The sequence below is a fragment of the Callorhinchus milii genome, unplaced genomic scaffold, assembly GCF_018977255.1.
Source record: "Callorhinchus milii isolate IMCB2004 unplaced genomic scaffold, IMCB_Cmil_1.0 Scaffold5, whole genome shotgun sequence".
NCBI classification, from domain to species: Eukaryota; Metazoa; Chordata; class Chondrichthyes; order Chimaeriformes; family Callorhinchidae; genus Callorhinchus; species Callorhinchus milii.
In genome coordinates, this window is record NW_024704746.1 from 12,751,555 (window position 1) to 12,895,733 (window position 144,179).

General features: G+C 39.2%; 1 protein-coding gene across 1 annotated transcript; it reads left to right on the forward strand.

Moving 5' to 3' along the window:
• Positions 1-43,895: 43,895 nt before the first annotated feature.
• LOC103174808 (nuclear receptor subfamily 6 group A member 1-like) lies at positions 43,896-112,140 on the forward strand. The gene is made up of 8 exons (XM_042334973.1): positions 43,896-43,935; positions 72,102-72,332; positions 76,632-76,687; positions 101,739-101,902; positions 103,004-103,216; positions 104,101-104,355; positions 109,294-109,415; positions 112,058-112,140. Exons 1-8 carry the CDS (start codon positions 43,920-43,922, stop codon positions 112,138-112,140), a joined length of 1,140 nt encoding a protein of 379 aa, XP_042190907.1. The 5' UTR covers positions 43,896-43,919.
• Positions 112,141-144,179: the final 32,039 nt, after the last annotated feature.

A 144,179-nucleotide genomic window follows, 5' to 3' on the forward strand; every position in this document is an offset into this window, starting at 1 on the left:
GTGTTTCAGCAACAAAATATGAACGGAAATAGCTTCAAAAAGAAAGTTACAGGAGGGATTGGCTATTTTTGTCTGTATGTGGAGGTTGTGCTATTTTAAGACATACAAATCTGATTTTCTTTTACAGTGAAAGATATAAAACAATTTGTAAAGATAACTGTTGATGTTTGTTTTACAAATATTTTGGCTGGTCAAGAATGCCTCCGTAGTGGGAACAGTACGCACTCTCACATGGGGTGGGTAATGAACCTGAGCTATGGGGAAACAAGCCAAGGCTTCTATCATTGACTGTTCTCATAAATCCGATAAGGTAGCTTTAAAGTGTCACAGAACGACTGACTTAATAGTTGTGTCTTCATGTTAATATGCATCAATAAAAATTGCTGAATTGACACTCTTGTGAATTAGTTTCAAATAGTAACAAAGATCGGATAACAACTCAACCAGTAAAGTGAATTCAGTTTCACACCGCTTGTGCTTAGATTAACTTGGTTAGATGGAAAATATGCAGCACATTCAGTTGTGCACATGTCTTCATCTGTAATTTCCAGTTAAATAATTTTTTCTTCTGATTACACCCTACGATGAAAAAGATGGAAACTTTCCTTCCAAGTGTTTTTCTTCCGGTTTAAAATCTCTTTATTTTCTTTATTTAATGGCCACCTGAACATGCAGACGGGAACTTGGTTACATTACATCTGAAGGATGATACCTCTGGTAATGCAGCGCATCCAAGCACTGGTTCGTCAGCCTGGACTGTGAGCTCAAAATCCTGACATGGGGCTTGAACCCACAAACTTATGACTCGGAGTTCTTCTACTGAGCTGACCAAAGAGCCCCCTCCCTCCACCTCAGTGCTACGAACTGCTCCTCTACTGAGAGTTGAGGGGACAGCCCCCTCCTCTGGACTACATAATACTCTGGTGAGACCCCATATTCCCTCTGCTCTCTCCCCAATGGCCCAATCTGAGATCAGGAGCTCCTTGTGGTGAGTCACAAATGGATGTGTTTGGAGTTAGATGGTAGCAGAAGATTTTTTCTCTGGACAATACAGTGCATTTCCACAGGCACGCTTACGCCGAGCACACGGCTTCCCATCTGTTTCTGTTTTGTTTGTTTTTGGGATGTGAATAATTTTGTTGACAAGAATGCTGATGACATCACTGGGGGAACAGGCTTGAAGGAATTACTGAGCTCAGCAGAGCGAATGAGCTGAATTATTCTAAGCGTTGAAATGGCATGACCACTGAAGCCTATTAATGCAGCTCGCTCATCCTGTCAACCTTAATAACTTCTCCAACTCGCTCCCCCGCCCTGCCCCCCCCAACCCCACTCCCCCTCCTCATGATGTGGTTAGCAATTCATAGTTTTTTAAAAAAATATTCTGAACATTAAGTAAAATAGACCATTAAAATTGATCCCAAATGAACATTTCCCTGAAGAGGCACTGATAATTGAATAGAAACTTTAAGCTCACAGCCTAGGCTGACACTTCATTACAATGTTGGGGGAGAACTGTCTTGTCAGAGGTGCTGCCAAACTACACATTAATAAGAGAGATTCACCCCGATTTGATTTCATTCTCCCAGAATATCACCCTGACTTTCATCAAGCTATAAACTAATTTAGTCCAGCGTTATGGCCTCTAACACTGCTCCTGTTCATTCTCTCTACCTGTTCTAGATGAATATCTTGCTTTCATAACGATTTTATCCTTGCATTTGATATAGCATCTTATCATGTCTTTGACACGTCTCAGAGAGAGAGATATGCAGACACTTCCCCATGTTTTTCTACAAATCCAGACATTACATTTTACAGATTTATTGTAAAATGTCATGTCTATTTGCAGACCAATGCAGCAGCCAATTTGCGCACAAATAAAGAAAATAATTGTGGAATTCTCATTTTGTAATTGTAGCATCACAATATTAGATTGCCAGGCTTCTAAATATTACTGTGTTATCCCTTTCGGAAAACAAGACACTGTTCAGTTGAAAAGGCTTTGGATGTCTTTGCTGCTTGTAATTTTGTTTGCTACGTGATTGTAATGCTTTTTGTGTTGTATTTTTTTCAAATAAAAATAAGTTTGTCTTTTGTTCTGTATTTAGATCCCACTGTTGACTCTTTCTCCTCTTGCTGGGAGGCTGTAGTAACTGAGGATGCAGACTCCCAACACAAGCCTCCCAGCAATGACTGTGAATGGCTGAGATATGAATGTCTGGGCATTGAGGGGAAGGAGGAGGAGGAGGAACCCTGCTAAACCAATCCTGTTAATATTTTATTACATTTCCCCTCCTCTCTATGCTCATGTTAAACATGTTTGCAAAAAAACAACTAAACTCAACCGACCATGTGCTCTGTAATCCACGTGTTGTTAATTTACTATATATATACTGCATTTATAATAATAATCTTTGCATTTGATATAGTGCATTATCACGTTGTTGAGACATCCCAAAGTGCTTCACAGAATATACTGTAAAGTGAATTAACTGTATACTTTGTGGGCGAACACCAAATATTTACTTTGTTTTTTTGGGGGGTTTACTCTGAATAACTGTTGGGGTGTGGGGGAGGGTGGGTGGTCGGTTGCGAGAAGGAAGTGCAAAGAAGTGAATGGAGTGAGATGACATCAAAAGTCCTTTTGGGATGAATTGATTCCCATCTCTGCTTTTTATTATAATACAGTTTCAGGCCACACATACCGTGACCAGAAAAAGTTGCTCACACAAAGCTATGAGCCTCTTCCTCCCCCCACCCCCCAACTCGGGGCCCGAAGAACATGTTATCTACCTAAGCAGCTCCACCTGGAGATAATCTTGAGCTCCCACCAAACAAATATGACCGTATCTGCAGTAAGTGCAAAAGGGGGAAGTGGTGAGAAACCGTTAAAAGAGTGGTTTTAGAAGGTAGACTTCTGTGGGTATCAATGGGAAATGGTCGTTAGGGGAAAACAGTATCTCCACACAGGAAGCAGCTATAATCTTCAAAGCATTTTTCAGCTGTGGCGGAAGAACAACTAGCACAGTATGAGCTTCAAGCCACAGATTTCTTAATGGGTTACTGCGAGACTAGTTTTTAATCTGGCCACTCTACTCGGCAGTTGCAAGATGGCTGTGGGGGTGGGGGAGGAGACTTTGCACTCTCTTTATGAAGAATGTTTCATCATTTTCAGAAAACAGGGCACAAGGTAAAAGTGTGGTGACTGATCTGGAACAGAGATACAAACTGTTTAAGAGCACATTTGTTTTTAAGTCCAGGCTCATTTTCTACTTGTTAATTTTTTTTTATATAAATAAAAAGCGACTAAATGAATCTGCCCACTGTGCTGTTTGGCTGTTTGTACTTCCAGATTCCTCGAGTCTAACCGTTTTGACGATATGTAACAAACTGACTTTGTGCATTTGTCTTACGCTCAACGCTCTCATTGAAAGTCACGGCGATCCCAGAAACTGCTGGTTAGGAATGGGTTACAACTGAAACAGTATCATCAATTTGAGCTGAAAGACTGTGCAACTGTTAATCTAAACAGAGAAGGACTTGACCCCTAGTGATGCTGGGACTGTAAAGTGCAATAAATAAAGTCTCACACTGATTACTCTCTTATTACATCAGTCTCGACGCTGGAAACTTTGTTCAGAAATGACCTTGTTGTACAACTGTAGACAAAATCTGTTTTCACTTAAAATACTGTAAAGTTAATGTAATGAAGTACAGTAAAATGTTAATTGGTCTGCCTGTTGGAATTTTGTTTTGCTGAGCTCAGTTGCATTTTTGCAGTCCAATGTAAAATAATTAATTTAAATGGAAATCAAGTTCATGTTTTTAACATCATTAACTTAAAGTTCTCCTTTGTACTGAGTAATGTCTTTGCTTCGTGTGCTTGGATGCAGTGATGTGACACCATGCAGTGAGCTCTAAAAGCAGGTGAAAGGAACAATGAAACCAATTGTTGGAATTATTTATTTACAATAGATCGCAGGGCTGAAGTGGTTTATTCTATATACTTCATACATTTGTCATTTCAGGTGCTGCACATGAATCCACAATGTAACATAACATACATTTACTTTGCTGGAGCTGCAGGAGTGAGCCAGATGGAAAGAGGGAAACATATTTCAGAAACTTTATTCCAAACAAGTGTTTTGTTTTCTGCTCGATTTTTACAGCCGTGGAATATAAACGATCTTGAATGTTCAGGTGCTTTGAACACTGATTTGAAGCGTCTTGATGAGTGTTCCTGTCTTTGCTGGAAAAATGAAAGCAAAGTGGTTGCTTTTTAAAAAAAATGTATTTGCAATCCCAGCAAATTGGGAGCATGCAGGAGAGAGGTCAAAGAGTTCTATTTCTGTAAGTGAACGGGAGCACTGTGGAGAGCAGGGATCCTGTTATAAACAGTCACAGCAGCTGGCACAGGCAGCATAGTGACCCCTTTGTCATTGCCTCAACCTGCCAGGAGTATCAACCACCCATTTCCGCATGCTGTCCACATGATAAATATGCCAGAATTCTCAGTTCGCGCAATCAGTCTTCACACTTTTAAGGCCAGTTTGGACCGAAATGAACAATAATAAAAAAAACTGAATTGTTGAAGAGCAAAACCAATCCAGGTTGGGTTGAAAAATAACTCTGTTTCATAGTATGTAAGGAAATGTACTTCAAGCTCAGTGAGGGATGGTGACACGTTGTGTTTGCAAAGATCCCAGCTCCACAGCTATGACAACTCAGAGATGTTGCAGGCTTGCAATATGCCTCCTATTGAAAAATCCTGGGACCAGATCAGGCACTAGAACCAAAAGGCCTGACAGATTCTGTATTACTTCCCATTCTAAAATGGTAGGTCAGCTAACGCAGTCTATATTCACTGCTACTGCAGCCCTGGATAAATCAATGAATGGTCTGACAAATTGCTGTTGGAATTCCAGGGATGAGCAGTAAAAAATGATTTCACATTTGGGTAGGAGAATTTATGAATGCTCTAGTTCGATATTACATTTTTCGTGTTTCAATACATATGAAAAATATTTAAGGACAATGATATCTGTCCTTGCCTGTGCATGGTGGGAAGAGGAAGGAGTTGAAATATAAAGTGCCAGAGGGAAATTGTAACTTAGCAAATAGCTTTAATGCAGCAAAACAGTGCTGCTGTTTACCACGATCTAAGGAATGAAGCAGTGACTTAAACATACGATTGTCAACTTGGAATAAACACGTAAAGCCAAATCCTGCCGCCAGTGCCCTTTTCCTGGTCAGAGAAAAGATTCAGTGTAGAATCATGGCAGATGAAGCGTTTCAGCAGGTCTCCAAACCAATTGAAACCACTTTCAACAGGCTGTGAATTACAAGTCTTCAATAGCTTAATATGCAGAGTGCTCAATTTCCCACTGCTAACTCCTTCCCCCTCCCCAAAGAGCTCAACTATTATGACTTTTTTATATTCAAAAAAATGATGTTGAGTCATTTTCTTTGTATCTTAAATCAACTCCTTTGAATCTTGCACTTGTCCCTAAAGTAAGGCAACAGATTCAGTTTGCGTGTATGTGTGTCGATAATTTAGCGCTGAGCCACACAGATCAGCAAGAATTGAGTCTGTGTTAATTGCTGTGTTGCACTTGACTTTCGCATTCTCAAACTTGGATGACAAAATCCTAGCCAGGGTTCCTGGCCCCTGAATGTAATTCAGTGAGTGAGACCCCTGGACATTTGATGAATGGAGAAAGATCAGTGTGCTTTATCATTATACCCTAGCAACCTTTAGGTGACAAGGGGTATTAGAGGAAAAGATAACAAACAAGTAGGTTTTGGTTTGCATACGCTAGAGCAAAAGCCATTTGTAATTGACAGCAGCGTCCCACATCCTGTGCCATGCAGTTTTACTGCACAGTACTGGATCTAACACGCTATCTATTTTAAACTGCAATGTTAAGAACTGTAATGGACACTGTTGGAAGGAGCAATTTACACAGTAACCAATCTGAGGAACATTCAGTACGTGGGACATTGGCAGATTTAATCAGGCTCTGAGTAAACATAATAAGCTTGATTTTATTTCTGCATTGGCACAAAGCTTAAAAACTAAGCCGTGAACCAAGGTTGCAATAATGTGAACAATCCCATCTTTCCTCCCAGAGAAGCAGAGCACTGCTGTGGAACACAAAATGTCACAGAGGCTGCTGCATATGAGTCGAGAATGGCACCTTCAAATTGAGCATGTTGTCACACTGACAGGTTGATTGGTCAATCTAGGGCCATTTCCTCCATTTTTAAGAAACATTAAAATATTGGAATCAGGGTAATATTTTCAAAAATGTCTGCAGTTTTATAAAATGCAAAGATACATTAGTCTGATGAGGATCGAGGGGATGCGTTGAGTTTGCACATGGGGTAGGGTCAAATTTGTGGTTTGGGTGAGGATATTGGAAAGATACATTACGTAATTAATGGAGGTTTTTCAAGTGATTCTTTACTCATTTGTATTGGCTATTTAAGTGCTCTAAGATGCTACCTGTGTGGTGGGTTCTGTATGAGTGCAAGTGGTTGTTGTTGTATTCATTGCAAAGTTAAGACACCTGTAATGCCTTCTTTGCACATAGTTAGCCCAACCCACAAAGTAGACCAACTGGCCATTCCCCACTAGCACTCAAGTTCACATGCAGCCCAGACTGATGGTTGTAGTGATAGCCTTTTCTGTCTCTTGACTGCAAGTGTTCCACGTGAAATGAGTTTGTGCAATCTCAACCCACCATCTGGTAAACAAGAGATTCAGCAAAAGACTACCCTAAGTTGGCAAAGGTGTGTGCATGAAATTGTGTCTTTGAATATTACCCTCTCCCACCAACATAGCACCCCCTATCCCCAAAAATATAAAAAGGTTTCTTGGGAGTAAATCATCCTGAACATTTGCCAAACCCACAAAGAATGCAATGTCCACGATGTTACGAGCTCTTTTTTGTGGAAACATTCTTTCACAGACACGCAGGCAATTCCAGAATAAGCTTCTGTCACAAATACTGCTCTTTTATAAGGGAAAATGCTTTACCATGGTGAAAAAAACACTTTTTATTAGAATACGTCTTCTCAGTACTGTAACCAATAACTTGCCCAAATCAAGATGACATCTTAGGAGAACTATTTTTATAACAATTGTGAATAAATGAAGGCAATTAGGCTTCAATTATGTTATTTCCTCTGAAAAATTTTAATTTGTATTCCTACCTCATTGTTTTGGCTCATGTATCAGATTGCATTATACATAATTCATAAGGGAATTTAATTTGTATTGTAGGTTTAGCATTATTTAACTCTATTGATGATTGACGTTAAATTAGTTTTTTTTAAGTTGCTCTGGTCTTTTTATAAAAAACAGGTCTCCTTGGTTAAAGAAAGGTGATCATTCCCTGTGCTATGTCAATTCAGTTTTATCCCTGACCATCCAGCACCTTGGGACGTCCACTTAAATGAAAGGCACAATACAATATAATTTGCTGTTGTTGCTGTTTTACATCCTTTCACTGAGAGCTAAACCAGAGTGGCCCATCTCTGATTACTATCCCTCTCTCCTTCATTCCTTTGTGAGGAAGCACTGAGTTTCTTGAGACAACACAGCTAAGGATAGGAACTTGAGTATAAGCACAAATCTGCCTCCTCTTTTACCATGTGGGTTAAGCAGAAGCTGCCACATGCACCTTAACCCTTCTGCTTCTCCTGTTATTTTAAATCCCCATTTCAGTTCATATAAAGAAGAGTTCGCTCATGACATGTGCTCAGAAATAGAACAAATGTTTATTGAGCATGTAACCGCTGATTTATTTATTTGCTTAGGAACACTAAAGGTGAACCGGTAATCTACGTGCATTAGGAGTTCAAAAGCCAATTTAGAACCAGGGCTATTTACAGAGCATGTTGTTTCAGGATATGAAACCTGTGTAGGAGTTTGTTCTGAAAGATGTTTTCAAAACCCAGGGTTAGCTATCTGAGGCAAACAATTTGCTTCGTTGTCGTTGGAGGAGGTTTGAGAAAGAAGCAACTGCTTTATTTTTTATATAACAGATTAAAAAATAAAGGGAACACCTTACCACATATTGCTTTAGAGAAAAGAAACATCAACATGTATAATTGGGTTTACCTCACTCCCCCACCCCACTGCCACCCATGTTTGTCTTTTCTTCAGAGGATGTTGGTCAGGCTGGAAGCAATTGCACAGGTAGTGGTTGTCCATTACTCAATTCATGTGCCACATATCAACCTGGACTGTTGGTGTTGGTGGGCTATCTTTATGGAGATGACGTAGGGGTGGGATCCCAATTCAACCTGGCTCCCCTCCTCCCAGCGCCCACTTTGCCTCGCATTGAGCAATGATATCTGCCCTGGAACCACTTACTGGCAAACAACCACCCAACTCAATTATACCAGTCGAGGTATTTACATTGTAAAACTACATTACATTTTTTTAAATATAAAATTGCAATAGGCTTAACTTAACTCTATGTTTCATCATGTTGGTTTATGACATACTCTAAGACCCTCGATCAAAATATCATTGGGTAATCACTCCATTTTTTCCATTAGTCTCTATCTGTTGCACATTATATGCTTGCAATGTTTGAAATATGGTTCTGTGGCAGACTGTTAAGTGAGTATGTTATTGTCACTTGAGAATATAAATTATTTTTACATCCCACTCAAGTAAAGCATTCCCTGTCTGGACCACAAAAATAATGTTCCATCACTTCTATGGAATAAATTAGTTTTCACTGCACACCCCTACAGTATTAAATGTGTTCTGATAAAATGAGAACAAGCAGTAGCTCCACTTTCGCTTGAAAAAATATGCTTATTGCATGAAACATGCTGCATATTATTTGCTGTGTTAAGTTTGTGATGCAGACAATTACAAAACAAGATACTTACATTTTCTAATTCTTGATTCACAATAGATAGGTTTGATATTTCAAATAACACGTATGATCTAAGAATGTGAAGTACTTCATGTTTTCCCTAATGGTAGATTTGGTGAATTGGCTGCAGTGACCTAAATGGTTTTGAACAGTCGAGAGATCGTCAATTTGATTTTCGTTGAATGAATTGATTGTAGGAGATTTCATTGTAGGAAGAATTCCGACTGCATCAGGCTTCCAACTGAAACAATCGCTTCTGATAACATGCTCACATCCATATTTAGTGTGAATACATTAAGCCAATAATAATCTGAAATGGACGTTGCCTTGCATGCTACAAGAAAATATTGTTTTGGATGCTTCAGTCATTGTTTCTGTATCACAAAGAAATCAATTTTCCCATCATTGCAATCACAGTAAATAGAGACTTGATTTTGTATTTGAATATAGTGATGAATTGTACTGGAAATGGGCAGATCTGTGTGCTTTACTACTGAAGTTTATAATATACAAGATCCTCACCACTCAACTGTAATTTGTGTGATTAGATCACACTATTAATTTCTGCTTTCCAGGGCAGATGTAAGAAAAATGGGTCACTGGGTTTTTAATATAAAAAACTCAATCAACCCTAAAAAGCCCCTAAGAATCATAATTCATTATGTGTACAACCTCATCACACAAAGACCATGGCATTAAGTTAGGCACATTTAGGTCAATAATATGAAGGTTCAAATGCTCTTTGAGCCCAAGCCTTAAACCTCAGAAGTTACTCAGATATAGGGACTAGGATCAAACATACAATCCAGCAATAATTTGGCAGCTGTGCTCAGAAAGCAGTAAGGATGTTTGATATGAAAGTTTAAAAATGTCAGGTTAGTACAGTTGGAATTAATACACATTAGGCAATATTTTCCATTGAGCATGAATGTAAATGGATATTTTGTTCCCAGGGCTGTCTAGATTTGAGTTAATGCCAGCTATCGTAACCATTAAATTTTCATCCGCCTGCTAGTTGTAGTGTTAAGGAGGTAGAATTGCAGGGGGCAGGCCAGTTAGCTTCCTGTGCACCGGTGTCCACAAGCAGTATATTTGTTGTCTGGCCTCAGTATCAACAACATCAACTGAAAACTGCTAGTGGAAGGTTCTAAGAATATAAAAAGTAAATATTTCTTAAAGGCTGGCTGGATGGCTTGAAACTCCGATAACTAAAACAAGCTGTCAGCAAAGTATATTTGGACACTGGGCTTTTGTGTTGTACAGAATGCATTCTCTCGAGTGATATCCATGTTTACAGGGATTTAATACTGGAATTCACTGGAGGGAACTCTAATTATTTTGTGACTGAATATACAGGTAGATGTCCTTGTCCATCATAATTCATCTGGAGCTCTGTGACATCTGATCCGTGCCACATAAACTATGACCCCAGCTGCAAACTTTGGGAAATCAATTGGCTTTGGTAGGGTCTCCTTGGTTATATTTCTATAACTCTGAAATCAGCCTGCCTCAGTTGGTAACACTCTTACCTCTGAGTCAGAAGTTGGTGGGTTTAAGCCCCATATTGGGACTTTGAGGTTGGCATTCCAGTGCAGCACTGGGGTGGGGGGGTGGTGGGGGGTGCACTGCATTGGTGAAGGTGCTGCCCTACAGATGAGATATTAATCTAAGGTGAATGTCAAAGATCCAATGGCACTATCTGAAAAGAGAAGGGAGGCTTTTCCTAACCAAGAATACCCCAGATAAAATTGGGATTCACTTTGTGGCTGGTTAATGGACATTGCTGTGCACAAATTGGAGCTGCTCATATCATTTTATTACAACCTTTCATCATTTTGCAAGAGTTCTTTCAGTGTAAGGTGGAGTCACAACAGCTGAATTATTTGCATGATTTTACATGTTGAATAGCAAGGAATGACTCACTTAGTTGCAATCAGCGAGATGAGCTGCATTGATGAGTTACCAGAATTCCACCTAAAGTTGTACCTGTTTCAATCTGTTGCATTTGCGTAGAGGAAATGCTGCTGGAGGAAAATGAACAGCACCATTTTGCAGTATTCCTTAATGTGTTCCTAAACTTATTTAATGTCTGTGTTAATTATCATTGCAAATGATAGAGTTTACAATGCACTTAGCATCCTGAGCTCACACTGAACCTACTGTAATACTCTGACTGATCACTGGTGGCAATGCCCCTGCACCCCTCCCCCAAACTTCAAATAGGACGTTAATACTGAATTCCAGTCTGCCTGTTCAGATGAGTGTTAAAGATTTTATGGCACTATTTGAAGAGTGAAGGGTGTTTCTCCTGGTGTTCTGATGTGTGCAAACCTCAGTGGAAGTTTGTGGTGATGAGACTAATGGCAAAACTATTCAATAAACACTTAATCTTACTTTTATTTTGCATGTTCCATTTACTACAACCCTCGTTGTTTGTACTTTTACACTATCTATGGTGTAAAATCTCCCTCTTTAACACACTATTGTCAGAGCGATCACAGAACTTTCTCAAATCCTTCCAATGAAAGGCGCATTAGAGATATTTTCACCATGGAATGATTTAGGCACTCAAAGTCTCTGATGGTTATATTGCATTGCCTCTCGGTACAGATTTTGTATGAAGCACAATAATGCACTTAGAGAGAGCACATGATACTTTATAAGCAGCTGCAAACCTATTAGAGTTTATGGACTCATTTCATTCTCATGATGCTATGAATATATGAATGCAATGTGGCTTAATGAGCATGTTGCTTTATGTGTCCAGAAACTGTTGAATATGTTGAGAATAACAGATTGTTGCAAGGGAGTTACAAGGTATGGGCACAATTTAGGCTACTTGGATAATGTCATAAACAATGATAGTGAAGCCTGAGTGATTTATAAACTTTGCAGAAATCTCAAGGTTGTGACATGCACTTTAACAGGTGTCGCTTTTATCTGTTTTAAGTAGAAGACAAGGTACATTAACCTGAGGCCCCTGGTGTGGTGGATTCAACTCTGTAACTCGGGAGGAATCTATTCAGTCCATTATCACCACAGACACTGTTGCGAATGCATCAACTCATGCATGCACGGTTGTTTCAAAGTCTTGAATTGACAGTTTATCTTCTGTCAGTACTTTCCCCATTCTAATCTTTACATGGGGAATGGTGGAGGGATTGAGGCTGGGCGCTCAGCCCACCCAGAGCCAGGAAATACTGGTAGCAGCAGTACCTTTTAGCTTGCTCGCCCCTTTGCTGGAGAACAAATCCACCTCTGGACATGGTAGCTAGTGCCTCAGGAGTTACTACATCCTAAGCGTGGTATTGTATTGTTAATGTGATTACTTTAGATTCTGAGAAGAATGATGGGATCAGGCTAGTCAGTGGGAGACCAATAATAGGTCCCCATGCACCACACTGAAATAGCCAAAGGGGATTAACCAACCTTCAGACAGGTTAACAAAGTAAAAAGCTGTACATCTTCATGCTGGAAATCATCAACAGACCAATCTGCCTCTTATAGGTAACGCCGCAACAACAACAACTTGCATTTATATAGCGACCCTCACGCAGAGTAGCGTCCCAGAGCGCTTGACAGTGGCGAAGCATGTCTCAGCCATGATCTGTAATCGGAACTGAGAGTGGACCATAGAAGCCCCTGTAGAGGATACAGAAAGGCCAGTAAGGAGTTCTCTAATCACACCTTCTTTGTGATGAGTTTTTTTCTTTATTGACCATGTCCAACAGAGCTATACACACCAGGAAGTTGCCAGTTTTAATTATCAGACTGTGATGAGTTAGAGCCAGGAAGCAGGTATTGTTCCCAACTAAATAGTCATTCCAATACAATACAAAATTACATTTGTAAAGCACCTTTCATGTCAGGAGGACGTCCCAAGGACCTGAACAGTCAAGAATTAGGAGTGGGGGCAAAGAGGCTGAAGGCGGGCTGGGTGGGGGATATAGAGCAGGCCTGCTGAAAGGAGAGAGCGGACAGGTTGATAAGGGCTTAGCAGGTCGATAAGGGTTTAGCAGGTCAGAGAGGTAATAATAGAGTAAAGTGAAGGGGGCAAAGCCACGGAGGGCCTTGAAGGTGAGGAATAAAATTTTGAACTGCATCCTCTGAGGGATGGGGAGCCAGTGGAGCCGGGTGAGGGTGGGTGCGATGGGGTCACAGAGCCTGGTGTGGGAGAGGACACAAGCTGCAGAATTCTGGATGATCTGCATCTTATGGAGTTGGGAAGGCAGACAAGCTGGGTGTTGGCGTAGTCGAGCCTGGTTGTACTAGAGGCATGTATGAGGTCTTCGGTGGCCTGAGGGTTGAGGCAGTGGCAGAGTCGGGCAGTGTTGCGAAAGTGGGGGAAGGCAGAGTGGGTCATGGCACATATGTGGGGGAGAAAGGACAGTTGAGGGTCGAACAAGACGCCTCATTCTTCAGGAGTGAGCCTCAACAGTTTGTATTGGCAGGCTGGCTAAGTGACAATGGGGGATGGAGAAAGGGAGATGTATCATAGCCAAGACTGATCCTGTGCTACCTTGACGTCAGCTCAAGTGTTGTGTCCTGCTGGGACTTTCCTTATCTGTATGGCTCAGCTTCACACTGGAAACCACTTACATTTTAGTGTGTATTTATTTTGTAATGCTCCCAGCTCATTGTGGAATTGGACATTAGCACCACCGAAGAGGAATGCCATCAGACTTACTTACTTATTCTTTTTTGACTAGATTTGCTTTATGATAAAATCCCATTTGCAGTCCCATTGGGATAAGCATTCTGTTTTATGTTACAACTTTTCAACTTCAACACATCAGCCTAATATAGATCTGCCAGAAAAAAATCAACTGCTTTCAGAGTAAAGCTGCTGCTGGACTCTTGACTTAGTCTAGTCTCCATGTACATACGCTTTTTGTTTCAGTTCCAAGCTTGGCATCTAAATATTATGTACTCACACTCTGAACTCACCAGAGATTTTGGTGTCGTTTTAACTTAATCTATTAAAGTTAATGCATCAAGTTCTCTGCCAAACCGGTGTCAGGCTGACATTATGCAGCAATTGGATTAGTGTAAGAGGAAAGACCGTACTTTTTAACACTGATTCCAAGCATAGTTGTATACTTTGAACTGTTGTGCAGATAAAGTGGCTTGAGAGTCACGTTATAAATAGAAGACTCAAACGGGTTATAAATAGAAGATTCAAACAACAAAGACATGTTCCAGTTGAACGGTTGATGACTTTGTTTCCTACTATAGTGTCATTTTTATCAGTTTTAATTTAAGAAAAGTAATAGTTTAGAAACAGACTGTAAATGTTCATTGCATAAGATGAAATATCTGTTGCAATATAATGTTCTTTGCACAATTTTAAGCTGGTCTTGGTCATAAAATGCTCTCTCAATACTCCAATGGGTTCTCCCCAAGTAGTGGTGAAATCAATATTAATGTCAAGGGTCAAGCTATTGAGTTGGGGACAGGTTGAGGAACAGAAAACATTCATATCTAGTGCATTGGGGGAGAGGCTGCCATACATCAGAAACTCAATCTGTTGAAGCACACACCTTAATAAGGATGCATTTGACACCTTGCATTCAACTTGGGTCAAGTTTTATTTTGCCTTCAATTCTATTTTGTTCCTGTTCCTCCTCCCTCTACTGTGCATTATATGTCATTAGCGTTCATCCAGAGAGCACAGAAGCAATTCAGTGAATTTACCATTGATTGTCCAAACAATAGGACATGCCTTGCTACTCTACTGGAATTACCTGAGGAAGTCACGAAATCATTTGATTAGAGGCTATCCAAGACATAGAATTGACATAGCCTTTTCTTGTTTCTGAAATTTTTGAGCATGAGTTTTCCCCAAGGAGTCATTCCCTAGTGGACTGCAAAGTCATGAAGAGAAAAAGTGCTTTGAAATGGGGGTGGGATGTGGAAGAATCAATTGTAAGATATTTCATCAGCATTTAAAGTAACATAAACTATCTTTTGTTGCAAAAAGCATTGCTCATTCAGCAATGTTCCTTTAACAAACCAAATTCCCAATGTGAAAGGCGCTATATAAATGCATTCTGTTGTTTTCATGGCTGCTTTAGCTCTGTGCTGCACAGCCTTGGATCTAAAGGATGCTTAGATGGAAGTGAACAGCTCTGACAGAAACTAGTAGATGATTATTTGAACCATAAAAGACAGTAAACATTCAGGATGTAATGCCTTTGTTACTTTAGACATTTTAAAAATGTAGGTGAGGAGTTTCAATTTGTTATGATTTGAGAACTAGGTAGGTGGGAAAAGGTTTGTCAAAGACATTGTCACAAAAAAGACCCATTTTAATGGTGTGGTTTTAATATGTATATCATACTATAATCTCTATTATTATACACAATTATCAATCTTCCTGGGAACAGAGGTGACATTGAGGTGACAGTTAATGAAAGTATGTATCATTGTATTATATCAGATCATTTTATGAAGGGTGCAATTAAATAATTCCTCCAGTGTAATGAAAGAAATAATGAGCACTTTACCCCAGTTAGGTATTTGCTGCTTACCCTTTCCTCTGCTGAAGAGAGCCTCTTGCCGTTCTGTTGTTCTACATAGGTGAGTAACCTTGAAATGACCAATTGTTAATGTGTACCTCTGACGGTGAGTGTTGGTATTGAGTGTTCAATTGTGGGTTCTATCACAGCTGAGCTATATTGGGCTTGTTGAGGTCTGCTGAGTGCCTCTCCTCTAATCACAGACACTAATGCCAGTTGTAGCTTTTTCACCACCAATCTGTGTGAGATCAGACGACTTCCAATGCAAACCAAGCATTGAGCCTTCCTCATCTGCAAGACTTGATGCCACAGTCCAAGGTGCATTTAACCAGTGAGCCAGGGAACTTTTTGATTTTAGTGATTATATGGATCATATATCAAAATTGTTGGCTAACATCTGCTGTTGACTGATATCCAGCTAATTTCTCATTAATACAAGGTCAGAGGTAGACGTCAATTTCAGGCCATGGTCTGTTCAGGATCAATACATCATGAATCATACATATTAGATTTTTATGCTGTATAATTCAAAGGAATTAGCAAGTCTTGAAATCAAACTCCAGTATTCAGAACCAATCGTAGATATACTTTCTCCAATTGGCAATGAAATATGTCAGGGAAGCCAGGTATGTTGAGGTCTTTAAAATAGACTGCTATTAGGTCTCAGGAGATGATTTATGGAAAGTCCCAATTGTTTAAGTCTAAATTGCTGTGTTTCATTACATTCTATCATGTTGTGGTTTGCAGGATTTTTGTTAACATTTTTTGCCTATGTGTACTTTTTCTGATTATTACTGTATTTTATTCATGGGAAATCCCTAAGTCACAGATCACTCAATGTATATTCCAAACTTGAGTCTGCTACAGCGAAAAAAGGCTTTGTGTGACCTGTCAAAAGATCTGATCTGGGAATTCACACGGTCATTTAATTAATACTTTGTAATGTTCAATTCAATTCAGCTGCTCGGTTGGGGACTAATACTCTTGCTTCCATTGTTTTGTCTTGCTTTTTTAAAAAATGGATACTTTCCAAAAGTGTAACTTAACCCCCTGTTGACACAATGGGAAAATATTCCATCTGCGGTGGTCCTGCGCTGTATCGACGAGCAGCGTCTCAAGTTCTGTGCTGCGTTACAAATCTAAGGTGGGTATTGCTGAGGGGGTGAACAATTGGCCTCACCTCAGGTTTCTGGCTCTTCATTGCTATCCATCTGGAAGTCTGCTCATCTGGAATGTTTAATGCTTGGGCAGGATTGGATCGTCCCTGCAGTTCACTAACCCTCCGTGTTCATTGTCCCGAATCACTCATGGAGAATGGCTAATTAGTAAATCACCAGACGCTCGCCATTCTTGTTGAACTGTGCCTCAGGATGATTTGCCACTTACAAGTGGAGACATAGGTAGGAAAAATGAAGGAGGAAAAAACTGTAATTCTGATGGGAAACATCTGTTGGAATAGAAAAATGTCCAATGCTGGTATTGCTTCTTTTCACGTTTCAATAGAGCACACAGTTTCAAAACGACAGCTGTCAAAGCACTAAATATGGTCCTGGAAAATTGATGTGGTGCCAAGATACTGTAGCATAAAATCAGCATACCTACTCATCGCAAGGTCCATAGAAAAAGAAAGAATTTGCAGTTTTATAGCAGTTTATCATGTTGAAACATCTCAAAGTAATAACTGTCATGTATAGCGACTGTTTTGTAGACAAATACGGCAAACATGTGCACCAGCAAACTCTTGCAAACATCCTCAAACAGGAGAGGAGACAAATTAATCTGGAGCACATTGGGCCCGGATATTATGTAAGTAGGAGCACATTGTAAATATAGAGGTCCAATCTTTGCAGGTTTCTTGGGATTCCGTAATAAGGAAACAGAATGGGGTTTCCTCTCAGAAGTACATCATCTCCTTGGAGTGCAGGACATGCAAGTTTTTGTGATTTCTTTCCAATTTTATTATTAAAGATGCCGGTTAGAAATTAACACATATCAGGCCCCCCCCCGCCCCCATACCGTGTCTAACACTAAAGGTTGTGATCCTCGTGTATCAGGTTCATTTCATAGTAATTCAGATGCTTAACACTGATGTTTGGTTGGAATATTTTTAACTGTTGCATGTTATTTATTGTTGTGGGTAATTGCTTCAATGAGTGTCAGTTAGGAATAGAAGTAAACAGCCACAGCATAACAAAGCTCCCATTGCGTGTGATCCTCCCACTTTTTCAGCCACACCTAATGCCTCCCACACACCTGTAATACCACTTCTTCCATTGTCTATTCTTAAACTACAGTTCCCATGAAGATCAGGGGGTTACAATGAACCACATAAGTTGATTGAGTCACAAAACTTTACATCATGGAAATTGTAGTTTATAAGTTTTGTCACATATTTAAAAAAAACCTCACGCTGCCAAAACAGTTGTACTGAAGTGGCTTGAACTGCCACAGACCATTGCACCAACTGCCATGTTTAAAAGTGAGGCGAAGGATCAGCTTTGCTAAACCCACAAGTCTGTGTGTGTGTTGCAGCACCATATGCTCCACCCACCTGCTTCCAGCCTGTGAAAGTTGGCACGTTTGCAAAGTTACTGTGTGCATAAGAGCTTGCCACGCCAGTCGAAAGTGCTGCTCCCCTCAATGACTAGGGTCGAACTTTGCTGCTGTGAGCCAAGCCTATCGTTCTTCGAGTGATTTAGTTCCATGTTGAGTGGGTGAACAGTTTCCTTTCTGTGTGTCTCTCAGCCTTAAGGCTGCTAATTGTCTGAGGATGATTGATCACACACAGGGGAGATCTGAAATCTTCGAACAGATGTGAAGTAGTGCTGCTCGCATTCCAATAAAGAGCTAGAACACAACGCTCAAACATTGATGCGATTGGTCTTCTCATCTTTCTAAAGAAACTTGTAAATATTTAATATTATTCTGATTTAGGCAGTTATTTTCTGCACTCGTCTTCCAACTGAACCTCATATATGTAACGATTTTGTGTGTTTTGGGTTCGTTTCATTGCACAATCAGAGATTTAAAAGAGAAAAATAACAGCTTGGCCACAGAACAGGGAGCAGGATTAGGAGAAGGTATTGTTTTACTTACATTGGGTTGTTAAATCTATGGAGTGTAGGATTAAGAGAAAGAAACAAATTTAGGGATTTGATGAGTTTGCTCAAATTAGTTCCAGTTGCAATTAATTCCAAGCACTGTCCTCAGTCTTGAGACTGAACCTTTCAACTGTGTCCATCTTACCTCCCTATTCCTAACCAAATAACTGAAAACACTAAACTCCTATCAGTAACATTGATTTGATGCACTGCATTCATTTTAAGCCTCAAATTCTCCCCACCACATAGAAAAATAAACCAAAAACCTGATTTAATGGCTTTTCTGAAAAATGGCTTATTTTCTGCTGACGTTCATTTGAAGAGTTTTCTGTATATCTCTAGATGAATAGTTCAGGAATGCAGCAAATTACTCCAAGGTTCCACTGTGGATTCTTCATCGGCTTCAGTTATGGCTCTGCGCTTACCCTGCACAGATGTTCCAGGCTCCTGGATTACTCTTTTCCTTCCAAAGGATCTCATTGATTGTTCCCCATTTCCCCAAATAAACTGTCTGCAGACCCCAGTGAATGGCACCAATCTGCCCAGCCCAGATGCTCCACTAGCCTTGGGCTATGGGTTTTCCCAGCAGATGCTCCACAAATTCTGGTTGTTCGCTCTACATGTCTGACTCTCCTCTAGAATTAGCAGTAGGCTGGCTGCCATTTGAGGTTAGCAGTATTACTTTAGTATCTTGTGAGGTAGGTGGAGTGGGGAGGGTGAGCCTGATGGGCTTTTTCTCAACTCCTTTCTGTCTACATATTTATATAATGTTACCGGAAAATTGGTATTATCAATTGTACGTTTGAGATTTTGTCATTTCAATGGAGAAGGGTGAGATTTTGTCCACGGCTGCTTGAAGAGGGCACAACTAAACAACTGATAGTCTCTTTTCCTTTGGGAAGTTTGTACACTTGCAAAGTTAATGTTCGTGCCCATAAGACTGAACAAATAAGCTATTTGGTGGCAGGTTTGAAATTTGGGTTTGGTTTTGCATTGTCCAAAAATAACTCAACTCATTTACAAACTCCAACCAGTCTTGTTAGGTAAATAATAATACATTAATAATCCTTGCATTTGATATAGTGTCTTATCACGCCGCTGAGACGTCTCACAGCACTTCACAGAATAATGTAGATTGTAAAGTAAATTGACTGTATTTTGTGGGTGAAGCGCAGTAGCCATTTGCATGCAGCAATCTCCCACAAACAGTTGTGGATTGAGCAACCAATTTTTTTGAGAGGTTATTACCCCTTGAAAGTGATCCGCCAATCGACTAACAACCAGGTTCCCACTTACTGCTAGGTAAATAGAGGGATGTGGAGTAAGAAAACTTGCTAACCTAAGATTTTGCCCCGTCTGAGAATCGAACCCGGGTCCTCTTGCTTGGAGACAAGAGCATGCTACTCTATGGGCTCCCAGGTTGATAGTCTTTGGCTCACCTGCCTTGATCCTGCAAACTTAGTATCAGACATGTTCATGCAGAGCTTCAAAATCATCTGGAGAATGCTTTTGTAAACAACACATGATTATGTGGGCTTGCGCATATGCATGTTCTTATCTAGATATAAAAATGTACAAATTCTCTCAACCATACCATAAATTGTGGGCCAAATTGGCTCCTGACATAAAAGGTGCAATACCAAATGTAAGGATTATTGTTATTGTGTTCTAATTTCCAGTATTGTTTATGAAATGGAAACTCCCTTCTGCTAATTGTTTAAGTACATCACAACCTGCACAGATTCTGCTCTGACACTGTGTACATTTGGAGTGAAGTTCTTGTAGGTTGATTAATGTGCTGATTAGGTATTGAAATGGGATTTCTTATTGATGAAAATGGTTAGGAAATATTGCATTTGGACCGTGCGATGCTTCTGCCAAGAAATTACAGCAATTTGCCTTCACACAGGCGAGCATTTTGGAACGCTGATAAATTAAGACCTCATTTGTGTTTTAAGAGAAAGGAAGTGATAGAAACATTTAAAAAAGAAATGTAAAACACCCAGAAAGAATGTGAGAGATTGTATTTCCTTTTACAATTGCATAAGTTCAGACTTGACAATAATGTGGAATTGAGAGTTGCTGAGTACAGTATTTCAATTTTATTTCGAGACATTTCTACAAATACTGTTTCTATCCCACCCTGTGTTTTCCGATGAAATCCTCATTCTATGCATCTAATCTGATGAAATACAGTTATTATAATCCCTTTTGCTAAACTCATCTCCAATCCACCCGCTTAGCCCCATGCTTTGATAGAACACATTTGCCCCAAATTCTGCAGAATGAATCCATGGGTTAACCATTTGTGTGCCACCACAGCATACCTTCACCAGAACAGAATGCAACTGTTTTCTCTACCCCTCCCCCCACCCGGGAGTCCTTTTGAAAACGAGCTATGTTTCTGTAAGAACACAATTGTAACATTTAACATTAGAAATGATGGTAGATGATCACTGTAGCTGTTAGGTGATAGGATCTTCAAAAGTTGCCAATGATATTCAGCACTCAAAGGGTTGAAAGAATGACCTCATTGTGCAATGATGCACTCAGCCTTTGCTTTCAGGCATTATAGCACATTACTGTAGTGCTCACTCATGTATCCCTTAAGGCACTGTTTTAGTACTATCATCTCAACAACTGTCATCTTATAACACTGCACACACGCAGCCTCGTGCTTTATTCAAAGCGGAAAAGTACAGCACTAAAATCTCAATGCTATTTATTTTAAATAGACTTGAATGTGTTTCTCAAACATGCAGTGTAATATTGGATTGCATCTAAATGACTGAATAGTTTTCAAGGGCTTGCAAATATTCTACTTCCCTTTGATACAGAATGAAATCTGAATGTAAAGTATGTTCAGAAAGTCCATACAAGTCTTGAGCCAATTCTTCATCTCCTTCAGTTAAACATTTGACCTAAATATTTGAACCGATTATGAACATCTGTGAGCCAGATTCTATAGTGTCTTGCATTGTAGTGATTGGAGCACTCGCCTCGCAAGCGATAGGATCCAAGTTCGATTCCCGGGCAGGGCGAAAACTTAGACAAGTTTCCTTCCTCTACACGCCTCTGTTTACCAAGCAGAAAGTAGGTAAACTTTCTGCCGGGTAAAGTAGGTAAGAACTTGGTTGTTAGTCGATTGATGGATCACTTTTCTGGGGCTAATAATCCCTACAAAAAATTATAATAATTTGTTCACTCAATCCACAACTCTATGTGGCACACTGCTGTGTGCCATTAGCTGCTGCGTTTCGCCCACAAAATATACAGTCAATTCACTTTAAGATGTATTCGGTGAAGTGCTTTGAGCTGTCTCAAAGACATGATAAGGCATTAGATTAAACGCAAGGATTATTTATTTATTATTATTATTTATATTGGATACAATGCTAAGAATAACACATCAAGGACAGTATTTTCAAATGTTGTTCCATTGAACAACAAGGAGAGAAATTTTAAATGTACATTGGAATATTTAATTTGGCATGTTACATGGGAATTGAACAGTAGCCTTGAACAATGATGAGCTGCAGTGACTATGGAGGAAACACAACTAAGGTTAAAGGGTAATTGCTTTCACATAGCTGTCGCTGTCCCACTCTCTCCCTCTTCCATTCTTTCTTTGTTTCTTTTCAGTGTCTGATCATTTTTTTTACTCTTTAGAAGCCGTACATAAGATTTTATGGAAAGTCCATAATTCCTGCATGTTTCAGAAAGGGGAATGTGTTAGTTAATAGAGTTGACAGATCAGTCTGCTTCAGTCATCCAAGCTCACCTCTGTTTACCTTTACTATAGCTATTTATGTGGTAAATTTACAGTCAAAAAGGACTGCTTCGTTCACACAATTTGAACAGCGAGATGAAGCATACCTCACTGGTGCTTTCCAACATAGTAACAAAGTTACATTATTTTGCATTTTATCACAGTGTTTCACTTCATACCTAATAGTGGATGTATCACTATTATGATTTGAGACTCGGCTATGCTAAAGCTTCAATAAAACATTGTGTAAAGCAACGCAAGGAATTACCTGAAATCAGGAAATATCACATTCCACAATCACCACATTGCTGAACTGTGATAGGTAAAAACCGAAGAAGATAACAACTTAGAATTGTCAACAGATTTTGATTGGAATTTGTTTGTTTTGGTTTCCATGCCTCATTGCTCAATAAAGTGAGACTCCTTCATGTTTTGGAGAGGTTTGTTGAAGGACATTAACGGCTGAACACTCCTGCTATATTTCACACAAGATCACAAGATTAGTTTAGATGAAGAAGGCCCTTCGGCCCATCTTATCTCATCCTTCCAGAATACCAATCTTCTCATCCTCCCATCACAGCCTCAAGGTGTGTTTTGAATGAGTCCAGTGTCCTGGCCTCAACCTCCCTTTCTGGTAATGTGTTACAGTCGTTAACTATCCTCTGGGTTACAGAAATATTAAGAACCAAGTTCATATAGTCTTTCAACAGGGAATTAGATACATGTCTAAAAAGGAATAATTTGGGTATGGAAAAAGGCAGGTAAATAGGACTAAATGGAGTGATCTTTCAAAGAGCCAACAATTTGCCTTCTCCTGCACTGTACGTTTCTATGTGCCTCACTTTCTGTTTTTTTTTAATATTGTCAACACTGCAGTTTCCTGAAATCTCAAACTTTGAGTCTTGTGAAATTTTGTTCTGTGTGTCACTTTCACCTGCATAGGGAGATATTGGGTTGAGTTTGCAGCATAAGAAATCCAAACCGTGCAATTGGGGACTCCTTCCGATAAGCAAAAGTACAGTATATGATGCACAAGGGAGCTTTGCTCCAACACGGACTTGACTTCCAATAGGAATAGGAATTCTATAGTTATTCTTAAGGAATATTACAACTGTCTGATGTTATTTATAGTTTTTTTTAAATTTAATGCCCTCTGCATTAGAACATTCTCAGTGTAATTTTCAACTAAATAATTTAAAGTGCAATAATTTATTTCTCTCCGCATGGTTGAAAAGCTTTTTTACTTAAGAAGTGAATAACAAGTCATTTGAGGTCCTCCGTTTTATTTCTAAGTCAATTATCTTAGCAACTGAAGTCTCTTTTATGTTTGTTTGCGGCAGCCTGTCAGGCATGACCCTAATGATTGCACCAGCCTCATTAGCTTGATTTTGGAAGCTCTGAACCCCTTTCACATTTTACTGCTCACTAGAAAAAACGCCATCAACTGCTGGGATAGGACTCCTGATCACCTAAAGCCACTGTGACTGACTGGGAAGCCTTATCTAGAATGGATGCCTTCACATTCAGTGGTAGATCTAGCTGATAACTGCTCTTTTTTGGCAACCTTTGCAATCAAGTAGCATCGATCGGTTGATAAACAAAGGTCAGCTACTGTTAAAAGTTTTCTTTCTATGTGTTATTTAGATGAGCTCAAAGGCACAATTATCTTTAAACAATTTGAAAATGCTTTGAAATGCAAAATATGACTTGACTGTGCTTGTAAACAAAAATGACTGAAGCTACACCATTTCAAAAAATACTTTTGTAAAAGTGTCTTCTCTTCCTGTTTACATCCCTTGTGTTATGCAACTTTCCCACTGGAACAGGCAGGCAAATGACCTGTTCTTGGGCCTATATGAAATGCAACCATTTATTATAATTATTATCACTTCTGCTCTGTAAATAGCTCCTACGATATGATCCCTCCTTCCTGTTCTCCCCCAATATTAGAAAATGCCTAATTTCTACTCAGTGGTTTCCCAACTAGTTATATTGTAATTGAAAACTCACTACGAGAGGGATTATTGTATCAAGATCCCTGCCATACCAATAGAGAAGTCCCTGTCTTTGTAAAACTGTATTTATAAACTAGCCACCACTGTGTGGATCAACTGACATGTTTACTTTCTTACATGGGGTTTCTTTCATGTGACAACAGCTGCAAAAGCTTGTATTCTGTAAATTTGTAGCTGTAAAGAAGATCAAAGCTGCAAACAAATTTGAAAAATGAGCTGTGCGCACATGCAAGATGTGCAGGCCTTTGTGCATAGAACCAGAAGTCTGTTTGCACCTGCCAAGTAGGGGAAAGTTGTCCTGTTCGGTGTTTACCATGTGTCCCAGGCTATTCTCTCCCTCGAGCCAAGGCAGAATTCTAATCTGCAGATAAACTCTCTCTTACACTTGAGACAGCTGAAATCTATTTCACTTCAGTAAATAGCATTTGTGTTTGGTTTGAAGGAGTGGAGGGGGGAAGGAGATTGCCTTTGATCTTGGATTTTGCTGGTATTATGTTTTAAATTGAAATTGAGTTTCTCACTAGCTTGTGAATAAAAAGCTGCCTCTAGAATTCAATCATTTAATGCACACTTAAACACAAAGTGGTTTTGTTTTGCTGAGCGTTTAATTTATATGACAAATTAATACAGCATAAACAACAACAATTTACACTGATATAGTACCTTTCACATCAACATAAGTTTTAAAGCATTTCAAGTCGATCAGTAGGCTATTAAGGTTCTAAAACAAACAGTGGTTGTAATTCTAAACAGTGGTGTCTATTTTACAACAATTTCTAATAAGGTTTTCACTCTCGTTGCACTGATTAAGACAAGGAACAGGTTAAGATAACACTTGAAGTTTTTCCCAGTGTTAAAGTTTTTCTGCAAAATCTCTATAAGGGGCAATATCATTCTAGAAACACACAGTAGCAGAAGTAGATTGAACAGAATAAATCAGACCTGACTGTTTTTGAAACATTAATATTGTGGCGTTCACAAAGATACATTAGGTTTTACATCTTCAACAATACCCCGGTGGATCGAATTAAAGGAGTCCTTGCACTCAAATTACTCCATCCACGCCCTTTCCCAATTCTTTGGCCTCTTGCAAAGCTATCAACACAGTCCCACCTTTCGCTCAGCCAACATCTGCCTACTTCATGTTCCTGTCTTATCTTCCCCACCATTGGCAGATAAACTCTGCAACTCTATCCCCGAGTCCCTCTGGCTCGCCTCTTCCCTCCACGCTTTGAAAGCCCACCACAAGACTCATTTCTTTGATCAGGCTTTTAGTCATCTTCCCATCCAACTCTTTTCAGCAGCCCATGTTCCCGCCCCCATTCCCCCCCCACCCCACCCCCAGCTCGAGTGCCTAGCCAAATGCTTAAAATGCTTTGAAAAGTCCTCCTGACATAAAAGGCGCTATATAAATGTAAATTGGATGCAATGCTTAGTCCATTTCTTGTGCACTAGTAATTAGTTTGGCCTTATTTGTGATGCGGTTCTTCAAAATCTGAGGGTTTCTCAGATGTCCAGGCAGCTCCAGGCTGTTGGAATTGGCACTGATGTACCAGTTGAAATTTTACAATTTTGTAGCGTTGTCCAAAAATAGCAAAGTATTAACTCTGCGAGCTGTCGCTGTTCTGAAATTTTGAAAGATTCTTGGAAGTAGTCTCTGGCATCAGGTTCACTGCAGTCATTTTATCACATTTTCCAGGGTATTGCCAGTAGAATATTTATATTTGCTGCCGTTTGCAAACAGGTCTTTTTCATTCATTCTCCATCACATGCCGTGAGCATTGGTTGCAACCAGCTCAGCCCTTAGGGAGCCTATTTTGATGCTTGATGTTTGACATTCCCTCAGATGACCTCTCCCTCCCACTCCACACCGTAACATCCTCTTCTTTTTCCTCCACCATTTGCCAGCAGTCGTGTTCCCGTGAAGCTCTCACATAAATAAGCAAATTCTATCAGCGTTGCACATGCCCACGATCATTTAGTTTCCCAAATTCCTTTTGAGGCACTTGAGGGGAAAGTCTGATGTATGCCAAGTCTAGCCTACACAATGCATATAAACTACAAGAAGTTCATTCTTGTCATTGATAGTCACAACTGAGTTGGCATTAATCACAGCTTTGTGGTTTGCAGATTCTGCAATCGGACCGGGAACATTCCAAGGAAAGCATACTAAAAAATGAAGGAGCTGACTAAATGATAAATGATTGTAATATTGACCTCTATATGTACTAAGCCATCAAATATTCCTTCAGCTCATTTGTTCACTTCCCTGGCTTTCTCCCACTTGTAGACAGACAAATCTGACTAACAAGTATTTTGCGTCCTACTTTCTTACTCATTCTCCTCCGCAATCCATGCGACAGTCTACCAAAGTCATGCGTTTCAGGGAATGTCAGGCCCAGTCCAATTAGTGGCTCCCACAGAGGTAACACAGTCCTAGAAAGCTGAATTTTTTATTCATCACAAAAGCAGATCTGAGCAGCGCAGCCTAGAAAAAATGTGAGAATGACTGCACATTGTTATAGCAGTTATCCTACCCGCTTAAGGTTAGCCCACCCTGACACTGCTGCTCTTGCTGAATAGACCTTCACCCTGCCAGGGTAATCTATCCTTGCCAACTAGTAGCAGTAGTGGCTATGTTCCACCAGTCATTGAGCCAATTTCATTTATGTTTTGTGGCAGAGTGCCTCAATGTCTTGGCCCCACAGAAGTCCAATAGTAGCTTTAGTCTATTTATATCAGGACCAGAATAACTTGCAGATGAACATGAGGGAATTTTCCACTTCTGATTATTATGAAACAAAATAAAAGACGGAATTGTGTATTCCTTACCCCAGTTGACATTTGGGTACCACCCATGGTAGGGACTTGGGATGAAGTCCAAACAGTGCTCTATTCCATGAGAAAAAGTCTAAGGCAATAAATAAAGGGATGCTGTAAAATACACAGTGAATATTATAAAATGCCTCCTGTTCTGTGGAGTATGATAAAAGTTTTTGTACTAAACATTTTGTCTTGACTCTATCTGCAGTAATTGCATTGAAAAGGCATGCTGTGTACTGCAGTGAAGCCCTGCACTTTGGTTGCTAACTATAGATGCCTACCATGGCTAGCCTTCTGACAAGCTTCTTGCCTTTGCCTTTCAGTAGCCATATTTATTTTAAAAAATCAAGGGCGTTGGGTTTGATGCATTGGCACTCACCGGGTCTGAATTTCAACTCGCCTTCTATTTGGCTGATAATATTCGGTAGTTCGAATCTGGTGATAGTGTTTTGGTTCAGTGCAACCAATACAATTTGTTAGTGTGACCAGAAGCCTAGTCATCAAATAATTACTGTGTGTTTAACTATCACAGCCATAAAGTTCCATAGCAAATTTGTCAGTATTAACAGAGTTATTTATTCAATATATGTGAATTCAGATGTCCTTTGTAATTAGGAGAAATTAATTTACAAAGTTAAAATCAGCTTAGGAATTGGTGGGGGGAGGGGGAATTCTCCCGATATCCTATCCGACAATCCCCCAGGCACTGAATTGTGTTGTGAGTGGTTGTTCACTTCATGGCTGTTTGTGGGGCATTGCTGTGTGCAAATTGGCTGCCTTGGTTGTCTACAAAATACACAGTCTCTACACTTCATTGTAAAATTGTTTGAAGTGTTTTCAGAAGTCCCCCTTGTGTGAAAGGCATTATATCAAATGCAATGATTATTAGGCTGAGTGCAACATGGTCCAAATTTTCATTTCTCTAAGAGACAAACTGTTTATTTTTGTAAGCATTAAAATTCTCAGGTTTGAAAACTAGGCTATATTTATGCCAAGATTTTGCAAGGGAATAATTATTCCATTTGTTTTGCTTACTACTGGCGACATACATGTAAAAATAAATCCTCATTTACATTCCATTGTTTTTATAGACCACATTGCAACCCTTCAACTGTTATACACAGTAAGATGTGAAAGGACATATGTTTTTTTAATATAAATTGTAGGACATCATAGTTAGACATTTCTGCGTTCATTTGCTGCGTGTTTTTCCCCATTATTTAGACGAATTATTTTTTAAACAAACTATACACATCTTACTCCCTCTCCCCCCCACACACACACACATTTTTCTTCCTCCCTACAAGCAAAGGCACCGACTTGTGTTGTGAGTAATTCAAAGGTACTAGCTGTTATCCAGAACCTTGCCTTGTGCAATCCCCATCTGTGGATGTTGGTAGCTTATTTGACTATGAAGGCATCATAGCTAAATCTCTCTGCTCCAATGTCCACAAGTGTTCACTTTCCAGTAGGGATAATTTCCAAAGTGTCAAATAAAGCCACTTATGTAGATTTTAATACCCAATAATTATCTCTGTGTGCTCTAATATGACAACATTTTAAAATGTAGTGTGTGTTCATCTACTTAATTTCTTCAAAAAGCAGTAATCATCTTACCTGCGGCCCTTGCAAGGTTGTCTAGTGCTTGAGATAAAATCACTGTGTGTGAGGTCTAAAATCTTTTGTGCTTTACTGGTTGGACGATTGGATTAAAAATAACAAGACTTTTAACTATCCATAGCTACTCCTATTCCAGATAATATCTTAATAATAATAGTCCTTGCTTTTGGTATAAGAGGACGTCTCAAAGGGCTTCACAGGATTTACTGTTAAAAATGTGAATTTTGTAGGTAAATAGGGCAAACTATCTGTGCATAGCAACACCCCACAAACAGCTTTGAAGTGAATGACTAATTTATCTAGGGTATTCTTGGCCAGGACACCAGAAGATATTCCCTTTTCTTTTCAAGTAGTGCCATGGAATCTTAAACGTCCACCTGACCAGGTTTAACATCCCATCTGAAGGATGGCACCTACGACAATGCAGTGTTCCCCCAGGATTAGAATGCCAGACTGGACTATATGTAAATTCAAAGTCCTGACATGTGTCTTAAACCCACAACCTTCTAACTCAGTGCTACCATCTGAGCAAGGCTGACACCTGGGGGCTGATCCAGTTTTTAGTTGTGGTAAAAACAAAGGATTGCTAAAGATAATCTTGAGATTATCTTCAACTGGACATATTCTACAACAACAACTACAACTTGCACAGTACTCCTCATGCAGGGCAGCATCCCAGATCGCTTGACAGTGGCAGAGCATGATGTGTTCTAGTAGTGACGATTTGAGTTACCTCATTTAACCAAAGTAGTGGAATAATCCTGTACCTGGCAGTGCTTTTAATTCATAGCATTTAACAGGAAATTCATTTTGAGCATTAAATCTAATTTAGGCATTATTGCCCATAAATTGTTTCAGTAATGTGAATTCATCATATGTATTAATCATAACTGTCAAAGTAGAAAATCACCAATTAAACCAATGATTAAGGGCTGAATTGTTTATAATAAGACAGGTAACACTTATTCATTAAATATATATCCAATTGAGATGTGATTGAATTCCTTCCAATGTAGATACAAAAGTATAATATGTAAAGAGGTGACTTTGGACTTGAATGCTTGACTATCTGCTTGTGTCATTTGTTTGTAGTCTTCCAACATGGTGAGGTTGGGCTATCCCACATCCTCCAGAACAATGAATGAGGCTGGGTTCACAGGGTTTCAGTTCTCTGTGGTTAATGAAATGAACATGAATGCATTTCTTTATATGTAGATGAACTTGGCAGAATGTACATCACATTCCTACCCTTTCACTGGGAAATACTGATGTGGGAGAAGTCGCTGAATAATGATCAGACGTACCACATGAGAGTTGTAGCTAAAGAGGAATTATAGGCTTTTGTGTTCATAAAACCTTGGATGGTAGCCACATGCAGCAACTTGGTTTAACCTTTTCAAACCTGAATTGAAGCCATTCATGTTCTGTGATGATCAGCGAAAAAAGGTTAATGCTGCCTTTAATTGAGCAATCTAGTTTTCTGTACTAAACATTAAGTCAGATGTATTATCTGGCAAGGGGTTTAACCAAACAGCAAGAAAATATTATTATTCCCCACAGTTTTGGGGGAATATATACAAAGAATTTAGTGTTTTAGGTTCGCTTGTTTTTAAAAGTTTTTAAAAGAGATTTGTTACATTTTGTTCCTTGTGGAAAACCAAACTTTGAACAGTGTGCTTTCAAAAGGTGTTATTCTCTATTCTGCCCCACAACTTTCAAGCAAGTATAAGGCCAACAACTGGCAGAGCAGAAGAGAGCACTATTAATCTATAAATCATTTAGGTCTGGATCTCTAAGTACCTCTAAAGAAAAATGCGAACACTTCCTGAATGGGGCACAATTCAATTATGCTTTGAGACACTTGAACTACCAAGACTTTTACAGGAATTCTCCCCCCTCCGTTTTCAAAGTCAATTGGGTGGGGGGGACGGGGGCGGGGAAATGGACAATTAACTCTATCTAACCTAAGGGAGTTAATCTGCAGAGGATTTCAGCTTTAAAATCACGTGGTGCTTCACTATTGAAGGCATTCCTGTTCAGTTGGTTAATGCAGCTAACGGGTCATACTACACTGTAGAATTAATACTGCAGGAATATTGCTGGCTGAAAGATACTAGCTTTGGCAAATAAGAACCTTTCTGTTCAACCAGATAACACAGACTGTGACCATTCAATAAGTTATGTTTATTTAAAATTTCTGTATATTGTGTAATATTCTCGGTCACTAAGTTAAGGATAGGCTACTGGATTCATTTTAGAAATGGCTTGATTCCATAATGAGAAGACGAATGAGGTCAAATGAATTGAAGGACTTTCTTTATCAGACTTTTTCTTTAGTAACTAATAATAGATAGTCTTGGGCAGTGGAACATTTTTCATTATTGCAGAGAACCCAGATCAACTATGGCATAATTCATATCATCTCTGCAACAGCATCTAGGAATATATTCAACAACAAAATGCAACTGACCAAATTTCATTTTGCACCACAAAAACAAAGTCTAATTCAAATGTACCGAACACAGCTCAGGTTTTCCTCGGGCTTTAGAAATTTAGGGCAAAAGCAGGAGCTGGAGCATTGACCCAAGGATCTCGCTGTGACAGCTGACTTTAGAACATATTGAGTTTACGTCCCTTCTGCCTCTCACCTTCCTGTTTCCACCTGATCCATAGTCAATGTGGTTTTATGGGACCTGCTCAGTCCATTGCTCAGCTTTATTTGGTTCAAAGAAGTAATTTTTGTGGAGTGCAGACTTACCGACATCTTTCGCTTCCAGTTTTAGTGAAATTGCCCTAAACAGGAGTTATTGTTTGTTTACGATCACAATTGCTTTCCAATGGAACTTTGTTGCCTTGTATTAGGTATAGTTTATTTTTGAGCCAAACTGGGAAAGGACCTCCCAGTGAGTTTTCAGCACTCTGAGATGCTATACTGTGTGAGGGGCGTTGTATAAATGCAAGTTGTTTTTGGTAGTGTTCTATAATCCCTTCCCTTTAGATTTCATCATCTTGAATTCTGAATCCCTTCAGATATACAACAACAACTAGATTACATTTGTATAGCGCCTTTCATGTCAGGAGAACGTCCCGAGGCGCTGGGCAGTGTGCAGCATTTCAGACCCTAGCTGGAGTCGGGGGGAGAAGGGAGGGGAGGGGAAGGGGGTTGGCCGATGGCATGGAGGGTCTTGAGGCGGACTTGAAGGAGGCTAAGGAGGGGGCGAGGTGGAGTGATTGGGGGATGGAATTCCAGAGGTTGGGGGCAGAGTGGCTGAAGCCTCTCCCGCCAATGGTGGGGCGGGTGGGGCGGGGGACAGGAACAGGCTAGAGCCGGCTGAGCGGAGTGAGCGGGTGGGTTGATAGGGGGTTAGGAGATTGCAGAGGTAGGGTGGGGTGAGATTGTGGAGGGCTTTGTAGGTGAGGACCAGGATCTTGAACTGCATCCTCTGAAGAATAGGGAGCCAATGGAGTTGGGCGAGAGTGGAGGAGATGGGGTCATGGAATTTGGTGCGGGAGTTATAATCGATTTATAAAGTAGAAAGCTGCTATAACATGGATCAGATTCCTGTGCGCTAAAAATATGTGGTCATTTCCTGTACAACCGAACAAGCCAAGGCTCCAGATTGGGTGATCCTTGCTGGACAAGCAGCTGGAAGTGTGCCAGACAGTGTTCTCATTGACAAGCTACGAGGTTTCATCTGGTTAAACTCCAGCAGTACGCAAATGCACACTTTGGTGTCCCCAGATCTTTGCTCTTGCTAATCCATGCAGAATTCTCTCCAAAATTTGGTAAACTGTGTACGTCCCTCTGGGGCGTGGGGGGCGAGAGGGAGAGATTGTGCATTCCATTCCAGATAAAGGGACATTTACATACGTAATCAATAGTAATAATAATCCTTGCATTTGATACAGCGCTTTTCACATCTTCTAGACGTCTCAAAGCGCTTCACAGAATATACTGTAAAGTGAATTGACTGTATATTTGTGGGCGAAACGCGGCAGCCAATTGCGCATAGCAGTATCCCACAAACAGTCGTGGATTGAAGTGACCAATTTATTATTGTTTTTTTTTCCTGAGGGATTATTATTAGGCGTGTGGAGTAAGGAAACTTGCCCAAGGTTTCGCCCTGCTGGGATCCATGGCAATGGCCCCTTTGTGCATGCACAATGCGTTGGCCTCTGGGAACTGGTCTTGCTCCTGAAACTCTAGGTGAGATAGTGCCTCACCTGACGAGCTGCCACTGCTGATATTGTAAAGCATGGCAATCGTTTTCCATATGTTTCAGATTCCCGGTCTGACACTCCGATAAAGACCACAACTACCATGATATAAAGGTTGGGATAATTGTCACAAGATATTAGTACATAATTGTGGGTGGTATTAATTGTATTCCATATGTAACTTGTAGCCCACACAAAAATGTAGAAAATGTCACTTTACCGTAATATAGTCAAATCAAACCCAATCATTGACGTAATTGGTATTTTAGTCATCCATATCATTGATGCACTATAATGCGGTTAAATTGTGTGTGGGAAATGGGGACTTGCTGTAATTAGCCTTAGAATTGCATTAGCATCAATTCAAACTCATTGGTATGTGTGTGAGCTAATGGTAACTTTACCAAAATGTTTTTGTTTCTGTTTTCCTTTAGCACCTTTACAAATTACTCCAAAAGGTAAATATGCTCTATTTACAGGAGCTCTTGTCCCTATTTCCCCACCATGTGTAACAGAAAGAATAGAAAACAAGATCTAGACTCAATTTATTTACTTGCTCATTATAACAGTCTGGCCGCATTGAATCAATGCTTGGTCATTTCAGTGAAATAGAAGGGAAGTATTGATATCAATATACTGTAAAATCTACAGCCAACAGATCAATAGAAAGGAAAATGGAACTATTGCTGATATCAGATAATTTTCCAGGGTTATTTTTGACTAAAAACGTGCAAATATCCTCGTACTTTCAACTGTAGACTATATAGTAAGTACAATGGATAGTTGAGTTTTAAGTATTTACTTATAGGAAAACGTTACCAGCCTGCAGCATTTCTGAAGCATTGGCTTGGAACTACAATTCAAATGCAATTCAGAACCTCTTGCTGTCAAATGTAAGGTCATAAGGGATGCCAGATGGGATAACAAGACTTCAAATTTTGGAAAGTTGATCATATTTCAGATTGATTGGTTTGGTGAGAGATCTGGCCTGGAGCAAATGCTTTCTTCTTTCAAGTTTCACTAGCTTTTGAGTGCCCAGGACTCGCAACGAGGGAGAGGCAAGTTCTTTTAATCACCAGAGTCTGGAAATATAATGAGAAGTACTGGGATTCAAAATGATAAACATGCCTAGGAGAGAGACTCACAGTCTATCTGAAAGTTTTTAAATTGCGATTAGATGGTTTGATTATTAAGATTAAAACAGGCACAAGTTGTATAATATCCCTGTAATGCAAATCTGAAAATCACCAGATATTTATCCCTCGGCAATTATAGTTAATTTCCAGAGAAAGAAACAGAATTTATAATAAACCACGAAGATGTGAATACTGTACTAATAAAGGTCTGAGATAGAGACTAGTTTATTTAGAAAAAGATCTTTTATAGTTTGAAATCTGATAACTTGAGCTAGTGAGTAAAGATTTGCTGTGATGTTCCTTTTAAATCATAAATTTTCATTCTATAGAAAATGTGCTTAGTAGAAGAAGCTAATGGCTGCTATAAGTAATGAGCTAAACTTGTAAAAGCCTTTGAATGCTCAGGTAGTCATGAGGATTACTCTTTCAGTGCTAGGATCGTGAAGATTGCAGATCTTGAACTGAGCAACAATAATTCACAGTGAGCTAAACTTTCTTTGAGAAGTATTCAGAGATGACCAAAATACAGAGAGAGTGTAGAGGTAAATCTATAGTAAAATGATCCAAAGTGAAGATTTTTTTTGTTTGTGAGATTTGCAAGTTCATCGTAATTCAGCAGAATTCAAGATTGAAATGGATTTTTTTGTTTTGTAAGAAGACTCAGATATTTTTGAGATTCTCAACCATGCATTGTGTGTGCAAATAATGCTTCATGACATTATTTCTTGCTCTCTAACTAACGGGGACTAGTGTTTCAGAGAAACAATTGCAGCTGTAAACAAACACAAGGATTATTGCAAAAATCATTTTGGGATGAATATAAAATGATTCGGGTTTCACTACAAATATTGCTACTGCAGCAAGTTAATAATAATATTCCTTGTGTTTGATTTAGGATCTTCACATCATGAGGATATCCTAATGTGCTTCATAGGATATACTGAAAATGATGCGACTTTGTGTTTTATGGGAGAAACTGGCAGCCAATTTGTACACAGCAACATCCCACAAACAGCCTTGAAGTGAATGATCTATTTTATTTGGGGATTGTTGACCAGGACACCAGGAGAAACTCTCTTTTTTTGAATAGTGCCATAGGATGTTTAATATCCGCCTGAACAGACAGATGCAGGCCTAGGTTTAACGTCTCATCCGAAGTTCGGCACCTCCAACAATGAACCCCTCAGCTTAGACTGTATGAGTTCCAACTCCCAATGTGAGTCTTGAGCCTGACTCAGAAGCAAGAGTCCTACCAACTGAGCCAGACTGACACACAAAGTATTGCAACTTCAAAAAAAAATGTGCTGTACTTCTGTTAGAAGTGTGCATTTTTGTTAGAAATAATACAATAGTATATTGTAATATGTAATGCATTAGAATCAAATAAAGGAGGCCATTAAGATGAAAAGGAGACACCATGTCTCACACTAAGACATTCTGGTCTGAAATACATTATTATGAATGTCGTCAGATGTACCAATGGCAGATCCTGTTCTTGTGGGGACATCTATGTAGTCAAATGGTGCAGCCAACCTCTAGTACACAGGTTGCATTATTTTAGTTTAATCAAATCACATGTTTGTAAATCTTCATTTTTCCCCCAATAAAACCCAATGTTTTATTTACTTTGTGAGCACCAAATGATTTGAGTACTTCCCTTTTTGACTATCATTTTTTCCAATCAGCACTGGCTAAGAGTTGCAAATGGTATCTGAAGGCAGGAGCTTGCCACTTAATTTAAGTTCCTTGAGAATCTAAAAAATGCAGTTTAAAAATTAATGAAATGTAAGAGCATTGAGCTCAGAATCTACATGCACCAGCAGTGAATAAGCATTTGATGCAAGTTACATAAACCTGTATACTTTTATTCCATGGTTTACATTAACCTAATCCCAAGAGTTTATTGCAACAATAATATGAAACAGAATACTGTGACAGCTTGGTGTTTAAAAGCTTTTAACGTAGGGTTAAAAGCGAGGCTCAAACGCACCACGTCTTATTATTATTATTATTATGTAAATCTAATTATGTCAAACTCTTAGTGCAAGCAAAAGAGTTGAGGGAAAAGCTGAGAAATTCTAAAGTACATCAGTACTGCTTCACCGTTTTCCAAAGAGAGTTGGATTGCTGTTTGCCGTGGTAATTTACAAAATGAATGTCACTCTTTTTAAAATATATATATATATTATGACATTAACTTATTGCCACCAAAGTAAATATGAGGAACTTGAACATTTATTATGGTTCTCATGGGGATATTGCAGAACAGTGGGTTTAATCTCTGAATACAAAGCTCGCTATTTTCAGCAATTTGAGTAACTAGGCACTTGAGTGCAATCATTTCCTCATATGTTCCATCCATCAAATTCAGTTGACTAAAATATATTATTTCATCAACAAGGTAGGGTAGCCAGATTTGACAAATATCACATTATGTCATATTTGATGCAGATTTTGTGAGGTTTAACGTAATAAATAACAGTATGTTTATGTTAAAATGCAGTCAATAGCCCCATTCCCCTCTCTAGAACTGCTGGTGCTGTACAGTTCTATTCAGAGAACCTCATCACAACTCATCATTCATGCTACCCACAAATGCTCCTCTGAGCCACTTTCCAAAACAATTTTGAGCTTTTCATCTCTCGATAGTTGTTTCATGTTGCACAAATGGCTCAAAACTGCGAGTCCTATTTGGTCACCCATGCCATGAGCCTTTTTTACTTGAAACGTAGCAACACATATGCCAACCTGTAGCTTCTGTGCACTTACCAAGAACTATAAATCTGTTCAGTTTCACAGAGACTCCAGATTTGTTTAATGGAAACTAATAAATATAAGCACTATGCAGGCCTAGCTTTGCGATAAATTTAAAGCTATTTTGACATCTTTTGGTTTGCTGTGTTTTTTTGTTATTTTCAAATAACTGATATTCTTATGTTTTCATTCTGTTTTTAAGCAACAAGAGTGTTTTTCTTGAACAATTGCTTTTTCACACCTAGACACCAAAATAAGATCTAGCTGGACATGAGCAGAAGCAATGATTAAGTAAATGCAAGTATTGCTATTTGAGCACAGAACTGAATGACATGGGTTTACATTTCACCACGGTCCATTTGGACAAAGGATGTTGGGAATGGAAAAGGTGGGCTGACCTAATGCAAAAAAAGTTCTTGAAATGCTTCTATAAAAACTTGTCATTTTAGACAAGTGTGTTGTCAATCAACACATTTAAAATATTATAAAATTCATGGGAATCTGGCCTGGGAGGAGAGGTAATGTTTCCAGGCCTTGACCTGATGTGAAAGGGGAGGTGAGGTGTGGGTAGGAGCGCTGGGGCGGCAAGTGATACTCTCTGGCTGCCTAGTGTTATCCTGATTGCCTGGAAATTAAGTTAATTACAACGTGAGCAAGAATGACCTTGATTTTCAAATGAATGCTTAAAAACCACGTAGCCCAAACTATGGTGACTATTGCATGGCAATATGTGGGCTGTCGCATGATGGATAGACCAAACATGTGGGCTTATTCTTTTGTATGAATAAAATCATCATTTGCAAGCAAGGTTTGCGTGCAAGAGGCTCATTGTATGACTTTAAAAACCTATTTCATGTGGGCGAGATCTCTGATAAGAGCTTACAGAATATAAATGTTGATGAAGTAAACAAGCTGTTTTTTTNATTGAGACATTAGGCAGCTCTTGAGTGAAATCATCACCATGGACATTCTAGAGGAAAAAACGTTTCTTAACAGTTAAGTGCTCTGAAAAGGTTATATATATGTAAAATTGTATTGTTATCCGATCAAATCTATTCAGAAGCATTACAATTTCCAATCTATTACGGGACTACGTGTGTGAAGCTCTCATCCCCACCCCCTCATCCAATCCCTCAGTTAAGCACAATTGTTGGAAGCCCGTTTGAAGTTTTTTCTTTAATGCTGCCCTTTGTGTTGACACAGTGGTTGTTGCCAACCCCTTTTGGTGCCACGTCATGGACTACTGGCTTAATGCAGGTTTCAGTATTGGTATTCTGCGTCCAGCCGTTTAATAACATTGTAACATTATAATAAATGTTCCATTTCAAAGCTCACTGGCCAAGCTTCCACCAGTTACAATGCAGCAGGTGCACATCACACTGTCACGCTGATCTTTAAACAATCTCAGGACTCCACCCGATTTACACTGTCTGATACCCTGTTTACACTCTAGGGGACAAATCACTGCCAAGATCCTGGTTATTTGCCATCAGTGGATAATACTGTACAAACAAATCATTAATGGGATCGGAATTATTAATTTCCTTCCTGAATCCAGCTCCAGCCCTTTTTATCTTCTTGAATTCAGGAATCCCTATGCATATACAGGAATTGTAACTGTATTTCATATTCTATATGACGATGTAACACTACTTAATGGGGAATTAACTTCCTGACTTCAGCCTAGCTGTGGTTGCACAGGGTCGTGTGCTACTTTCTTCTAAAGGGAAGAGCTGCCTAAGAATTGAAGCAGCTGAGTGCGTGACTCTCAGGCAGTGCATTGTTGTTTCAAGTGTTTAGTATTGCCCAATATGTGCACACGTGCCTTCGGTAAATGAGTTATAACAAGTCTGTGCTTGGCTCCAGGTACAACTCTGGACAGTGATGAAGTTCCTCTGTAAGTGAGGGGATCCATAATAACCTAACATAAAATATAATAGTAAGTTGGTCACTTCAATCCATGACTGTTTGTGGGACACTGCTGTGTGCAATTGGCTGCTGCATTTCGCCCACAAAATATACAGTCAATTCACTTTACAGCATATTTTGTGAAGTGCTTTGAGATATCTTGAAGACATGATAAGGCATTATATCAAATACAAGGATTATTATTATTATTGTTATTATTATCCAAGCTTCAATAATCAGCACTATAGTCCAGCCCAAGTAGTCCTTTGAGCATTCCAATCAATGGATGTTCATCAATAGTTTTCAGAGCTGCTCCTGACATTCTGTATCTCTTCATCCTGTAAGATTATTGTTTGCTGGAAGTCCTGTAGAACCCTCTTTAGGTTAAATTAACTCATTTCCCTAAAACTTCACTGTCTTTTTTTCAAATGTCTTATTTTTGTTAAGTATGTTGCTTCATAATGTAACCTTTTTGTGACTGTGGTGTGGGATGGTGTGGGTGCACGGTTAGCCAAAAATATGTGTTGGCAGTCCCAGGTCTCGCATATCAGAATGTTCTGAGTGGGGGTTCAAACTGACATTACATTTTATATATAGTCACCAGTGGCAGACACAATTGATGAGGTTGTTTTTAAAAATATATATTCTGGGTTACACAGATTTTATCATCACTGCACTTAAGATCTACCATCCTGTGCAGCACTGTAGGAGTTAACCATATGTGTCTGATGCAACATCCTCTTGAACAGCCAATGTAGTACACTCTCAGTATGTCACCCAGGTTACAGGATCATCCTGGTGGAATATTCTTAAATTTCTTTGGTGTATAGATGAATCTTTTGAATCAGGATAGGAATTTTAAAAAAATTGTGACAGACTCTCATTTCTGTTGCTATCATTACTGCTCTAAACCAGTGGTGATTACATGGACCAAACTTTATTGGCAGCATTCATCACTTCATATGTGACCTTGGGGTGCCTCCAGACCTCAATTAACTCTGTAGTGTAGACTGAACTGGGATCAATGTGTTCCATTTCCTTTAAACAACAAAAAGGGAAAAGAGGGAGGAAAAAAACTGCTTCTAGTAAAAGAGCTCAAGTGAATTCTATTGGAAAGCAGATATATCCCAGTTTCTGGCAGTGGAAGAGTTCTATTGAACTAGAACTGTTGATCATAGAGATGATGCTCTCTCTACTTATTGGTTAATGCTTGATTTCCACTTAGAAACTGCCGTAGAGGCACAGTTGAAGTCAGGAGCTCACCGAGTGGGGAATTACAGACACAAACTTCTTTCAAAACATGGTGCATTTTGAGATCGGTCTGCAGCCAAAATCAAGTTGCAACTGAACCTTGACAACAGTTATGCATTAAATAAGAATTTATGTCTTGTAAGACAGAAATGTCAATTAGCCTCACAATCTTCGAGCCTCATATCAATCCTTCCGGTATTTCAGAGTCTCTGGTACCAGCAGGGACTTTTCTGGTTCAGTTACCAGATCAAGGTTTTCTTGGTAGAACTGACCAGCTGCCAATCTCCTCTCACTGGTTACAAGATAAATTGGTGAATATTGGATAATCTTGAAGAATGAGATCAAATAGACCCTTCAGTATTTGATATCATTCTTCAAGGATACCCACCATACTGTCCTCCCATTGCACTATCAAGCTGCTTTTTAACCGATCCAATGGCCTGGTCTCAACCACCCTTCCTGGCAACCTATTCTAGTTATTAATTATTCTGGGTAAAGAGAACTTTCCTGGTGGCTGTATTGAAATTGTCCTTTGCAACTCTTAAACCCATGTCTTCTTGTTCCACTTTCCCAGTGCATCCTACAGTGTTTTTCTGGGTTTATTTTTCCATTCAAATTTAAAATGTTATACACCTCTAGAAGGTCCCTTCTGAACCTTCTCCTTTTAAGACTGAACAGATCTAGTTTGGCTAATTGTTGCTCTTAGCCCCTGTCACACCAGAGCCAGCTCGATCCCAGAGAAACCCAATTTCATAGAATGATAGAATTCAATTGCAAAGAGGAATTCTATCATTCTATGAAATTGAGATTCTTTGGGAGCGAGCAGGCCTATTACCAGTACTCTGAAAGATTTTTATTTAATCCCACACTTTCCCCATACATTTTTATGTTTTTCTTCTTCAAATATTTATCTATAGAATCATATCTTCCCCCGCCCCTCGAAAGGAGGGTAATCATTCGATCATGTCTGTCGCTAACTGCAAACTGGCTGTGTAAGTGGTAACAAAATCCTCTCATTAGTCAGTCTAGTCACAGTTCCATCTCATCTTTATATACAACTTCAGTATTGCTGTGAACCTGTCCAATGCCAGACAGGAAACTCCATTTTAGTGCCCAGGCACAAGTCAGTTGCACAGGTTGAATTAATTAAACCAAACCCAGTCAAAAGGAGTTACTCTGCTCAGTTTACTAAATGAACAATGCTTTTGATGTGCTGTCCTAGTATGCCTCAAAAAAAAGATCTGCTACACTTAGCAAGCACAGCGGAGTCAGATCTATACCTTTGTGTATTGTACAGACTGAAACTCCTGCTGTTCTTGATACTGTGTGGATTATAATCAGAGATGTGGTCTTAGCTGTTTTTCCTCTCATTAGTTAGTCTAGTGGCCTGGTGTAGATTGGTGTCTAAATGGGATTTCTCCTGTTGGCAGGTGCTTCCTGTTTAAATGGTTCTGTTGCATTCCTGATCCCCCTCCTCCCCACCCCAAAAACACACACACAATCATGCACGCTGATTCCATTACATACGAGTTGTGTTTGTTTGTGTAACAAAGTTAGGTTTGTGCAATGAGCAGCTAAATAACAGGGAGTGGATGAAAGAAATCAAGATCTTGCTTTGAAACAGTCACAAGGTGACTTGTGGTGAGGTGAAAATGTGGCATTTTGTGACTGATGCAATATGATCTCACATCAGACCTTTGTGAAAAGCCACATTTTGCACGCCTTTATTCCCTCAATGGATCACTTTACAATTCTGCTACTCCCTATGATTTTGAACTGTGTTAATAGCCTCGCAACCCTGTGAAGTAACTCTTTCGGTGCATCAGCCAGGTTCTCCCTTCACAACTGTCCTCTCAGAAAGTTTGCAAGCTGATGTGGGCAATTTGGGCTTAGAGCTCAGAGTTGAGAATTCCATCATGGCAATTGAAGAAATAGTTCAATCTTTTGTACACCTGGTGGAGGGTAGTTCAGAAGTGAGTTGGGAAAAGCCTTGTAACAGACCAACATTTGTCGCGCTACTTCGTAACTTTGCCACCGATGGCACCTCAGTCTTTGATGGCAGCTCAAAACTTCAGTGTAGATGTAAGGGTTGTCTCCAGTGCTTCCACCTAGAACTTTCTTCTGCCATGAACGGATACTGTGCAGGGTAGAGATGTGGCCTTTGCTCGGCTGCACTTTCCTCTCCCAGATAGCAAAAAGGGTTTTGTGTGACTTTGTTGTGAAATTGACATTTGCATTTACCTGCAATGACTGTGAAACAGCCAGCCAATCAGCTTTACAGTAAAACTTTTGCGGCATGTTGACATGATAAGGCATGATATCAAATTCAAGGGTGATTGTTATTTGAAGGCACAACAAAAAGATAGAAATTATACTGGGATTCTCTGGCCTGGGCTATTCTGCTGGTCTGTGGAATACTACAGCTTCTTCCCCTGACTGGTAATGATCAATCATAAGCTTTAAATGCATGGCACTAAGTAAACAGACTCAGTTGTGCTGCTTTCATATATAGCAGGGCAGCAACAGCACATAGATATTTACAATGTCTTTTCTCAGTTGTTCAGCTGCTTCGTAAACCACGCTCATACTCAAATGCTTTTGTTTAGTCCATGAAAACGTTGAACTTTGAGACATCCACCTCCATATCTGACAATGTTAAAGGCAGATACATTATATTTAGATGTTTAGCCTTTTCTCTTCGCTTCCTTTCACCCAAACATAATTCAGGCCAGGCTGACTACCTCTTCTTTTTCTCCCCCATTCTAAGTCTGAACTTTTTTCAGTCTCCACACTTTCTTTCGCTACCCTGTGACCCTACCCAAGCTTGCTTATTCCCTCGCTCCCTCACAAACATTCACATGCATGCATGCTAGCTTCTAATTTACTCTTTGCTAGCGCCACCACAAGATTTTGTTTCATCAAGTGTTAGCAAGTCTGCACTAAAGTGGGGCCAGTGTTGTTTGTGAACTTTGAATCACATTTTCCAATCAGGAAAGTGGTAGCTGAACTTAAACCAAAGCTCCACATGTGCAACACGTCGTAATCTTGTTGTGAGTTGACGGAAAGAAATATCACTGAAGTTAAAGACTGATCTGGCTCCATTGTAGAATGAGGCAATGGGAACAACAACAACTTATACAGCGCCCTTTACATACAGTAACCTCTTGTTGCGCTTTTCTGAGTCAAGTGAGGGATGGGGAGATAAAAAAAATCATCTCAATGACGTGAGACGTCTCAAGCACTTCACAGAATATATTGTAAAGTGAATTGACTGTGTATTTTGTGGGCAAAACGTGGCAGCCAATTTCACTCAGCAGTGTCCCACAAACAGTCATGTTTGAGATGGGGAGGAAGGGAGCTGACTGTAGGCATGGTTAAAGAGGTTTGTTTTCAGGCAGTTTTTGAAGACAGATATAGAGGGGGCGAGATGGAGGGGCTGAGGGAGGGAGCTCCAGAGGGTGGAAGCATAAGACAAGGACAAATAAAACATTTCAGATAGTAAGGATAAGCAACTTTCTCTCAATTTTTTGCAGCTTGGCTAAAGTTTGCATGATCTGTTTTTTCGCTATGTTTTTATTGACAGCAAATGGGCATTGCAAGCTCTTGATTATTCACAGCGTGATTTCCAGGGTCTCCTCCCCCGCTCCCATCCCCAACCCCCAGCCCCTCTCTGCAGTCCAGTATCCTGTGACACAGCAAACTGGACAGAGCAAAGATTGTGACCTTAGGGCTTGAACTTTTCTGATCACATGACCCACTCTCTTGTAAACTGAACTGAGTGAAGCTGTTTGTGGACCAGAAAAGAATGACCAGTGAAAGACATATGCTTCTCCTCTATGTCCTGGCTACATAAAGACATCTATTTTTCTTCACTATCTAGAACTTTGTATCTGTGGAAATAATGAAATGGGGGAGAATGAAGGTGAGTTGGGCATACTGTATCTTTTAGCATGAGCATCAAAGTACATATTCCTCTCCACACACCGTTAGCTGAGTCTTACTTTGCAAACAACAACCAGAAGGGAAGGAGGAGGGGAGAAGTGCTGCTTTGCTGGCAATCGGAGACAATCAGTGCATCAAAAGCTTTGTGAGGTTTGATGAATCGAGGCTTATCTGGAAGGGATGATCTTAAATTGTTGAATTGCTATGATTGTGTTTGGACCGCACCTGTCAGGACATAAAAGTTGTCCCCATTAAACATTTAAATGTTTTCTCTAGAAGGACATTTGTCATAGTTTTGATATCCGTTGACCACTGTGGTTGAGACTACAGCTGGATAAATGTTGCTTTAACTTTAGTTGGATTAGTGTGTGACGTTTCCTCCTCTCGATTCCCAAGTTAGGTTTTGTGGCCTTTTAGTCATGTTAATTGCTTTTTAGTCAGGCTCAGCTTAAACTGCAAACATGTTCTTGAATCAAAAGCGTGATTTGTGCATCATCAGAACTATATGGTCTGTGGTCATTTTAAATGGACATTGTCATCCAGGACAGGGGAAGAGAAAGCGGACTGGACAATCGAATGGTTATTACAGTGGCTTTAGAACAATTCAAGTTGTTACCAATAGCAACAGCAGTATGCAATGCCATGACGTTTTTTTTAATACCACTCATTTCTTTGGAGAAAGTAAACATCGGGGCCCAGTTTGAAGAGCGAGGGGTATAATCTTGAAAATTAGTGCTCTCCTTGTGCTTGAACAGATAAAAAGCTACTGATGCTGCATTGGATGCTACTGAGTGGGTGGTTTGTTTATATCAGGAATTTCAGGCTTGTAAGCAAGAAATTCCTAATGACAATACCTTTTAAAAACTCTGTAAACAACCGTTACATTTATCAATTTAAACCAGGACTCTGTTGCCCTTTGTTCTCTATCCAGATAATCAAGCGTGTTACCAGAATCTGCAAGGTTACCGTGGTGTACTTGCCAGGACTTAGACTTTTATTATGACTGCCCATTTTCTTAAAGATTCAAATCCAGACTTGCTGCACGGAAACTGAATTTTGCCAGCTTACTGTAACTTTACAATTCCTCTATTTTGTTACGGTGACTCCGGATGAATTTATTTATCTATATTTATTTATGAATTTATTTATTAATTCTCATCTTAATGGGGTGATGTTGTCTCGGGGACCAAAAGAGTAGGATAACTTGTGAGTTCTTTTCATTAAAGCACTTTGTTCCAACGTGAAAAGCACTACTGTACATAAATGTAAGTTGTATCTCCTTCATTGCAGAAAAGACAAGATAGCAATTATCTGCCCTGAAGTCACATATTTTGATATAAATTTATCTCGTCAACTTACGTCCTCTGTAAAGATTAGGAACAAGAACCTTGTAAATCTTGCACTTGTTTATGCTGCTGAAAATGAGGTGATGTGGCTTCCAGGGATGAAGTAATTGAGAGAAGAGAGCTCAATATATTCTTCCAGCTCCTCTTCGCATTAAGCTAGGGCTGCGCAGCAAGCACATGCACAGAGCTCTGCTGACCAATGCTGGTGAAAGAAAAAGTTATTGCAAACGAAAAGCTTCAGTGATTTGTTGACTGTTTTGTGATGGATTACATGGCTGGAAAATAAGGGAAGTTTTCCCAAAACAACTGAAGGGGTGTGGTTCCACAGTCTCACAACGATAAAAGGGTTGGGAATTACTGACTCCCTTTAGCCTTTGATGTAATGAAGGACTTTGCCTCCATAGTATTATCAACAGTGACAACATGTGTTTAAGGCACTACTAATTCGCTACTGAGGCATGCTACTGTATTAATAATGATTCTTGCATTTGATATGGGATATACTAAATTCTCAAAGTGCTTCACTAAGATTTTGTTATAAAGTGTAGTGACTGTGTAGTGCAAATGCTTTTTTTAAAATTTATGCAATCTATGCAATTGTCAGGTGGAAAATTGTGCCGCCATGTCGGATACGATGGAGCTGTTCACTCTGAATGCAATGGCCCTTTAAGTACAAATTATAGTGTTACAGTTATACCTAACTTTGTATACATCATTCCTATATCATGTTGGTCCTAAGCTTTACCATGTGTTACATTATAAATAAGCATTCATTTGTTTCAAGGTTTTGTCTAATGCCCATTTTAGCTGTACTGCTCGTGTTGATTCAATATGATATTGACACCGAATTGCCATTAAATGATAGAATAAATCAGGTTTTGCAGGTGTCCATTTTCAATTCCGTACTACAGTATTGAGAATAGAATCAGTGTCATTGGGTTCAGCAGAACTCCAGTTGGACTGATGCCAAATTCAGCTGCACTGCAACCAAATCTGATGAACTTTTATTTTAAAAAAACCTTGCTGGTTCTTTTGAAGGCTCAGTGAGTTAATTCAGCCAGCAGTTGAGTCATACAGAATGGAAAGCTTATGTTACAACCACAGTGCACACTAACTTGTTGATCCCTAAGAACCTAATGCCTATTCTCTGGCCAGCAAAGGAAATTGAGTAAAACCTCCAGAATATTCAGGCAACCCCATACTTCCACTAGTCCACACTGAGCTGCTCCTCTCTTCTTTCTCCAGGAGTAGAAAATCTGTGTCTTATGTTATATTTGTTCACCTCAGCATCCCCGTAACATTCAATTTTGTTTTTGGATGTGTTGCACGCTTCCACTACTCCATGAAGTAGTGGAGGTGGTAGAGAATGAGAAGTTTAAAGATGTTCCTCTATAATAATAATAATAATAATAATCCTTGCATTTGATATAGCGCTTTTCACGTCGGGAGGACGTCCCAAAGCGCTTCACAGAATATACTGTAAAGTGAATTGACTGTATATTTGTGGGCGAACGCGGCAGCCAATTGCGCACAGCAGTGTCCCACAAACAGTTGTGGATTGAAAATGACCAATTTATTATTGTTTGGGTTTTGGAGGGATTATTATTAGGCTCTGTGTGGAGTAAGGAAACTTGCCCAAGGTCTCGCCCTGCCTGGAATTGAACTCAGGTCTCTCGCTTGCAAAGCGAGTGCTCTAACCACTGAGCTACAGGACTCCACGGACTCTAGTTCTAGTCTCTTCATTTCAAAACTCTGTTCTCTAGTTCCGAGCTCAATGCCTCACTCAAATAGATTACTTAATAATCCACCATATTAATAATAATAATAAGCCTTGCATTTGATATAGCGCATTTCATGCCGGGAGGATGTTGCAAAGCACTTCACAGGATTTACTGTAAAATGTAGAAACTGTGCATTTTGTATACAAATGTGGCAGTCATTTTGCATGCAGTAATGTCCCACAAACAGGCATGAAATGAGTGACCAATTTTATCTGGGGGATTTGGTTGCCCAGAAACTCCCTTCTCTTTTCGAATTGTGATCTCCTATCTTTAACATCCATCTGAAGAGGCAGATGAGACCTGGGTTTAAAGTCTCATCCAAAGAACGACACTTCAAACAATGCAGAATACTGTCTAATGCACTAAGACAGTAGAACCAGACTGGAATGGGTTTAGAAATGACTGGAATGGGTTACTAGGAAGCCATTGGGACTCTTTCAACAAACAGCTCATGTCTGTGATGGGAGGACGGTGGATGGTCTGTAAGGATCAGATCAAACGGGCAGAAGGGCTTTCTTCATCCAAACCAATCTTGTGATTTTAAAATAGTTTTGTTTAGTTATTTTGTTCCAATTTTCTCTTTTGCAGTTTTGTGTACAAGTGTACTTGTCAGTATATTTGTGTGATGGTCCTAAGGAAGAATGTTAATGATTGAGAGTGATATTAAAGGCTATTTTAGCTGAGCAGTCTGTGAACCATTAATAATTTGGCAGCAGGACTGCTATCTGAATCACAAACAGCAATGGAATGCAAGAACCAATTTAAATAGAAAGAAAAGATTACATGTACATACAGGTTACAAAATGGGGAGTAGAAACTTTAAAATGAACTGCAGAGTGAGGTCAGGTAACATTGGCAGTTTGAAATCACTTATTAAGCCCAACTTAAAAGATTGATCTGGTACCTGGGTGCCACACCCAGATATATCCTGTTTAGACCAGTCAGTCTACCATCCCTTCAGTTTATTTTTAGAGTACTATTTTATTATGCATCAGTGAGCTGAGTATGCGAAGTTACAAAATGGAGCAACTTCCAAAAGGAATTTATTCATGTGACAGATGCACAAAGTGCAACACCAGATGTCATTTGGATCGTATGAGGGACACTTGCTGAAGCCTTTGCTCGGAGCTATAAGGAAGATTGCTAGGACAGAGTGACTGTTTTTTCATCCAGGGATACACAGCAATGTTGCTCAAGAAGGTTGAGAGGCCAAGATTTTAGTTAGAGGCTAATTGGATGGTCGTCATGGGCTGAGTGAGTGAGTAAGATTTAAGTCTGGGATTTAATGTGACTTGGTGGGTTTGTAGGAAAATATGACGTGGTGGGCCTATGAATTAGAAGCAAAGATAAAAGAGTTGGGAGTTGGGAACGGGAACCTCCAGGCCTTCAATATGCAGGACAGCATAATCAGTAAGGTTCAGGTGGCTGAGTCAAGAGGAGCGGCTGATTTCAGGAGACAGAGTGATCGATGCTTGGTCGCAAAGCCTGGGGATAACATTAGGCACAAGAGTAAGATGAGTCGAGAGAGCCCTTGGGATCAGGGACAGCTTTGAAGCAGGGTCCTGATTTGATAAGATTCTTATTGTACACACTCATACAGAGAAATAAACCATTGTGATTCTCACCATTGGAGCAGATTTGCAGCTTTCAGCACATCCTGTGTGGACCTTACCACTCATGTTTCACCTGGTGCTGAAAGAGTTCCTGGTTTGCGTTGGTTAAACCAAGTCTATTGCTTCTTCATTATTGTCTGTACAACCAACTCCAGTTATTACGTTGATGAAAACCTACAAATCTTTTTAACTACCCTTCAGTGGATTCTAGAAATGTTCATTTCTCCTCTGTGAAAGAGTGCTCCAAATTTTTTGGAATTTTTTTTAAACTTTAGCAACCCTACCCGCCAAGTGAAATCTCCAATTCTGTAGAAGGTGGTTGTAATTGATGATCATATCTGGACAGTTTTACCTGCAATATTTTAGCATTCCGTGCGTAAATGACACTATCTACTTTACATAATCAACAGGTTGTGCATTAACCTGCGGAAACTCTATTAAAAAAAATCGGCATACCACAGAGGCATAATTGCATAGCTCCAAATTATTTGATGCTATAAATGACTGCCAATTTAAGGATTATTTTGTGCTGATCACTCCCCTGCTTGTTTATGCTTGATCCTCACACTTATACATCAACCAATAGTAATGTATAGCATGTTAAAGCTTAATTTATCTAACCTACGTAAAAAATTACATTGGGCCAAAAAAAATCGTAAAACAAGTGTGAGGATTCCTTAAAGGCATTTTGGCTCCCTCTGCGGAATAAATAACGACAGCATTTTGGAACCGTTGCCATGGCAATGAGTTGGTGACGTTACACACTGCATTGAATTTGCACAATAAACTCAAAGACAGCACCAGAAACATATTAGTCCAAATGCGAATTTTATAAGAACATCTTAAAAAGTAAAACAATTTTTGTATGGAAGCTTTTTATACAGGGAGCAGTGAATGCCCGAGAGTGATTGCAAAGTTGTAATCTCATTGAGGGATTGGAATAATGCCCAAAAGCAAAATGTATCATGTGGATGTTTTCATGTGATCTAAATTTATATCGGACCTCTCATGTTGGGAGGGCAAAGTGCATCATCTCATTGTCTAAATTAAATTCCTACCCTGAAACACTTCATCATATATTACTTGAAAAACAGCATTTTGAAATTCATAAGGGATCCAATTTGGATCTGGGGCAAATTTTTTTGGGGGGTCATTATTGGAGATTCTCTGGACCTTTCCATTGATGTTATTGAATTGTATCATGGATCTTGAAACCAAGTTTGGGAAATTGGATATTTTTTGATGAGAAATTATATCAAAGAGTATTGAACAGAATAGGTAAATAAGGGTATGTAAATACCCTTAGATAGATAAGGCTAGATAAAGCTGTAAAAAGGGAATATGGGATACTAGCTTTATAAATAAGGGCACAGAGTACAAGAGTCAGGAGGTTATGATTAACCTATATAAAACACTGGTTAGGCCTCAGTTAGAATACTGCGCCTAGTCCTGGGCACCACACTATAGGAAGGATGTTAAGGCATTGGAAAGGGTGCAGAGGAGATTTACGAGGATGGTACCAGGAATGAGGGACCTTGATTATGAGGAAAGGCTAGAGAGGTGAGGATTGTTCTCATTGGAGCAGAGAAGGTTACGAGGAGACCTAATAGAGGTCTTCAAAATCATGAGGGGATTTGATAGGTTAGAAAGAGAAAAACTGTTTCCACTGGTAGGTGTGTCGGTGACTCGAGGTCACAGATTCAAAATAGTCTCTAAAAGAAGCAGAGTGGAGGTGAGAAGAAATATTTTCGCGCAGCGAGTTGTTCGAATCTGGAACGCATTGCCTGAAAGGATGGTCGAGGCCGATTCGATAACAACTTTTAAAAACGCGGTGGATGGGTATTTGAGGAGGACGGGTTTGCAGGGTTATGGGGAAAGGGCTGAGGAGTGGGATTGACATTAATTGCTCTATTCAAAGAGCCGGCACAAACTCGATGGGCTGAATGGCCTCTTTTTGTGCTGTACGATTCTATGATTCTATGAAATCCAGTGCTGGAGTTAGCACTAGCTCAGCCTCGATGGTGCAAATGACTTCCTTCTTTGCGTTAACTTCCATGATCCTCTGCAGGCATCTTCTCATAAACTTAGAGCTCTGAATCATCTTTGTACTTCGCTTCCCAGGCAAATACATCAATATCTTTCTGAAGGGAGGCTGTTCAATGTTTACGAGCTAAGCCTTCACAAAGAATTAATGTTACTGCATAGACCGGGCATCCCCAAACAAATTCTCACTTGTTAAGTTTCTTTAAACAACACTATTCACGCACGGGTCTTCAGCCACTCTGCCCCCACCCTCTGGAACTCTATCCCGCAGTCTCTCTGCCTCGCCCCCTCCTTCAAGACCCGTCTCAAGACCCTCCTTTTCGCCCGGGCCTTCGATCACCCTCCTTCCCCCACTGACTTCCACCCTCCCCGATCCCGACTGCCAGCTCGGGTCCGAAACACTGATTGTCCAGCTCCTTGGGACATCCTCCCAACATGAAAGGCGCTATACAAATGCCCAACGAAAGGAAAGGAAAGAATGATTTAAGAATAATCTTGCAATAACACAGTAACTGCAGAGAACAGAGTTCTTCATCGAAGGGGAACACACTGTGAGCTATTCTCAATTCCATACTAGAGTACCCATGCATATCCATTAATGCTTAAGTGACAGGTCAAGTACAATTCATTGTCATAAAATTCTTTAGCCATGAGCCAGCGGCTTGATTTAAATGTGTTAGATCACCACTTGCTAGAGTTGATATCTATGTAAAGTTATTTTTTTTATGATCCTCCTCCGTAATGGATTCAATGGACTTTGACTTCTAAGCGTTCCACGTGGAACCACTAAGACATAAATGTTGGCCTGCGCTGGATTGAGCGACGAAAGTACAGTGGTAAAGGCAGGCCTCAAAAGCTCCTGAAGAGAGGGGCATTGTCTGTGAAAGTCGTGCATTTTTCATGGTACAATGGGGAAAGACAGGAGCAGCATTTGATTGACAGAATGATAGCCACAGCAAACGTGTTGCACAATGTGCGTTGCAGCTTGGGGTCACGGGAAGTTCACTGCTTGTTGGATTTGCACAACCAAATGGCCTGAAATGAGGGATAGCTTTTATTATTTTTTTAGCTGACCTGTTGTTATGGTCTGAACTGCATCATGCCAAAATCTGCAGCAGATTACAGTCGGTTCCTTGCTGCCTGAAAAGGCACGTTGGAATCTCGGTCCATGGCAAACAGCAAGCCACTGTTGTACGCTTTATGAGGGCCCCAACCAAGGTTTTAAGCAATGCTCCATAGCAAAAGCCTCCAACAGAAAACACAGCCAGTCACTCCAGAAAAACAAGTCCTCATGGCACTTGGAAGAAAACTTGGTGACTGAACTGAGCAGGCATCATTGGAATCTGTATGAATAAGCACCGTGGTCTCCAAACTGTTACTGTCATCATCTAGGGGGTCATTTGAGACAGCCTTTGCCAGTAATAGTTTTGATATTCGTAGGCATTTTGTGACTAGCTTCCAGACTGTATCGTCATTATCCCAAAGTGGAGGCTTTTTACTCTCCGATTTCTGCAATCTCCTCACTCACTATAAATTCTGCTGCTGGGTACCTTCTCTTCACAACAGCTGGCCTCAGTTGGAGATGCACTAAAACAGGTGAAGCAGCTCAAGCCTGGGTCAGAGAAACTCTCTTTCCCTCCTATTCCTGTTTGACTCAGGTTCAATTGTGTTGTCATCAATGCAAGCAATTTTGCCCCCACCTCCCCCTCCAAACCCTCAATTCCCCCCACCGGCCTCCGCCACATTGCCATGAGAACCATTTACAACTGGGAGACTGAACAGTCAAACCTCGCACAAGCCTTTATTCTTCTCACTCAAAAATCTCACTGAATATGGACACATGATTCTGTTTTTCAAAGAAAAACAACAACCCTCCACCCCACCACCAGCATTAACTCCTAAGGAGCTCCTGTTTTCATGCATTTTGCTGACTGTGCAGCATTCCAGTGCATTTCAGAGAGTAAACAAAGTTAATGCTGCGTTTTTGAAAATGTATGGCTTTTAGTAGATGTTTGTGGCACCACAGTGAGACTCGAAAGTATTTAGTGGCATGCAATGCAGCAGATGGATATTGCTCTGTTCTAATGAAAGCACAGCAGTTTCAAACTGCGGCACCAGGCAGCGACAGGGAGAGGCCTTTCTCCTTTAATGTGTCTCCTACCACTTATGGTATTTTTGGACATTTCTCACAGTACAGCACCCAAAAGTCAATCAGAGTTTATGTGGTTTTGGGGAAATTTAACTGCACATAATTTGGAGCTGTGTGTGTATGGGAGAGGGGGAGCTGCTCAGAGATCGCAATCAGCACTTTAACAACACTCAATATATATCACAGCTCATGCTTCAACTCCTTAGTAATGCCAGAACCATATATCCCTGAGTGTAATAGCGTGAACACCATGTAACTGAGAGTGTAATTGTGGGGGCTACAGTATTGGTGCCTGGTCTCTCACAGGTCCATCGTGCTACACTGCTTCTAGCCAGCCACAGTAACGCTGGCAGAGGCCTGGGGCCAGAGATTTCGTATTTAGCGGGATAATAGCAGATTCCGCAGAAAAATTGGTGGCGCTGTTCCATTGGCCCAGGGATAAGGTGTATCACATTATCCAATGTGAGCAGCTCATTCATTTAACCCTCCTCTGGCCTTTTATTTCCAGTCTCTGGTTTCTGCTTTGTGTAGGGCTACCCTTGTTATTGTCAGCTCTTAATATACTGCAACATCTGACAAACTACTGACTTCCTGAAAGTAGAGAATGAGTATTGTACTCTTATGCCCTCTCCCATCCATCCCCTAACACTATACTCCTAAAAGACATGAGTTATTGTTTTGTCCAAGGGAATGTTAGCATCATTGTGGATGATCAGCCTGAAGTTACCAAAGAGTTTGGATGATGTTATAAACTTCATGAGCAAACCTCAAGCAATCTGTCACTATTAGCAGAATTCTAAGATTGACCTATTACCATGAACTCATTGCCAAGCATTTGTTGCTCTTTATAGTGTAGATTGTACAGTCTGTAATTTATTGTGTTTGGCTTTGAGCGTGAAAGGCCTTGCAGTCTGCAGAACTAACGCCAGCAGCATGTCCTAGCTATATACTAGATTTTGGGCAGTAAGATTTTTATTTAAGTATTTTACTCCCAGCCATACTCAGGCATTTACAGTCTAAAAAAAACACCGCTGGAAGAAAATATATGCTGTCTGCACCAGCTGGGAGGGACTGTACAATAGAGGCTGGGGGTATTGTTCTTGTAAAGAAAAGAAAATATCAAATTCCTGTCAGATCCAGCCCTGGTTGCCATTAACTGACAATAGATGGAGTCCTGACTTAATGAAGAGGATTTTTTTTTAAAAATGATGATGAAAATAAAACTTTATTTGCTGGAAAGGTGTTAATGGCAGCTGTGAGTTAATAAATCCGAACATTGGAAGTGATTACTCATTATGGTAAATGCCCAAAGGAGGAGTATCTACTGTTGTTTATGTAGCACAGAGATGGCACAACGTAAGAGATGGCTCAGAGACAAACTGAATTAAAAGGTGGCATAGGGACAGCATGACCTAACACATTGGTTAACCTATTTATCTGACCGGCCTGTTGATTTCTCATAATATTCTAGGATAATTCTAGGATTGAGTGTACGTTAGTGAGTCTGACTGAGATGAATTGGGCTCCAGCACGTTTAGTATTATTACCACTGTTACTGGTCACAGTGTTTGATGTTGATAAAGTGGTGATAAAATTGTCACAGACGATTGCTACCAGGCAGCCAGGTTCGGGAATCAGATCATGCCATCGGGTATTTTAACTTGACTTTGGAGGCTGCACAGATTCTCTGTAAAGAACGCTCATCTCTGCTCCTAAAAATAACCACTGCAAATGAAAACAAAAAGACTAAAGGTCAGAAACACAAGCAAGTGGAAACATGATGTTAACATGAAAACGCCTCCAATCACACAAGAACTGGTTAACCCGCAATGTTTAGATGCCGCCAGGATTTTTTTCAGCTACAGTATTTACAGCTTGCTATGTCAACTAGTAGGTGTAATTAAACCCTTACCAAGACACAGTTATTGCCAGAGTAAAGCTCCAGTAGGTCAGTCCAGTTGCTATTTACAACATGTTGTGCTCTTCCCAACCCCCACCACTCCATCATTACTGTTATTAAATTTAAAGTTCAGAGGCTCATCCAGTACAAGAATCAAAATGTGATGTCCCTTCTAGGATCTGATTTTTATTTTGAGGCTGTAAATAAATGCCCTTTTCGGTGTTGCAACGCGAAATGTTCCGTTTCATAATAGATTGTGTCAGCCTGGCTCAGTTGATAGCACTCTCTCCTCTGAGTCCAAAGGCTTGTGGGTTCAAGGCCTCATGTTGGGACTTTAAGTTCACAGAATCTCAGCTGGCACTTGAGTGGGGAAACACTGTGTTGCCAGATATGCCATGTTTTGAAATGTTAAGCCACGGACCTGTCTGCCTATTCAGGTGGAAGCTCAAGATCGCATGGCATTATTCGAAAAGAGAAGAGAGTTTCTCCTGATGTCCTGGCCAACAGTCCCCCAGATAAAATTGGTTATTCACTTCATGGCTGTCTGTCGGACATTGCTGTGTGCAAATTGGCTGCTGCATTTTTCTACAAAAATACACTGTCGCTACACTTTGGAGTATAACCGGTGAAGCGTTTTGAGAAGCCCCCCTGACCTGAAAGGTGCCATATCAAATACAAGGATTATTATTGTTGTAAAACACATTCTATGAGGCATTTATTCTATTTTCTTAGCCTATCAGATGGCCCAAAATTTGATTTTGAAGCCAGTTTTCTAAAGTTCTTTTAAGAAACTACTGAAACTTGTTTGAGGGTTGAGACTGAATTCAACAAGTAGCTAAATTCTGGATGTTGTGAAATGCAGTAAATCATACCTGGGTGGAATTTCTCTCCTGGAATCGGTTGTGGAGCAACACATTTTTCACCCCATTAGCAATGTTAATACTGGTTGAACGTTTTTTTATTAAAAGGAATAAAAAGAGCAATGATTGATTGACAGATAATGAATACATGACGAAATGTTGCAGACTGACCACATGTCCCTTATTTTCATTTTTCATTTGTAATGAATCATGTACTACATTTTCAGTGTGCCCTTGGATATTTTCTCTTTCTCTTTGTGACTGGTGAAGTCCTTCATCTCTGACACGAGCCTTTCAGCATTGGCAGCTGACACTAGCAAGGCCAAGATGCACAAAGCACAGTGTGACAAGTCGAGCCACTGTTGACGTTTTCCCTGAGAGAATTGATGAACTTGAAGATGCTTGTTTAAAGGGATAGGGTCAGTGAGCTCTGCGGAAAACTGTGTACATATCCCATAAGAGGCAGAAGACACATAAAAAATAATCTGTAATCTTCTATGTCTAAAGAGAATTTGCCTCATCTACATGGCTCAATCACCACTATAATAATTCAGCATCTGTTTCAAATGGTGTGGTCAGTAGGTGGGTGAGCTTTCAGCCATTCTACCCCTAAACTCTGGAACTCCATCTAGAGTCCCTCGGACTTGCACCCACCCTCCTCTCATTTAAGACCAATGTCAAGACGCATCTCTTTGCCATGCTTTCAGTTATCTTTCCCTCCCCACCTCCTTCAGCTCACACACACAGCTTAGATGCCCAGCCAACAGTGTCAAGTGTTTTGAGACATCCTCCCATTCTGAAAGATGTTGTATAAATGTAAAATATTATGGTAGGTTTTGAGACACTGGTACTAGTGTATGTTTCCATTATTTGCACAACTGGATTACTTTCTGATGCAGAAATTGTCATCGTCAATAAACTGTATTCCTCTTTACATGGCCTATGGTTGCATGGGCTTCATATTTCTTAGCTGAGCAAATTTTATATTAGTGCTGGAGAAGAAAGATTAAACAAGGCCTGTCTCCTTCAGTGCCTTGGGACATCCTCCCGACGTGAAAGGCGCTCTATAAAGGTAATTTTGTTGTTGTTGTTCAAGGTAGGCAGTAAAGATCCTATGGCACTAAAAGAGAAGGAGTTTCTCCAAGCATCCTGGCCAATAATCTCCAAAATAAATTTGAGCATTCACTTAATGGCTGTTTGTGGGCATTGCTGTGCCCAAATTGGCTGCCAAGTTCACCTACAAATTTAGTTACTACACTTGTATCCTGTGAAGTACAGTACATTGTGCGAATCGCTTTGAGACACTTCAACGATGTGATTAAAGTGCAACATCAAATGCAAGATTATTTATAAAATTCTTTGTTTTTTCACTGAGCAAACTTCTGTAACAGGCTGTAACCCTAATAGTGTGAACTGCTTCAATAAGTGAATGTCATTGGTTCCATGTCACAGTCGAGATGACTCTTTGAATCATTCCCAATCAACAGCAAACTGATCTATATTTGTGCCTGTTCCTGTGCTTTAGTTAAACACAGCTCAGAAGTGAATGAAAACCGAGCTTGTGGGGATCGTGTTACAGGAGCTTAAACCTGACATAAGAAAAACCATCATATCAATAACAGGTTGTGGATTTGGAAAGCTTTGTACTCTGGCATTTTTCAGTCATCTTTCAACTTGTTTATTTGACTGCAAAGCCACAGAACTCCCCGTTTCCCCTCTATTAACCAACAGTTTCTGATCAACGCACCAATGGTCATAGTGACACGAGACTCCTGATTTCCAGCCTTGTCTTGTGTGTTGCTTTTGAAGAGTTACAGCAATGACCAGATCCCCATCCATCTCTGGTGATTTCATCCTTTGGGACAGAAACCTGGATGTCTTGAGTTCTATCTCTTATATTTTCCACATCAGGCTGAACTACTTCAGGCAGATATTCGTCATACATTTATTTGGCTGGATTTCAGCAACTTCTTGGCAGCAGGAGCCTCCATTCAGAGAAGGTCACCAATTGAACCGTCAGTCTGACTTTCAACTAATTCCACACTGCGCCATGACACGTGCAAATTTGTGATCCTCAATCTTCCCCTTGAATCGAGTGATTGTCTCAGCAGGGACATCTGGCTTGGACTACTCCCATCTTTTGCTGGTGGGTTTTTAAGCCTGGCACGCATCTGCATTTTGCACATGTTAAGATCTACCGGCTGCAGTCTATCCATTGAGGAGTGGACTTGTCACCGACAATGAAAGCAAATTAAAATGTACTTACCTTTCCTTCCTTCAATAATAAAATATTAACATGCCAATCCATCTGGAGTCTCGGGAGGCTTTTAGCAACTATGTGTTTCTTTGACTGTGGAAGCTGGGTAGCAGTGATATTATTAACACAAGAAATGGACTATAAAGAGAGAACTCTTACTCACACATTTATGGGTGCAATTGCATACAACAGATATTTTTAAAACCTGCAATCCAGCAAAACGTGAGAGTATCTTGGATTCTGTATGAAAGGATATTGGGATAGAGCATCCGTACGGTATTAGAGTAGATGGTTCCAGTGGGGAAGTTTGCAGCAGTGTAGACACAATGGACTGAATAGTTTCCTCCTACACTGAAAACATTTCATCATTCTACCTACTATTTTCCCCTCTATTTTTAAGCCATTTTGTCGATGTTACAGTACTGAAATACTGACTGCAAAATGCTATCGCTTGAAAGGGAAAACAGTAGATATAAACACTCTTAGTTATTTCAGTCAGTAGTATGCTGTTTGTAGTGATGCCCAGAAGACAGTTTGTGTTGTCTGGTTCTGGAGAGGAAAGCCAGTGGGTAGGGTAAAGCATTGAGACTGAAACACTGAGAGCAAATGACGAGTGAATGACGGGTGTACAAATAAGATACGTCAGATAATTTAGCCTCAGTTAACACTGGTGGGACACAGCCAAGTGAGAAGGAACGCGTAGGGACCAGTAATCCAATGCAGAGAACATGCTTATGCAGTATAAACCAATACTTTAGTTTGTTTTAAATAGGGTTGATGTCATAAAAGGCCACTCTTCCCACACGTGGTCTAAATTTGAATAACCATGTCTTTACATAGATTGATACAGCATGGAAACAGGACATTCAGCCCAACCAGTCATAGCTGGTGTTTCCCCCACAATGTTTATTCTTTATTAAATGTTAATTAGTTTACTGTGTTTTTACTTTGGAATTTTAGGATCAGGACGCAAAGTTTCCCTACTTTACTAACTTGTTAATAATATAGCATTTAGGAGTTGTTTAGATTTGCCCTTTGGTGTGTGAGGCTGTACAGCTACTAGTATTACTTGATACATATAAAGCAGGTTTTGTACAAAACTTGACTCAAAGTCAACATAGCAGTTGGAATTTTTCCCCTAGGAAATAATCTGAGCTAAGCTTGCCAAGCCTAGTGGTGAACTTGACCATGGTGGTTTGATACGAATCTGCTCCGGGGGCGAAGTGATTTGTTCCTTTTAACACAGTAACGGATGAACGTTTTACAGTGAGCGAACAAGAGCAAAAATGCTGGGCCTGTTTGCAGAGAGATGAAGGCTGTCTGTATGTTGAGAATAAACATAACCCTTGTCCCTGAGAAATCAACTTCAGTTGCAAGAAGGCAGATGCAGATTTATTATTTGTGCAGTTGTGGAAGACATTCAACAGCTGTGTTTATGTTGGCTTAAAGTTTCTGCATTAAGTGGTGGTGCTGAGAATTGGAAATGTTGATATGGTTGGAACCTCGTGTGCTTAGAGTCGCCATCTATTGGACATTACCATTTTATAGAACCACGATGAGAGGAAATGAAAGAAAAGTCATTTCAAAGCTGTGTTCTTCCCTCATCCAGTTTTTCCTTCTTTCATCTAGTTTCCCTTTCCCTTGTTCTTTTGCTACTTTTCTACTTTAAAGAGAACTTGCTGAAGGATTCCTATAATTCAGTAAACTTTGAAAATCAAACTGCTGGAACCATGCACAGCAAAACTTATTTTTGGTAAATATTGCATTGAATTAATTTCCTATTAAATGTTATCTTGACTTTCGGGCCTTAGGAATGCATACCAGTTTACATTCCAGGGTTTTGATATGAACTGAGAACATACATTTTCTTTCATATGCTTAGCAACGCTGTACAAGCAGCCCATTGTTCCTTAATATTACATCTTAAATGAATGGAACGCTTGTTCATGACAGTTGGAAGTGAAGATTATTCACATAAATCATGCAGATTTATACACAGAAAATAGTGTTTTGGTTGAGGCTCAAGTATGAAGACATTTTGTTTTGTTCAAGTGGTGTTCTCCCAGCAACTGAACTGTAAAAGTCAGGAATCTGAAATACTGTAATTATTGTTTGTAGCACAGTACAGATCAGAGGGGTTGTTTATTAAGGCTAATAGATGTGTTTCTGTGCACAGATATTTTTAAAATGTAAGTGGCATGTACCAAAAATAGTTCTGCAGCTTTTAACTAAGTCAAGTTAATTACTAGGCCACCACTGAGAACGATTTTTAGCAGCACAAGAAATGCAAATATAATGGCATTAACTGCAGGGAAGCACAAGTAATGCCAATCAGTACCAATGATCCCAACCTCAGACCGAGACTACCAGTTTTAGAGAAGGGGAAGGATGCACAAAGAACACGCAGTATATCCAGGGCCACGAAAGGCTTTCTTCATAACAACCACTTTTATTCTGTATGTGAAATTAGAATTCAGTTCAGGCATATTTCTCGAAAATTGAACGTTACAAATGTCTAACGTCAAATAAACGCTAAGGTTGCACACTATATTCTATGTAGAAATTCCTTATTTCTGAACTGTTTTAAAACATTATGGGGAGAAAAATAATATGGTTTTGCTCCCATTTTTGTCCCAATATTCAATGTTCACTATTTATTTGAAACTCACAGTGGTCTGTCTTGGTTTTCTCTCAATCTATCTGAAGCTGTAATAATAATGCATTATGGTAATAATATAATAATAATCTGTGCAATTGTTACAGGGCCTTATCACATCATTGAGATGTCTCAAAGTGCTTCACAGGATATACTATAAAGGGGACTGACTGTGTATTTTGTGGGCAAAATGCAGCAGCCAATTGCACACAGCAGTGTCCTATAAACAGTCGTGGATTGATTGACCAAATTATTATTATTATTTATTATGAAGGAACTATTATTCCTGAAAAGAGATCCACCAATCCACTAACAACCAGGTTCAAACTTACTGCTAGCCAAGTTAGTAGGTAAACAGAGACATGTAGTGTAAGAAAACTTGCCTAAGATTTTGCCCTGCCTGTGAATCAAATCCAGGTCCTCTCATTTGCGAGGCGAATGTGCTAACCACTACACTACGGGACTCCCAACAATTTTGGATACATTAATCAGAATCAAAAATAGAGATGCCCCCTGTTCAATTATAAAAAAGAATCTTTCGATCATCCCAGTTCAATCTAAAATAACCCTAACACATGCTTGTAATATTGCAAACTGCAACCATTTTAAAACCTACTAACCATTTGTAACATAATGCACATTAAGACTTTTTCCGTGATAGTCAATTATTAAGGAAGGATTTAATAAAAATAATAATCCTTGCATTTGATATAGCGCTTTATCATGTCTTTGAGAGTGGAAAGTGTAGGCCAAACATGATCAAAACTTGCATCCAGCAATCCAAAAATGCAGTGTTCTGTGGTAAGCATTTGAGCACAGGACCCTTTCAGTCATGCAGTGTAAGATACATCATCACATCACACACAGTGGTGTGTAAACCTCCTCCTAGTTGACGGCTGTTAAGATCCATGAATTAGATTCAAGTCAGTTGCCAGTAAACCTGAATCTACTGCTCAAGCTGCCCATAATTTAACACTAATTGGAGAGTTTCACTCCGACAGGACATAAAGATGACTGGCGAGGTGTTGGAAATGTCACAGTGCTAGTGTGTAAGATCAGCCGCTCGTCCGAGCCTGAAGCTACAACTTGGAATCACAGTCTAAGCTGACACTTCAATGCAGCACTGGGGGAGTGTTGCATTGTCTGAGATACCATCCTTTGGATGAGACATTAAACTGAGGTCCTGTCATTAAAGTTCCCATGACACTATTCGAAATGAGAAGGGAGTTTCTCCTGGTGTCCTGGTCAACAATCCCCCAAATAAAATTGGTCAATCGTTTCATGGCTGTTTGTGGAACAGTGCTGTGCACAATTGTGCGGCTGTGTTTGCCCAGAAATACACAATCACTCCATTTCACAGTAATTCCTGTAAAGCGCTTTGAGATGTCGTTCTGACGTGATAAGGCACTATACAAAATGCAAGGATTATTATTATTATTATTGTTATTATCCTCTTATTGCTCCATTCATCTGTCCAAATAACTTAGTATAATCAACAAATTGTATAATACTATAAGAAGTTCTTTGTTCTTAAAAATATTATTCATTAAAGCAGGATCCAGAGCAGACGACTTCCATCCATCAATTCCCAGATCGAGTTTCTGCATTTGTTTCCACAAGTGCATCTTATTGTTGCACTGTTTATCTCCAAAACACAGTCACTATGCTTTACAGTTCAGTGAAGCGCTGAGTTCTCCTGACATGAAAGGCTCTATATCAAATGGAAGGATTATTATTATTCCTATCAGTTTTCAATTCAGTCAGCTAATTTGCCACATTAAATTAATTTAAAATGCTTAAAAATCTGATTTATGGCAAGTTATCACACGTTTCCTCATGACAAGTGCTCCACTAGCTCATTTACATTAGCAGGCTCGTGTCTCATTTTGTTTTGATAACCAGGATAACATTTGCTTTCCTCCAGCCCTCAAGTATTGTCTTCATGGAGCAACTAAAAAAAATCAATCAGAGCCTCACTTATTTCCCCTTGCATTTCCTTCAAGGATCTTATCTGGCCTGTAGACATGTAACTATTTAAGTTTTATTGCAACAAACGTTCGATTGATATCTGCTGTGTTGGAAGATTCCTAGTGAACCACTTGATCAGCACAGAAACAGAGATCTGCAGCTGGCAATATTACGGAAGTAGATGCCACTGTACACAAAAACAGATTTATTCACCTTTCAGAATCTCCTTTATAGGCAACAAAGCACAAGATTGCTGCCAAACACTGATGTGTAAAATGGCTGTGTGCCGTGCTTAGGTAAAATAAACAAGGAGAAATTCTCCCTCTGCAGCTTTTCATCAGTACTGTATGTAGTTTTACAAACATTGTGTTAAAAACAAAACTAGGCAACAGACATTTCCAGACTCCAACGTCATCTCGAGGGAAACTTCTGGACAAAGCTGAGGCTGTTCATTAAACGATCCGAGAGGTGATCTTAATGAGTTAAATATTGTAAATTCCTCTTGAGTTGAGGAGAGATGTGGATTGGAGGCAGTCAGCAGGTTAGTTAGCCTAGACTGCTCTCAGGTACCATCTGGTGGCCTCTTGAAGACTGGCGCAGGCAGGGCAACTAGTGTAGGTCAACTGTGCTCCTCCAACTCAATGATACTGTTGAGGATGAAGGGAGATCTTAAAAGGAGGCAGAGCTGATTATTTTGTTGCTAAAAAGGAAAATATTTAATTGAAAAATTGTTTGTAATCTACTGTCAATCATATTCTTACTGCTAATCGAATTCAGCAATGTTAAACAACAACTTGCATTTGCATAGTGCCCTTCATGCGGGTTAGTGTCCTGGAGAGCTTGACAGTGGCAGAGTCTGACCCAGAGGCAGGGAGAGTTAGAGGGGGAAGGGAAAGGCCAAGGCAGAGGGATTGAGGGAGAGAGTTTCGGGGTGTAATGGCTGAAGGCACGGCCACCAATGGTGAAGTGGAGGGGATGAGGGACAAACAGGAGGCCAGAGCCAGCTGAGCAGAGGCAGCAGGTGGTGGAGTGGAGGGTAAGCAGATCAGATAGGTAGGCAGGTGAGAGGGAATGAAGGGATTTGAAAACGAATGAGAGGATCTTGAAATCGATCCATTTGGTAACTGGGAGCCAATGGAGCCTAGCAAGGACTGGTAAGATGGGGGTAAGAAGTTTTATGCGGGTGCGTATCTGGGCGGTGGAGTTTTAGATTAATTGAATTTTGTGTATGGTGGAGCTGGGTTAAAACAATGCAAGCCCATTCCAAGTAGTTTGTTCAATACAATAGGGTAACCTAATGGGTAGAAATATTATAACAGCATCAGTATGTGGACTATTCATAGTTTACATCTTTTTCATAACCGGAAACAAAAGATTACAAATTACGTATTTAGGCCAACCACTGCAGTCAGAAGACAAATTAGCTATAAATTACATGCTTGACAGATTTTCATATTCACTGCTGAATAAATTTAAATGACAGCTTTAAGGCTCTAGAAGTGTCAGCACAGCACAATTCACACATGAAAACTGCATTCCTCCTGTTTTATTGGAATCCTATTCCTAAGTGATTCTGTTCAGATGCTGCCAGCTTTAAACGGCATAATTTACTGACTAAAAGAGGGAGTTCTCTGCTTTCCACTTCCTTCTGTCATTTCTCTTCGGGTGGGCGGACTCGATTTCCTTGCTAAAAATTGCTTCAGATACTTGTGCCAGTATTCATGGCCAGTAATACATTTCTCATGTTATGTTATGTATCCATTACAGTGGATGACTCAGGACCTCTCTTCTCCACCCAGTAATTTTAGACTATGTTTTTTCCTCTGCACCTTTTCCGCTTATATCTCTGCTCACTCAGACAGTCTGGGAAGTGTTCAGTTGGTTGAATGGTTAAGTGATGGAACCTCTTCCTTTCTCTTGTTCAAATATTGATTGAATTTTAGTGCTCTTGCTGTAATGCTCCTTAAAGGGCTGCCGTCTTCACAAAAAAAATCTTTGGCAATCTTGTTCATTTGTTTCCAAACGAATACAAACCCTAACTAAAGCACACCACACACAGCCCTTTCACCTCAAAATAAAATTGTCATTTATATATCCTTTCAAAAAATGAATAAAAATCTGTTCTATTAAACATCCTTATTTTTTTCAAAACTAAAAGCTGTCAAAATGTGTAGGTGTTACAAAGGCTGGCTGTAATCGATAAAGGAATTTATTAATGGTGAGCAGTACTGAGCTCAGATTTCAATGTCTTTCTGTTAGAGCTGCAGTGAATATAAATCTCTGGTCCTAACATTCAGACATCATTGTTTGAGATGTGTCAGCACACTCACAAAGAATCCATTGCTCTCACAGCCTAGGCAACTTCCACTCTTTAAAGGTCATGTGTCAGAAGACATTTTCGGCCTAAAAGCTAGAAATTGCTTTTGATAAAATGGACCAGTTTGGAACCCACTTTCAATGCATGGATGATGCAGAGCTTTTGAAAGCCTGTTTTACATCTAAAATTTTCACTGGCAGTCTGGCAGCCTGGTCAGTCCGAGACTCCAGACGGCATGAAGGGCCCTATATAGATGCAAGTTGTTGTTGTTGTGGTGTCCTGGACCCGAGATATGTTAATACACTGTATCCTGCAGCAGAACAGCACTTCTGAAGCAGCTGCTGATAGCTGTTAATAATAATAATCCTTGCATTTAATATAGCGCCTTACACATCTTCGAGACGTTAAATTTACTCAGCAAACGGAGTCAATGAGGAGAATCCCATTTTAAAGCCCAACCAGTGGCAGGGAAAGAAACAAAACACAAAATACTGCAGATGCTGGAAATCTGAAAACAAAAACAGAAGTCGCTGGGAACGCTCAGCAGGTCAGGCAGCATCTATGGAGAAAGGAAAGTGAGTCAACGTTTCGGGTCCACGACTTTTCGTCAGAACTGACTTTGTGGACCCAAAACGTTGACTCATTTTCCTTTCTCCATAGATGCTGCCTGACCTGCTGAGTGTTTCCAGCGACTTCCACTTTTGTTTGCGGGGAAAAAAAAACTTTCACCTCCATCATTTGCCAAAGGTGTGGCTATTTCTACAGTGCACGAGTATATTCTTTATGAATGCTGCTCCCTTTGCTTTTTTTTTTGAAGGTGGGCTCACCTTCAAAAAAAAGTAACTGGCCACTTTTTCAGGGCTTCAAGAAGATGGTCCATCGAACAACTGCACCAGTCCAGGCAGGTCCGTGCCAAATCAATACCTTATTTCCAGTAGCTACCAAGCTGTGATACCCATTAGATCAGCCATGATCTTATAAAATGGCAGAACAGACTTGAGGGGCTGAATGGCCTACTCCTGTTCCTATACTCCTATGACGCAACCAAAAATGAAGAAAAATTCAATGAAGAAAAATTTATTTGGTTGGCTGACCAAAAAGGTTGGCCATCACTGTCTTATATCAAATGCAAGGATTATTATTTATAAAAGCAAAAAAAAGAGAATATATCTTAAGCTGATCACCAGACAAAACCTCCCTGCTTTTGCTACTGTAATAGATATGAAAAGCTACCAGTGCCTCTGAACTAGTATTGTACATTTAGTCAAATATTGGTCTTTGGAAGCTGTTATGGGGAACAAATAATAAGTTGATGCGAATAAATTAGGTTGAGTTGAGGCTGGGTTTCAACCTTGCCAGAGGCAGGTTATATATTTGTTTTTTTCTCAGTCAAAACATTGACGGTTTCTTCTCATGACAACGCTCTCCTCATCCCTCGCCCCTGTATATCAAAAAGTCATCATATCTGCCCCTTACGGTGACTTAATGCTAAAGATTACCGCTAATGTTGCATATTGTAAATAATGACTCTCTATCAGGGAATGGTGCCAAGTGAAGACTGAGTCAGAGGTTAAGTTAACCCAGGAGCACACATTGCAAATTCCTGATCTCATCCTGGTTGTCAAACAATAGTCTAAAGATGCTACCTGGTAAAAGGGAATGGAAAACCGATGGGGAAGTGCACTCTTGTGGCCAGATACAAAATTACAACTGGAGAATGGGGTGTAGGGGAGATGGTGAGAATTAATCTGATAAAATGATTAATTTCTAAACCTGTGACACTCATAAACACATTTTCTGTGTTACCAAATTAGGCTAGAAACGAAGAAACTGAGAGACTTTGTTAACAAAGAAAATGCAATGTGTTTTTAGCCATTGTATGTTACGGGAGCTGTTATTTGTCAAAGCATTGGGTAAAAAAAATTGTGGAAATTAACGGTGCTATTCTGATTAATTTAGACGCTCATGTATAGAAACTAAACCCTCTAGGCATCTATGATTTACTATATATCTTCCCAGTTAGTACATCTATCGTTCTACGATAACAGCTTATTATATTAAAAAAATCAGTTGCTACTAACTGTCCATCTAAAGCGCAGACCATCTATGTGGGCATACAACCATGAAAAACATTTGCATTAAGTGAAGCTGTTGCTCTCGACGTTGATGGGGTGGGCAATGTTTGTAAAGCACTGCACTGTACTTGACGAAGCTCCATTGATTTTCAAGTTAAATCACGTTCAGAAACTGAAGAGACTGTTATTGCACCACATAATGTGCGAGTGGATGGTTTAAAAATAGACATTTATCATTCTCATTGTTCGGCATTCCCCCCCCACTCTAATTTTCCTATAATGGTTTATTTTTATTTTAGCGCTTATATATTTCCGTTACTAGCCTATTGATCTGTTCTAATTTGATATATCATATACTTAAATCTATTATGTATGTAAAGGTTGCAATTAAGATGCAGACATCTGGCAACAGTCTGGAGACCTGTTGAGAATAGCAGAATGTATTGAACAGTGTTTGATCATCTGCAGTTTGCGTTGATTCTTATGCACAACTTTGCTTTGCTTCCTTTGATCAGACCAAATTATTTACTGAAACTTTTCTACGGAATGCTTAAGCTATTAAGTGGCTTTTGGGGCCCCCACAAAGTGCCTCTTACACATTTCTGTTTAATTCTCAGTTATAATAAAAAAGTTTTTTTTTAATTCATAGCTATTCATTGCACTGTGCAGTCCTTAGAATTTTACTGTTTTATCCACTGGAATTATCATACTAGTTTGTACCCAGCACTGCTCTGCTAGTCTTGGATATGGAGATGTTGAAAGGATTTTTTGTTGGTAAGGAACTGACTGGATTGTCGTTGAAAGACATTACAGTACTAAACTGTTTGCTCACAATGAGAAACGCACAATAATATTTCCATTGAGCACTAATACAGAGCTTGCTTTGTAACTGAGGATGGGGGGTGGGGGAATCGAATCTTATTTCTGAAATAAAGGACACACATTTGCAAATAAAACTCAGAACTGAATAGTAGTAAGATTTCCCTGCATTGGTTTATAAGTTAAAATAGAATGTGCTGCCGTAACTTTGATGATGTCTTTAATGATTTGACACATGTTGTCACACATGTTCATTTGTGTTAATCCTTGACTGTTTGCACAATTCCATGCTAACACATTTCTAAAATGACACAAGACTTATTTCTACAGTGCTTACATATTGTTCTGTCTCTGAGCTGTGATAAAACCAGACCTGGCCTAGTTTGGTCCCGCTTGGAATCTATCCCTTTGGATTTCCTTTGCAAATTTCACTATAATCGTACATCATTGACAGGGTAGCTCTATAATGTGAATTGGATTTCTAATTATTCAGCTTCATGATTACTTACTGTGAACCCACTGTAGTGGAAACTCACAATTTGTATTGCTGTTGCCAGCTACTCTGCGGGGAAAGGGTCCTCAGTTGGTTAAATGTTGTGCTTACTGACTCAACAGATTCAAGCTCATTTTCCTACCATATTGGCTGAATGTAAACGTAAAAAAAAAAATCCTTGCATTTGGTGTTGCTCCTTTCACATCGGGAGAACATCTCTAAGAATATACTGTGAAGTGAAGCAATTATGTATTTGTAGGCAATTGCAACATCTATCGTTGCAAACCTTGGCCCTCACACTGAAATCCAGTCAGCAGATATTTACTGAGTTTCCTGACATGGTTTATTGACCTTTATACTTGTAGCGGATTCCTGAGACAATTAAAATGGATGTAACATTTGCCCAATCTTCACTCATGAGACAGATGTGAAGGAGCTAATTTAATAACATTCACCGTTTCCTGATTTCCTCCTCATTGTGATCATTCCACTCAAATTATGCCTTAAAGGACTTATTTGGACTTTAAACACTCTGCCTCCTTCCTGTATAATTAAAACATTTATTTTAATCTATCTTGCTGTTTACAGACTGTCTTTCTAATTGACCCTTCCGACTTCCAAAACGTATTCATTTTCAACTGACTTTTGTAGGATTCAGTGTTTATTACTCGTTAATTTTCTATAGACGTTGTTTTGCTCTGGAGTGGGGTGAAATTTGTATTCATCAAGTTAATGAATGTCTTGGAACCTGGTTTCAGTCACTGAGTTGAGAAACAGTTGCTAACTCTTTCTAAGCAATTGCGCTTTCACACTTATGGTTACCTCTGATCTGTTCATTTCTATACACAATTGGAATTCCTGACATTACCATATTATTGTATCCCGCTATTCTCCATAGATTTGAAAGGTGTTATATGAATGTAACTTTGTATTGTATATACAGTAAACCCCACATAAGTTATATTAGTTGGGACCATATATTTAATATAACTTATGCGAAGTATGAGTTATGCCAAACTTGCATAGAGTATAAACTCTCGACCTGGACTGTTGGGTAACTAAGTCCAACCAAGCCATTATTTTTTATAACCATGCAGATCTCAAAAGGTCTTCAAAGTGTAAAAATGAGTCAAATTGTACTTCAGGATTAACAAACCCATGTTATTCACTAAATGATTTAGTGAATAACTTTATTCAGGATGTATGTTGTCAAATTTACTTGATGGTTTGGCTTCTGCAGATTAGCACAGGTTTCGCAAATGATTTGTCAATTACAAATGGGTTCAAAAGACACTTAACTATTAAAATGTTCTTAGAAATGCTCAAAATGTTGCACATTCAGGGTCTATCCAAACAGTGCAAGAGAGCATTTTGTGTGAATGTTTGCAGAAAAGGAGCATCAGTAAAACGCTGAATATTTAATAACCTTGTTCAATTATGAAACTAAAATCATCATGAAAATCAGCCAGCAGCTTCCTTGAGGGGAAATAATAATTTAATGCAAACAGAGCACCACCTGCTGACAGAGTGCAGTAAACATATCCAAGAGCTTTAGATTTTTTAAAAAAGAATGTTCTGTTGTTCTGTACAAGACTGACAGTTTCATAACCTGCTGATATAGTAGAAGTTTATAATATTACAAAGTCGAGGCCTAATAAACCCAGGGTCTTCATTGCAATGGAATGATTTTACATGGCGAACATAAATGGGTAGATCAGTCTTCCTGCTCAGCTCCTGTTAATCTTGCAAGCTGAGGCTTTAAAGAATTCTATCTGGACTAGCAGCTGGAAGCTTATCAGACCATTTTGGCAAAGGCAAGCTATGCATTATTTGTCGGTTGATCTCCAGTAGTAACCCAATGAACGCTCTGGGTTTCCCAGGTCTTGACTCTTCACAATCTATCGCTGATACTTCCATGAATTAGGTTGATAGAGTACACCGCTGCGAAGAGAAAGAGAAATTTCCATGTGTAGGTATCATATGTATGTAAAACTCTGTATGGTTTGGATATTCTTGAGTATGATGGTGGGTTTCCACATATGCCAGACACCAGATGGACCAAAAAAAAATTAACAACATCAAATATTTCTGATATGTGTGAAAACTTTACGGTCAAAGGTTAATGGGATGGGCCAAGTTATCTATTGGCAAATGCATCAATATCAGCTGGGGAATAGGATGTGGTTTATTTGGAAACTGTAGGTGGTAATTGTGTAATTTATGACTGAACAAAAACGTTTTCAAATCTGCTGTTCCCTGTGAAAAAAAACAAATTGCCAAATCGAAAAAACTCTACATCTCTCTGCAGCTCCGGTTAATGCTATATTTCTATTGCTGTTATTGAAAAAGATGGAGGTTGTGCTTGGAGGAATGTTTATCCACTTTCCAGAGTAACCTGTGGTGGAGTATTGAATGTTAGCTGCCACATTAATGTGCCCTTACATTTTAATGTGAGTTTCTTAGTCAGCCTGTTATTTTAATCCTTTATCCTCACCAGTTTTTTTCCCTCCTTAATAGAGATGGCTTTGTTCGAAAAGAGAAGGGAATTTCTCCCAGTGTCCTGGCCAACAAGTCCCCCAAAGAAAATTGGTCACTCACTCCATGGCTGTTATGCTTAATTGGTTGCCGCCGTCTCCCACAAAATACACAGTTTAGATATATCCTGTGAAGCACTGTGATCAACAGTACACAATAGCTTTCCAGGAGAAATCTTGTTGTTTCAAAACACTGTGTCGATAGTTTTATTTTCTCTTTGTACATTACCTTTTTAATTGTAGAAAAAAANCTAGAATTAACACCTGTTGCCCATAAACTGCTATATGTGTTGCTTCCAGCTTCCAAATTCTAATATTTGTTACTCAGTTCCAACTACATGCATCATGCTTCCTATCACTACTGCCATCATACGCACATTTAACAACATGTGGAACTAGACTGGGTTATCAGATCATCAAATCCTTAGGGCAGTGAAGATTTCTTGCGGGTGATAACTTTCAACTTTTTTCTGGCCTTAAAACTCACAACTTTTTTTAAAAATGAGTCCAAGTGTCTCAGCTCCTTCCACTGTTTCCCAATAACCTGCATCAGCTGTTGTTATTGGTGACCCCCAATGATAAGCTCAACAGAAGATGAAACAAAGAAAAGAACATTCAGCTGATCCAGCTAGCCCGCTGTCAGTTAATCTACATTGAAGTTCCCCAATAGTTTACTGGAGGGTTTCAAGTTAACAACCTCATCTGTAACTCCCAGAGCCTCTCCCCATTCACCCATTGGCCTATTTTATGTTTGTATTTGGTACTTAGATTGTATATTACTGCTCCTCTCAGCAATGAGATTAGACGTTTAAATGTGACATACTCCAGAGGCTGGTTAGAAGCTCTAAAGTATTTGTTCTAGTGCGAGATATGTTTTTATATGATTTCTTAGTTAGCAAAGGAGCCACAAGGAATGTTTCAGACACCAAGGTATGTTGAACAATGGGTCATTGAGAAGGTATTTATGTACATCTTTAACACGACAGACAGAAATATTGGGGCGAAATTTCCAGTACTCGTTGTGCTAAATAGCTGGTCTATGTGTATATCCACAAAACACACAGTCACTGCTACTCGAAATACTGCAAAATGCTTTAAGTTGTTTCAATAAGTCACTGCATCAAAATACTATTATTATTAATTCATTGCTAAAAGCGTCACAAAAATGTCAGTCACTGCCGGATACAAAGTTGCAATAAGAACATTCTGTTGCATTTCCTCCCTCTCACCTCTACCTCCTTGTTCCCCTCTCCCCTACCTACAGAAAAGTTTCTGGATTCAAAACTATTGCATATCCATTGAAAAATGTTTTCACTTATTTATTTTATTTTTCAGATGACCGTTCAGACAGAAGAGTCTGTCTAATCTGTGGGGACCGAGCGACAGGCTTGCATTATGGAATTACCTCCTGTGAAGGGTGCAAAGGCTTCTTCAAACGGAGCATATTTAATAAACGGGTTTACAAATGCATTCGGGACAAAAAATGCACCATGTCACGGAAGCAACGCAACCGGTGCCAGTATTGCCGGCTGGTTAAGTGCCTCCAGATGGGAATGAATAGGAAAGGTTGGTCCGTGTTCCTTTACCACTGTACACATTGTACACACAATACACAGTCAATCCACTTTACAGTAGACCCTGTGCAGCACATTGAAATGTCTCAATGATGTGATTAGGAGCTATATCAAATACAAGATTTATTATTATTACACTTCTCCACACTCCTGATCAATCCCAGTCCTCAGAAAACACCTGATACGGAGAGAGGCTCAAACAAGTTCCATTTGGTTCTCATAAAACCACTCAACAATCTCTCAGTACACATTTACATTAAATGGTACAAGGGTACTTCAGAGAAGTTTATAAGAGTAAACTTGATGCATACACGAGGGTTATAGGAGAGGGGATTAGCAGTTGTAGAGGCGCGTGGGGACTATAAACATCAACCCGGACAAATTGGGCCAATAGCCCATTTCCGTGGTGTAATATTCTATGTAATTCTATGCAATTTTCATGCTGACATGCTTCACCCCCAAACACCAAACTGTTTGAGTAATCCCTCGGAGTTCTAGGTTGTGAAGGAATCTCATGCCATTACAAAACGTTGTTCATTTTTGAAACATAGTGAAATTCACATTTATCTAAATTAACCCTTAAAGCGCCACTGCTGAGTTCACTCACTCTGGCTCCATTGTTCAGTGAATTTACTTGTTCAAGACTCCCACTCAGCTGTTCAAAATCAAGAGATGCATTAGAGATTGAGACTGTTTTATGAATATGATACATTTATTACCAAACATCAATCTCTGAGATGGTTTCAGCCATTCAAAATACATCTTTTTTTTAAAAATAGTTGTCTTCAAAACAGACACTGGGAACTGGAAGAAACAATGAAAAAGAGGCAGTCTTTTGAAAAAGAGAGGTGAAAAACAGGTAGAATAAGCAGAAAATCTGAAAGTGACAGGGACAGACTAGGGAATAACAGAGAATAGAAGGGGAAAAAAACAGGACAAGCATATATTGTATACTGTGTGTATATACATAGTCTGTAGACACCAAGAATATATATGTGGATCTATGCAATTCAGACACTGCGTACAACTCTATACTCAAATAATAACTTCAATACACTGCAGTGACAGATGGTGTGGGATTAAATGTAACAAATGGTGCAGAGGAATATGAAGGTCAGAGTGGAAGGATTTATTTGCAGTTCAGTGTACGATTATTCTGAGCTGGGTTTTATTAAAACTAGCACTGATTTGAGATACATCAATATACACATTGTTTCAAAAGTCCAATTGGTGATTTGGGGTCTTAAGTCACCTGTGAAATGAAGTAAAGTCACGTGCTATAATTCATTCACAGTTAAATCCAATCGGTTGCTGCCCAATGTGTATTTCTAGCATGGATTGACTTCAGAGTGACTTTTACACATAACTCTTTAATCCGAATCAGATGTTTAGGGAGTCAAAGCTGCTTCTATGCAAAGAGGCTTTAGACTTGGGAAGAGTTGAAAGTAGATGGTTAAGTGAGGAGATTACTGCCACCCAGAGGCAGTGAGCCAATACTGTCATGCTGTCAGATTCCATTAGAATGTAATATGTGGAAGAACCAGACCACAACTACAAAAGATAATTCGGTGCATTTCATGCAGCAGTAAAATAAGTGGTGGTGTGAATAAAACTGAGCAGAATATACTAATATGCAACCATTTACTTCATGCCTTACTAATAACATATTTTTCATACATTCGTCTGTAAAAACACAGTGACACAATCAACCACATTATTGTGGTTGAAACACTCACTTAACATCATTATGCTTCCTGGCTCTTCATTATATCAGACAATTGGTGTGGTATTTTTGGTCGGTTCTTAGGTCAGAGAGCAATTATAATAAATAATAATAATAATCCTTGCATTTGATTCAGCACCTTATCATGTCTTCGAGACGTCTCAAAGCACTTCACAGGATATATCATAAAGTGGATTGACTGTATATTTTGTGGGTGAAAATTGTGATTAAAGGGGCAGCAATATAATTCAGGGGCCTGTTTTTCAGCCCATTCAAGGTATCCAGCAGTCCAAGATCAACATTCACTGAGCCCCTGCTACACAAGCTACTTAGAAGTGATCGTGCGGTGGAAAATGGTTCATCTGCTACTATCTGAAGGATTTACTTGACGTCAGTTATGCCACACAGTTACCATCAGTTCAATTTGCAGTGCAGCTTACCTCCATGTGCTGCCTTCACATTCTATTTGATGAAGCATAGCTACAAAAATGATACACCAACTATTAATTTTAAGTGACATTTCCCTCTGAGTGGCAGAGCACTGTGCATCACACTAAGGTGCCAATGTTTCAATTATAAAACACATTGGTGAAAGTACCTATACAGGCCTAAATTGCAATCGGGCTAATAGCTACAGTGCATCTGGTATCAGTGCACTCTCTTATTAATATTAACTTGCTATTTTTCACTGTTATTCGCATTCCGTGCTTGGTTTTGCTACATGTAGGTTAACGCTTTCAGATTTATCATAACCAGGTCTTGATGCATTGTAGCAGTATTTGAAACATAGTTTTTACTGAAAGTTGTGTTCGGATTTACGGTGAATATGACTGCACCCAAAGAAAGTCTTGCAATTGCTCTTGCATTCAATCATTAAAAGCTCCAAGTAGTCCGAAAAAAAAAGAGACTTCAGCATTTTTCTGTGAAGTTTTTAAGCAACAGAAATGCATAGGAATCTACAACAAGTCAAACAGAGCAACTGAAAGATCCAGGTAGGTTAATGCTCAAAGAGTTCTGAAGAAGGGTCACACCTGAAACTTTAACCTATGTTTCCCCGTCAGCTGCTGATCGAACTGCTTTTGATTCCAGGCCGTTTCTGTTTTCATTTCAGATTTCCAGCATTCCTAGTTCCCTGTTATTAGTGGTTAGTAAGTAATGTCCTGGTATGGCCTGTTCTGCAAGCTCTTGTTTGCACAGCCTCTGTACTGTCTGCCAGAAAAGTTAGTCCAGCAGCAAATTGCTGTTATGAACTACAGTATTACAATGCAGTGTTCATGGGAAAGATCTCGCCTTTTTAAGGAAACTATTTTTTCCTGCTGTTGGTAGCACATCAGCTTCATCCGAACATATCTCATGGAGCCTTCCACACAAAGAAATAGAGAATGATTATGAAGGAACGAAAAAGATTAAGGAGAGAATTCTAAATTGGTGCTAATTTGGAATAATTTTCATGGGCAGAAATAATACTGAAAAATAAGAGATAGGTATTAAACAGTGGTTTCAGCTATGTAGCAACATGGAGTCCCTGCCCCCAGCCAATTAAGGCAATTAACTGTCTGTTATGCCCGAGGAGTAGGTTTCACGTGTTATTGCCTGCTCTACATCTGGCATCAATTGTACAATTATAAAACACCAGCTCTGAGCTGGCGTTGCCTCAGATGGGCAAAGGAGCTGTGTGACTAAGAGACTAAGAGAGAGAGAGAGCACAGCTATTTGCTAATGAGAGACCAGGAAAGACTGTAGAAGGGAGAGGGCTTCCAGACACTCACTGGGGATTGGAGTTTTCAATGTGAGATCCAATTACCTAAACATGACTGAGGGTGAATTTGTGATGAGGCTTCAACTTTACAGAACAATGGTCATGTAGAACAGACTCCTCTCAAAAGTAGCTGCCAAGCCCCTTCGAAAAGGACTGGTTAAGTATCTGACTGAGAACCATATTGAAGTTGAATTCATATTCTAAAGAAACATCATGGTTTATGGGATTAGTGGGTGGCAGGGTGGGGGGTGGGGGTGGCTCTGGAAGCAAGCAAGAATTAATTAGTGATGTTGTCAGAAGTTTGTCCTGGTTTCCCCATTTGTACTTGTCTCCATAAGAATTCTCATCAGTTATATTGTGGGAGATTTTCTCTCAGAATTGTTTTGTACCTTTTTTGTTGCATGCAACATGGAGTCCTGTAGCTCAGTGTTTAGAGCATTCACCTCGCAAGCAAGAGACCTGGGTTTGATTCCCGGCAGGGCAAAACTTTGTTTCCTAATTCTACACACCTCTGTTTAACTAGCAGTAAGTAGGAACTCGGTTAGTCGGTTGGCGGATCGCTTTTCTGGGGGTAATAATTCCTTCAAAAAACAATAATATTAATAAATTGGTCATTCAATCCACGACTGATTGTAGGACACTGCCATGTGCAATTGGCTGCCACGTTTCGCCCCAAAATATACAGTCAAATTCACTTTACAGTATATTCTGTGAAGCGCTTTGAGACGTCTCGAAGACATGATAAGGTGCTATATCAAATGCAATGCGAGGATGCAAGGATTTATGAAATTGATTGCTTTATTTTTCAGCAATTCGTGAAGATGGAATGCCTGGGGGAAGGAACAAGACAACTGGTCCAGTGTATGTAAGTGTCCTGTATGAATTACAGTACATTTCAAGGTGACTGCTACCACACAGGTCTAAAACTACTGTTGGTTACTGGCATGTTACAATATATTGCATTGTCGCTCGAATAGCTGTGCAGTGGAGCAGTTGGTTGTTAGTTTGTGCCTGCAATTTACTTTCACGTCATTGGGGACCCATTGAGTGGAGATAAACACTTCCTTAGTAGAGGGAAGAAAAATTGATGAGTGAGTCATCCAAGGTTGATCATGCCAGCTGCTCATGTCCAATAGAGCCCTGAGAGCAGATCAAAACGCTTTCTCTCTCCTAGCTGTGGAGTAGGATACGGGAATTGTGAACGAGATTAAAAAAAGGTAGAAATTTTGTTCTCTAGTTTGGGGGAAAAAAAACTAAATGGCGTCAGTTACATCGATGCCATGTTTAAGAACATTAATGGACAAAACACAATAAAAGTCTCCACTGGCACTGGTTATGGGGCGGTTAGGATCTATAACTAGCATACTTGACAGACATTGCTGTCACTAGCTAATTAGTTTTATCTGGGATGTACATCACCTTAAGCAGCATGCACTGCTACTATGGATGGTGACACTGACCTCTGGTATGGAAAGGCCACATCAAAGCGCAAGACTCAGCTTTACGTCCTATTTATAATCAAACCTCAGAACAGATCCTCTTTGTTCTGTGTAGAGGATGATAGTGTTTGCCCACAAAACAACATAGTCACTCCACTCTGCAGTGTTTACTATGAAGCGCACTGAGACATCCTCTGTAAAAGATACTATATCAAATGTAAGTATTACTAACATCAATAGTATCTAATATGCACCAATTTCGAATGGGATTCCTTATCTAAGGAATATTTCCAGCATTTGGAAGTAACACCATTCCAAAAATAGAATGTGCTGAAGCGAGGTTCTCGCAAGGGGACATGACATATTTACAGATTTCTTAAATAAATAATCTCATTTGAAATGGCTGCATATTAGATCCTCATACTGTGTATAGTGGGAAATCTCTGACTCTGCATGATAGTGAGAATTTCTTAAGATATGTGAGAGTCAATGTGATTCATGTGAATAATCCTGGCTGCCTTGCATCTTTGTCACTATGCATTCATGATGTACAATGAAACCCCTCAAATATATTTCACTCAAGTCGTATTCACTGATCTAAGAAGTCACAGATTCCACTCATTTAAATTTCTGTATGTGATTATTTTTTAATGTGTTTAAATTGTCTGGTCCCAGCAGGTCTGTCATCTTCATTATGTTTGAGTCCTGGGATGTGGACTACTGAGCCGATAAGTTTCTTTAGGGAATACTAGTGTAATCACTCAGCTCATTCCAAGGAGTTGGTTTTGTAGTTCTAATACTCGCCAGGCCAAGAAGATGTTAGTTTACACCTTAGTTCAGCACTTTTGCCTACAGTGCTTATAGGTGGCAGCTGAGAACATTAGCCTGGACTTAAGAAGTTAGTCTGTTTTAGTGTAATTATTAGAATTTTGTTAGCCAGTTAACCTTCTTCACATGACTGACACACGTCAACAAAAAAGCATCAGCCTCATGTAAAGCCCTTAAGTGCTCATCGCATAATTTAACTTTTGTCCAAGTTGGGATTTATCCTCGAGAGACTTCAATTACCACAGGCTCATTTGTTCTTACTGTAATCCCCATTAAAAGGGAAGCACTTTATTTGTGGGTTTCTGTGTAGCTTCTCCTTCTCTCACTGCCTTTAACCTCAGAGTCTCAGGTGAGAAGCTCATTGCTGAATGTGTAATTTTGGCCAATGATCTTTCAAGAAATTTAATCTGCCACCATGCATTCATCGGAGATTTGAATTTAAATGCCACCCCACTTATGCAGTTAAACTAATATGAATATTTGAATTCAGAATGAAATCTAGATTTGGCAAACATTTAATCCATTTCTGACTGATTTGAATTGCTTCCAATAGATAAAAGGAGACTGACTTCCTCTGTCTTACTGTTATGAGAAACTAAGAGTATCAGCTATATTTTCTCTCTCAACAAGTTTCTCCTAATCCTTCAGTGATCACCTGAGGACCTAGATGTTGTCCATTTTTAGCATGGGAAGGCAAGTGATCCACAATTTGACCTGCGCTCTAGAGAACTTGCCCTTAAGCTAGGCATGTTCTAACAGGACTGTTCTGTAGCTGATTAAAGAGCTATTATTCTGGTTCTTATTGAACTTCAAGGAGATGCGTGAGGAATCCTGTAGCTCAGTGGTTAGAGTACTCGCCTTGCAAGCGAGATACCTGGGTTTGATTCCCGGCAGGTCGAAACGTTGGGCAGTTTTCCTTACTCCACACGCCTAATAATAATCCCTTCAAAACAAAAAAACAAAAATACATTGGTCATTTTCAATCCATGACTGTTTGTGGGACATTGGTGTGCGCAATTGGCTGCCGCGTTCGCCCACAAATATACAGTCAATTCACTTTACAATATATTCTGTGAAGCGCTTTGGGACATCTAGAAGACGTGAAAAGCGCTATATCAAATACAAGGATTATTATTATTATAATTCCTTCAAAAAAATGAATTGTAATTTGATCACTCAATCCCCGGCTGTTTGTGGAACACTGCTGTGCACAACTGGCTGCTGCATTTCGCCCCGAAATATACAGTCAAATTTACTTTACAGCATATTCTCAAAGACATAATAAGGCACTATATCAAATGCAAGGATTATTAAATGCTGTTTAGCATAAGAAAGTATAAGGGCTAAGACATTATAAGGCAGTTGTTGGGGTCCGCAGAATGCCATCATTAATAACAGGACACACTCAAGAGAGGCCCCACTGACCAGCACTTCTGGGTTATAAGGAAGAACATGACCGAAAACACGGTTAAAGATGTAGGATTTTAGAAGGAGTTGGAAAATGGGTTGAGAAGGTACTCACTGGAGATACTAGTTGAAGAGATTTTGAGAGGTAGTTTTAAGAGGATGGCAGCCTGATAGCTGAAAGCTCAGCCAATGAATGGTGGCAAAGAGAAGTGAGGGACGTGTGGCAGACATGAGTTTGAGGCTACATGAAACAGCATTACCAATATTATGATGTGCCCTTTATCTCAGACAGGAAAGTTGACAGCCAGCTCATCCCACTGTAAGCATTTCCTACTGTCTGAGAATAAGTGATCTAGAGGGAAAAACGGGAAAATGCCAATATCTTTGCTTATCTGTCAACCCCAGTTGAAGCACGGCACCTGGTAGCAAACGTCTTAAGGGGGAAAATGAAAATTATACGGAATTAAAAACACCTTAATAAATATGTGAAACCCATGAGGTTGTTCATTTGTCAGTATTCCAACAATTAATTATTGCCATGTTACAGAGGAAAAGCACATGTTTGTGTATAAATTCTTTAAACGATTCCTTTTAGGTTTTGTTTCTTTCATCTCATTTTATCCATTGCTCAAGCTGGTTTTTAGGAAACCACTAAATAGAGAGACAGACGTGAAAGGTCTCCATTCAATTCTTGGCTTTTAACCTTACCTGTCATGTACCGTGACGGGGTGAATTACAGTAAATGATGGGTTGTCTTGACTAGTATGAGACAAATTGATTTAACCTGGATGCTTCTTGATGCCATAATGGAGTATGGGGATGAAGTCCCGTGAGAGTAAAGTATATATCAGTGAGATTAAGGCCGGTAATTGGAACAGGTTATTTGGAGATCCTGTTTTCATTAGATGCCGACCACAGAAATTGTTGTTGGCTTTTTTGTAAAGCGTCTAAAATGCGATATTCCATTTTGTAATCATTGGACTTTTGCAAAACGGCGAATTATAAATTTCAAAATTTGCATGGTCTGAAATAAACGGCAAGCAACAAACTGACAGTGGTTTCCTACCAGCTGTTTCCCTTCCGCACGGTTCGCTCATGGCTGGCATTGTGCACACACCTCGCCTTGTGCTTGTAGTGACTGTATGTGTAGGTGAACACGGCAGCCAATTTTCACACAGCAATGGAACACAAATGGTCATGAAATGAATGACCAATTTCTTGGCGATTCCTGGCCAGGACACTGGGAGAAACTCCCTTCTCTTTACAAATTGCTCCACGGGAATCCAAACAGGCATATGGGACCTTTGTTTTTGACGTCTCATCTGAAGGATGGCACCTCCAAACCATGCTGCACTCCCTGAAAACTGTGTTGGAGTATCAGCCTAGTACTCAGACTTGAATGCATGACCTTCTGACTCAAAGGTGAGATTGCTACCAACTGAACCAGGCTGATGCATATTAACCAGGTTTAACAAAACCTTTGGTTGAATTCCTATTATAGTTTTTCAAATCCTATAAATAACATTTCATGTATCATAACAACATCTTGCTCTTGTTCACATTAAGTTGATCCAAGAGAATTTCAAGCATCATTTGGATAGGATAACAAAAATGGGAATGTGAAATTCTTACTAGGTTTGCACCTGAAAGGAACGAAACAACACTTTTTTTAAATAATTACTGTTTTTAAAACAAAGCATGCTAAATTATAAATCCCGCCTTTCATCTAAATGAAAACCTAAATTTGGTGAATGATACTGAGCATGAGAAAATGGCTTGTGTACAGAAACTAGGTTTAAATTTTACTGTTCAAAGAGGGCAATGTAAAGGCTATCATAACAATATGTAAGAGAATGGTGAATCCTATTTAACTTACATTGATCTATCAGAAAATTAATTGAACCCAATGTTATATCATAAATACTTTCAAGGCTAACTATAATAGTATATTATCATACCTACAGTGTTATTCTACTAAACATGTATGTATACATACAGTGCATACCTGCATGGTTAAGTGCAATGTAAACAAAATTAATATTTTTCATATCTTTATGGAACTGATTCCTTGTCCTCACTAATGCTTAGCTTAGATGCTGTTTGTTGAATGTATGAAATCTTGCCATCTACAGTATTTTGATTTGCAGTGTACATTTTGCCATTGAATTATTTAGAAATGTTAGTTTTGGCTGAAGTTCTTTTGTCTTAAGAGCTACTAAACATAAGGAGACTGGGACATAAGAAGCCCTGTTTTATTATAGTGGGAATTCAAACATTCACAACGCAAGGAAGATGATACCTGATCAGTCTCCTTAGTTATTCCAACAACTTGTAGCTGCCCATCACAGACATGTATGAGCTCAAATGACTTCTTAACAGGGCAGGGGTTGATATGATAGAGGACGACCTTTGTCTGAACCCTGGAGCAGGTTGTCCGTCAGTTTCTAAAATGAAGCTGGTGTCATTTCTGAGCAATGCTGAGGGATGTCTCATTAGTAACTGATAGCATGCCCTGAAAGAACTGTTCTGAGCAATGAGCCCACCTACAATACCTAAGATTTAATGCATCCTTTAGAGTTAACAACGGTGAAAAGCAGATGGGAACAGAATTGAGAAGATACTGATAAAATGTTGAAATTGAGCAATATGTTTAAACAGTTTGCACTTTATTTTTACAAGCCAGTGTAATGTAATGTACTCTATGTGGAATATCAGAGTTAAGATAGTGTAAATATTTCTTAACTAAAGTGATCAATAATTAAACTAGCTACATAAACTTCATTAATTCAATAATGCTATGAAGTTGAGAATATGTGTTTACATTTTGCAGCTATGTGCTATGAAACTAGTTTCATTACATTTACTTTAAAAGCCTTATTGAATAACATTTTGTTTCAAAAGTAAGCTGTAAATAGCAGTGATTTTGTTTACACAGAAATAAGAGATGAGGGCTAAAATTTTCAATTCAATTCCACCCACTGGAATAATTTCCATTTTCTTCTATACTTTTGAATTTCTATTTGGTTATGAAAAGTGGTAGCAAACAGTTTTATATCTTCATTACACTTCTAGTGAAACGGACATACACTCACTCACCTTCAAACACCCAGGTGTCAATGCAGACTCTCTCTGCGCCAGAGCGATCTGCTTTCTAGTGCACTCATGTTCCTTTCCTAGGCTATAATGGACTGTCTAGCTAAACCAGCAGGAATGTAGTTCTAGATTAGGTCTCAACTGATCTACACTTGCAAGAATTGTGTTTTCTAAAATCAATGACAGATTTGAAATAAAATCTAGCTAAATAAATAAATACATAAATAAAATTATTTTCTTTCCCAACTTTTAACTGTCAATAGTGTTTTGCTTTTGTGAGTGAGTCACGTTAGTTATTGTGACTCTTGTTGTTCCACACAGTGAATCTCTGTAAGAATGAAGGATTGATAGGTTGCAAGTAATTGAGACAGAGCTCAGTGTTATTTATATGTTGTTGATGTACATTTTACAATACAAGTGAAATATCTTGATGCCTTTATATTTTCTGTATCCTGACACACTCCCTAAGGAATGAGAATCCCAAAAAACTAATGGATTGTGCATTTTACTAACAATCTGCAGAATCTTAATGGGAAATGTTGCATCTCAATTTACAAGATCACAAGAGATGTTAAGTTACGGAAGACCCATATGATCTCATCCTTCCAAAATCCTTCCACCATGTCCTTTGAGCATTTTCTTCTTGTAATGCACCAGTGAAGCTGGAATCTTTAATGTGCAGGCAGACGGGACCTCAGTTTACTGTCTCATTTAAGAACAGAGGTTCCAACAATGCACCCCCCCCCCCCCCCCCCCCCAACTATATTGGAGTATCATCTTAGATGATGTGAGTTCATAGTCCCAAAGTGAGATTTGAACCAACAATCCTCTGGCTCAGAGGAGAGTCAGAAGGTTGTGTTGTAATGGCGGAGGTGCCATCCTTTGGATGAGATGTTAAACTGAGGTCCGTTTATCTATTCAGGTGGATGTTAAAGATCCCATGAAACTATTTGAAAAAAGAAGGGAGTTTCTCCCGCTGTCCTGGCCAACAGTCTCCCAAATGAAATTGGTCACTCACTGTGTGAGTAGTTGTGGGACATTGCTACGCGCAACTAGCTGCTGCGTTTTGCTTACAAAATGCACAGTCAATCTACTTTACAGTATTTCATGTGAAATATCATTATCATCTCAATGACATGATAAGGCACTATATCAAATGGAAGGATTATTATTATTAATAATACTGAAGGACTGAGCCTGACACCTTATACAGAGCACAAGAACCAGAAGAAGCAGTGCAGTCAAAACAGAAAGCAGTAATTGGAATGCAGTTCATTATTCGGTGCATTACTTGGTTCAGCAATAAAACAGGACACCAGAAAGACTGAGGGTATTGATCTTTGCAAGCAATCAATATATTCATGAAAATATTTGTTTGATAATAATAATTCATTTGATATGGCACCTTTCACATCAGGAGGTTAGCTCAAGATGCTTTGTAGGATTTACTGTAAAATGTAGTGACTATGTATTTTGTAGGCAACCTCCTGCAAAATGTTGATTCAAATGTGTGGAACCTGTATTTGAAACCAATAAACATATACCTACCTGCATGATGGCAAAACTGAGGTAAAGCACAATGATGATAATAATAATAGTAATCATTGCATGTGATATAGAGCACTTCACGTTGTCGAGACATCTCGAAGTGTTTCACAGGATATACTGTGAAATGGATTGACTATGTATTTTATGCATGAAAAGTGGCAGCTAGTTGCGCGCAGCAATGTCCCACAAGGAGTCATAGAGTGATTGACCAATTTTATTTGGGGAATTGTTGGCCAGAACACCAGGAGCAATTCCCTTTGTCACCTCGCCAAGCTTGTCCATTTTAAATGGGCCTCATTGCCTTATTGGGGAGTTTCTGAGCTGGCTAAATTCCCATAACAGCTGAGAATAGCTAGCAGGGACTTATTTGACTTTTGCAGTAAGTTTGTGCTCTAGCAAAGATTTCAATTGTTCATTAGATCACAAGATAGGTTCACATGAAGAAAAACCCTTCAGTTGTGGGGTAACTATTTACAATGCGGCTACAATATTTGTTATTTTAGAGGACATCACTTTGCTTTACATATCTATTTTATATTATAAATTATAGAATTTTAATTATAATAATTTATAATATAAATATAATATAAATGCATAACATATAAATTGTATTACAAATTAGCATAATGATAACCAGTAATAATTAGTATAATATCAATAACATTAATAATATTATATGGACCCAGGTTTGATTTCTGAGCATGGCAAAACCTTAGACAAGCTTCCTTACTCCACCTGCCTGTTTACGTAGCAGGAATTAGGAACCCAGTTGTTAGTCGATTGGCAGATTGCTTTCCAGGAGTAATAATCCCCCAATCCACTGCTGTGCTCAATTGACTGCCGTGTTTCGCACACAAAATACGCAGTGCAGGGTACTGTGTGAAGCACTTTGAGATGAGTCAATGAGAGGGTGCTGTATCAAATGCAAGGATTATTATTATTAGTGGACAGTCTAGATAGCTACAGTTCTCCTTTGTGGCAAACAAGCCTTTGCTTTGACTGGTTTTTGGAACATTGAAACTCTACTAAAGCATTATTTTCCATCAAACATAAAGGCAACATTGTATTGAAATCCACATTCATACATATACAGTGTCTCCCATTGTATAGAATAGAGCACTTTCCCAAGGGTCATTTATTAACACATGCTTGCTATTTTGCTGCTAAATACTTTTTATTCATATAAATATGTTTTTCAAAAATCTGCAATCTTACCATCCATATGCAATGGAGCTGTGTTATAGCCAAACATTTGACAGTCGAATAATTGAAACAATGAGACTATTTTGAAAGTACTAATTTATAATAATAATAATTTATGAGGAATCTTGATGCTTACATGAAGGAGAAGGCAATAATAATAATAATAATAATCCTTGCATTTGATATAGCGCTTTACACGTCGGGAGGACGTCCCAAAGCGCTTCACAGAACACACTGTAAAGTGAATTGACTGTATATTTGTGGGTGAACGTGGCAGCTAATTGCGCACAGCAATGTCCCACAAACAGTCGTAGATTGAAAATGACCAATTTATTATTGTTTTGGGTTTTGAAGGGATTATTATTAGGCATGTGGAGTAAGGAAACTTGCCCAAGGTTTCGCCCTGCCTGGAATTGAACTCAGGTCTCTCTCACTTGCAAAGCGAGTGCTCTAACCACTGAGCTACAGGACTCCACAGCAATAGTGGAATATTGGTGAGAGGAAGCTTGTGAAGAGCATAAACACAGTCATGGACCAGTTGGGCTGAATGGTCTGCTTCCGTGCTGTGTCGTTCCATGCAACTCTGTCATATGAATTATGCACACATGTAATTGTAATGTTGAAAGGAGTTGTGTCTAATGCACATATTCAAATAATTTGCATCACCTTTGTTTGGGGCGGAAGGTCAACATTAGCCACATGTTAATGAAAGGGTATTTATCAGCATCCATCTGAGATCATGGAAATGAAATTAAGTGAGGTTGTTGACTTGAACAAGTATAAGAACTGTAACAACATTAAAGGCAATCTTCCTGTAATAAACTGTTGAACTCGCCACTTTGCATAACTCGTCGCTGAGCCTTTTCCCCTTGGAGTGATTAGTTATCTGAGGTTTGTTTATATATATATATAATATATATGTGAACTGTATATGTATATAAACTACATTTAATGGCATCTTGGGAAACAAAACAGCAGTACCTCCACGAGAGGTCACCCTTGAGCTCTATGTAAACAGTAGGCCATGCATGACTAATGTAATACAGTTCCATGATCTTCCACTTTATAGGATAAGCATGCCAATGTGGCAAAACTAGTATTTATTCTCGTGGCTTGTCATATTTCACATCTTATGCCTGTAGAACCTTGTGTGATAAAACAATTATTTTTATACACTTTGCTTTAACCGGTCGAGTGAATTGATGGTTCTTACATTTTAAAAAAAATACTTGTTCAACACCATGGCTCTCTGTTAGGTGTATATTTGTCCTGTATTTTTAAAGTCTTGACAGTAAACGTGGAAAATAAAGCCTTGCTATTAAATCCGTACTTCACGTCTCAGAGACCTGTCCCAATGCTGTTTGAATCTCCCTCTGTGTGGGGAATCCCTGGGTGCTCATCATTGACTTCCCATGGTGAGATTAGACAGCAGAGAATGAGGCATTATAGATACAAAGCCATATACTGCCTCTCTGTGATATAATCCGTAGGTACTTCAATAAGCTATATCACACGTTATCCATGCGTTCAGTAAATGTTGCCTGTAAAAATTCACACCGTTTATAAACTCTTCAAAAATGATATTCGGGGATTGGGACTAATCTCATTTAAATGCTCCCTTGGGTACTGTTAAGAGTTCCACACTCTTGCCTCAATCCATCACCTCCCCACTGCACCCTGTACAATGACCAAACCCCCTTTGAGATAATTATTTGTTAAGATAACAATCCTGTCCTTTTGAAGGTCACAAGACTGTTATTTTGAGACAACAGACTTGTCAAGACCACCAATGGAGATTTTTGTTGAATAAAGTTTTAGAGATTTGAGCTGACTGTATTGAGACAAGGGCAAACCATACTATATGTAATACATTCTTATCAATAGTGCATTATTCCTGCAATCACCTAAAACAATTATGTAATCATATGACAGGACCTTTCATATTATCAGAATGTATTAAACTTTTTCCTATTTGATTGTTCTCTAACATTTTGACACAAGTGTGTCTTTTCCTAAATAATAAGTTTGAAACCTATTTAATATTTCTGACTCAAAATATGTTTAAAGTGTATGAAACAACAAAGAGCTGACATGAGAGAGAAGGCTGCAGTACATTGACAGGTACTTACAAACTGCTCGAGCTACGGTTTCAGTCCTTGGTGTTAGCGATGGTGTTAGTTGTCTCTTCTGAATCAAAGCCAATTATCGACCTTCCGCCTATCCATTGTATCTATAAAAGGATGATTGAGAAAGCACCTCAATTAAAAAAAATCATCTTCTAAGAAAGCAAATTAATGTTTTAATGGTTTGCCTATTTGCTTCTGCCACAACAATGAAACCTGTGCTAACACATTATGCTTTAATTTCTTCATCAATCTCATGTTTGCAGGAGAATTTCCACATAGTGACTATATTCAATGCCTATTTGTTTCCGTCTTCTATTTTGGACTGACAAGCTTTTAAAGATCTTCTTCAATAACATTGTCATCAGTCTATTGTCAGAAACATTCAGTGGTGCAGGGTTATTGCAGCAGAGCTGAAATGTTTTTATGAATTGTTAATTGGTCTGTGAGTGCAATCTGACTCAAACCTTTGCAGCTTCGACTGTTATTTAATTATTTCTTCCTGTACTTCAATCATAGAACACTTACATTGCAGAAGAAAGCCATTCAGACAGTCTCTGTGCTTGTACCAGTCTCTTACCTCCCCTACTAAAGCTATCTACTCCATTCCCATTCCCCTGCTCTTTCCCTATAGCCGTTGAATGTCACAGTGCACACCTGTTTGGAGAAATGATGTTCTGCTGTTGATGTTATGGAGACATCAGAGTATTTTGTTTTAATCTATAAGCGAATGTATTGCTTTTCAATCTCCATTGACAAAATGTTTTGTTTTGTCAATGTAACTAGACTGTAGGTCACTGGATAGAAAATTAGTGTCTTTATGCATTCCTTTCAAGCTTGGGCTTTGCTGTGTGCCACTGGTAAGCCATATTTGTGCATCATTCAATCCATGTGTCCAGCAGAAATACAAGATCCCTTAATTGTATAATTAAGCAATGAAGAGCATGTATTATGTAATTAATCAAATCTTTCGAACGGTTATTAATAACAATGTTTACACATGGATTACACATAGCATATTTTACACGTGGTTTTGCACATGGTGCAGAATAGCCCCATCTTGAGTGTCCAGCACAAATACCAATGGCAGCTGTTTGCCGTGGTATTCCATTTAAGTCAGTAGCACACACAATGTGTTCGGTTGCTTCCTTTCAAACGGGGCAGTCAGCTGCTTTACTTTCAGTGGTTATGGTGTATGCACTGTGACTTTCAGTGATGGCACGAAGCTTAGGCAGTTAATTATATTAATTCTATTATTTGGTTAATTTATTAGTAATTTTTCTTCTCTTTCTTTTGCTGTGAATGTGACCCAGCTGGTACTTATGTTGCTTTAATACTGATATCTTGGAGACAGTGTTGTGTAGTCTTGGGCTCTAGTTTAAAAATTACAGTATAAACATACGTCTTGCTGGTGCCAAAAGACCACCTAGATGAGATGGCCTTGCACCAGAAACAATAACAATAAGAATAACCATTGCCTTTGATATATATATTATATATAACACCTTTCGCATTGCTGAGAATGTTTCAAAATGCTTTACAGGATTCACTGTAAAGTACTTTAATACTGCATAAGTCTTATAACCAATAAGCATTAGTTATTATAAAAACACTCGGTGCAAAGCCCACAAATAAGAGGTGTATGTTTTGAAAGTTCAAGAAACAAACTGTGATGGCTCACTGTAGAACCATTCACTGATATTTATTGTAACTGTAATACAGCGCAATATACTGAGGATCTCAACAACAACAAATTACATTTGTACAGAGCCTTTCCCAATCGAGAGGACATCCCAAAGCACAAATCTCAGACATACATTGATATTAGTTTCGCCCACAAAATATACAGTCAATTTACTTTACATTATATTCTGTGAAGCGCTTTGAGACGTCTTGAAGACGTGATGAGGCGCTGTATCAAATGCAAGGATTATTATTATAATTCTGCAAAAATACAAGTTTTCATATAGACGTCTGAAAGGGTCATAGCAATCATTTCATCTCATATGAATGGGAGCAAATTGCAGGTCTTGGGCCTATGGTTTTGCATTCATCACCTAGATTTCCAGAGTCACTAAGCTGCTGACCCACCTTTTCCCTCAATTGTTATCGTCTCCCTTTTGCTGGATGCCTGATCCCGCATTCCTGTTGTGAGGGGATGAGTATTTTTGCACACTTCAAGTGGTTCATATCTAATCATTCTGCTGGGCTGATATAGATTGAATGCCACAATATAGATTACCAGCCCAAAGTCAGTTGACTCCTGTTCTTTACCCGTGAGCCTAAGCTCCAGGAGGGAGTGAAATTTTAAAAGTGGTGAGAAACTAGTTTCAGTTTTGCATCCATGCTCAGCACACAGGGGAGACGATGGTGCCTTAGATTTTACAACATATCTTAGAGACTCCCAAAGTTATGAATTATAGAACAGATTTTTGAGAATAACCAGAGGATGCCAAGTTGTGTGATTGATTGATGTATATAATTGATCACAAGTTAAAAGGACGGCACTATAAACTCTTTACCTTGGCCGACCTTGGCTGCGGTTCCTAATTAGCAAAAATATAATCTCGGTATAAATGATCAATCTGCATTATGGACTGTGGCTGGCCGCCAATCTCAGCACAGGGATGGGATCCATGGCTATTGATTTTATATTTACCTGCAAATAGGTTTGCGCCCAGCTTAAATGGAAAACTTTTTATCACTTGGTCGGACAATACCATTGAGAGGATGGAACATGCTGTAAATGATGCACAGAATTAATAAAATGAGCAATGGCTGGGAAAGGGAACACTAAAACAATTATTCCTCAAGTCGGAAGAATTATCTCACAAAATAATTAGTTTCAACCCATTTTGAACCTTGAAACATTGCATATTAAATATTGAGATGTTTCTGATCACATTGCAAGAAATACAGTATCCCAAGTTTTTCAAAGTAGTTGAGATTTGGTGAAGTATTTAGTAAGAGAGTTATGTTTGTAACTTCCTCCCCCACTCCTCCCCCCGCACATGAAAGGTGCAATATCAAATCTAAGGATTATTTTTATTTTTTACCTACTTGCTCCCGACACACAGCAAAAATATCCTTTCAAAACAACGGAAAGGTTCCTCTTACATACCAACTGATTGATTTCTGATGCAGGTTTTATCTGTCCTACTCTTTCAAACGCCAATGGACTTGTTGTGAGTCACCAGTATTTCATTTTTCAAATGAAACATCCATTGTTTGCTTCTTTTTCTCACTCTCCATTTTCTTTCCAACCCACAACTGGTGTTGGAATGGAACTCCACCACTTCAGGATAAATCAGGTTAAATGCAGAGCAAGCAAGCAAACTTTTTCTCGTTGGCGAAGTAGACATCTCTTCATTATTTCTCAGACCAATTTCTGCTTCAGTTCAATCTAGCAGCACCCGCTTCCACTTGTCTGGAGAGTATGAAAAATAAACAGCTTCCTTGTGGCCTTGGTGTTTAATCAATGAGTGGGAATCATTTATTGTCAACTTCCTTTAATAATTCTGTCTCTTGCTTCTTGACTTATTCAGTCTGAGGACAGCTGGACTGAAGAGTCTGAAGAGGTATGAAAGGTACAAATGAAGGTGCTGTTAGTATTGTAGCAACCTTTACAGATTGAGTATAAAAACTGGTGAATCACAATACATTCATAACTCGCTTCCAAAGAAAGCAGTTTTATCCAGGGTTCTTCAGACTCATTATTAAGAAAGTGGGAGGGAAAACAAAACACAATGTTTGCACCACTGTCCCTTGAATCATTCCTGCAGCAAGTGCATTTGAATGAAAATTCCTTTTTATATGGAATATGATCTTTGACAAACTAGATGGGTAATAGATGATTGACATGCCAGACGGACAGGATCCGGTGAATAATGAAAGCATGAATAATTTACTCCAGCTTTGTATTTGTGTCAGGATTATGTGTTTCAAGTAGATCATTAATGTGATGGTGATGGTGGAATACTTCTGATGCCAATGCTTCCCTCTTCAGGTCTACTGCACAAAGTTAGGACAACTCCGAACTGTGCATTTTTTCCCAATATTTTACATCGAGAAGATGGCAAATTAGCACTGAGCTGATTTTACCCAGGAATGTACTCATAAAGCACCTCCGGTGACTGAATAACAGCCTCATTCTTTCTATTCCTACAACACAGTGGGATTGAACAACAATTCACATTTATATAGCGCTGGTCACATAAGTTAATGTCTTGGAGTGCTTCACAAAGATTGGATCCGATGCCAAGCAAGGGGAAGGTGACTGTCAAAAAAGTAGGTAGGATTCAACAGGATCCAACAGGTTAGAGAAGAGGCAATGCAATGTGGTTGAGGGAGGGAGTTCCCAACTTTAAGGGCATAATTGCTGAAGACTTGGTCACTGATCATGGCATGGAGAGGGCAGGGGACACACAGCTGGCCTGAGTTACCCAAGCAGAAGAAGCGAGTAAAACAGTGGGATAGAAGAATAGTATAGAAAGTGTGAGGTTTGACAAATGACACAGTTTCGGATAGTTTTGTAGAAGTACAGAAGATTGTCAATCCCAGTGCAAGAGCATTTGCTGTTTGTAACCATAGCTGATATTAACTGAGCTCAAATTCAGTAATGGTCCTGATGTGAAATGTTGGGGTCTCGACAAAAATCCAAGCATTGATTTCAGCAAGGAATTATTGTGTCAGTTGGGTGATCTTGCAAGGAGTTGTTTTAAAAGCTTTTACGAGGAAATCCAAAAGCTGGGAAGCACCTTCACTTACTGAAATGCTTCCCTTTGCTTACATTCTGTGTTCGAATTCATAATTCAGCAGATGCCAATAGACAAGGTATATTAAATAAACCACACCTACAAACAAATGGGATGGATGAAGTAATTGGCAGCAGTAATTATGTTAGGAAACAGACAATAAACTGCACGACTTTCAGTGTCTGGTGATTAAGTGAATACTCTGCTCTCAATCTAAACGTTTATGTTCTAACTCATGTGTTGGTCCAATAAAGATTATACTAAAATATCCTAAATTGTAGGATTGGTGAATAACAAGTGATTAGAGACATTAGATTAAGCTGAGGTCAGGTAAGTAAGTGTTCACCTAAAGTAAGCTGTTGTACAAATACTGTTCAAAATGTATATCACAAGTAAAACGTTAGTTAACTGTGTTGCAGTAAAAATATATTTACGCTGTGAAGTGTTCCTGGTAATGTAATAATGAGACAGGTGAGTCAAATATGGGCAATATGCTTTAACACATGGGTGTTCTCATCATTTCAGGTTTCTATTTGTTACTTCTGTTGACTGGAGTATGATTTTACTGAGGTTTTCCAGTTGTTCTCAACCTCTGTAAAATTTACTGACTCCAGCCTGACATCCAGCTAAAGTTCCATTTACACTGGAAATTGCTTCCTGACGTCCTTGGGTCAAACTATTCTCTGGATGTCACAAAAATAAATGCAGCATAAATGAGGTTATAAATACTACTGCAGACCTTAGATAAAGGAGAATATTGTAAAGGTTTTGACCAGTAATAGTTTTATTCATTCAACATAGGCCAATAGAAGAGATGATTAATTACCTTTTTAAAAGTTCTGACAGTTATTACAGTTTTCAGTCTTATTAATGCCTTTTTGAAATGTTCATATATTTGCTAAGTGATTTGCAAAGCGTCGCCTACAGTGTTAGACACAGAGCACTTGCAATTAACAAAGAAAAGCTATTATGAACATGAGAATGAGTCATGGTGCTTCGTATGTGACAATGGCAGCTGTTATACTGTTGTGGATCAAGTGGCCTTGGCTATTGCACCCATCTAGACCAAGTTACCATTCGCTATGAATTGCTTCAGCAGATTTTTCAGCTTTGTCCTTTGCGTGCTGTTGTTGCTGACTCTTAATCCTGAAAAGACTGCCGTAGCCGGCTCAGTTTTCTTGGCTATTTCTGGACAAAAGAAAGGCATTTAAAGTTCTGCTGACGGATAATTTTACCGCATGTCAAATGTAGACAGACTCAGTGAGGAGAAGATGCATTTGTGTGATCTAAACCTTTACATTTACTTTTGTTTTGTAAAATATGACTGGTTGTATTTTAATCAAGACAGGGTAACACAGATTGAAAATAATAATTTTCAATTCTACTTAATGCATTGCAAGACCTGAGAGTTAATGTATTTTTACGGTTACATTAGCAGGGACTGTATCTTAAAAGCCACACAATAGGTTTACAAGGGGATTGGGAGCTGACAGGCTGGAGATAAAATCAGTTTTTACTGTATAGCAAACCTGACTGAAATGTGTTCTCCTAAAATATACAGTCACTACACTTCATAGTAAATCCTGTGAGTACTTTAAGATGTCTTGATGATGTGATAAGGTGCTATATCAAATGTAAGGATTATTATTTTTACTATTATGCAGCACATTGGAGGTCTAATTTCTGGTATTTTTTTAACTGGATTGCTTAATAAGAAAATGATTCAAATTGGAATCTTTTTAGTAATCACAAGTACATCACGCTGATCTGCTAGAACTCTGCTCTGTTGTGATTGGTGGAAATATGTAGAATTACATAGACTATTACAGTAATGGAATCAGGCTATTCAGCTAAATTAGTTAATACTCCACAAAATCCCCCACCTTTCCTAATCCCTTCTCTTCTACCTTCTATTCCCTTCTTCCTTATATAGTTTTCTCTTAAAAATGTTGATGCTTTCTGCTGGAACCTTATTTTGGAATCCCATCAAGAAATACCGCAAACATTACCCAGTGTTTCCTAACAGCAGTCGCCAGGAGCCATAACACCTCAAGCTGTAATTCAAAGTTCCCTATTTCAATAACATGTCCTGCTCTTTGGATAGATGGAAATGAAAATCACTAAAACTTCACTGAAGATATATGAGATAATGTGCAGCATGGTAATAATCTTGATGTTCTGTTGTATGACTTATTTCACCACCAGTTACCTTAACTATGTTCCTTGTGGCAGTGCCTCAGGTATTTTAGTTTTGCCCCCTTTCATAGTTTGTTGGCTTTTCCCACACAGGATATGCCATGCAGTGTAAAGCTTGAACTTCAATTATTTGCTGGAAAACATAAAATGATCCTTAAGGCAATCCAGTAGATAATTTCAAGTGTCTACTGGTGCGCTTTCATGTTAATTATTTATTTGTTCCTAAACTAGGTTAATTCACTGGCCTAGCAATCATTTGCATTGTCTCTAAATTCACTTTAAGGATAATTTTGTGTGTTTTAAGGTCTAGACATTGTTTAAAAATAAAACTCAGTTGAATATTGAATTCAGTCGTGTAGATAATGCCGAAGTTCTTATTTAATTCTTTAGATTTATGGTAATTGAGCGTGTTAGGCTTAAAAATGAAAAGCTAATAAACGTGAGGTTATTACACAAAATATTATTTACCATGTACAGAAGATCTTGTGAAGGAATGAATTTTCATTCATAATATTGGGGGGTGTAAATCAGGTTTTGCACGTTTTTGAATTGAGAAGTGTGTTATGTTGATCAAACTGAAGTGTTATAGCTTGAAAAATTTTTAATTGGACTAACTAGGTTAAATCACACTAACTAATGGGACCACACATGTTTGATTTATTAGGCGTAAAGAGGAGAGTCTTCAAACAGAGCAGAAGTATCAAGTTGAGGGTTTTGGAAAGTTGGATTTTCACTTTCATAAACACAGCCATACATCCCAACTTCCCTCTCCTGTCCCAAAAGTAATCACAACTAACAGCCAACTTGATCAAACCTGTTTTTGGGTGGCTCGCATTGTTTTTATCTAATGAGATACTAGATATGTTCTGAACATGTTTCTATTGAAAGGAACACTTGCATGCTTCTGAAGTGCTGACACATCAAGAGTATCCTGTGAATGGTAAGATTTGTTCAACAAGGGAGACCCAATTAACACAGTACTAACTAAGCACAGATGGATATTTTTTATCTAGTTCTATATATCTGTATTTTAGCCTGAAAATCTGTAAGTGTCCTGTTAATTTGGCCATATGATAGAAAAGATATAGCGATTGCTATATATTGAATGATTGCTGATTATAAGTGTTATTAAGATGTAATGTAGTCAGAAAATTCAAATGGTGTCTAGGTACACTTTTAATTTTAAAATGTCCAATTGATATAAAAGCTGCTATATAAATGCAAATTGTTGTTGTTTCGGTGAGAAAATTCAAATGATGTCACTGGGCTAGCTTGTCTTTCCCTAATTGTGCTGTTACAGCAATTTGGTTGGAAATTTCAGCTGTTTTACACTGGTAAAGGTACCAGAAGCATGGTGTTTCTTACCTTTCACAAGTAGGTTCACTGAACTGAGGGCAGAGAATTTACCTATTAGGCAATAATGTACTAATAACCCTTCTTTTCTTTCTATATATTGACTATTACCATATATCTTGCATGAGCATATATTTAATTCTCTTGTTCAGGATTCTGCAGGAGTAAGAGGGTCTTGAAGGTGCAAATACAAAAATAAGCCCTTATTTAACTTGAAATGATGGTTTACACAAATTAAAATGAAGTCTTTTAAATCAGCACGCATGAGCTGCTCTTCTCCAGGTTTAAATTATTTTGATCATACTGCAGGCATTAAAACATTACAACATCTTGTTTCTTTGCAGTGGTCAGGACTCCTATTCTCATTGAGGTTTTCAGTTTTTACTGTGATCCCTGCACAATAAGAACACAGAAGGATTCAACAGAGACCACCCACCATGCCAAATGTCTCAACATCAAAGATTGGCTGAAACCTAATTGGATGTGGAATATAACTAATAACCTAATCAACAAAGGGACGGTTTATGTCAGGTTGTAACACTATAAAAGCACTAAGAATCTGATCCCAGTATTTTATTTTTGATTTCATGTCACATTACAAACTGCCTGTTGCGTTATTGTTACATTGATCAGGCAAATTGGTTCTCTGAAGCTGAAGTTGAATTTGTCATGAGCAATGCTGTCAACTAAATTATCTTTACAAGATACAATAAAGGCCCCAAATTCCTGCCCCGCAAGACCACTTTTGTCTTAAAATTTGAGATGGTGCAGAATTGTGTTACTGGCTATTACACTGTCTTTCCCCTATTTATGCTGTTATGCTGTTACAGAAAATTGGTTGGAATTTTCAGCTCTAATGATTTACATCAGTAAAGGTGTTTTAAACCAAAACATGGTGTTTCCCACCTTACACTGACAGGTCCACTGTTTTGAGGGCAACATATTTACCTCTATTTCCTCAATTGGTTGCCAATTGTTGTATTGTTATCACTGTCCTTTGTGTTAATCTTCCAGGTCTCTGTCTCACATTTCTGTCATTGGCAAGCCACCAACAATCCAAGATACTGAAGGATTGTTCCATTTATCATGTTTGTTTTCCCTATTCATTATGTTGCAAAACCACTTGCACTGGCTTCTACTAGTGTTTTTATGTTTCTAAAATTCTCTCTTAATGAAAGATACAACTGAGATTTTCCCAAATATTTATCGCAGAAAGTATCATTCCTATTAGTGATTTCTTTGGGTCAGCTGGGTGTCTGCCACATACGAAAATGCATCACCATGATTAAGAGAATCCAAATCAAACTGAGAGTTCCATGCATCCCACCTATACATGGAAATTCCCGAGATATTTATTGGAGTGGAATGCAGACTCTCTCCTCTCTCCTAATTCCAGAGCGTATTAGTCACAGATAGGCAAGAGCCAAGGCTTCTACCCCAGAGTGTGCGTTGAGGTACTACAGGAGAATAACCAGCTGAAAACCACGTGGCTTGCCATTGAAAGCCCTTTCTGGCAAGCTTTCCTGATGCTCAACCAGCTAGGAGCACGCTACCCAATGGACTCTGGCTTGCAGAGTTATTGGGACATGAGAAGGAAGAGTCCTTTCCTCCAGTGACTGGTCTGCCCGTCCATGTCCTGCCGATGATCTAGCCAAGCAAAGTTGTCATCAGCTGTGCCCTAGACTAAAGCAGTGCAGGTTTTCCTGGTTTAGGAACTGGATTACTGAGAATGCTCAGAGGGTGGGCTCGATTCTGCCATTATGTTGCCAAACATGTCACCTTGAAGCCAATTCAGCTCCAAGGAGATCCCACTTACCTTTCCCCATGCAACCAACGGAGACCAACAAATATAGCACAAACCAGAATTTGAACTAGAATGGTCCAGGCCATAAGCTGCAGTTGCATCCACCACATCAGGGCTCTCCACACGTCTAATGCTTTATGTAATTGATGCTAAACTACTATTCTATGGGGATTACAGTGTCTATATAAGCAACAGAGATGGAATCTGTAAAGTATAATACAAATGTACAAAAATGGATAGAAAAAGAGAAAATGTGTTTTTCTTACACAATACCAAAATAATTACCTAGAAGCGACCGATTGTCCTCACTCAATGTAATGTAACAAAGACTATTGATCAATAAATAAGAATTTGTTCATAATGTGTGTTTAAATGAACCTGCCATTCAAATAGTTTGATCTATAATGCTGCCTATTTTGTAATTGTAATACAGAACAAGCATAATAACTATACAAAAAAGATGGGAAAGCTAAGGATGTTAGGAGTAATATCCCAACTTGTGGATTGTTACACAGCGTTAATGGTTTTCTGGTGTACATTGGAGTCACTGCAATTTCTAGTATGCAGACCTTAATTTATCACATGTACATTAAAATAACAAACTGAGTTTAGTTGGAATTATTTCAATCTCACCTCCTATCTCCCCATCAAAACAAATGGAACTGCATCTATTGGGGATTGTAAAGAACATTAAAAAAAGCCTGACACTAAACTTCAAAAGATGAGTGTTGTTTTACTGGAGAAGATTTCTTCATTTTGGTGAAAGGGACTCTTTTTTAAAAAAAAGTAAAATAATTTCTGTCCATTATGGAGAGAAATATGATTGGTTGTTCTCAGGTATATCTGCCAATGGGAAACAAAAAATGTTGCAAATGTAGACTGTGGGGGAAAAAGGCTTCTCAGTAGATACAGTATTTGTACATGTAAATCACTCTGAGGGATGTAGACCATTTTTACTGTATTGCAATAATTCTCCTGATAGCAAATCCACTGTTAACCCAAAATAACTCATGCCAGTGATCATTTAATCAAATGTCAAAATCAGACACCAAATAGGCAGTTGAAGAGAATATATTCTAAAGCAAAAATAAGCTTTAATTTTTAATTTTAAATTTTAAAGCTCCGACCTCCTAACCTCCTACCACCCTGTTCACTCCCTCCGCTCAGCGGCCTTCGGTCTGCTTCACGTCCCCCGCCTTACTCGCCCCACTATCGGCGGGCGGGCCTTCCACCACTCTGCACCCACCCTCTGGAACTCCATCCCGCAGTCCCTCCGTCTTGCCCCCTCCCTCGCCACCTTCAAGACCCACCTCAAGACCCGCCTCTTGGACTGTGCTTTCGACCTCCCTGCTTCCCCCCTGCCCTCCCCCAGCTCAGGTTCATAACTCTGTCTGTCCAGCGCCTTGGGACGTCCTCCCTACGTGAAAGGCGCTATACAAATGTAATTTTGTTGTTGTTGTTGTAAATAGTTGGTCTTATGAGCAATGACTCACAGTCATTTTACAGTCTTAATCAGTAGAGAGTATTGTTTGAATGTGCAAGAATAAGAAGTATACAAAACCAGTGCGTTGTATGGTTGCATAAGGAAATGGTCCCCAAGGCACACTGCTCCTACCGAGGCTGTCCTGTTTTATTTGACTGAGTCTTCATTAATGTGTTAGCCTAGCAATAGCCTAGACTTTTATTGATAATGTCATGGAGTCATTATGTTTCTTATGGAGCTGTCTCTTTGGAAACATTTACCCAAGAGCCTTTATATTCTGGTTAAAAAATGACCAGACGGCTCTTGAATGACGTGCATATATTGATCTATAATTGCACATAGCTAAACAAGCACCCACCTTTATTACAGATGTATTGACTTTAAGTTATTAATTAATTCAACTTTGCAGCTTGGTTGGAAAAAGTGTGTTAGATATTGTTGGATTTTAAAATGAATGATTGAAACTTCAATTGAGTAATTTATGAAACTATCTACGGTGCCAAGTGAACCTACATTCCTTCTATTCTGAGCAACCATTATTGTTGAGGTTATTGAGGCTCTTGTTACAATGAGATGAACAGCATTACTATGGTATGTAACATTTGGACAGGATTTTAGGGCAAAAATGTCTTGGTATTCTGCCCTGCTACTATTAAAAGCAACAGTAAGTTGGTGAAACCAATGTATTTCACATTTAAGTTGGCTGAAAAATCCTGGATTGTTTCTTTGGTTACATTTCCATTGGCTCTAAACTTGATTCCCGTGTGTTAATGTCACACCAAACATGATTAAACATGAAGATCACTAAAGAGAAACTCAGGTTAGTATTTACAAACTTGCAGCGATTCACAAATGGACTCTGAAGTGTCCTAGATCTTGCCGCATCTGTGATCTACTTAAACCCTCCCAACCTGCCTGATCCCTCCATTCTGCAGGCACTGGCCTGCTTCACGTTTCCTGGTCTGTCCGCCCGACCATCAGTTGTCAGGCTTTCAGCCTATCTACCCCACACTCAGGTACTCCACCCCAGAGTCTCTTCACCTTGCCCCTTCAAGGTTCATCTCAAGACCTTCATCTTTGACTCAATCCTTTGATTGCCTCTGTCCCCCACACCTCTCAAATCCAACCTCCAGCTTGGGCGCAAAGCCTTGCTGCCTGTTTTGAGTTCTAACCCCAGCAATAATGTGGACAATTCCAGATTTGCATTGAATAACCTCTTAGGATTTGTTTAGTTTCTGCCAATGTATGATCAGAGAGGGTAACAATTCATCACAGATGACTTCTTCACCTTTGATTATCAATAAAGCAAAGTTAGGATTGCTTAAGATCAAAAATGTTTGGGTGATAAAGATTTTTTTTTTTTGCCCAACAATGTATTGGAAAACACAGAATCAGTACTATAAATGTTTTTCCTTTGGTTAAATGGTTTTCCCATCAAACTATATTTTACTCACAGGGAGGTATTATAGATCTTGTTGAGTATTGATTAGATCTATCTGACCCAAAGCAGACATTTCAACATTTTCTGCTACTTTTATCCAAGGGTGATTGTTAAACAACTAAGAAATTCACTGAATGTTTCATGTGAACATACATGCCTGGCAGGCTCTGTAAAGCTTAATCATTTCTACACTGTGTAGCATACAAAAAGAGATGATGCAAAAAAGATGTGAAAAGATCTTTGGTCCATACAGGGTAAAGTGAGAAGTCACTCCTATTTAGTATGTCGTGGATGTCATATGTCTCAATGAGCGTGCACCTTATTTTGTAACTTTGCATGGAATGAGATTTCATAATGCAAAATGCATGAAGATCAGGTTTTGTCAGATATTAAGTTGCAAAGGAACATGATAAGTAATGTGCATATGTTAAAGGACAACATTACTCTCTGGAAAATACTGTCAATCAAATGACTCCTGAAAATAATGTTTGAGATATCTCCTTGTGTTATTTCCTTTTTTATTACTTAGGAAGTCATTCTTCTGAACCCACCAAGTCAGAATCCAGGTGGTCTGCCATTAAGCTAAACAAAATATATTGTCAATTCACTTTACAGTAAATTCTGTGAAGCGCTTTGAGACATTTCGAAGACGTGACAAGGCACTATATTAAATGCAAGGATTATTATTATTAAACAAAGATTAACATCGCTCAGTTCTGGACACCAGTTGATCTATGGTTTTAATAGATTTTTTTTATTTCTATTCCATCTTTTAATTGTAATACAGTATAAGCAAAACACAACCCTGGATTTTAATTCTGTATTTGCAAACAAAAAGCATTTGTGAAACAGCTTTGCTTTTTTAGAATACTTACTGTCTAACCTAAACCTTGCTTTGGTTAGCATCTATTAAAGGGCTATTTGTCATTCACCATTGTGGGACATTGATGGATATACCATTTGTCTTGGCTACAATTAACGACCACAAATTTCTTTTTGTAAATTGTAAAATCTGTTTTTTAAATAATAGTAGTTGCAAACAAATTTGATTTTGTTAAAATTAGAATGAAATAGTTTTGAGTATCAAAAATGAGACAACGTACATGACTTGTGGTTTGACAAATCTTAAAATTATCTTGATATTTGATAATAGCGTATATAGAAATTATTAATTGATTTATTAATTCATGTTTTAATTATTCAGATTTTTGACCCAGATTTGAAAGATTGTCATCTTTCAACAGATTTCAGAAGAAGCGATACGACGTATAATGGCTGGTGAAGAATTTGATGATGAAGAAAACACTTCAGGAAATAGTAGTGGTGAATGTGATCCTAGTTCACCAAATAACGGCAGAATAGACAGAAACATTTCACCAGATTCCCCAAGGTCTTCAGGCTCTTCAAGGTAAGCACGCAGACTTTACAGGAAATATGGGCTGTACCAATATCACTTAACAGGCTGACATCAATAGCATTGGTTAAAAAAAATGTTTCAGTGGACTCAATACAATACAATTTTAACATGTGATGTGATCTGCTCTAAATTACATTTTGGACTTTTGTACATCTGTTACCTAATTCATAGTAAGTTATGGAGGGCTTGTGTTGTGAGCCTTTTGTTTATATTAAGTTGTGTCTTCTGCGATTGATAAGTTTTATTGGTCTACTTAAATGATATCAAGTGAGTGAACAAAGTAAGGTCAAGAGAAAATTCTTATTGTTTGTTGCCAGAAGGAAAAAACTTAAAGGGAAATGTTTTGAACCAGGCCTGCATAGCTTAGCTTATTCGCTTCATTGCGTTTTAATTAAATTGCCTTTTCAAGTGTACTGGGCCAGACATCCAGAAAATCCATTGCAGTGGAGATGAGAGTTCTTCTCTTGCGCAGGATCTTAATGCAGTTTATATTTATATAAAATGAATAGGTTGAAAACCATCCTTGATGAAGATCATGTCACAATCATTCCAGTCATCGAAAAATCACAACACTTGGAGAGCTATCTGATGCTTCACTCCATTAGTGTGATTTTATATTCGCCTTTTTCAGTAGTTGGGATAGCTGGCTATCTGTACAAATATCCAGATCTCAGTCCACTCATGTCTCTGGAGATTATATGTAAATAATATTCCAAGATACGGCCTGGGGTCTTGATTGAGCACCTCCTCCCAATACACAGTGATATTATTGAAGTGGTTTCAGTGGTTCATGAGTGTATTGTCCTTGGTCTCTTATTAATCCTAATGATTTTTAGTTTATTCAGTATAGCTTTTGCAGGTCCCTTGCCAGATATCTTGAAAATCCCATTTAAATTTAGCCCAACACTTTGTGAACACTTTAATAGATTTGTAAGAAGCTTTGCTTATAACTGTTGCCTGAAGGACTTTATTTACAGAACAGTCATTGGATACATTTTGCACTTTGTAAACATTTTTTTTTGTGTATCATAACTAATAATTATTTGCATTATAAAATGAAGTACTTAAAGTTTTATAACTTTTTCTTCCTAGATCACTAGATTCGAATGTACTCAAGGATTCCTGCCTTATCTCTGAGGTCTCCACTGTAATTCCCTATCTCCCTGCCTGCTTTGCCTACTCTTCACACAGTCTATCATGGACTGAAACATACAGCTTCAATGTACACTCGCAATCTCTGTTACAGCAGCTATTGCAAGCAGAGAAGACAAAGCAGCTCAAATTTCCAGTTTTAATACAAAACAGGTACTAATATTTCATCTATATAAAAAAAATGTCAGTCTCTCGCATTCTCGCTGTTAAATCAGAAGGTTGTGGGTTCAAGCCCAATGTTGGTGGCTGTTGCAGTGCTGAGCGTGTGCAATATTGCCAGAGGTACCGTCCTTCAGATGAGACATTAAACCAAGGTCCCATCTGCCTTTTCAGCTGGACGTTAAAGGTCCCATGGCACAACTCAAAAAGAGAAGTTAGTTTCTCCTGGGGTCCTAGCCAAAAATTCCCCCAAATAAAATTGGTCATTTGTTTCACAGCTGTTTGTGGGACATTGCTGTGTGGAATTGGAATGCTGCATTCAGCTACAAAATACACAATTACTCCACAGTAAATCCTGTGAAACGTTTTGAGTTGTCGTCCCCGACATGAAAGGCTCCATACCGAATGCAAGGATAATTATTATTATTAAATAATCCCTTTACTCACTGGTCGGCTATATGCTTCCCGCCCTATCCACCCCACCATCAGTGGACAGCATTCTACCACCGCTCTCTGGAACTCCATTCTAGAATCCATCCAAGTCATTCTTATCCAAGGCCCGTACTTTGGTAAAAGTGGATTTCTTTGACTACACTTTCAGTTATCTTTTCCTTTGGTTTCCACCCTGTGTTAGGGTGCCTAGCCAGCAGAGTGAAGCCCTTTGAGATGTCCTCCTGATGTGAAAGGCGCTATATTAATATAAATTGGAATGTGTCTAAAGTGCAGGTAGAGAGAACAAATATGGAGAGGCAATTGTACATGTGTTTGTACAAGGTCAAATGCTACAATTGAGTATTCATCTTAAAGCGAGTGTTTTCTAGCTACTGTTAGAAATGGTTTGAGTTACCTTATGCATTTGTCTGTGCTTTTTGCTTTAGGTGTGCAATGACACCATCGAAGCTCCTTGCCTTACTCTGCCAGCTTGCTGATGAACTGCTTTTTCAGCAGATAATGTGGATTAAACAGCTTCCGTTCTTCAAGGAGATGTTGATCAGACATTATACTTGCTTGCTGGGAGCCTCATGGCATGAATTGGTACTCCTCCAAGCTTTAATGTCCAGAGATTGTCAAGTACTTGGTGATCTCTGTGGAATCATAGAGAAGTACCATGTTTCAAAGGATACAATTCACAGGTAAGTTTTTTTGGGTATCGCTAATTCCCTTGTGAATTCTCGACAATAAATCAGTAGAAATGCTAAACGTTTTCTCTGTGTCTGCTATCTGAATTTCAAAGAGCCAGATTCCTCTACCAGATTCTCCCTCCTTCTGAAAATTTCAAAACTTATAGACGTGATATAAAAGCACGTATTACAAACTCAAGATCAGTGTCACTTTTCAGAAAGTGTGCTGAGGTACAGAATTGACGCGGGGCGTCAATATCCAAGCATTGTAACGTGGGAATACAAGTATATTCCTTTTAGTTCCTGAAATGGCGGAAGATTAGCTGTTTCTTCTGACTGGGGTTTGGTCAGCTGGGTGTCTGACACAGGCATCACCATGCTTAAGAGTATCCAAACCAACTGAGAGTTCCATACATCCCACCAGAAATGTAAATACACCCTCCTTACCTAATTTCAGGGTTGGCAAGAGCCAAGGTTTGGTAACCCCAGAGTGTGTGCTGGGGTACTGCTAGAGCTTAACCACCTAAAACCGTATAGCTTGCTATTTGAAAGTACTGTCTGGTAACCATTCCCACTGCTTGCCCATGTAGAACCATCCTACCCATGAGGACTTTGGATTGCTGGATTAACGAAAGCTGAGTGGGAAGAAACGCTGACTGTGGCTCGCTTACTTGGAACTGTCTGTCTCGATACCCACAATTTGCAAACCAGACCTAATGTTGGCCTATAGTCTGAATGTAAACTAATAGATTTGCTTTGTTACCCCATCCCCTGGCCCTCCCTCTCCCTCTCCCTCCCCTGTGCCTTTTATCATTCTGTTTAAAGATGAAGAGAGCACTCTGTACCATTAGCTGTTCTGCCAGGAAACAACACTATTTTAAAAATACCCTTATGGCCAAGCAATGATTTGTCCTTTTGTTGGGAATGGTGAGATTGATTACAATGGGCAGGCAGCCTCAGCTGGCATAAAGCTAAAGTTGCACACAGCATTATGTATACATATACGGAGCCCACATTCTCCCTGCTGCTCAGCCACTCTCCAACTGCACCTTGACCTCTTTGCTCTCATAACGTCCACTCATCTTTAAATCCAAGCCTGTTCAATTTGTAAAGTTTCTGACGTTGTGTTTCTTACATTATTGCCGAACTCTGTGAACTCCTCGATCTACTGGTGAAATCTAGCAATTCTGCTGAAACTGCAAACACTGATCAAGGGTCAATACTGTAATTTTTAAGCATTTCCAGAAAATACAAAATATTCTACAGGGGAAAAAATATGGTTTCATTTAAGTTGGCACTGCTTGCTATTTTTCAACCAAGTTTCAAATGTTAAATGTATATATTGTGTATTCTTCAAATACCAAAGGCCTGAAATTCCATTTAGTTTTAGCCAGTAAGACCTTTTCATCATACAATTTAAGTTTGCACATTATTATGGAAAATTCTTTAATTCAGTCTTAATTTGGAAGCAGATTCCTTTTAAGAACTGTAGAATGCTGGCTATCAAATTGAAAAATTGTTGGATTGGCAGAACAGGATCTGTAATCCGTTCAATTGGCTTGGCCAGAAGGACAGTTTTAAAAAGAAGTTTTGCCTTCAGAAAACTTTGCTTAGGAATGTCACATTAGCAAAGAAGGATCAATCTTTTGAAAGGGACGCGTTGCAGAAGAGAGCGGATTGATTGTAGGTTTACAAGTAGTTAGGAATACTGACTTTAAATAGAAGTGACAACTACAGAGCTTGCCCTGCAGAAGTTTCGGTAAGAAACCTGAGCCCGTTCTCTCTACCCCAGACACACTTACAAGACGAGGGCATGCTCCATCTAAATGGCAATGCAATCTTCTGATGCCTGCTTCCTCTCATGTTTCTATCCAGCTCGAATGTGAATCAGCTGATAGTGTTGAACAGTATGTGCCAAGCCTTTTTGTGTAACTATTTTGTATTTGCATTTATTGTACAACTGGACCTCCTTAGAATGCTACGTTGAAATAATTGAGCCTTTTCTTATTTGTAAGTGCCTTTTGTCTTTCAATGTTTGTTTGCTTGTGTAGGTAGGTGTAGCTGTAGGTAGTTGTGCAGATTCCACTGTTAGATATTGTGTACTAATGTCTTTGCCATTACTTGCAGCTGTGTCTAAAAGCACCAATAGAGAATGAGACATTCTGTTCAGTGAAATAAGCATCATTCTGAACATAGGATTGTTCTTTCCACATATCCACCTTTTGGCATTTACAATTAGAGTGCATTAGTGCATCTTCCCCCACTCATTATGACTTAGATCTTACAAAATACACAGACACGGTGGTGACTATACTGTTGCTAAGAAACGAGGATAAATTTAGACCTATTCAACAGTACTCTCTGAACTATATTTTATAGATCAGCCAAATTGCACAGGATTACCAATAATTGCCTTACGTTTAAACCTGAATGGTGCTATCAGAGCTACATTTTATATTTCTTATGTGATTCTTGATTCCAAAGAATTAAAAAAATTATGTTATTTGATGAATTATCAAATAACACAGGAACAAGATTTATTCTTTGCGAAAGATCATTGACTCTTCAGTAATCATCTTGAAAAACCCCCCCTAACTGGGGTGAAAATTCTGATTTATGGCAGTATCTTCTGAAACAGTTTCTGCTTGCACTGGAATGCCATACACTGGTTAGAAAGAGGTTTAGCTTGGACATCATCAGCTATTTCCATTAACCCTTATAAATGTGGGCCAGATCTTTACAGTGAAAGTTGCCTATAATTCTCTCTAGCTTCTCTTCCACAGCTAGGAACTATGCAAACTCCCTGCTTGTCGGCCTCCCCACCCCCTCCCTCCTTAGGCTGTAGATCATCCAGAACTCTGCAGCCTGTGTCCTCTCCCGCACCAGGCTCTGTGAGCCTATCACCCCCATCCTTGCCCAACTCCATTGGCTTCCCATCACACAGAGGATACAGTTCCATATACTGGTCCTCACCTTCAAAGCCCTCCATGGCCTTGCTCCCCCCTACCACTGTGACCTCCTAACCCCCTACCATTCTGCTCACTCCTTCCACTCAGCGGACTCCGGCCTGCTTCACAGCCCCCGAATGGTCCACCCGACCATTGGTGGGCGAGCCTTCACCCACTCTGCCCCCACCCTCTGGAACTCCATCCCTCAATCGCTCCACCTTGCCCGCTCCCTTGCCTCCTTCAAGACCAATCTCAAGACCCTCCTCTTGACCAAACTGTCTATCACCTCTCCTTCCCCCCCTGCCCTACACCCTTCCTGATCCCGACGCCCAGCTCAGGTCCGAACTACTGATTATCCAGTGCCTTGGGACATCCTCCCGACATGAAAGGTGCTATACAAATGTAATTTTGTTGTTGTTATTGTTGCTCCATGGATGTGTGACCTCTCAACACTCCTTTAGTTGATTTTGCTGCAATATCAGATGTCTACAGAAGCTGGGAGATTGTTCGTTGCTCTCAGTTCTGTTGCCAACAACAACAACAAGATTCCATTTATAGAGCACCTTTCACGTCGGGAGGACGTCCCAAGGCTCTGTACAGTTGGGTCAAGATCCGAGCAGGGGGGAAATGGTCAGGGTGAGGGGAGGGAAGGGAGGGAGCGAGGAGGGGGTAGAGAGTTGAGAGGGGAGCTGAAGGCACGGTCAAAGAGAAAAGTTTTGAGACCGGCCTTGAAGGAGGAAAGGGAGGAGGCAAGGCGAAGGCACTGGGGGATGGAGTTCCAGAGCCTTGGGGCTGAGAGGCTGAAGGCCCAGCCACCGATGGTAGGGCGGTTGGGGCGGGGGATGTGGAGCAGACCGGAGCCAGAGGACCGGAGGGTACGGGCAAGTAAGTAGGGGGATAGTAGGTCAGAGAGGTAAGAGGGAGCAAGGCTGTGAATGGCCTTGCAGGTGAGGATGAGGATCTTGAATTCGATCCTCTGGGGGATGGGGAGCCATTTTTCCGTACAACAGTGCTGAAAGATTGGGATTTTGGCTGTGTTATTCTCCATTTTTATCTTTAAATCCTTCTTCGACCTCACTAGTGGTCACCTCCCCTTTCTTCCTTGCCCGGCATCCAAACCTGCAACTGTACAGCACTCCAAGTTGCTATCCTGTGTAAAGGATACTGTATAAATATAAGCTGTTGAATTATTCCTGTCTCCAAAAGGATAGTCTTTCATGTTTATATTTGTTTGGTCGTCTCTAAGCCTAAGTCAGCCCATTGACTAAAATAATCATTTTGCATCAACCTTTTTTATATTGGAGGAGGAGATGGGCAGTTAATAGCCGGCAACAGAGTATTAGAACTTCAGCAAAGAAAGCAGAGGACATTGACTTATTCTCAACTTATGCTCAGTGTGTCTTCTATACCTTCCAAAGGTTCTATATGGAAAAAAAATGCTTGGAGGAAACTTCCAGCATAAAATCTAGTGAAGTTTTTTTGAGAATAATTCAGAACATCACTCATCAGCCGAAGATTCTGCCTTACTCCCATCTTCTTAATATATAGAGTTGCTGCAGAAAGTAACTTGGCTACTTTTCAACTTAGAATCTTAAGTAAATAGAATCATTGGATGTTAAGCATGGAAACAGGCCATTCGATCCATTAGTGTTTTTCTTCACATGAACCTCTTAATCTAATCCTCTTCTCCTGCTTGCCCCCACCCCATGTACCCCCTTAAATATTTCTCTAGTCAAGCATCAATCTAATTCCCCTGTAAAGGATTTCATGGACTTTGCTTCAACCACAGTTTGTGCCAGAGTTTTCAAAGTCTACAGTTGAATGTGATGTAGCAATTATTAGATAGCATTAAAGGATTTAGAAGAGCATATTAAAGTGTCTTTAGAAACGGTGGAGCTTAATGAGATATCAATTGTGTAAAGAAGTTTAGTAGAATGTAACATTGTACTGTGTAACACAGGATTACTTTAGTAGAGATTAACAGCTTTTATCAATTCTGTAGGTGTACAGATGAGGCTGTGGAAGTAGCAAAACAATTAAACTACCTCTTCAGGAAGTTTCGTCAGCTGGGGGTCACTGAGGAAGAATACGTCTGCATGAAAGTGATCAACTTCCTGAGTCAAGGTACAGTACACTCCAATCCCAGTAGGGCAAAGGGTAGATAGTGTGGTTGAAATGATAAACAGTAGCCAAAATGCAAGAGTTACATCTGCAGGAATCAGCTGAGCTTCCCGAGGATATGTGTAGGTTTTTTTGGCTGTTCAGAGATGCTTATTTGCTCATGCCTGTGTAGTTCATGCATCCTGCTAGCCAGTGGCGCAGTAACTCTTACTGTATAGGTGGTCTCTGCTACAAACCTTTCCCTTTGAGAGATGAACGGAGACCTGATTTCTTAAATATGCATTGACAATACCTCAGTTGTGACTATAAATCTGAACAGCAGGAATAAGGATAAATCATAAAAGCTCACCATCACAATTATAACTCAAATGGGAATGTCTTGACATCTATACTGTTCATTATAGAAATACTTTCACGTGCAACAGATGTACTTTGACACCTGCCAGCCAAAGACTTCTGTTCTGAACAAGTCAATAGCAAAAGAGTTAAAACCATCCTTTCTTATCTGTGTGGACATGTGCAAGAATCCCCAATACTGCTGTGACTAACAGAACATAGAGCATCCAACTCGGGGGAGGTAAGTTAGCATTACCCACCATGTCCGGAAACTGACTTGCTTCTTTCCTTCTGAATATGGAGCTGTTTATGTGTTTGAGAGAAGGGATATTAAAGTTACATCATCAAACTTGAGCTTGTGTTCACGTCAGGGGGAGGGAGAAGGGAGAGTCACAGCAACATCTGTAGGACTGACCACTGACCTGACCTCCTTTTCCTCCCTCCCCCTCAACACACACACACACACTCCCACATGAATGAGAAAGGATATGAATAAAATGGAAATAAAAAAAAGGAAGTTGCCTTTAGGAAACAGATAAACCTGTGAAGATTGTTTGAAAAGCTTTTGCCAAAAATAGAATTGCTTGTACATATGGTGCAATTTTCTGAAATAAATTGAAATAGATTTCAGCAGTCAAATTTGTTTTAATGTCAGTCTGTTTTATTTACTGATTAACTCAAAATCGAGTAAAAGGGAATTGTACCTTATTTTAATATGACTTACCAATTTTGCTGCAATTTTAAAAGCAAAAGAAAAATCTCTCTTTTCTCCCTCCAACATCACAAGAGAAAATAGTTTATTTTCTTGTCAGGTGTTTGATATAAACATTTTTCCCCCCAAATCAACAATCAGCCCAGCAGTACCACCAAAGGAGTCAGATACTTGATCATTATAATAACAAATCCTTGTCTTTGACATAGCACCTTATCACATCTCAAAGCATTTCACAGAATATACAGTAAAGTGAATTGACTGTATATTTTGTGGGTGAAACACAGCAGCCAATTACACACAGCAGTGTCCCACAAACAGATTGAAGTGACCAATTTATTATTTTTTTGGAGGAATTATTACCCCCGGAAAAACAATCCGTCATTCGACTAACAACCAAGCTGCTAGATTACTGCTAGGTAAACAGAGGCGTGTGGAGTAAGGAAAGTTGCCTAATATTTTGCTCTGATGGGAATCAAACCCAGGTCTCTCGCTTGCAAGGTGAGTGCTGTAACCACTGAGCCACAGGGCTCCACAGATCATTCATATAATGTTACATTGGACCACCAGGGGTTAACTCTTTCCATCACTCTTTCCAACAGTGTCCTTAAAAATAACTCATTAAAATAACAACAAGAATTGAATTTTTCGCAAAGCACGTTTGGAAAATCGGTAACTATTTTACACCAGTTTTTTTCAGTACTTTGCAAGTTATAAAAAGCAAGTTTGTTTCAAGGGTCAGGTAACAATATTAGCAAATTAACAGCGAATTGCAGAAATTATAGCATAGAGAGAGGGCATCCAACCTATCAAGCCTCTTCTGGTACAACTCCTCACTGAAATTAGCCATACTGTTGCAATTCCCTGAACCCCACACCACCTGTATTCCTGTATATTGTGCCTCTTCAGACGTTTATCCAATTAATGAATAATAATAATCCTTGCATTTGACTTCGCGCTTTTCAGGTCAGGGGGATACCTGAAAGTGCTTCACAGGATACACTGTACAGTATATTTTGTTGGCAGATGTGGCAGACAATTTTGCACACAGCGATGTCATGTGAACAACAGTGAAGTGAATGACAATGTTTATTTTGGGATATTTTTGGTCATGACAACGCGAAAAACTTCCTTCTCTTTCTGATTTGTGCTGTGGGATCTTTAACATAAGAATAAACATACAATAACATACAAGTGCAATAAGGTGATGGGAAAATATAATGGAAGAAATTGTGAGGTATAGTTAGCCTTTGTGTTTCAAATCTGCTGAATCAATATTACTGCCAATCTGGTAAAGATATTGTTGCAACAATTGTTTTCATTGACCAGCCCCAGGGGGATATTGGGTGCTCAATGGATGCAGTGCAGACAATAGAATGAGTAATGCATAAAAACATAAAGGAAGTGTAGTGTTAACAACTCTGAATAGTGTAGTCTTTTTTAAACTGCTAATGACAGTGGCAATAGGGCAAGCTGCAGGAAGACACTATATACTATGTTAACTATACAAAGCAAGAATGTACATAATAACATTTTGTTAAAAAGGTAAGCCGTTAGAAATTTAAAGCACTTGCACATTTTTGATTTCATTCTGCAGAAGAAATTGCAGATCTATGTGTTTCATTGACAAAATGTTTCGACTTTGAAAATGGGGTAGTCACACAGCATTCTAATGCATAAAAATGTCGCATGTCATTTGAGAGCTTTAGTAATCCCAGTTGATTGATATCTGTGGGACTTGTGTTCATAGTATATACAGCAGAGTGCAAGTCTACAGAATGGTACTTTGAAAAAAATGAAATTGCTAATTTGGACCAATTGCCCTTCTGTTACACATCACGTTATGTTGCTCATCCATGTGATGTTTTACATCAATTTCAGTATTCCAACAGCTCGCGAGTGAATGCAGCAAATGAGCAATGCTGACCAGTTCGGATTGCACATAATAATTTGGAACTGATTCAGTTCTATTTTGGGTCAGCTAATCTGGAGATCAATACTGCCAGCCAGAAGAGAATCAGAAATGCATCTTTTTCATCCACAGTAATTGATTTGAAACCAATGTAATTTACCAGCACAGAAGAAGGCCATTAGGTCCATCATGTCTGTGCTGGCTCTTTTAAAGAGCAATCCTTTCAGTCATATTTACCTGCCTTTTCCCCATAATGTTCATATTAGCATGTGATATAAAAATTCCAGTCAGTGATATCTCCTGTTACTTGGTCTAATTCATTTCCACATGTGAATACTGTAGTGTTGTTTTCTTTACATGACTTGAGTACAGCCACATGTTTCCTCTCATCATGCAGTATGCGCAGGAACAATAGGCAATGTGTTTCACAGTCAACAGGTGTCTTGGGAGTGGGAAAGTAGCCTCTGGAAAAGACAGAAGAGCACTGGCAGATATTAAACTTGAATACAAAGCAAATGATTGAAATAATAATTGCATTTTATGGTGAGTGTAAAAGGTAATGTCACTCGACAGGAGAATGATAAATTCAGAGGCATTGTCACTTGGAGTTAGTGTTCCCTTTATAAATGTAATGCCAAGCAGCAGAACGAAGCACACAACACCCTATGGGATAAATAAAGTTGCAGTCTCTTAATATAATCATTAATTAAGCATGTTATTGTGTTTATGCCAAATCAGATAGTTTAATACTAAAATTGCTCTACACCCCTGCAGCTTGGTAACATTTAGTGTCCTCAACGTTGTGCTTTTTTTCGCAACTTTTCATAGGATCATGGTGATTAGGAGAAAGCATTCTCCAACAATCTTCAGATAAAATTGGTCATTGACTTCACGGCTATTTGTGATACATTGCTGTTGTACAAATTGGCTGCAATTTTGCCTCCAAATACACAGTCACTACAACATTCCACAGTAAATTCAATGAAATGCTTTGAGATGTTTTGAAATGGTGAGGAGCTACAGCAAATGCAAGGATTATTATTATTATAACATTAAAAAGGTTTACTACAGTATTAACGCTTTTTTTTCAAAAAAAGCACCAGTCTTGCTTTCCGTGCACACATAACAACAACCAGACTGTGAGATTGGTCTCAATTGACCTGACAGTTAATAACATCATTATCTTTATACTGTTGGCTCAAACTGCAATAAGTTGGCACTGAATGACAGTAACTCAGCCAGGCTGTGGTAGGTTGTGCGGAAAATCAGAACAATTTGACCGGGCTGCTTTAGATTAAATAAAAGATAAATTAAAGGTGAACCTCAGCCAATTTATCTCAGAAGTCCTTCATGGTACAATAAAGAGCTGCAGTTACAAGGCCACATTACATGACAGTAATTCAGTGTATTTTACATAACCAATCTATTTATCTACCCACCTAATAGTTTCACAATTTATTCTGATAGCACAGATTATTTAATACTGAAGTCCTGGCTTGTCTAATCATATAAGAAGGAGCATTATTATGAAATATCACGAATTAGACCCCATAGTGATTCAAATCTACCAGATAAACAGCAGATGTGCTGTGTAATGGAATGAATGAGATGAATGTACTCTTATTGCTATACTGACTCCATCTCAAGACCTTCCTCTTCGACCGCATCTTTGGTTATGTTCCCACCACACCCCCTTGCCCTCCACCTCTCTCGACTCCAGCCCAACGTGAAAGGAACTATATTAATGTGATTTGTTATTGTTGTTGACAGAACTGTTGCCTTTAATATTGATCTCACAGGAGTACCTTTGTTAGTGATCCTTTGCTATAGGACTAATACAGGTTTTACTTTATAATCTAATTGAATGTTAGCAACAAAATTAATTGGAGGCTTACTCCATATGAATGCTTTAATCATTGTATAACTGTAATGAGGACATTTAGTTGTTATTTTGAAATAAGTAGCATGGTCAAGAGGCCAACTAGTAATATACAATAATAATTTGGTCACTCAATCCACAACTGTTTTTGGGACACTACCCACAAAATACACAGTCAATTCACTTTATAGTATATTCTGTGAAGCCCTTTGAGACGTCTAGAAGACCTGATAAGGCGCTATATCAAATTCAAGAATTATTTATATATTTATAATTTGTGTATGCCTAAATAATTGCCATTCATTGTATTGGCACAGCATGCAGAAGCATCAGTTATAGTGCCTTTCAATGGCGTGTTTTAAGGCAATATGTACTGTGCTGCTAAGGCTTAATGCAGGCTTGAAAATTCACTATTGATGTGCCCAATTCCTCTGATAAGCACATAGAACATCCTGTTAAAGATGAGCGCACAGTCACGATATTTAATATGAATTACTCTACTTGGTTACAAATTCGCTATTCAGCCACATTAGACTAAAGACTCTAAAGTTTTGCCTCATATCTGATGATGTAGCCAAGGGAGGACATGAATTGTAAAAGAAACAGGAGCATAATTTACATAATTCTGTCAGTTAATTAATGTAGGGCCTTTTTTAATGTTTACAATATGTAAACAGCAGGTAGATTCAATAGAATAAGAGCTTAATTCAGTCACTTCTATTTTTAATGTTAATTTTGTCATTTGAAATGAATATTATGATTAATCAGATAAAGGACCAGTGCATGCAAAGAGGGCGTAAATAACTCACAGGAAGAGCAGATCAAAGGCTCTCTGCACCCTGTTTTGTTTTTACGCTCACAAGCTGCATTGAAACAAGCAAACTCTTTCAAGATTGAAGTCTGAAGGAAATGCCAATAAGAAACATCCCATCCTGAGTGAGCTCTCACAGCTATGAAGGATTTCCACATGTTATAAAATCTAACTATTGTCGTAACTCACCACAAGAAAAAATATCAACGCCCCATCGACACCTATCTGTCACTTACAAGCTTCATATATCTATGCTATTGCTAACGTTCATTCATAACCAGTGCAAAAAAAAATGTCAGCTGTACTGGAAACCAAATTCAATTATATTTAATTCTATTCATTCTCTTTTTTTTACCTCTCCTCTTTTGTGGAGGCGGTGACTCATGCCAGGGTACAGCAGACCTGCAGTTATTTCACTCATACGATTAAAGTATACGCAGACTGCTTGGCCAATGAAGTGTATCGTAGCTAAGCCCAATCTTGTTTATCCCAATCCTTGCACGTGCACTCCCAACAGGGCTTACTGAATGATGATCAGGAGTGGGATCTCTAGCTGAGTAGACCCGTCCCCCACTACCCCCCTTAGCCTGGGGTGCATTATGACCAATTACACAATCTCCAGTGTCACCATAATTAACACCAGGTAACTCAACACAGACTAGCAATCAAACCTGGGATCTTCTTCATCTCTTTGGCTCAGTTGAATAGCCTTTCTGCCACCACTTTCTGGAACTCCATCCTGAAGTCCTTCTGCCTCGCCTGCTCCCACCCTCCCCACTCAGTTTTAAAGCCTTTGTCAAGTCCCTCCTTTCAACCATACTTTTGATTATTCCCCCCCAACCACACACACACACCTCAGCTCTCCCTTCCTATCAGCTGTGAGAGGTACTTTGATGTTTTGAGATGTCCTCCCACCTAAAAGATGCTATAAAAAGTAGAATAGATGCTAACCAGGAATCCATTGGAGGATCTCTCAGATTCCTCCATGTTAACAACCTTTTTGTTTCACAAAACTAGATATACTTAGTTCTTTACACAGTAATTGACGTTCACAGATATCTCTATGTTGCTTCTGATTTGATTTCAAAGCCATCACTTTCACTGAAGAACATCGGCCTTTGAGATTCAGATTTTTGTTTTTAATAAAACATTTTAAAGGATATGCTTATTGCTGGCAATGAATTTTGTTGTGACAACAACTGATTTTGTTTTAAAATAGCTTTGCGTCTTTTGTTTTATCCTGCAAGGCAACATTTCTATGTTGATACTGGCACCGACACAAATGCAAATTCTATTGCTTTTCATCACAAAGTCCAAAGCTCCAGAGCAGTCACAGCAAAAGGTTGAATAGATACATTCCCCAACTCCAATTTCTCCATCTTCCTTATTAAATAATCCTTGCATTTAATATTACGCTTTTCATGTCAGGAGGATGTCTCAAAGTGCTTCTCAGGATATGTTGTAAAGTGCAGTGACTGTCTATTTTGTAGGCAAATGACTTAGCCAGTAAAAAGGCATGGTTATCCAAGCTGTTTGGGATTGTCTCCTCTTGCCATCTGCTATTGCATTCCCAAATTGTCTCTGTACACAATCCCTCAAACTATTATTGTCTGTGAATCACAGACATTGCACATATGTGTCTAAGCTCAAGGTAGTTCACAACAGTATTAAGCAGTTTGTATCCATGAGGAGTACTTCACATGAGACATTTAAGAACCTGCTTATTGATTATTGTCAAAGGTTCTTCAGTAGGTCTCCACACATCTATTATAATTGCAGCGATTTTCTGCCAGACATGCAAACTAAATGCAGCACTGAAGTGGGAGCCAGTTTCTGTCCAGGAACATGCCACGACCTTTTGTGATGCCATGTTGCTTAGAAGTTAAAAAGCTTATAATAATACTGTAATAATAAAATCATAACCCTTGCATTTGATATAGTACCATTATGCCATCACATGTCAAAGTGCTCCACAAAGAATTCTGTTAAGTGTAGTGACTGTGTGTTTGATAGGCCAACTTGGCTGCCAGCTTGCGCCAACCAAGTGAACAACCTTCAGGCAATTGATCAATATCATCTGGAAGATTGTTTTCTCGGAAACCTGAAAAAGCTCCCTTCTTATTTCTAGTAGTGTCGTTGGATCTTTCATATCCACTTGAGCTAGCAGATAGGACCTTGGTTCAACATTACCCGAAGGCTGGCACCTCCAACAATGAGAAAAGATTGTCCCTCCTCCAGCATTGCACTGGTGCGTCAGCCTGGACTGTGAGCTCAAAGTCCTGATGTGGGGCTTGAACCCACAATCATCTTATGTTTGGCATATACGCTATGAATGGAAGAAGTTAAAGTTGGCGTATGCTGGTGACTAATACAAACACCATTAAAGGATAGCAGTGACGAATGTTGCTTGGATCCTCCGTTACGTTTCTCTAACTGATGGTTCCTCTGTTTTGTGGCTTAAATAAATATGTTGAAATATTCAAAATCTCTTCAAATGGATCAGCTGGCGCTTCTATGAAGGCTCCACAAGAAGCCCAGTTAGCATTAATAACTTAGATTTTTTTTTCTTGATCTACCCACTTAATGCAGAGGATGTTAAGGTTAGTGCTGATTACATCAAATTTCAGGGTATCATTTATTGAATGCTGATGTGAAGGCAAACAGATAAAACTGTACATAACACAGTCAATGGTGTTTCTACCTAAACCATTTGTGAACAAACAAAAATGTGTTTTGTCTCCATGCAACAGATACATAAAGTATTGTCAAATGATAGCAGAAATTTTTTACTGTGCTATCTATAGAATGTACCAAAACACTCCACTTTTCACCAAATGTACGTAGATTTATGATGAACCTCCGCTTATATAACAACATCAGTCCTCTGCCACAGTGGTAGAATCCTTTTCCATGATTCTGACTGTTTAATTTGTTCACTGATGGGATTTGTCTTTTTCCAAATTGAAATTCTGTTCATACATTGAAGGTTTGACTGCCCACTGCGATAACTGAAAGGAAGGCTCTTGGTGAGATTAATTTTAGCAGCTTCAATCCTGCAAGCAGGAAGAAGGTCTGCAGCACAGTATTGCTTATATAGTGGCATAACTTTGCACTGAAATCTCATGACGTCCAGCATGGGAAGTGGAAAATGATACAATGTGCAGCAGAGGGTGCTCTTCTGAGGTTGCGGTTATATCATGCAGAGTATGTGCTTCACTCTGCATCTGACTGTGCAGCAGCTAAACAGGAATATGGTGCTAATAATTCTTGTATTTGATGTATTGAGACGTCTCAAAACACTTCACAATATTTTCTATAAAATGCTTTGCGCACAGCAATGACCCGCTAACTTTATCCAGGGAGATTGTTGACCAGGACACCAGAGAAACTCCCTTTCTCATTTTGAATCGTGTCATGAGGTCTTTAATGTTCATCTCAACAAACAGTTGGGACCGCAGGTTAATGTCTCATTTGAAGGATGAGAATGGTAGCACTGGAATGCCAGTGACCTGCAACTTATTTCTTTAATCTCAGACTCTTGAGTGCATCTTTACCCTTTGAGGACTAACTATGTTTCGCCACTTGCACATTTTTATTTGATAATGTTTGCAATAATGGTTTTCTCTGAATTTTGTGCAATAAACTTTTTTATTAGCATTAGAGAAGTGTTTATTTCTAATCTTGCACACCACTCAGTTAAGAATTAAATGTTACTGATATTACCGGGTCACACTAAAATTAAATGTAGCGCTTTGCAGTTAATCAGGCAATGAAGACAATTCATTTGAAATTATTTATTGTTAATAGAAAGTCTGTGAGCTCCTTCTAGCAAATGATGGAATTCTCTCTATGTTATGATCGTATCAGACTCTTATTTAGCTTTTGCTGGTTTGATTGCAGATAAGGCTAATACTTTCCTAGCTTGACAATAGTAATGAATAGTGTCACTGAATTACAGCTGTTTTTTTCCCCCTCCTTCCCCATGTCATTCACAGATACCAAAGGCTTTTCTAATGTTGCACATCTGGAACAACTAAAAAAATGTTATTTGAATGTATGTCAGGAGTACACAGCAAGCCAGTACCCTGGCCAGCCTACCCGTTTTGTGGATCTAATGGCATGCCTGACAATGATCCACAATATTTCAGGTCAGTGTATTGCGGAAGCAAGCGTGTTTGACTGTCACATTAAGTTCTGGGCCAGCTAGTGATAGGTATTTATTTGGGTGATTGCTACATTGACTTCCTACATTGTTAAACATTTCTGAAAGTTTCTGAATTTCTGAAAAATGCCAGTGTCTGGATTATCAGGTTGCCACTGACATCACTTCCTACACACTGCACTCACATATTAATGAATGACATCAGTCGCATTTCATGCATGGTTTATGGACCCAAACAGCACGTTATATCAGAATTTGTTTGTTGCATGTTTTGTGTGGTCAACATAACTGGAGAACTCACTCAACTCAGAAGAGGGAAGGCAAAGAGTTTAGATTTAGATTAGATTAATTAATCTAATTAATCTGTTTAGATTTAATTAATTTCCTCTATAAATTGAACAGACTACTAAGAGAAGGGCTGGAGGAGGATTTTGTCAGCTAATTCATGTGAGAATAGAAAGATATTTGGTGCAGAAATCAATTGAAAGGGTGAGAGAAAGAGAGTAGTGTAGAGTTATCTAATATATGTTTAAACTTTGGACTGGCCAAAAAGACACCAATTTGTTTTGGTGCGCTCCTTTGCATTATACTTTGGACAGCAAATCAGCTCCGATGTCCAGTGACAGAACCCTTGTGCCGATAGACATTTAAACCACGGTTAAAAACTGAAGAGTCAGCTGAAGTTTACTGTTTGACGTAACTGGAGCCATAAAATTGACAATTTTTTTATTATCTTGTCCTTTTGCTGTTTGATAACCTTAGACTAGTCAAAACAAATTGAGGAATTGTGCCAGATTAGGAGGGAATATCTCAAAGTGATTACAATTGTTTAGTGAAGTTACAATTATAGAGCCTTGTAATGTAAACTGTTGACACAAGACTTTTGTATTTCTGAAATATTGATGTTTGGTGATGTACTATGATACAGACTGACTAAAATAACTAATTTAAAGAGGAAATACTGAGGAAATGGTTTCTTAAAGTATGTTTTTAAAGGTACATTATTGTTTGCTTGTGTAGAACTGTGGTCATCCCACTAGCAATTACAAATAATTTTACCCTTCTGTTCTTCAACCCACTCGCTCTCATTATATCTATTTATTTAGTTTAGTTTTAAATATTTTATATATGTTTAGTATATTCGTTATTGAAATCATGCAATTTCATAGGCTATTGTACTCAGTTATAATCTATTATTTTTTAGATTGCCACTTGAGCACTGCAGTGTTTCAGGTGTCGTACTTTACGTTCCAGGCACAGGGAAATTTCTGTGTAGATGGCATACATAGTTGGAACTCTCAGTCTGGTTTGGATACTTTTAAGCATTCACTGAACAAAATAAAAACCCTGTGGTTTAGAAATGTACAAGTCCTATTGAGCTATACTACTTTATACATATTGATGTGGTAAAGACTTTAACACATCAGTATGTATAACCACAGGTGTATTACGTCTACAACATCTTTATTCACCTCCATGCACTGGAGCCACAGTGACTATATCCACTGTAGCTATTATATATTCTATCAATAAACTAATGGAATTGAATGAAAAGAAAAATTTGAAGTCCTATATGTGCAACAACAAATTATTTCCAGTGTAGACCAAATTATAATAATAATAATCCTTGCATTTGATGTAGCGCTTTTCGCGTCTTCTAGACGTCTCAAAGCGCTTCACAAAATAGACTGTACAGTGAATTGACTATATTTATTCAGCCTTTAGTACATTCTAATGAAACTGTAAGCTTTTACATTATAAAAGCATGTTTTATTTCAACAGGCAATCAAACAAATCCTAATTGATCAGAAGGCATAATTCTATAATAAATGTTTGTCTATCAATGGATCGACCATAGAATCAAAGCAGTCTAAAAGAGCAATAATATACAGAAATATGTGTGTGCAACACAGGTTGAAAGTTTGTATGATTGATATTTTTTCAGCATGTTACTAATCCTCCGCAATGTTGCTTCATAAAAAGAAGAAAATCTTTATACAGGTTTTAGTGCACAAAACCCATAACCTATGAATGTTTCAACACCGAGGGGAATGTTTTATTTTTCATGAAATGCAAAAAAAAATGGACAGCACAAAGCAGTCATTGCTGTATGTGAAAAGCTCAAAGTAGCATGTATGGTACCCTGAAATTAGGCACGTGAGGGGAGTGCAATTTACTCATGGACGTCAGCTTTCATTATGTTTTCCTTCAGAGCATCTATAGTGACTTCTTTTTCTCATTTGCTAACTTTTCTAAATACGTTCTTGCAGTGTGCTTTTCAAGCAAATTGGATGGGTATTTAAAATGTCTCATACTGTACTTTTCAAAAGGTTTTCAGCAAGTCAACAACCCCACGTTATATAGGGTCCCGGGCAAAGGAAATGTCATGGCAATATGTAATGTCTACAGCACAGGTCCGTGGCATATCTCAGTGGCTTGAAGAGATGAAAGTGTTTTCACCAACTAGAAATGATCTGCAGTCATTAGCATTAAACAAGCTCAGTTAAGTAAAGACAAATACATCTCCTCAATTAAACAGTCATGTTTTTCTGATTCCATCTATATTTTACTTTGCAGTCGATTATGCCCTGATAATATTTATGTGAAAAATTTAAGAAGATACAGCCAATTATATATTCTATGTGGGTACCCCAAGGGTAGCTTTGTTCTGACTTTAAGAGGCAGTGTATTCATACCCTGAAGCATGTGCACTTTAGATTGAAATCATTATTGCCGTAGGGCATTATCATTGTAGACACACTGTGAAAAAAAAATTGCAGATTTCAACTGTCTCAAAGGCATCGCTACTCACATCATTCCATGTGAATGTTGCTGGAATTTATTAGTAATTATACACATACTTTTTACAACATTCAATAGTTTTCCACTGTCTGGCATTTGTTTAGGTTCGCATACTAATCCTTTAAAGAGAAACTAAGGCCAGATGATGAAGTCTTTCCATTTCATTATAATATTTAATGCTTTCTCCATTATTATTGTGAATGTTTTCGATGTCCCTAGTCACAGAGCTTTGTGCTTGATTGTTCGGACCACCTACATTGCCGGGTCTCTGTTGGGACAGATCACAGGTGGGATGCATTAATAAACTCTCCCAATTTCAACGTGTGGTGCGATATAATTTATTATTCAGCTAATTAAACAGTTGTCATAGGGCTGAACTCCACATGAGAAATATAGTTTGACAATTACATTACCAATCAATAATTCTCAGCAGCAAACCAAAATGATGTTATGGCAATCTCATCATTAACTTAAGCTAGTGTGATGACTGAATGATTCAACAAAGAGCTGAACAATTCTATTTAACATTAGCGTTAAAACCTAAATTCTTTTTGTACATTTCAAGATAAATACGTAGAATATCTTCCAGCAAACCCCGATTCATGCGTATTTGGAAACTGCTTTGATTGTAGCCCAGAATATTTGGACAAATCTTTTGTGGCCAATTAATCATTTGAATTAATTGTTATCACTTTAATGATAAGATTACTTGAGGAGCAGTGAAAGTCTAGAGGGCGAACTTTCTGTTCAAAGCACTCAGAGAGTTGCGCTAGAAAATTACACACTTAGAAAAATATTTTACATTGCAATGCACAAATTAGCTGCCGTGTTTGTCTACAAAAAGCACAGCCATTAGACTTTAATCTAAATCCTGTGAAGAATTTAGAGATATCTGCCTGACATGAAAGGTGCTGTGTCAAATGTAAGAATTGTTTATTAGGATTATTAATTTGTACGATTAAGAAATCCTTGAGTTCCCACCTCTTTGTTGACATCAATGACTACATGGACATCAATGACTCTACTTGGAGTGGCTCAATTTAATAAGGGTAAGGCCCTTGCTTCAATCCAGCCCAGAATCCAATCCCAAACTGCACAAATCCTTTAAAGCAGAATAGCAGTGAGTATGTGATGATGATTTTCTTCGCTTAGGTTCCTCAGTAAGAATGGAACATTGAAGCAAACGCAATCATCAAAATATTTTTTCAATTATGCATTTTTTTAGATTTTTGGTTTTCTTTTATTTATCTCCTTAGTTTCCAGTTTGATTCCTTGTTTATTTTCCCAATGCCTGTCAGTAAAGCCTAAAAACATGCATGGCTTGAGATCAATATTGTTCATAATATACTTCTTGGGCAGCATCACACAGCATTATTCACAGCTTTTAGTTTGGCCATAGACTGTTTGAGTGTTAATTCACTATTTCTAAAGCTTTCTATTACTATTTCTAAAGCTTACTGGGTTTCATTTTATAATAATAATAATAATAATCCTTGTATTTGATATAGCATCTTATTACATCTTTAAGGCGTCTCAAAGCACTTCACAGAAGTAGGCAAAATGGGACAGCCAATTGCACACAGCAGTGTTCCACAACCAGTCGTGGATTGAGTGACCAATTTATTATTATTATTTTTTTTGAAGGAATTATTAACCGCTGGAAAAGCGATCTGCCATTGACTAGCAACCAGGTTCCTATTTGCTGTTGGGCAAACAGAGGTGTGTGGCGTAAGGAAAACTGCCCAACGTTTCACCCTGTTGGGAATTGAACCCAGGTCTCTCGCTTGCAAGGCGAGTGCTCTAACCACTGAGCTACAGGACTCCACACAAATGATATTAACTATGATTTATTTAAAAAAAGGGTGATTTGGATTCTTTTGGATAGTTAATACAATATGAAAAACGAAGGTAAAAGTATTACTTTATATTTTCAATATTTTACATAGTATTAATCAATCATTTGGAGGCATAGTTATTATGCTGTTTGGTAAGATGCCTCTTCCATTACATAGAGTGCCACTCTCACACAGTCCAATGCCCTCCCTCCAAAAATATATTCTCTTAACTTTGGGGTGGTCTAGAAGTTCAAAGAGTTGGGTTCTTGGCTCTGAACCAGGAGGTCACAAGTTCAAGTCAGGAAGGTGCCAATCATCTGAACTTACTTGCTCTTGTTGGAGGAGTTGAGTTAGTTATTAACTGACCACCAGTGCAATTTCACACAACAATTTAAGTGCCTTGTCTCAGGAGGATGCAAAACTTTGCATCAGTGAGTTTGAATGAATCAGAAATCGTGACCGACAACAGTTACATGGAAAGACTGAAAGTGAGCATCATGCAAATATTAAAATATTTCACTGCAGTGTCAACTAAAAGCAATTTGAATTCAAACACTGTCTTGTTAACAAACAGTCAAAGTTGTTAAACCTTGTTAGCACAAAGCGTCTTATTGCAGACTTTGAATGACAACAAATCAGCTTGAACTCTGGGGCAGTTTAGACTTCTGTGAAGTAAACCGAGAGTCAGACTTACTTTATTGGTCTCCACACGTTAGAAATGAGGTCTAACGTGTGGAGGAGAGGCTTTGCTGCTTGTTTGTGATGAATTGCTGGATTCTTTCTCTCCTTTCAAGAGGTTTTAAGTTGCTTTCTTCTAGTTGGTTATCACTGAAACCACTTGATATACTGTCCCGATTGCTCATTGTAGAGTCAATTGCAACCTACTCTAGCATCTTGTTCCTATCCTACTTGAGGACTTCCATTGAGGGGAGTGAAACATTCGCTGACAAGTTTCTTCCCCAGCTCAGCTGAAATGTTCCGTTATTTTTCTGAGTCACATGGTGTCCCTTGAAGATGTCCTTTCGGTAAAATGGGAAAGAAGGTCTTTATCTCTGCTGAAGTATTCATTTATTCTGCACAGACGGACATGTTGATTTACATGCAAATGCTGAAGCTCAGTTATGATATCAGTAATTCAAAACTTCAGGATGAATGGTCAGACACACATCACAGTTGGTAATACTCTCCGGACAACAAAACCTTGGCCTACCTGCTCTATAATTTTATATTTATTACAATTCTCTCAAAACATTGGACATGTTACTCTCTTTGTCTCCTAAATGTCTCCTCAATATTGATTTCCATGCAGTGAAGCTTTACTGTGCATTAGTATCATAAAATAAAAATATTTCTCGAGGCTCCCTAAAAAATTTCTTAACGGGAAGTAGATTGCGTCAGAATAGAGTTCCCACAGATCAGTGCGGCACACTTCCAGTTATTGTCAGGAGTTCCGATCAGCAAATGCTGTTATAGATTGCAGTGTATTCGTTCCGGATGTTGTTGTAGAACTTTGCTACAGTATATTACTGTTATGGAAATGCACTGACCTTTAGTGGAAAATCATTTTTCAAATATTATATTATGTCCTCCTTATCCTCTAACATAAACATAAATTGGAATGGCATCTGTATTTACCTCTGACAACAAAAAATAACCTTCAGACATATTGTATTGTCCATAAGTTGTGAAAGATTTGGGCAATCCATGATCTTTAGGATATAGCTATCTACTTACCTAGATTTAAATATTTGACAGTAACTAATCAAGGTCTATGATAGCAACCCAGAGTGCCTTGAACTAATAGTCCAATAACAATAGATTCAACTAAGAATGTATTTCCATTTTATATCCAATGTCAACACTTTGAGCTCACGCTGGCTGAGACTCCAATACAGTCTTGAGGGAGTGCTGCATTGTCAAGGGTGCCATCCTTTGGATGAGACATTAATTCAATGACCTGTCTGGCTGTTCAGGTGGACGGATGTTAAAAGATCCTGATTTGAAAAGAGAAGGGTATTTCTCTCAGTGTCACTGCCTTCGGCTCCCCTCTCGACTCTCTACCCCCTCCTCGCTCCCTCCCTTCCCCTCACCCTGACCATTTCCCCCCTGCTCGGGTCCCGACCCAACTGTCCAGCGCCTTGGGACATCCTCCCGACATGGAAGGCGCTCTATAAATGAAATCTTGTTGTTGTTGTTGTTGCTGCCAACAATCCCCCAGAGGAAAACTAGGCCAGCCACTTCATGGTTGCCTGTTGGGAAATGTTGTGTGAAAAGTGGCTGTCGCATTCAACTACAAATACACATTCACTACACTTGTAGAAAACTCCATGAAGTACTTTGAGATGTTTTGACATGATAAGCTCTTAACTCAAATGCAAGGATTATTATTAATTTCATCTTCAGTGCTAGAAGGTACATCTCACATGATGTGAGAGTGCACTGTCCCAAGTGTTCCCCAACTCTCCTGTTGAATTTTCACGGTTTGCTGAGAATCACTGAAGCCAATGAACTAGAGTTCTTGAAAGAATATCCTTGCAGCCATGAAGATAGGAATATAAATGAAACCCATATTCTTATGGATAAACAGCACCGCATAATGAATGAATAGTCAATACTGTACAATGCCCCACTGAACTCTTTCGATAACATTATATTGTGTATATATGTATATAATAAATTTGTGCTTATATAAGACCTTTCATAAATGCCTTGAAGCACTTCATAGATGTAATAGAGAACATTAAGATAGGGAGACTTATGGAAGTTGACCAACAAAGGTGTATGTCTTCAGGGCCTGATCCATCCCACCATTCTGCCCCAGTGCTCTGGAACTTCATTCCCTAAGTAACTCCTCCCTGCCTCCTCCCTCCCACCTTCAGTTACCATTCCTACACCCCCCCCCCCCCCCCCCCCCACCTCCCCAGCTTGCATGAAGCACTTTGAGATATTCTCCTGATGTGAATGGTGCTATATGAATGTAAATTGTTGTTGTAATTAAAATAGTATTACATCAACCTCTAAGCGTATCTATATTTCTGAAACCATATAAAAGTATCTCTGTGCAGAATATCCTTTACATGTGTCTTATTATGTGCATTCCTGGAGGTTTTAAATGAATATTTTGATAGGAAGACAGATCATTTTCTGCTACTGAGATTTCTTTATGTGTATTTCATCCACATGCACAAGTGTGTGAGTATATTATGTATGATGATTGCTTTTCAAGCTGGCTGGATGATTACTAACACACCGAAGAATTACAGAGATCACGTAGATTTTAACATAAATTTTAAAGTATCACTGCACTGCTTTTATGAATAAATGTTTGGCAAATAAATTGAAGATTATCAGCAAAAGAAAAAAAAGGAAGTTTGGAACACTTTTTTGTAGAGAGAGTTGTTATAATATGCAAAGCTCTGACACAAATGGGCTTTGAAGCGAAACCCCATTCAAAAGAGAATTAGATTAATACTTGAAGAAAATTAATATGAAAGCAACTGGAGAAAGAGCAGAGGGTGGGATTAGACTAAATGGTTCCATTGGGGGTAGCCGGCATCAGCACAGACACTGAATGCTGGTGTGAATGCCTTCCCCGGTGCCTTAAACACTCTGATTTTATAAATGTACTCTCAGTGGTATAAAATGTATGCAATAAGGATATTTTGCAGGCAGAATGCACATTCGATTGTCTTTCCCCTTCCAAACCCTCTCGGTTCCCACCCCCTCCTGATGTGAAAGCCGTTATATAAATGTACCTTGTGTTGTAATGTTTTCTCTTCCCAAATGAACCCGAAAGTTTTACAAATCATTTTTCCCGAAGTCACTGTTCTTGTAAACTCATTGATATTTTATTTTTATATTTTATTCTCTGTCCTATTAACTGCCATCTTGCCCAGAATTAAGATGTTTGGGAAACATACATCTTATCCTTGTCATTCTATGGAAACAAGAGGTTTGAAATAATGTACGTAGTAAATCTTCTATTGTAGTGGATCAATAATTGTATCATTGTAATGTCATGAATCAACAACCAGGGGAAGGTTTGGTTTATTGAATGTCGACCAGCTTTTGGGTTTAAGGGCTGATGCAGAGGAACGTAGGACATAGGAACATAACAACAGGAGTAGGCCGTTCAGCCCTTTGAGCCTGTTCCGCCATTTAATTAGATCATGGCTGATCTGTACCTCAACTAATCCTTTCAATTCCAATTTCCTGCTTTCTCCCCATATCCCAAGAGAACGTAATGTTACCACAATGGCTCCAGCTATTCACAAAACAAAAATTGAAAGTACCAACATAAACTTAAATTCAAAATTAGATCATAGCAGAATCAATTTCAGTGTAGTGATGGTAACCTAGGGTTTGTGTGTTTGACACTTAACTTACAATTTGCTGGTGTTTTCCATTTCCATAGTTCTGCCTGTGGAACCTCTGTAACATGAAATCAGAATTTTGCTCTATCTCAAGTGTAATTTTATGATGACTCATCATATTGTTCTGACAGACACCAAAATAAAGGCATTGAACTGAAATATATAGGAAGCTGTAAATCACCAGATTTCAAACAACAGATTGCACACATTAGTCATAGGCATCCTTAAGACAGTTATTAGGCTCCCAGGCTACTGTTTTCCACCACAACCCGACTCCTCCGTCCCCCCCGCCACCCCGCGCAGGTCATCTCCTCCAACCTTCACTGCGAGGAGATGCTGGATTTCCTTGAATCCAAGATCAAAGGAATCCGCTCCGCGGTCACTTCCCCTCCAACTTCCACCCACCACCCACCCCTTCCCTCCCACACTCCGACTCCTACCCATCCTCCCCTACACACCTTCGTACCCGTTTCCCCACCCTCTGTCACTGAACTCATCCTATCCCTAAAACCAACCACCTGCTCCCTTGACCCCATCCCCACTCCACTCCTTATCTCCCAGCTCCACTTTCTTGCCCCACATATCACTGACATCATCAACCTGTCCCTCTCCTCTGGCTCTGTCCCCATTCCATTAAAAACTGCCATCATCACGCCCACCCTGAAAAAACCCTCCCTTGATGCGTCGCAGCTATCAAGCTACCGGCCCATCTCCAACCTCCCCTTTCTCTCCAAGGTCTTGGAAAGAGTTGTCGCCTCCCAACTGCGCTCTTTCCTTTCCACCCATTCTCTTTTTGAACCCCTTCAGTCAGGTTTCCGTGCTGCCCATAGCACAGAAACTGCCCTGGTCAAGGTCACCAATGATATCCTGACCATCTGTGACCAGGGCTCCCTCTGTCTCCTCGTCCTCCTCGACCTATCGGCAGCATTCGATACGGTCGACCACGCTATCCTACTCCACCGCTTGTCCTCCCACCTCAACCTTCAAGGCACTGTCCTTGAATGGTTTAGGTCGTACCTTTCTCACCGTCTTCACTTTGTCTCAACGAATGGCTTCTCCTCCACCCCCCGTACTGTCTCATGTGGTGTCCCTCAGGGCTCTGTCCTCGGTCCCCTCCTCTTCACCCTCTATATGCTCCCCCTCGGTGACATCATCCGCAGACATGGAGTTAACTTCCACATGTATGCGGATGACACCCAACTCTACCTTTCCTCCTCTACTCTCAACTCCACGACCACCGATGTCCTGACAGCCTGCCTGTCCGACATCGAGTCCTGGACGAGAGACAACTTTCTTCAGCTCAACGTGCGAAAAACCGAGGCCCTCCTGATTGGCTCACGTCAGCGCCTCCGCACCTCAGGCGCTGACACCATCAGCATCCAAGGCTGCACTCTCCACCTCTCAAAGCCAGTCAGGAACCTCGGCGTTTTGTTCGACCCTGAGCTGTCCTTTCTCCCTCACATCCGCACCACAACTGGCACCGCCTTCCATCACCTCCGGAACATCGCCAGACTACGGCACTACCTCACCCCTCACGCTGCTGAAACCCTGGTCCACGCCTTTGTCACCTCAAGGCTGGACTATGGGAACTCTCTCCTCGCCGGCCTTCCCGCCACCTCCCTCCACAAGCTGCAGGTCATTCAGAACTCTGCAGCTCGTGTACTGTCCCGCACCAGGCTTCGGGACCACATCACTCCCACCCTCGCTCGCCTCCACTGGCTCCCCATCCCCCAGAGGATTGATTTCAAGATCCTCATCCTCACCTACAAGGCCATTCACGGCCTTGCTCCCTCCTACCTCTCCAACCTACTATCCCCCTACCTACCTGCCCGTACCCTCCGTTCCTCTGGCTCCGGTCTGCTCCACGTCCCCCGCCCCAACCGCCCTACCATCGGTGGTCGGGCCTTCAGCCTCTCAGCCCCCAGGCTCTGGAACTCCATCCCCCAGTGCCTTCGCCTTGCTTCCTCCCTTTCCTCCTTCAAGGCCGGTCTCAAAACCTTTCTCTTTGACCGTGCCTTCAGCTCCCCTCTCGACTCTCTTCCCCCTCCTTGCTCCCTCCCTCCCCTCACCTCACCCTGACCATTTCCCCCTCCTTGCTCCCTCCCTTCCCTCACCCTGACCATTTCCCCCCTCCTCGCTCCCTCCCTTCCCTCCCCTCACCCTGACCATTTCCCCCCTGCTCGGGTCATTACCCAACTGTGCAGCGCCTTGGGACGTCCTCCTGACGTGAAAGGCGCTTTATAAATGGAATCTTGTTGTTGTTGTTGTTGTTGTATACTGTAGCAATTAAAAATATAAAAAAGTATAGAAACTATAAAAAATCATTACTGAGCAGGCATGATGGACTCAATGGCCTTTCATTGTGAAGAAAACAATGATTCTGAATTCTAACAGTAGAAAACAAGATTAGGCAAATGTTAAGAAGTAACAACATTGATTAATATATATTCCCAGTATTAAATTAAGCATAGTTTTTTATTCATTATTACAATTCGTACTTATTACTTTTGTTACTTGTTTATAGTTTAAGACAAATTGACTAAAGACTAATAAACTTTATCAAAGGTCAGATCTGTCTCAGTCTTGTTCCAGAGGTTTACAATCCTCAGCACATAACCTGAACAGCTGTCTCCTTATTTTAGGAATTACACATACTATCTAATCTCTACTGTTCGTCTCCAACCATTCTGTATGCATGATCTGACAGTGTCTGCCTCAAAAAAGTTCTACGAATTTATTGAACAAATATTTATGTGAGATATATTGATGGATATTTTTCCTGGATTCCTGTTAAAGTGTATTTGAAGCAATTAAATTATTGAGCTAATTATAAAATCCATTGGAGGATTTGTTTTGTAAAATGAAATAAAAGTCCAGATAAGCCATATTGATTTGCCTTATTAAACTAATCTCTGAACCTGAAAACTCTTGTCCTAACTCTAACCATTCATTTCTACTTAACCACAGTTTTCCTTTTAAGTAAGTCTATAGTTCCTATAGTTTTCAGTGGATGCATGACCTATCGAGAGTGCCGGAACCAATAGAATTTTGTAATACAAAAATGAAGGATGATGAGTGACAGATTACTAGCAACTGAAACAACTGAGGGATCTCATATTGCATAACCCAGTCCTACTGGGACCAGCCTTACTCTCTCTTAAGCTTACAGTCACAAGTTATTTATGTAAGTCACAGTATGTGTGTGATGGAAACAAATAAAAGTGAATTACTGGAAGTAAATCACAGATGCTTTAAACACATATGGGATGTAAGTGAAATGTTATCAATGTCATGTGTTGCAAAGAGGCCAATTAGGAAAGTCTTAGTGTTACAGGATATATCTCCTTTAGTATTTCCCCCAGTTTTCCCCCCATAAAGTTCACCAACACACATTTAAATTCCAGCCCCCACCTACCCATCATGACAAACTAGGCAGCCACCCCAACAATTGTGCTTTTGAGAATCAAAATGACTCATCTACTTGTCACCAGGTTTTCTTTGTAGTAATGAGCCATTTGTGTGTTATTTTACAGGAAAACTACTAGGCATTCCTTTGCATCAGCTACCGCTGCTGCTTAAAGTGATCTTACACTCCTTCAAGGCTGTGCTTACTGACAATTGGCCAGGACAAATGCAAGAATGATGCACAGATCTCCCGCAGTTGGTGCAGAGACGAGATAAACTTGGGTGAAGCAGCCTTCTGAGAATGTTTTGTTCAATACCAAAGTACCTCATTAATTAATAATTTATTTGGTGACATATTGAATGTATAACCTGGTCTGCTTTGTGTGAGTAGTTTGTTGTAATATCTTTTTTGGCTGTTGAATGTATTTAAAATTTTGATGTATTATTAAGCTGTATGGAACTGAAGACGGGAGTGAAGTTTGCCAAACTTACAGCACAAGTAACTCAGGAAATGCGGGTGCTCTCGTCCCAAACCTCAGTGCCTGAAGAATCATGATCAATAATTGTTTTTAATTATTACCGTTGTATTATGGTAAAGTACTGAATGTTCATCAAAACTTTTTGTAAAAGGTTAGGATCACCACATGCTTGTATTGTAGTTGCAAACCAAAAATGCCATTCGTACAGGAATCCAAATAGAAAATTCCAAATAGACTACTCAAAGCAAGAGTCTGAATCCAAGAATTATTGTTATTATTATTATTATTATTATTATAAGTCTCAGTTGGTATTCACACTCGGGTTTTACTCTGAAGTCTAGATTAGCCTGTTTTTGGGAGTTCATTTTTGTATGTGTAGGGTACAAAAAAAAACAAAGAAAGAGCTAGATTACTGTAGTGAACTGTGCTAGAAGCCACAATGTGCATACAAAATGAATTGAATTAATGGATGAATATACCTTCTGTGATGTCAGATTAAGACTTGGTTGGAACATGACTTCAGCTGTGATCCCTGAGTCTGATTTCCTCATCTCAGCTGGGCATCTGGAAGAACCATTGTCCCTTCTCTGCAAGGAAGCAGGGGCAATTGATGGGCAAGTCATCACAAGTTACTTGCATGCAGCTTTCTGATAGTCAGTCACAGACTTTGGTATAGATCTCAGAGAGGGACAACTTAGCCATTTCAAGTTGAGAATGGTCACGACTAACGAGGAAACAAGAATTGAAGAACAACAAATTTTCTGCAATGGAAGATGAGGCTAAGCGACACTGATAAAACAAACTGATATAAAATTCAGCCTTTAATCGATCTTGTAGCTGGAGTTTCCCAATAGAGTATCAAAATAGCCTATTTTATGTTCTATGCATCCAGAGATAAGGGAATAAAATGGATGCACACTAACAATAAGTCCAAGCAAAACAATTTTTTTTAGAATCTTATTTAGCATTTGAAACTTTTTTCAAAAAAATTGTTTAAACAGATGACATAGGAGCTGTTTTTTAAGCTAAATTTAAATAAGTTCATATCATTGACAGAGATGAAACTGCATGAAGTATTTAAGAAACTTTGTATTTAATTACCAAGCAATTGTGACTGAATCAGAAGCCCCATATATAAACTGGATTCTATGTTTTGAGGCAAGCACAGACGTAATGATATTTTAGCCTTGCTGTGTGTGTGTATATGTGTGTGTGTTTTTTCTTTCTCTAAAGTATTTTGATAGTAAATTTGGAATGTTAAAACTGAGATCAAAGCTTTTCTGATTATCAAGTTTGTGCATTATTTTCGCAGAATGTTTCTAACTGCGGTTCACCTCAGGGACACTTGGAAGGGGGGTTTCAGACAAATAGTGGCTCAGAGTTAGACACAACTAATGGAGACTTCTAAGCCCAGTGCCTAGATGAAAGGATTGAGACTGTTCAACATTGAAGAAGACTGTTGGCTTTCTGATCTGAAGGGCCAGGTGGAGATTGATGACAGAAGAAAGCCGTTAGTTCTTGACTTTGAATGCCACACAGAACCTCGACTACTGTGCTATCCCCAGGCGTCCACTATAGACACATTTCCTCTGTTTTCATGGTGCATTTTTAGGGATCTCTTAGGACCTATAATTGTCATATAACTTTATGCTCAGAAAGTTTAATGTGCACCTGGAATCAAATTAAAGTGAATTCCTACCATGACTTTAGCTCTTTGAATTCGTCATCATGTTCCTCAATTTGATAACAGGAAAAGTGCCTCTGAAATACTCTCGAAGGTAACTTTGTGAGATTGTGTGTTTTTTTGTCAAAAGTAAGCAGAACTCTGGCTGGCGTTTATATTGCTGGGAGTGAAGCTTCTTTACTCCTGATGGTGATGGGGAAGGGTTCGCTGATTTATATTTCCCCGCTCTACATTGCATCAGATTAGGGTTGGAAAATGTTAAACCAATTTTTGACATTCTCCACATACGCAACTTGGTACATTACACCAAAATCGGGCATTCATTGTCTAAACCATTTCTTCCAGATGATTTCGGGAATAGGGATCTAGCGCAATCATGGTGATTCACCACAAAGCATGCTATAGAAACACAGCAATAACTGCGTCAGGCCCAGAAGTTAAGCTGCAAGTGGTCCCGTAATGTAGTGGTTAGCCCACTGGCTTCGCAAGTAAGAAAGAGGAGTCGGGTTCGATTCCCGGGCAACTTAGGCTCCTCTGTTTACTTAGCAATAATTAGGAACCTGGTTGTTAGTCGATTAACAGATTGCTCTCTGGAGGCAATAATCCCTCAAAAAAAGGTGCATCATTTGCAAAAAGAACAGTAACAAATACAATAGAACAGACCAAAATAAAATAGTTAACTTTATGCAGTAGCTAGCAAATAAACTCAGTTACATAGATCAATCTACCAACACAAGCGAGTTGAACTAAATCAATAATTTTCTATATTTTCTCTGGGGTTATCTTGCAGATTGTGGTTAAAAAAATGCTTTCAATTAACTGCTTGGCCACCAGAGTGAATCCTCATAGAGCACATGATTGGTGAAATAGTGGCACAACAGAAAAGCAGGCTGCTAGCAACATCTAGTGACTTGCAGTCTAATTGTTTATCTGGGAAGCTTACTTATGCCTCACATTGTAAAATGCAGTAATATAACTTTTAAATTATTACATGAAGACAGTGGGAGCCAGAAATGTTACTTCACGATAGATTTATAACCCATTTGAATTTCCTGTAGTTTTTATTGATTGTTTATTCTTCTTGTACATGTTTTTAAACAGAATACATATACAGTATTTCCACTTAATGAGATCTCCTTTGATAGGTCACCAAATATCTCACGAGACAATGAATGACGATCAGTGTTGCACTATCAGGCCTGGAGTAGTTTAATGCCAAATCCTTAACAACCTTTAATCACAAATAAAAATAAAAATTCCAGTGCTCTGCAAATGTTACAAAATTGTAATGCAGGATCACAAGGGAAGGCCTTTTGGCCCATTTGGTCTCATCTTTGCATTATACCAACTCTACTGTCTTGTTATTACAACATCAAGAAAACTATCTGTTGTGATAATATTGCATTACAAGTTTCATGCCCAAGACCATTCTCAGAAGCATGTGGTTTGTGCAGTCTCGATTCTGACCTCTGTTCTTCACTCTTGTGTTTTATCTCTGTTACTAGGAAGAATTTGGGACCAATGAAGAGTGGTTATAATGTACTAATATACCCAGTCTTGTTATACATAAGCAATTTTTTAAAACAAAAGTCCCAACTTATTACATAGAACTTTGCTGTGCTTACATGATAGTTATTTCTTGTATGCTAGTTTGTCAATGGTGTGTGTGCTGCCATTATATTCTATCATTAACCTGAACCGAACCAGCGTTTGAGAGGGAAATTACTTCTTAAGCATTTTTAATTCTTTGAAATATAACAGATAGGTTTCCCTCCCATTTGCATAACTGATCAAATAAGTGAATTAAAATGTTCAGATTCAGGAATTTCTACTTAACTCAGAAACCTCAAGTGATGGTTACTGAAGTACGTCATTTCTTTTGTTAAGTCTAATCCTGAACTCCTTAAAATCTGTGCATAAACCTATCTGCTTTTGGGTTGCTGGACTTGACTTATGAGAGGAGGAGAAAAACTGTCAGAAGGCATAGCTTTTTATACACATTTGGAGTCTGCTGTCAATAGCTGGCAAAGGTTCTGAGCTCTCCCTTCAGTGAGACTAATTACCTTTCTGCTAAAACATACAGAGAATCGATCTGAGGATGTAAAAAGCTAATCGTAATAGTCAGGTGCATTACAGCTGCCCAGTGAAACCAGATACAATGTGTAGCTGGAAGCTCCCTCCTTGCAGTTGGCGATTGTAACTTCAGGCTTTTGTTGTTGATTGGGACAGTTTGGAATAACTGTTTAAGGGGCAGGTTAAAGCGATGATCCCTGTACCCTGAGGCTTGAGGAGACTTGTTGGTCGAGTGATATGTAGCTTCTTTAAAAGTTAATAACTATCATTACCTCTGGACAGATCGTGATGAATTGATGACCAGACAAAAAGGAATCGGATATCAGGGCTAAAAAGTTGAAAATTGTCCACTTTCTATTTTTTGTTGATGGATTTGTCAGTCATTAAATCTAGGAGGTTGGCATGTCTTTGACCTCTTCTTAGCATCATGCGATTTATCTCACAATCAATCACTTAGGTGTCACTCTGTGTATTCCTCTTTTAAAACAGGATATTTTTGGTCTGCCACCTGATCGCATTTAACAAAGATGCAAGCAGTCGCCTATTTATACTGGCCATCTTGTCATGAAATAGTTCTGTGTCTGTGGCCCGTTTTCACCACAACGCAACAATTATTTGATCACAGATACGGTCTTCCCTTGCAACATGTTCAAATGGCTGAAAAGTCCCAAGAAAGACGCAAAACCTGCGTTGCAAGCACTGAAACATGCTAATGTCATTATGTACACTATGCAGTTTCCTGACTCCTGCAGTTCCCACTACAATTTTATTTTTTAACCAGGATAATGTGGCAGAGTTTTCCAAGTAGGTACGTTCTCATTAAAATTTACTGCCTTTTTATTGACTTCCTCAAGGATGTTCCCTAGGCATTGGAAACTGATTTCCTGATGTTCTGGAGCAAAACTTGTTTTATCCCAGGATGGCCTTAAGTTAATGCAACATGAGCATGGCTTCCAAGCATGGTACACTTTCAACTTTTAAGGCTAAGATGAGTAATTTACCACATTATAAACGATGCTGTTAAAAAATACTAAATGTCCTTATCTTTCTAAGGAAATTTAATCGTGTTCAACTGTTTTGTGAACATATTACTGGGACTTCAGGTTTTGGAATATATGTTAATTTTACATATTTTAAAGTTTCATGACTGCACTTAAAGTGGTGGGGCATGTCTTAAAGGGCAAATGTTGTGTTTGGCAATGAATCGCTACCATTTTCTCAGGGCAAGTGGGGGCTGGAGCAGCTCGCATCACACTGACACCACCTGGAGAAGGTGCTTGAGAAGCGGTGTAATATGCACCTGTGTTGGGTGTGTTTCACACTCCGCTTGCTCACTTGCAATCCATTGAATGCTCTTGTGTTATCTGAAGATCACCCCCGATAATTGTAAACAGATCTTTTTCTTTAGTGTTATTAAAAGAGCAAATAGTGCAGCTGTCTGTTTCTCCGATAGTACTGAAAAACAAACCCATGATTCGGGTGTTGGTCTGCTTCACTCCTGCCACTACAAGTGTGTGTCATCAAAGTGCTTCATTATTTAATCTTCTGTGTAGCACTAAAAGGAATGTAATTCTCAAAAATTGTGCGCAAACAACTTGGTTACAGTATTCTGTGAGCTTTGACGTGATTGATTTAAGTAATGTGCAGTGTGTGTACTCGCAGTCCTAACCTCTGACCTGTGTTACCTGCCCTGGGGTTTTTGCCAATCACAGAAGCAGAACCCAGGGGGAAAGAGCAGGGGTCAGTGATGTGAGCAGACAAACTCCGAACATAACCTCCAACTAGTGTCATTTAAAGACCTAAGTCTGCTTCTGAGTTTTCAGAAATGGATTACACTCAAAATTGCTGGAGCAAAACAGTGTTTAATAACCAGAAAAAGATTTGTGCATTTGTGCAAACCAGTTGTCATGACTAATGGATTGACATTCCCTTTAAATAATTCCAGATTATCACTGCAGTGAGATGTGGGTTTAGTGAATTAACAACAAACCAAACAGATACACTTTGAACCCTTAATGTTTGACAGCAAAAGACAGTCTCGGCAACTTTTTGATGATTTAGAAACAGACTTAGAAAAGTCTTGTTTTCGGCAATTTCATTTGACACTGCTTTGAAGCATTTTTAAGCAAACAGTGAAAGAAAGTGAGGTGTGAGACCTTCATCAAATATTCAACAGAGTGTACGAATGGCTGGGAGTGAGTAATAAAGCTATTATTTAATCAAGGAATTCGAGACTGTCTCAAATCGGAGAGCAAAGCTTGAGTAATTTATGGGTGCATTCTGAAGCCCAGCATTGAATGATTGCCTCCTTACTTACTCCCAATTGTCTATTATTTTTTCTAATATGATCTACATAAAACAAAAACAATATTAATCAGAGTTAAAAGCAGAGACAAAATTACTTTGATTGAAGGCTCTGACAGGTTATCGTGAATGTAATTACTACAGAATAATACTCTCATGTGATTTGGGGAATGATATAATAAGGGAGTTATGTGGTTCAAAAGCAAATTTATAGGGCTGTAGGGACTAAAATATTCATTATCATTAGAACAGTGTCTTTAGAATTTTGAAATTAAAGCTCGGGTTATGTTATTTAACATGGAGTCCTGTAGCTCAGTGGTTAGAGCACTCGCCTTGCAAGTGAGAGATCTGGGTTTGATTCCTTGCAAGGCAAAACCTTAGACAAGTTTCCTTACTCCACACACTTGATAGTAATCCCTCAAGAAAAAGTACAATAATAAATTGGTCACTTCAATCCACAACTGTTTGTAGGACACTGCTGTGTGCAATTGGCTGCCACATTTCGCCCACAAATGTACAGTCAATTCACTTTACAGTCTATTCTGTGAAGCGCTTTAAGTTGTCCAACGCCTTGGGACGTCCTCCCGACGTGAAAGGCGCTATCCAAATGTAATCTTGTTGTTGTTGTCTAGAAGATGTGAAAAGCGCTATATCAAATGCAAGGATTATTATTATTTATTATTATGTTTGACTAGATTCTCTTCAATCTGTAGATCCATTAATGCTTATTCCTGTTAACATGCCTCAACTGGGACTGGGTTAACCTAGGCTAAAACATTTCTAGCCGTTGGTCCTTGAGTGCCATATAGTTGGCCAAAAGGATATATCAGAAATTATGTGTGCGCACATGAAACTCGTACATGGTTAACACATGGTGGGGGTGGTGGGGGAGGTGTTGTGGATTTAGACAATGAAACGCCTGAAATCTGCTTGGATTGCTCACCAACAAATCATAGAAGAAGCTAGTTGCTGCCCTTATGCTAAACTGCTTGCTAATCCACAACAACGGCTGAAGAGAGCATGCTTGTAGGTGACCGGCTGATCTGCATTGGAAAAGCAATAGTTTGTGCCCTATTGTTCACATTCTGTGCATACCCAGTGTCAAAAAGTCACAAATGTCCTCTGTTAAGCAGGCAACACATTTAAACTGTCAGAATTACCTACAACTGCACTCCAATGATGGTGGTACTGTAATTTGGCTCAAATTTCTAAGCTTGTCAATGTGTTTGCTTACAAAAATTTTTTTATTTCTGCACCTGAGTGATTGTGCCAGTTGTAAAAATGTCCGCGCAATTCGAAAGTTGTAGGTGTTTATACTTTAAACAGGTTTAGCATTATAACAATGAATGTTTGGTAAAATGTTTACTCTTAAATGTGCACTTGTTTTTTTGAAGATTCCATTCAGTAACTGAGATGGTAAAGACAGTGTAACATATATTTTGTAAAAACACTGTACTTGTTTGGACATTGGGAATGTCAAAACAGAAAGGGTGAACAAAATAGAAGAGATTGAATGAAGAGGAATATTCAATGCAAATACTAGTATATTTTTTAATATTGAGACCTTTCATCAAATCATATCAGTTATTAATAATAAGAATCTTTGCATTTGGCCCAGCGCTTTATCACGTAATTAAAATGTTTCCATGCACATCACAGGATTTATTGTAAAGTGTATTTGTAGGCGACTGTGGCAGCCAATTTTTGCTCAATAATATCCCACATGCAGTCACTAAGTGAATAACCAATTTTATCTGGAGGAATGTTGGCAAGAACACCAGAAGAAACTCCCTTCTCTTTTGAAATAATTTCATGGCTTCTTTAACATCCAACTTACGAAGGATGGCACCTTTGACAATGCAACGCTCCCCCAGTACTGCCGTGTCAGCCAAATCTATGCTCAAAGATCCAATGTGGGTTTTGAACCCACTAATTTCTGACTCAGTGACAAGAGAGCTCCCAATCAAGCCAGGCTGACAACTTGAAAAGTACCCACAAATAGCATTTAAAAATGTAGCCACATTAGGCAAATGTCCAAAAGAAGCAAACATCTATATTTTAAACAAAAATGAACAAGAACATGTTATCACTCAGAGCATACAATGACCTTTGTTTAAAATATTCAAGCTGTTTTTTGTTTAAATGCTAGCAATGCTAAACTCCTAGTGTCAATTGCAACCAAAAAACATTTGTTTACCAATTAGATCATCTTTTCAATGTAAACCACAAGTGTTTGTTTAGCAATTACCCTTGTACGGAGTTGTAGATTTTCACAGTCATGTTGCACAGTCCCCAGTGTGTGCTTCACCTACTGTCAAAGTGACCCTTTTCAATGGGAAACTGGTGTACTTTCACACAAGTGACAATTAGCACGCAATGTCTAAGTCAATTGGGCCTTCGAGCGCTTTGTGTAAAACTTTGTGTTGCAACAGCAACAACTTGGACTTATATAGTGCCCTCCTCGCAGGGTAGCGTCTTAGTGCGCTTAGCAGTGGCAGAGCCTGAATCCGAGCCGGTGGGGGGTGACCGTAAGTGCGGTTGAAAAGGAAGGCTTTCAGGTGGGGCTTGAAAAAGGGGAAAGAGGGGGCAAGGCAGAGGGATTGAGGGAGAGTATTCCAGAGTTTCGGGGCGTAGTGGTTGAAAGCGCGACCTCCAATGGTGGAGGGTGCAAGGGACAAGTAGGAGGCCAGTGCCAGTCAAGGTAAGGTGCCGGGTGGTGGATTGGAGAGTGATTTGTGCATATACTTTATCAGGATTGTTATATTTGAATACATTTTGATAGAAACCCATATCTGCAAAAATTCCCTGTTTAAAATAATAATAATCCTTGCCTTTGGTATAACGACTTATCACATTCATTGAAACGCCTCAAACTGCTTCACAGGATTTATTGTGACTTGTAAGTGACTGTGTATTTATAGGTGGACAATTTGCATGCGGCCATGTCTCCCAAACAGCCATGAGCAATTTTATTTGATGGATTGTTGACCAGAACTCCAGGAGAAACTTACTTTTGAATAGTGAAAGGATCTCGGTTGAACCCCTCATCCCAAGGATGACACGTCTGACAATGTAGTGCTCCCCCAGCACCTTGCATTGGAATGTCAAACTTTATGTTGCTTTAGGGTTGGAAGGTTACTGATGCTGAATGAACTCATACATCTTAGGACTTTCTTAACTGACCTGGCATTAACTGACGTTGCATCTGTAATGCCTCATAAATGTTTGATTTACTTCCTGAAGACTTCATATTCAAACAAAACAACAAGAGACACTGCCATAATATGGTGTATTGGAAAGGTACTTTATAATTCATATTTCAGTCCACTAACAGCAGTCTATGGATCAAACTGAACTGCTGATGGGGGCTTCCCGTAACTCATAACACTAAGAGCTACTAATAGCCTGCAGCTTGCAACTCTAACTGACATGGCTATTGCCACTCTCGAGTCCCTATTCGCATTAATAGTAGGTCGCATGTGTATAATGTATGAAATTAAGAATGTCTTCAGCACAGTGAAGATGTTCTTAATTTCAGGTAATTTGTCAAAATTGTTGACTTATTTAAAAACCAATAAAATTCAGGTAATTATATATGCAGCAAAATATCACTATAAAACTGCAAGTATGTTTTGCCGACTCCTGGGAACTCTGTTCCAATGCAGTTTACATTCTGAGCAGTGTTTTCATGAGTTAGCATGACATGCGTGGTTTTCTTCTGTTTAAGGAAGGAGTCCTCTCTATGTTTGCCTATTAATAAACCCTATTAAAAATGTCAGCATGTTAGACCCTATCATCTGAATAATGAAGCCACAGAGAATAGAACTCTATGTATTTCAATGTAAAGCTTTATTCTACATGAACTAATTATATAATTTGTTATTATATTCCTCACCTTTATTTGAGTTTCTTGTTATGGTGGGTGGTTATTCAGTGCTGTATATTACACCAGCAAAGAAGGCAGAGTTTAGAGTGCATGGCTGGAGGGAAGACAGAAGAGTGGGCATTCTGGAAGAATGAGATTAAATGGGCCAAAGGACCTTCGGGATCCAAATCAATCTTATGTTGAAAGGTGCAATATAAATGCAAGTTGTTATTGTTGAACACACAGTTTAGATTTATGTAGAGGGTTGTTAAGACTGTAAACACTTTCTTCAGTAAAATGGTAGACCAGCATGGGCAGTTTTAAGAAAGAAATTAGATAGATTTCTGATTGGAAGCGGATTGAGAAAGTAAGTGAAAAAGGGAGAAATAATATTTGAAAATACATCTAACCAGTTAAACAGCAATAGTTTTTAGTAGTCCTGCACATTCCTATGGTCTTATGTAGCAACAACAACTTGCATTTATATTGCACTGAATAGCAGATATTTTGAGAGTATTTCAGATAGAACACCGACGTGGACTTCTAAGCAAGATATTTATGTTAACCCAGATACTGGCTATTCCAAAGCTGATGAAGAGTTGATCAGTGCTATCCAAGTGAGTATAGATGCAAGTACAAAATGCTGGCACATTTATAAAGGAGCATCATTTTGTGCAATGCAGAAAATGTGAAAACAGCACTAAAAGATTCAAATGAAACTCATGCTGTTTTCTCAGCATTAATCGTTGGATTAAGGGAGGGGAGAAATATTTAGTTTGAACGATGTTTATTTAAAATTATGTTAAGTTAAGATAATGCACATTGTGTTCCAGATAAATTAATTCTTCATCTGTTCCATACTAACACATAATGCAGTTACGTTCAAAGCACATTGGATTTTAGTTTCATGACCTTGAACCATTTTAATATTATTATATTTTGCATTTAAAGGATTTTCAGGAGATTTAATTGAACACAAAGGCGTGCAACAGTTTAGATTGTTGGGGTGGGGGGAGAGCCGTGTTGTCAGAGGTGCCATCCTTCGAATAAAACATTAAACTGAGGTCTCATCTGCATGTTCAGGTGAATGTTGAAGATCTTGATAGCACTACCCGAAAAAAGAAGAGTTTCTCCCCATTTCCTGTCCAACGATGAAGAGGATACATTGTCTCTCGCCCGACCCATCGTTGGCCAAGCTTTCAGCCTCGCTGCCCCCACACTCTGGAACTCCATCCCACGGCCCCTTCGCCTCGCTTCCTCCCTTGCCTCCTTCAAGGCCGGTCTCAAGACCCTCCTCTTCGACCGTGCTTTCAGTTGCCCTCCCACCTCTCTGCCTTCCCTCACCCCTACCCTACTCCTCCCCCATGCTCGGGTCCTGACCCCTGACTGTCCAGCGCCTTGGGACGTCCTCCTGACTTGAAAGGCACTCTATAAACTTAATTTTGTTGTTGTTGACACAATTTTGTATTCACAAAATTCTGAATGAAGTGGATATCTGCTGAGGCAAATGTGAGGCATTCAATCCGTCTATGGCTCTATGCCATTGCCAACTCTATCACTGGAGATAACCACTCCAATCCCAGTTCTCTGCTCCCTCCCCATATTCTTGTTCCTCTTCAAATGTTTGAATAATTCCCCTTTAAGTGTTGCTGTTATATCAGCTTCAAGATGTCTACAATTCTAATACAAAATGTTTAGACATGGTGCAGTCTACAATTCAGTTATTTTAATAATTCTGCTGCACTTGATCTTTGGTTCTCTGTATGTATTAGACTGTTTCTCATAACACGTGTAAAAACAGAGGATCAAAAGAACATAACATTTCACAAACAGATAAGCTCTGGGACAGAGGTGGTAGGACTTGGAGTAATTTTATGTTTCGAGATTCAGTAATACTCACTTGATTGGAAAATGGCACTGCTGAGCCTAGTTAACAATGCGGACATCATTATCATCATCAGAGAAGGAGACACAGGCTGACAGAGAGAATAACATACACACCCAGAAAATAATACTGAGATGAACAAAAGGCTTCTTTAATTGGTTGTCTTGTGAATTAAGTAACCTTATTTTTCGAGATTCAGTAATATTGATTAAGCGTTCTGGGACACTACCCTGCGTGAGGGCACTATGTA

Excerpts from the sequence above, each read along its gene's own strand:
- LOC103174808 (XM_042334973.1), top strand. Across the intron at positions 103,217-104,100 it reads CCAGTTTTAATACAAAACAG|GTGTGCAATGACACCATCGA; the intron begins GTACTAATATTT and ends TTTTTGCTTTAG. Across the intron at positions 109,416-112,057 it reads GATCAACTTCCTGAGTCAAG|AAGAAATTGCAGATCTATGT; the intron begins GTACAGTACACT and ends TTCATTCTGCAG.